Source organism: Microcaecilia unicolor, chromosome 1 (assembly GCF_901765095.1).
Source record: "Microcaecilia unicolor chromosome 1, aMicUni1.1, whole genome shotgun sequence".
In the NCBI taxonomy this organism is placed as follows: domain Eukaryota; kingdom Metazoa; phylum Chordata; class Amphibia; order Gymnophiona; family Siphonopidae; genus Microcaecilia; species Microcaecilia unicolor.
This window is the reverse complement of record NC_044031.1, coordinates 767,213,211-767,349,331: the sequence shown is the minus strand read 5'-3', so window position 1 is coordinate 767,349,331 and position 136,121 is coordinate 767,213,211. Positions and strand designations below refer to the sequence as shown.

General features: G+C 47.1%; 1 protein-coding gene across 5 annotated transcripts; it reads right to left on the bottom strand.

The window, feature by feature from the left end:
• Positions 1-41,784: 41,784 nt before the first annotated feature.
• On the bottom strand, positions 41,785-123,320 carry PIAS1 (protein inhibitor of activated STAT 1). Of its 5 annotated transcripts, none has more exons than XM_030189799.1 (15): positions 123,283-123,320; positions 105,264-105,394; positions 91,779-92,223; positions 70,522-70,606; positions 69,482-69,529; positions 68,442-68,532; positions 67,767-67,901; positions 62,420-62,525; positions 47,496-47,569; positions 45,092-45,252; positions 44,808-44,938; positions 44,444-44,627; positions 44,153-44,295; positions 43,214-43,251; positions 41,785-42,201 (listed from the first exon to the last, which is right to left on the bottom strand). In XM_030189799.1, exons 3-15 carry the CDS (start codon positions 92,218-92,220, stop codon positions 41,920-41,922), a joined length of 1,920 nt encoding a protein of 639 aa, XP_030045659.1. In that variant the 5' UTR covers positions 92,221-92,223; positions 105,264-105,394; positions 123,283-123,320; the 3' UTR covers positions 41,785-41,919. The 5 variants fall into 5 exon arrangements, with proteins under 5 accessions (XP_030045659.1, XP_030045661.1, XP_030045662.1 ...); XM_030189801.1 differs by lacking the exon at positions 123,283-123,320 and adding an exon at positions 122,744-122,909; XM_030189802.1 differs by lacking the exon at positions 123,283-123,320 and adding an exon at positions 111,230-111,271.
• Positions 123,321-136,121: the final 12,801 nt, after the last annotated feature.

The following is a 136,121-nucleotide window of genomic DNA, read 5'->3' as shown; positions in this document are numbered from 1 at the left end:
AAAGACAATGATCCCTGTAAAGGGAGGTTCCACCCCAAAGAACTTGCTTAGTTGAAAAGTGGAATTCCTTATGAAGCACGTCTTTAGAGCCTCTGCCCTAGGGGTTCAGACAGCAATTTGTGGTGGTTATGAAGTCAGAATGCTTTTGCGTTGGTCACATCAGTTGGTGACTTTGGCTAGAGGTCACTCATCTGGAGTCAGGGGTAGCCTTTTTGGTAGATGCCTTCTCTGACCTACATATCTGTTTGCACTCAGTGACATCAGTCTTAGTAGCTTCTTGATGGCTTTGGATTTGTCAGTGGTTGGCAGACTCAACGTCCAAGTTTCAGTTAACTAAGCTGCCTTTCTGTGGATGTTTGAAGATGATGTGAAGAAGCTCTTTAAGGACCTGGGGATTCTGCCTTTTGGCAGAAAAGTAGTAGAAGCAGCTTTATCTACCATCTGAGGGATACAGCTTTTGTACACCCAATTTGGTCTTACCTGACATTTTCCTTCTTTAATTCCAGCTGGAGCAGTCCAGGGCCCAGCCAGAAAGACTGTGGGGGATATATAGGTTGTAAGGGCTTTAGCCTCTATTCTCCATGGCTCCTTTGGCATCTCTTAGCAAAAAAAGAAAAACATTCTGTTTAAGGGAGGGGGTTCAATATTTTGTTTTTGAAATTTTAACTGTGGTTTATAATTTTGCATCATCAGCGTGACCATGCCAAAGCAAACCACCAAGTTCCAGGTTGCATCACTCCTTATATCGGTGATGTAACCGGAAGAGCTCAGCTTCTCTGCCTCCATCTGCTGGTAAGGGAACACAACCCACTGGTCCAGCAGGAACCAAGAAAAAAAAAATTATCAGGTAAGACCAAATTACACTTTTCTTAAGGGTTGTTTACATTTAAAAAAAAAAAAGAAATCACATATGACAACAAATTTCATTCCAGAGGTGAACAGGTCTCCTGGATTAAGGTCTGTGGCTGGCAATGGTTCTCTTTGTCAGCCTTTCCAACGCAGTGGACCTTAAACCCAGGACTGGTACAAGGATATTACACACCAGGGGTGTAGTAGTCATAGGAGGGCATGGGCATGTCCTGTTCCTGGCTCAGGCCCACCCAGCAGTATGTGTAGCTGGTGGGGCTTCTCCACCCCAACCCCAAGCTGTAAAAAAGTGTGATAGGCAGTGACCCACACTCCCAGTCAACAGTGCTGGCACCCTTGCATGCTCAGTTCATGCATGAAAACTGAGCACGTATGGGTGCTGGTAGCAGCAGTTGGGATAATGTTTGCTGACCGCCACAGTATTCTAATGGTCCAGGCATTCAAACTGTGGTTGTCTTCAGTTGGTGGGGTCTATGCCAGCCACCGTATCAACTATTTAGGTTTGTTGGGCAGGGGAGGGCAGAGAGGAAATGCTTCATGCCCACCAGCCACATAGCCAGACCATCAATTTTGAGGGAGCCTGAGCCCATGGGGAAAGGGAGAGGCATATAAGCAGCATAAAATGTACTGTTTTGGGATCTTGCCAGGTCTGGATTGGCCACCGTTAGAAACAGGATACTGGGCTTGATGGACCTTCTGTCTGTCCCAGTATGGCAAAACTTAGGTACTCATGACTGCTTCGGTTCTCAAAAGTAGTAGCTGAAACAGTAAGTATTGGAGTATTGTGTTCAGTTTTGGAGGCCTTATCTTGCTAAAGATGTAAAAAGACTTGAAGCAATTTAGAGAAAAGCGACGAAAATGGTAGGGGGTTTAGGCAGCAAGATGTACATGACATTTGCTGAGCTAAACATGTAATAACTGGAAGGAAGAAGAAACAGGGGTGATACGATACAGACGTTCAAATATTTGAAAGGTATTAATTTGCAAACAAATCTTTTCCAGAGACAGGAAGGTGGTAGAACTAGAAGCATGAACTGAAATTGAAAAGAGGCAGACTCAGGAATAATGTCAGGAAGTATTTTTTCCACTGAGAGGATGGTAGATACCTGGAATGTCCTTCCATGGAAGGTGGCGATGAAAACGGTAATAGAATTCAAAAATGCGTGGGACAAACACAAAGGAATCCTGTTTAGAAGGATCAAATCCAAAGAAGCTTAGGGGAGATTAGGTAGGAAAACCAGCGCTTGGTTGACTTCTACGGGCTATGCCCTGATGGAGGCTGAGTAGATTTGGATGGGCCGGAATGGACCTTTTCGGGTGCTTTGACAACATCTTCAGAAATTTTAGAACAAGGCCAGTGCCAAGCAGACTTCGACAGTCTATGCCCTAAAAATGGCAAGGATAAATCAAGAATAGGTATACATATGATGCAACACTTCATAACATATGTAATAAATTTATATTGTTGGGCAGACTAGAGGGACCATACAGGTCTTTAACTGCCGCCATCTACTATGTTACTATGTAAGGAAAAAAAGTTAACCTTCATAAACTACAAGAGATTGCAGGAAGAGGAAGACAGGGAACATTCTCTAGAAAAGCTATGACAGAGTACACTCTCACGGTTCTTCCTCTACCCCCATCCCGCTCTCTGTAGGAGTTCCCCAGGGATCTGTCCTTGGACCCCTTCTTTTTTCAATCTACACCTTTTCCCTGGGCTCACTGATCTCATCTCATGGTTTCCACTATCATCTTTATGCTGATGACACCCAGTTGTATCTCTCCACACCAGACATCACCGTGGAGACCCAGACCAAGGTATCGGCCTGCTTGTCTGACATTGCTGCATGGATGTCCAACTGCCACCTGAAACTGAACATGTCCAAGACCGAGCTTATAGTCTTTCCACCAAAGCCCACCTCTCCTCTTCCTCCTCTCTCGATCTCAGTTGATAACACCTTCATCCTCCCCGTCTCATCTGCCCGCAACCTTGGAGTCATCTTCGACTCCTCCCTCTCATTCTCTGCGCATATCCAGCAGACAGCCAAGACCTGTCGCTTCTTCCTCTTTAACATCAGCAAAATTCGCCCTTTCCTCTCTGAACACACCACCCGAACTCTCATCCACGCCCTCATTACCTCTCGCCTTGACTACTGCAACCTTCTCCTCACTGGCCTCCCACTTAGCCATCTATCCCCACTTCAATCCATACAGAACTCTGCGGCTCGTCTTATATTCCACCTGAACCGATACACTCATATTACCCCCCCTCCTCAGGTCGCTTCACTGGCTTCCAATCAGATACCGCATACAGTTCAAGCTTCTCCTTCTTACCTACAAATGCACTCAGTCTGCAGCCCCTCATTACCTCTCCACCCTCATCTCCCCTTACGTTCCCGCCCGAAACCTCCGCTCACAGGACAAATCCCTCCTCTCAGCACCCTTCTCCACCACCGCCAACTCCAGGCTCCGCCCATTCTGCCTCGCCTCACCCTATGCGTGGAATCAACTTCCTGTGGCCCTACGCCAAGCCCCCTCCCTACCCATCTTCAAATCCTTGCTCAAAGCCCACCTCTTCAATGTTGCCTTCGGCACCTAACCTTAGACTGCCCCAATTTGACTGCCACTACTTGATTGTCTGTACATTTGTCCATTAGATTGTAAGCTCTTCGAGCAGGGACTCTCCTTCTATGTTATATTGTACAGCGCTGCGTAACCCTAGTAGCGCTTTAGAAATGTCAAATAGTAGTAGTAGTAAAAGTAGTCAAAAAAAAAACAAAGAGACAAAAAAAAAAAGAAGAAAAAAACCCCAGGCAATATGGTAAAATGGAAAGCCAAGAATTTTTTTTAAAGATAAATTAATGATAGGAGGAAGTGCAAAAGTGGAACTGAAACTCAATGTTGAATGGAAGGAACATGTAGAAGCCAATAAGGACAAAGCAGAACTGTTTAACAAACATTTCTGTTTTGTGTTCACAGATGAAGGGCCAGGGGTAGGACCGCAAAAGACAAACACAAAGAAGAATTGAAATAAGACATGACGAGCTAGCTCAAGATAAACAAAGTGATGGGGCTGGATGGCATGCATCCAAGGGTAATGAAGGAAATTAGGGAAGTGCTGGCAGCTTTTCAATGCTTCTCTAGAGTCAGGAGTGGTCCCAGAGGACTGGAGAAGGCTGGATGTTGTCCCTCCCCACAAAAGCGGGAGGAGATTGGGAGCAAAGTCATGGAAAACGTGTCATAGACAGAGGATAGTGTAGTTTCTGGAATCTATTGGATTACCGGACCACAAACAGCATGGTTTTACTAGAGGTAGATCTTGTCAGATGAATCTGGTTAATTTTAACTGGGTGACTAAAGAGTTGGAACAAGGGAGCATTTGACACAGTTCCACATAGGCAATTATAAATAAATCAAGTGCCCTCAGAATGGATCCTAAAGCAAGTGCTCTCAAGCCAGTCCTCATGCATATTAATTGTGGCTATCCTGACAACCTGACTGGATGAGCGTGCCCCCAGGACACTGTTGAGAACCCCTGCATGAAATTGATTTGCATATACTGCCTCCACTGTATGCAAATCTCTTTCATGCATATTAATTGTGGATATCCTGACTGGCAAAGAGCAAGATCATACCAAGTAATAACGAATGAGGACAGATCACCACCATGGATACCTGAGTGTGGAGTCCCCCAGGGATCCCCTCTCTCACCAACACTATTCAACCTAATGATGATACCTCTAGCCAAGCTACTAGCCAATCAAAACCTCAACCCCTACATTTATGCAGATGACGTCACAATCTACATCCCATTCAAACATGATCTAAATGAAATCACCACCAAGATCAACCAAAGTCTCCAAATAATGCACACCTGGGCAGATGCATTCCAATTAAAACAATGCTGAAAAAAACACAATGGCTGGTACTCACCTCACAACATAACACAAAAAACTTCAACACCATAACCACACCATATTGTTCCTTTCCGATCTCACAAAACTTGAAACTGCTTGGAGTCACCATTGATTGAAACCTCAATCTTGACACCCACGTGAAAAACACGACCAAAAAGATGTTCTACACCATGTGGAAACTTAAGAGTAAAACCTTACTTTCCGAGACACATCTTCCGTACCCTGGTACAGTCAATGGTAATAAGCCATCTGGACTACTGCAATGCACTGTACGCCGGGTGCAAAGAACAAACAATCAAAAAAACTCCAAACTACCCAGAATACGGCCGCCAGACTCATATTTGGAAAAACTAAATATGAAAGTGCAAAACCCTTAAGACAGAAACTCCACTGGCTCCCACTTAAGGAACGCATTGCGTTCAAGATCTGCACGATCGTACATAAAATCATTCATGCAGACGCCCCAATATACATGCTAAACCTCGTGGACCTACCTCCCAGAAACGCCACAAAATGATCTCGCAAATTTCTCAACCTGCACTACCCCAGCCGCAAAGGACTGAAGTACAAACTGATGCATGCCACTACCTTCTCGTACACGAGCACGCAGTTATGGAATGCATTACCCGCAGACTTGAAAGCAATGAACGAAACAAGTATCTTTCGAAAATCTCTGAAAACATTCTTCTTCAACAAGGCCTACAATGAGAACCTATAACCCACTAAGTCACCTCACTAACTCACTCAATTATGAAAGCCTACCATCCTTAACTACCCTAATCACTCTCTTCCTTCTTCCCTATTCCCTTCCTTGATCGCTACACATCACTAATTGTATCTGATATCCTGATATGCCAATGTTAACAAATCTATGTAAGCCACATTGAGCCTGCAAATAGGTGGAATGTGGGATACAAATGCAATAAGTAATAATAATACTCCAGGACTGACTTGGGAAACACTGCTCTCAGAAACAGCTGGAGTAAAAGGCAACAAAGGCTAGTGGTAAATCAAGTTCAGTCTGTGGAAAAGGATTGTACCAGTGCTGTGCTACAGGAATCAGGATCAGTCCTTGCTCTGGTTAATTTTTACATTTTGTTAGCGATATTGCAGAAGGGCTGTCTGGAAAGCTTTGCCTCTTTGTAGATGATACCAAATCTGCACTAGGGTGACACTCCAGATGGGATGGATAACATGAGGCAAGATTTAGCAAAGTTTAAGGAATGGTGTAATACTTGGTAGCCAAGATTTTAATGTTAAAAAAAAATGCAAGGTCATGCAAAACTTAAAGGAGGGATACAGGATAGGCAGGCTCAGGTACCTCTGGGCATGAAAGAAGAGCAGGTCTGGGGGTGAGCTTATTTTTTTGATCATAAAGTAATTAAATGGAATTTGTGGCCGGAGAAAGTGGTGAAGGCGGTTAGCTTAGCAGAGTTTAAAAAGGGGTTGGACGGTTTCCTAAAGGACAGAAGGTTTCAGTGTATTATTGATGACACCCAGATCCCTTTCTTGGTCCGTAACTCCTTACGTGGAACCTTGCATGACGTAGCTATAATTCAGGTTCTTTTTTCCCCACATCACCTTGCACTTCCTCACATTAAACGTCATCTGCCATTTAGCCGCCCAGTCTCGTAATGTCCTTCTGTAATTTTTCACAATCCTGTCGCATGTTAACGACTTTGAATAACTTTGTGTCATCAGCAAATTTAATTACCTCGCTAGTTACTCCCATCTCTAAATCATTTATAAATATATTAAAAAGCAGCGGTCCTAGCACGGACCCCTGAGGAACCCCACTAACTACCCTTCTCCATTGTGAATACTGCCCATTTAACCCCACTCTCTGTTTCCTATCCTTCAACCAGTTTTTAATCCACAATAGGACATTTCCTCCTATCCCATGACCCTCCAATTTCCTCTGTAGCCTTTCATGAGGTACCTTGTCAAACGCCTTTTGAAAATCCAGATACACGATATCAACCGGCTCCCCTTTGTCCACGTTTGTTTACTCCTTCAAAGAATTGAAGTAAATTAGTCAGGCAAGATTTCTCCACACAAAAGCCGTGCTGACTCGGTCTCAGTAATCCATGTCCTCGGATGTGCTCTGTAATTTTGTTTTTAATAATAGCCTCTACCATTTTCCCCAACACCGACATCAGACTCACTGGTCTATAATTTCCCGGATCTCCCCTGGAACCTTTTAAAAAAATCGGCGTTACATTGGCCACCCTCCAATCTTCCGGTACCACGCTCGATTTTAAGGATAATTTGCATATCACTAGCAGTAGCTCCGCAAGCTCATTTTTCAGTTCTATCAGTACTCTAGGATGAATACCATCCGGTCCAGGAGATATGCTACTATTCAGTTTGCTGAACTGCCCCATTACGTCCTCCAGGTTTACCGTGAAGTCAGTAAGTTTCTCCCACTCGTCCACTTGAAATACCATTTCTGACACCGGTATCCCACCCAAATCTTCCTCAGTGAAGACCGAAGTAAAGAATTAATTCAATCTCTCCGCTACGTCATTGTTTTCCTTGACCTGGATTGGCCACTGTCGGTGACAGGATGCTGGGCTAGATGGACCTTTGGTCTTTCCCAGTATGGCACTACTTATGTACTTATGTACTTATGATCACCCCTTTTACCCCTCGGTCATCCAGCAGCCCAATCGATTCTTTTGCCGGCTTCCTGGACAACAAAGCAAAAAACATATAGATAGATAGATAGATAGATAGATAGATAGATAGATAGATGAGTTTTGCCTATTTTCTCCTCTCTTTCACTGAAAAAAAAAAAAAATACATTTTACACTAAGTTTGAAAACCCCTCATTACAGCACAAGCAGGTTTCATACTGCTTTCTCTCTTTTTGGATTTTTAAAAGGGGTTTTTCAAAAGAACACAAGAAGCACAAGCATTGCATGTGTTTCAGAATGCAAACTTTGAATTGCAGCCTCTCCTCTCTACCCTCTCACAGTTCATTCAAGTCAAGTCTGGAGCAAACCAACCCACTCCCTTCTGCCACAGACCAGTTCCCATAACAACCCACAGCAGCAGCTCCATTCCGCCCACACAGGAAGGGAAGTAGGAAATATGACAGCACAGAGTTTTGCTCATCTGAGAGAAAGCAGAGAAGCCATACTTGTTCAGCAAAAGTTTGTGCGACTTTCTTAAAAGGCTTTTTTTTTTTTTAAAGCTCCCCAGCTGTTTGCAAACTTCGTGGCTCGTTATCTCTCAGGAATGAAAGAGACCGTCTTAAAAAGCTTTTGTTTAACCACATGCTCATCTGCGTTTTTCAGCAATCACCTCCCTTCAGCATAGCCTATACCCCCTCCTTCTCCCCACATACCCCCTCTCCCTGCTGTACAGTCTGAAGTACACCTGATTCAGTAACTCCTGTTGGTATGGAGAGCACAAAATCAAAAGTATGTAAAGCAGAGTTTCCGATCTGAGGAAGAAGGGCAACCTTCGAAAGCTAATCAAGAAATGTATTAAGTTATGTCCAATAAAAAAGGTATCATCTTATTTTCTTTTCCATGTTTATTTTGTTTGATTTCTATAGATTCTACATGGAATGTTGCTATTCCACTAGCAACATTCCATGTAGAAGTCGGCCCTTGTAGATCACCAATGTGGCCGTGCAGGCTTCTGCTTCTGTGAGTCTGACGTCCTGCACGTACGTGCAGGACGTCAGACTCACAGAAACAGAAGCCTGCGCAGCCTTCTACATGGAATGTTGCTAGTGGAATAGCAACATTCCATGTAGAATCTCCAATAGTAGCAACATTCCTTGTAGAATCTCCAGTAGTAGCAACATTCCATGTAGAATCTCCAATAGTAGCAACATTCCACATAGAATCTCCAATAGTATCTATTTTACTGTCATAGTAATGCTTGAATGTTTTCACTTATATACACTGTCAGCTAGCACATTTGCTTATTTCCGATCTGAGGAAGAAGGGCAACCTTCGAAAGCTAATCAAGAAATGTATTAAGTTATGTCCAATAAAAAACGTATCATCTTATTTTCTTTTCCATGTTTTATTTTGTTTGATTTCTATTGATAACCTTAAGAGTGGACTAACACGGCTACCACACTCCTCTACAAACACAATACAAACCTATCAGCAAAAAATGTGAATCCAAATTTTAAAGTATGCAAAGCCCAAAGTTCATATACATAGAGAGATGCAGCACCCAGCTACACTGCCTCCTCACTTCTCTCCTCACACAGTCCTCCATCCAGAGGACATCTATATATATAAAACTCACCCTCAACGTTCTATTGTCGGATGACATCACTGAAGCCAAGGTTCGTAAGTTCGAAGCTCTGAAGCCAAGAAACTCACAGCCTCGGGGCCCCGCCCTCGTGTCAAACGTTATGACGTTGAGGGCGGAGGTGGAGCAATTCACTCGCATCGACGATGGCCAGGGCGCCGCAATGCCGTCACTAACAACCAAGGTGCGTTCGGTGAGGGGGGGGGGGGGCGCCACAGGAAAGCCTTGCTAGCGCCCGTTTCATTGGCTCCAGAAACGGGCCTTTTTTTTTTTTTTTACTAGTTTTAAAATAAAATACCTTCTTTTTACATTGCGCTAGTGTAAAGCAGCACACTGCCCTATGAAGTTATGTACAAAAATGGGCAAAACATTTTTTTTTTTTACAGGAGTTCCCAAATTATCTACTGTTCACAGACCGTATGCAGAGGAGGAGGGGGGAAAGCAGGCTCTGCACACACTCAGGCCAGGACAGGAAATTTGCTATGAAGCTTTGAAACAGGACACACAACATTTGGTTAAAACAAAAGTTTTAAGACAGTTTCTTTCTCTCTCCAAGTGCAACCTGAAATGTACTTTTATTCTTAAGAGAAAGCAGCCAGTCAATCACACTTGGAAAAGAAAAAAAAAAATCAGCACAGTGATTGAAAAAAAAAAAAAAAAAATACATTTAAGGGTTGGAAAGAAGTACTAGTTTTATTTTGCAGTTTATTCTATAGCGTCTGTGCCAGAGCCAGTGGTGGGAGGCGGGGCTGGTGGTTGGGAGGCGGGGATAGTGCTGGGCAGACTTATACGATCTGTGCCAGAGCCGGTGGTGGGAGGCGGGGCTGGTGGTTGGGAGGCGGGGATAGTGCTGGGCAGACTTATACGATCTGTGCCAGAGCCGGTGGTGGGAGGCGGGGCTGGTGGTTGGGAGGCGGGGATAGTGCTGGGCAGACTTATACGGTCTGTGCCAGAGCCGGTGGTTGGGAGGCGGGGATAGTGCTGGGCAGACTTATACGATCTGTGCCAGAGCCGGTGGTGGGAGGCGGGGCTGGTGGTTGGGAGGCGGGGATAGTGCTGGGCAGACTTATACGATCTGTGCCAGAGCCGGTGGTTGGAGGCGGGGCTAGTGGTTGGGAGGCGGGGATAGTGCTGGGCAGACTTATACGATCTGTGCCAGAGCCGGTGGTGGGAGGCGGGGCTGGTGGTTGGGAGGCGGGGATAGTGCTGGGCAGACTTATACGATCTGTGCCAGAGCCGGTGGTGGGAGGCGGGGCTGGTGGTTGGGAGGCGGGGATAGTGCTGGGCAGACTTATACGATCTGTGCCAGAGCCGGTGGTGGGAGGCGGGGCTAGTGGTTGGGAGGCGGGGATAGTGCTGGGCAGACTTATACGGTCTGTGCCAGAGCTGGTGGTGGGAGGCGGGGCTAGTGGTTGTGAGGCGGGGATAGTGCTGGGCAGACTTATACGATCTGTGCCAGAGCCGGTGGTGGGAGGCGGGGCTAGTGGTTGGGAGGCGGGGATAGTGCTGGGCAGACTTATACGGTCTGTGCCAGAGCTGGTGGTGGGAGGCGGGGCTAGTGGTTGTGAGGTGGGGATAGTGCTGGGCAGACTTATACGGTCTGTGCCAGAGCCGGTGGTGGGAGGTGGGGCTGGTGGTTGGGAGGCGGGGATAGTGCTGGGCAGACTTATACGGTCTGTGCCCTGAAGAGCACAGGTACAAATCAAAGTAGGGTATACACAAAAAGTAGCACATATGAGTTTGTCTTGTTGGGCAGACTGGATGGACCATGCAGGTCTTTTTCTGCCGTCATCTACTATGCTACTATGTCTGCCTTTTTTTTCCACAAGGAGGGAGGAGGCTGAAATTGTTTAAAGGTGCTTTTTTATTACCAGAACTGTGCTTTTTTTTTTTTTTTGTACTTTCATTCTACTGCCGTGCTGATTGTGATTTAATTTGGCTCCATTGCTTCTGGTGCCTGATGAACTGTGTGCCTTTACAGGAGAAAAGGTTTTGTAGAGACTTGGCAAAACTTGAACAGAGCACATTTTTTGATTTAGACTACTGCCAGACAGCTAAGCTTTGACTGTCTATACTTTCAGATTACTGATTGGCTTGATTTATAGATTCTAATCTACTCTTACCTGTGTGTCCTTTTCTTAATATCTCTTTGATAATCCGCTGACTTTACCTCCATCTATCGTATAAAGAAAACAACAACAACAAAAAACCCACCCCCCTTTCTTTTTCACTTGCAGAGATTCTGGCCTCTAAATGTTTCTGTCTTCTTCCTGACAGTTCAAAGGACCCAACCTAGTGATTCTCAGCTACCAGACATACCCATCAAATACTGAATGTGATGCAAGAAGAGAGTAAAGATTCTAATACTGATCTTCTAATCTACCTGGGTAAACAAATGACCTGCCCAGCAGTACCAAGTTTAAGGGGTCTTTTTCTAAGGCGTGCTGAAAATAGGCACACGCTAAAGGCGCCCATGGAAATACATTGGCATCTCTAGCATTTAGACCAGTGGCGTAGCTACGTGGGGCCAGGAGCGGCCTGGACCCCCGTCGATTTAGCCCTGGACCTCCCTGCCAACGACCCACCCGACCCCCTCTCCTGCCGTCGCCTGCCTGTGCTGGCGGGGGACCCCATCAGCCGAGGTCCTCTTCTCACAAAAGGCTTCCTTCTGTTTCTAACATGCAGGACGTCAGAAACAGAAGGAAGCCTTTTGCGAGAAGAAGAGGACCTCGGCTGGTGGGGGTTGGGGTCCCCCGCCAGCAAAGGTAGGCGGTGGCGGGTTGGCAGCGGGAGGGGGGTCAAGAGGGGCGGCAAAACGTGCCCCCTCACCTCGGGATCTGGACCCTCCTCCCGGCGGTCTGGCTACGCCCCTGGTTTACAGTGCGCTAAAAACGCCAGCGAGCCTTAGAAAAAGACCCCCTTAGAGCACAGCGAACGTTCCAGAAGCTTGAGGAGGGACTGAAGTCTTTGCTTGGCTGCAGTTTTTCTGAATTCCTACATGTGGGAAGGGAGTTGAAAGATTATGTAAAAGAGGAATTCAATAAGTGGCTTGGTGTAAAGAAGGTTTCAGATACACAGGAGGATGGGGTAAGTATGTGGAAAAATAACAGGCTGTAATGATGGGCTACATCTTTCTGTGACAGTATGTTTCTAGACAAACTAGAGAGGGTGGGGGGTAACAAAAGGAAACAAGGGAATTCAGAAAGTCACCCCTCCCCCCCAAAAAGAACATGGCGTGTAAATACAGAAAACCAAACAAACTCACTTGCCGCATGGAAAGCAATGAGTGCAAATGCTCACAGGCTAAGTAAAAAGATTCAAAAGTTGCAAGCCCTGATGTTTGAAGAAAACTTGGATAGTGTTGTTATTACAGAAACATGATTCAAAGATTCCCATGAATGGCATGTGACCGTATCAGGCTACAATCTTTTTAGGAAGGATAGGGAGGGCTGAAGAGGTGGAGGAGTGGTGTATGTAAAAAAAAAAAAAAACCAGTATCAGAGCAGCTGAAATGCAGGAAACCTGGGATTGAGAAGAAGCTATATACATAGTAGATGACGGCAGAAAAAGACCTGCACGGTCCATCCAGTCTGCCCAACAAGATAAACTCATATGTGCTACTTTTTGTGTATACCTTACCTTGATTTGTACCTGTCCTTTTCAGGGCACAGACCGTATAAGTCTGCCTAGCACTATCCCTGCCTCCCAACCACCAGCCCCGCCTCCTAACCACCGGCTCTGGCACAGAGTGTATAAGTCTGCCCAGCACTATCCCTGCCTTCCACCACCGGCTCTGGCACAGACCGTATAAGTCTGCCCAGCACTATCCCCACCTTCCAACCACCAGTCCCGCCTCCCACCACCGGCTCTGGCACAGACCGTATAAGTCTGCCCAGCACTATCCCCGCCTCCCAACCACCAGCCCCGCCTCCTAACCACCGGCTCTGGCACAGAGTGTATAAGTCTGCCCAGCACTATCCCTGCCTTCCACCACCGGCTCTGGCACAGACCGTATAAGTCTGCCCAGCACTATCCCCACCTTCCAACCACCAGTCCCGCCTCCCACCACCGGCTCTGGCACAGACCGTATGTCTGCCCAGCACTATCCCCGCCTCCCAACCATCAGCCCCGCCTCCCAACCACCGGCTCTGGCACAGAGTGTATAAGTCTGCCCAGCACTATCCCTGCCTCCCACCACCGGCTCTGGCACAGACCGTATAAGTCTGCCCAGCACTATCCTCGCCTCCCAACTACCAGTCCCGCCTCCCACCACCAGCTCTCCTCTGGCACAGACTGTATAAGTCTGCCCAGCACTTTCCCCGCCTCCCGCCACCGGCTCTGCCACCCAATCTCGGCTAAGCGCCTTAAGATGGATGGTCCTGGAAAGAAAATGGAACCTATATCCTCATGGGTGTTATCTACAGCCCTCCGGCACAAATGGACAAGGATCTGATAGAAGATATCCATAAGCTTCGTATGAAAGGGAAGGCACGATTGCTGGGAGATTGGAACGTCCCATCTGCAAAATCAGAAAGAAGCAGCGAGATCGTGGATACTGTCAAAGTGCCTTGCTCAGACAAATGGTGACTGAATCCATGAGAGAAGGGTCGACACTGGATCTAGTGTTCACAAATGGAGGAAGTGTTCCAACGTCCGGGTGGGTGCACATCTAGCCAACAGTGATCACCGCACAATATGGTTTGATATAAAATTGAAAGTGGAGTGCAGACACAGATAAAGTGAATGATACATACCTGTAGCAGGTGTTCTCCGAGGACAGCAGGCTGATTGTTCTCACGACTGGGTGACGTCCGCAGCAGCCCCCACCAACCGGAAGAAGGTTCGCGGGCGGTCCGCACACAGGGCACGCCCACCGCGCATGCGCGGCCGTCTTCCCGCCCGTGCGTGACCGTTCCCGCCAGTTGAATGACAAGCAAAAATGATGAAACCCAACTCCAAAGGGGAGGAGGGAGGGTAGGTGAGAACAATCAGCCTGCTGTCCTCGGAGAACACCTGCTACAGGTATGTATCATTCACTTTCTCCGAGGACAAGCAGGCTGCTTGTTCTCACGACTGGGGTATCCCTAGCTCTCAGGCTCACTCAAAACAAGAACCCAGGTCAATTGAACCTCGCAACGGCGAGGATACAACAGAAAATTGACCTACGAAGAACAACTAACTGAGAGTGCAGCCTGACCAGAATAAATTCGGGTCCTGGAGGGTGGAGTTGGATTTACACCCCAAACAGATTCTGCAGCACCAACTGCCCGAACCGACTGTCGCGTCGGGTATCCTGCTGGAGGCAGTAATGTGATGTGAATGTGTGGACAGATGACCACGTCGCAGCTTTGCAGATCTCTTCAATAGTGGCTGACTTCAAGTGGGCCACTGATGCTGCCATGGCTCTAACACTATGAGCCGTGACATGACCCTCAAGAGCCAGCCCAGCCTGGGCGTAAGTGAAGGAAATGCAATCTGCTAGCCAATTGGAGATGGTGCGTTTCCCGACAGCGACACCTAGCCTGTTAGGGTCGAAAGAAACAAACAATTGGGCGGACTGTCTGTGGGGCTGTGTCCGCTCCAAGTAGAAGGCCAATGGTCTCTTGCAGTCCAATGTGTGCAACTGACGTTCAGCAGGGCGGGTATGCGGCCTGGGAAAGAATGTTGGCAAGACAATTGACTGGTTAAGATGGAACTCCGACATCACCTTCGGCAGGAACTTTGGGTGGGTGTGGAGTACTACTCTGTTGTGATGAAATTTGGTATATGGAGCATGAGCCACCAGGGCTTGAAGCTCACTGACCCTACGAGCTGAAGTAACTGCCACCAAGAAAATGACCTTCCAGGTCAAGTACTTCAGATGGCAGGTATTCAGTGGCTCAAAAGGAGGTTTCATCAGCTGGGTGAGGACGACGTTGAGATCCCATGACACTGCAGGAGGCTTGATAGGGGGCTTTGACAAAAGCAAGCCTCTCATGAATCGAACGACTAAAGGCTCTCCAGAGATGGCTTTACCTTCCACACGATAATGGTAAGCACTAATCGCACTAAGGTGATTCCTTACTGAGTTGGTCTTGAGGCCAGACTCTGATAAGTGCAGAAGGTATTCAAGCAGGTTCTGTGCAGGGCAAGAACGAGGTTCTAGGGCCTTGCTCTCACACCAAACGACAAACCTCCTCCACTTGAAAAAGTAACTCTTTTTAGTGGAATCCTTCCTAGAGGCAAGCAAGACACGGGAGACACCCTCAGACAGACCCAACGAAGCGAAGTCTACGCCCTCAACATCCAGGCCGTGAGAGCCAGAGACTGAAGGTTGGGGTGCAGAAGCGCTCCGTCGTTCTGCGAAATGAGAGTCGGAAAACACTCCAATCTCCACGGTTCTTCGGAGGACAACTCCAGAAGAAGAGGGAACCAGATCTGGCGGGGCCAAAAAGGCGCTATCAGAATCATGGTGCCGTGGTCTTGCTTGAGCTTCAGTAAGGTCTTCCCCACCAAAGGTATGGGAGGATAAGCATATAGGAGGCCGGTCCCCCAATGAAGGAGAAAGGCATCCGACGCTAGCCTGCCGTGTGTCTGAAGTCTGGAACAGAACAGAGGCAGCTTGTGGTTGGTCTGAGAGGCGAAAAGGTCCACCGAGGGGGTGCCCCACTCTCGGAAGATCTTGCGTACCACTCTGGAATGGAGCGACCACTTGTGCGGTTGCATGACTCTGCTCAGTCTGTCGGCCAGACTGTTGTTTACGCCTGCCAGGTACGTGGCTTGGAGGAGCATGCCGAACTGGCAAGCCCAACGCCACATCCCGACGGCTTCCTGACACAGGGGGCGAGATCCGGTGCCCCCCTGCTTGTTGACGTAATACATTGCAACCTGATTGTCCGAATTTGGATAATTTGGCAGGACAGCCGATCTCTGAAAGCCTTCAGTGCGTTCCAGATCGCTCGGAGCTCCAGAAGGTTGATCTGAAGATCCTTTTCCTGGAGGGACCACAGCCCCTGGGTGTGAAGCCCATCGACATGAGCTCCCCACCCCAGGCGAGATGCATCCGTTGTCAGCACTTTCGTGGGCTGCGGAATTTGGAATGGACATCCCAGGGTCAAATTGGTCCGAATGGTCCACCAGAGCAGTGAAGTGCGGCAACAGGTGGAGAGGCGGATGACATCTTCTAGATTCCCGGTGGCTTGAAACCACTGGGAAGCTAGGGTCCATTGAGCAGATCTCATGTGAAGACGAGCCATGGGAGTCACATGGACTGTGGAGGCCATATGACCCAGAAGTCTCAACATCTGCCGAGCTGTGACCTGCTGAGACGCTCTGGTCTGCGAAGCCAGGGACAGGAGGTTGTTGGCCCTCGCTTCGGGAAGGAAGGCCCGAGCCGTCTGGGTATTCAGAAGAGCTCCTATGAATTCCAGAGACTGTGTTGGCTGGAGATGGGACTTTGGGTAATTTATCACAAACCCCAGCAGCTCCAGGAGTTGAATAGTGCACTGCACAGACCGGAGGGCTCCCGCCTCCGAGGTGTTCTTGACCAGCCAATCGTCGAGATATGGGAACACGTGCACTCCCAGCTTGCGTAGATACGCCGCTACCACCACGAGGCACTTTGTAAACACTCGTGGGGCCGAGGCGAGCCCAAAGGGCAGCACACAATACTGAAAGTGCCGTGCGCCCAAGCGGAATCTGAGTTACTGTCTGTGAGCTGGCAGTATCGGGATGTGAGTGTATGCGTCCTTTAAATCCAGGGAACATAGCCAATCGTTTTTCTGAATCATTGGCAGAAGGGTGCCCAAGGAAAGCATCCTGAACTTTTCTGTGACCAGGAATTTGTTCAGGCCTCTCAGGTCTAGGATGGGACACATCCCCCCTGTTTTCTTTTCCACAAGGAAGTACCTGGAATAGAATCCCTGCCCTTCCTGCCCGGGTGGTACGGGCTCGACCGCATTGGCGCTGAGAAGGGCGGAGAGTTCCTCTGCAAGTACCTGCTTGTGATGGGAGCTGAAGGATTGAGCTCCCGGAGGACAATTTGGTGGCAGGGAGGCCAAATTCAGGGCGTATCCGCACCGCACTATTTGGAGAACCCACTGGTCGGAGGTTATGAGAGGCCACCTTTGGTGAAAAAATTTTAACCTCCCTCCGACCGGCAGATCGTCTGGTACGGACACTTTGAGGGCGGCTATGTTCCCGTGGATCCAGTCAAAAGCCCGTCCCCGGCTTTTGCTGTGGAGGCGCAGGGGGCTGCTTAGGCGCACGCTGTTGACGAGAACGAGCGCGCTGGGGCTGTCCCTGTGCCTGACGAGGCCTTCGGGCCGGCTGGGTGTACCTACGCTTGGCAAAAGAATAGGGCACAGCCTGCCGGGCCCGGGAAAAACGTCCACCTGCTGAGGTGGATGCTGAAGGCGCCCGGTGGGAGAGCTTGTCGAGGGCGGTTTCCCGCTGATGCAGTTGGTCCACCAGCTGCTCGACCTTCTCACCAAAGATATTATCCCCCCGGCAAGGGACGTCAGCCAGTCTCTGCTGGGTGCGGTTGTCCAGGTCAGAGGCACGCAGCCATGAGAGCCTGCGCATCACTATACCCTGGGCCGCAGCACGAGATGCCACATCACAGGTGTCATAGATACCCCTGGACAGGAACTTTCTGCACGCCTTCAGCTGCCTGACCACCTCCTGAAAAGGCCTGGACTGCTCCGGCGGGAGCTTGTCAACCAGGTCCGCCAGTTGCTTCACATTGTTCCGCATGTGGATGCTCGTGTAGAGCTGGTAAGATTGGATGCGGGTCATGAGCATGGAAGATTGGTAGGCCTTCCTCCAAAACGAGTCCAGAGTGCGAGACTCCCGCCCCGGGGGCGCCGAGGCGGTATCCCTCGAACTCCGTGCCCTCTTGAGAGCAGAATCCACGACCGCCGAGTCATGAGGCAATTGGGGCCGCATTAACTCTGGGTCCGAGTGAATTCTGTACTGGGACTCTGCTTTCTTGGGGATGGTGGGATTAGATAATGGTCGCATCCAGTTCCGAAGCAGTGTCTCCATAAGGACATTGTGCAACGGCACCGTGGAGGACTCTCTAGGTGGTGATGGATAGTCGAGGACCTCGAGCATCTCAGCCCTCGGCTCATCCACAGAGACCACGGGGAAGGGAATGCAAATAAGACATGTCCCTGACAAAGGAGGCAAAGGAGAGGCTCTCAGGAGGCGAGAGCTTCCTCTCTGGTGAAGGCGTGGGGTCAGAGGGAAGGCCCACAGACTCCTCTGAGGAGAAATATCTGGGGTCCTCCTCTTCCCCCCACGAGGCCTCTTCCTCGGTATCGGACATAAGCTCATGCAGCTGAGTCCTCAACCGGGCCCGGCTCAACGTCGAGGCACCGAGGCCTCGGTGTCGTCGAGCGGTGGACTCCCGCGCCGGCGGGGACGAAGCTCCCTCCATCGACGTCGAAACGGCGGCGGTGTCGAAGGCCTCGGCACCGGGCTACAGCTTGCCGGCGCCACAGTCAACAGCGCCGGCACAGCCTGGCGCATCAGCCCTTCCAGGATCCCCGGAAGGATGGCTCGGAGGCACTCGTCCAGGCCCGCTGTCGGGAAAGACGGGGGGGCCGGTAGAGGCGTCAGTGCCGGAAGCTGCTCGGGTCCAGGAGACTGCACCGAAGTGCTGGGACCCTGACGCGTCAGTACCTCCACTACCGAGGGGGACCTTTCCTCTCGACGTGGACGCTTCGGCGTCGACTCCTCTCCGGCACCGAGGGCCGGGCGCACCGATGGGGACCGATGACGGTGCTTCTTCTGTTTTTTGCGGTGCCCGTCATCGGCGCCAGGTGGAATGGAGGAGATCGATCCCCCTCGATCTCGAGGAGCCGGGTCAGACAGAGTTCGGTCCCGAGGGCCATGAGCAGAGGGAGTGACCGGGGCCGATTGCCCACGCGGCCTCTCACCCCTACCGTCACCGGAGGACCGGCGGGCCGACGGGACCTGTACTCCTGGGGTCGATGCCATCGGTGCCGATTTCGCGGACATCGATACCGGTACCGAAGAACCGGCCGTCGATACCGATGCCGTCGAGGTCGACGTCGAGGGGCCGGCGCAAGTTCCAAAAAAACGGTCCCGAAGAACTTGCCTCGCAACCTGAGTCCGTTTCCGGAGACCAAGACACAAAGAACACGACTTGATATCGTGCTCCGGCCTGAGGCACTGGAGGCACCAAGCGTGGGTGTCGGTCTGCGAGATAGGCCGGCTGCACCGACCACACTTCTTAAATCCACTCGGGAACTTCGAGGACATCGACGGAAAAATCGCGTCCGCGAAGTTAAAGTCGTTGATGGTGGCGGTAAATCACACCTCGAAAAATAAATCGACCGCGCGGCCACAAGGCCGCAACGCGACGCCCCCGCTAGAAAACGAGGGAAAATTCAGCGCGTTCTTTTTTTTTTTTAAAGAAAAAAGTTTTGAAGGTGCGTGACAACAAAAAACAGAAAATAAGCGAAGATTCGCGGACAACGCGACGGTTTTCCGGGGCTAAGAGAGAGCGGCGACGCACGACTCTCCAGCGCGGAAAAGAAAAGACTGGCGGGAATGGTCATGCACGGGCGGGAAGACGGCCGCGCATGCGCGGTGGGCGTGCCCTGCGTGCGGACCGCCCGCGAAGCTTCTTCCGGTTGGTGGGGGCTGCCGCGGACGTCACCCAGCCTGCTTGTCCTAGGAGAATAATAAGTACATGGTACGTCTATGTAATTCCATCACCCTGGCTCATTTCTTTCCTGCTCTAGGCATGTTGGTGGCAGCCTGTTGCAGTTCCTTGTTTCTTCTCTGTTGAAGGGAGTCCCATGCTGTGAAAACTTTGCTTCAGTCTTCACCGAGGAAGATGTGGGAGAGATACTGGTATCGGGAACAGCAAAACAGGGGAAAAAAAAAAAACCCTCTACGATGGATCGACACAGTACAAAGGGAGTAGAGGCTGACCACAGACTAAGTTAACTCAGAAGATGTTGATAAAAAAACTTTACTGAATATTCAAGGGACCTGACATGGTCTGTGTTTCGACACACAAGGGCGTTTGCCTCAGGGGTCAGAAAGGATGTTCACAGAGTACACACGGAAACCAGAATTATAACCAAAGGTGAACTCTATGAAGTTCAAACAAAGTTTCTTCCACATACTAGTTCAATGGAGACAGGAAAAAGATCTACGTGTCATGAGGAGTAGCTTAATGGTTAGTGCAGTGGGCTTTGATCCTAGCAACCTGGGCTCGATTCCCACTGCAGCTCCTTGTGACCTTGGGCTAGTCACTTAACCCTCCATTCCTCCAGGTATATAAAAGAGCTTAAGATTGTGAGCCCCCCCCCAGGGACAGAGAAAGTACCAGGGTATTATGTGTACATTGGTGCATACGTCTAGTAGTGCTAAGGGATTAGTAGTAGTAGCAGTAGTAGAAACCCTCTGCTCAGTGTGCAGCAGCAGCTAAAAAAGTAAATAAAATGTTAAGAATTAAGAAAAGAATGGAAAACAAAACAGACTATAAAGCCTTAGAATCACTCCATGGTGTGAATACTGTGTGCAATTCTGCTCACCGCATCTCAAAAAAGATATAATGGAATTAGAAAAGGTACAAAGGGTGATGAAAATGATAAAGGGGATAGGATGACTTCCCTATGAGGAAAGGCTAAAGCAACTAGGGCAGCTTGGAGAAGAGAGGGCCGAGGGGAGATATTACTACTACTATAAATCACTTCTATAGCGCTACCAGTCATACGCAGCGCTTTACAATTGAACATGAAGACAGTCCCTGCTCAAAAGAGCTTACAATCTAAATCAGGACAAACAGACAGATATGACAAAGGTATATAAAATACTGAGGACCCCAATGCTCAGAAACACATTTGCCCACACCAAATACTGAGAGACGAACTTGTGAACCAACTAGCCTGCCGGCTAACAGCGCATTTAACATGTAAACGGTGCATGCCGTATTCCTCCCCGATGCTCAGCGGACAGTGCGCCAAAGGTGTTCTTTCTGCCGTCAACACTACACCTGTTCAAAGCTGGCATTAGGGTTGTGCCAAGCCACGGTCTGTTTGCTAAAGAATAGGGAAGGCAGTAAAAGGGGCCAGACTTTTCTTAGGGACAAGTATATGGGCACAGTACATCTCTTCAGGGATTCATCTTAACTCATGAAGTAGTTTTAGATTCTGGGGAGACCTCAAGATTGCTTATTGTTAAAATCCATTGGAAAGATCTGAAACAAACTGCTTTCTTCAACATTGTCAGTCATTTTCAGTCTCTATTTTCACTTCCATGCATGGCTTCTTTCTGCTGTGTCTCCTGTCACCTCACTTTTGTTTTATTTTCCTTCCTTGCCTTCTGCTCCTTTTCTGCCTTTCTCATCAGATCACAAGGTGAACTTCCTGGCACAGGTGTGTGTGTGTGTGTGTGTGGGGGGGTCTTCTGCCTTCCATCTCTGGTTGGCACATCTTCCTTCTCCTCCCCTCCGGTGTTCTGGGCTTAACACATAACTCTTGAGCTCATGCAACATACACCATCATCCCCATGACTTCCAAACAACTCCCTAATGTTCAACATTATAAGCGCGCCTATATTTGAATTTGTTCTGACGTACTAATCCGGAGGTATTTTTCTGGTGCTGTTCTGAACATCAGGCTCTGAGTGGAGTGGAATGGGTGGACATGAATCACTTGTTTACTCTTTCCAAAAATATAAAGACTTGGGGGGGGGGGGGGGGGGGGGTCATGCAATGAAGCATATTTCTTCAATCAACATGTAATTAAACTCTGGAATTCAATGCCAGAGAATGCAGTAAAAGCAGTTAAGCAGGGTTTAAAAAAGGTTTGTAAAAATTTCCTAAAAGGAGTTTAAGCCCTTAACATGGACTTCGGAAAAATCACTTATTTCTATGATAAGCAGCATAAAATCTGTTTTATTATTTGGGATCTTGCCAGATAGGGCCAGCAGAAATGTGGGTGGGTAGGCGCTTTGGAAATTCTAAATGCCCCTGCAAGCACACTGCCCTTCTATACAGCGAAGTTACTTACCTGTAGCAGGTATTCTCCGAGGACAGCAGGCTGATTGTTCTCACATATGGGTGACGTCCACGGCAGTCCCCAGGTCCGGAAAATCTTCCTAGCAACAGAAGTTGCTAAAGCCTTCGAGCGCACGGGTGCACGCACCACGCATGCGCGGCCATCTTCCCGCCCATCGCGCGAGAGTCCCACTTCAGTCAACTTATGAAGCAAAACCAAAGAAAGGAACAACTCCAAAGGGGAGGCAGGCGGGTTAGTGAGAACAATCATCCTGCTGTCCTCGGAGAATACCTGCTACAGGTAAGTAACTTTGTTTTCTTCGAGGACAAGCAGGCTGCTTGTTCTCACATATGGGTATCCCCAGCCCCCAGGCTCACTCAAAACAACAAACAGGGTCAATTGGGCCTCGCAACAGCGAGGACATAACAAAAATTGACCTACGAAGAAACATCTAAGAGTGCAGCCTGGAACAGAATAAAAATGGACCTAGGGGGGTGGAGTTGGATTCTAAACCCCGAACAGATTTTGCTGCACCTTCTGCCCAAACCGACTGTCGCGTCGGCTATCCTGCTGAAGGCAGTAATGAGATGTGAATGTGTGGACTGATGACCATGTAGCAGCCTTGTAAATCTCTTTAATAGTGGCTGACTTCAAGTGGGCCACTGACGCTGCCATGGTTCTAACACTATGAGCCGTGACATGACCCTCAAGAGTCAGCCCAGATTGCATTTCCTTCATTCACTTATGCCCAATCTGCTAGCCAATTGGAAATGGTGCGTTTCCCGACAGCCACTCCCCTTCTGTTGGGGTCGAAAGAAACAAACATTTGGGCAGACTGTCTAAAGGGGCTTGTCCACTCCACATAGAAGGCCAATGCTCTCTTGCAGTCCAATGTATGCAACTCACGTTCAGCAGGGCAGGTATGAGGACGGGGAAAGAATGTTGGCAAGACAATTGACTGGTTCAGATGGAACTCCGACACCACCTTCGGCAAGAACTTAGGGTGAGTATGGAGGACTACTCTGTTATGATGAAATTTAGTATAAGGAGCATGGGCTACCAAGGCTTGAAGCTCACTGACTCTACGAGCTGAACAGCCACCAAGAAAATGACCTTCCAGGTCAAATACTTCAGATGGCAGGAATCCAGTGGCTCAAAAGGAGCTTTCATCAGCTGGGTGAGGATGACGTTGAGATCCCATGACACCGTAGGAGGTTTGACAGGGGACTTTGACAAAAGCAAACCTCTCATGAATCGAACAACTAAAGGCTGTCCAGAGATAGGCTTACCTTCCACACGATAATGATAAGCACTAATAGCACTAAGATGAACTCTAGACGCAGCCAAAAGGGCGCAATCAGAATCATGGTTCCACGGTCTTGCTGTAGTTTCAGCAAGGTCTTCCCCACCAGAGGTATGGGAGGATACTCATACAAAAGGCCTGACCCCCAATGTAGGAGAAAGGCATCCGAAGCTAGCCTGTCGTAGGCCTGAAGTCTGGAACAGAACTGAGGGACCTTGTGATTGATCCTAGTGGCAAAAAGATCCACTGAGGGGGTGCCCCACGCTCGGAAGATCTTGCGGACAACTGTCCTGTTGAGACCACTCGTGAGGTTGCATTATCCTGCTCAACCTGTCGGCCAGACTGTTGTTTACGCCTGCCAGATACGTGGCCTGGAGAAACAAGTCATGATGGCGGGCCCAAAGCCACATCTGGACAGCTTCCTGACACAGGGGGCGAGATCCTGTGCCCCCCTGCTTGTTGACATAGTACATGGCAACCTGGTTGTCTGTCTGAATTTGGATAATTTGATTGGGCAGCCGATCTCTGAAAGCTTTTAGAGCGTTCAAGATTGCTCGCAAATCCAGGAGATTGATCTGAAGACCTGATTCCTGAAGGGACCAAGCTCCCTGAGTGTGGAGCCCATCTACATGAGCTCCCCACCCTAGGAAAGATGCATCCTTAGTCAGCACTTTTTGAGGCTGAGGAATTTGAAAGGGACGTCCCAAGGTCAAATTGGATCGAATCGTCCACCAGATCAGGGAGTTGTGAAAAGCGGTGGACAACAGGATTGCATCTTCTAGATCCCCTGTAGCTTGATACCACTGGGAAGCTAGGGTCCACTGAGCAGATCTCATGTGAAGGCGTGCCATGCGAGTCACATGAACTGTAGAGGCCATATGGCCCAGAAGTCTCAACATCTGCCAAGCTGTGATCTGCTGAGACGCTCTGGCCAAGGAAACCAGGGAGAGAAGGTTGTCTGCCCTCGCCGTGGGAAGATAGGCCTGAGCTGTCAGAGTCCAGCAGAGCTCCTATGAATTCTAATTGTTGAACTGGAATGAGATGTGACTTTGGGTAATTTATAACAAACCCCAGTAGCTCCAGGAGTTTGAGAGTCATCATCATGGACTGTAGAGCTCCTGCCTCCGAGGTGTTCTTCACCAGCCAATCGTCAAGATAAGGGAACACATGCACTCCCAGCCTGCGTAGTGACACTGCTACGACCGCCAGGCATTTTGTGAACACCTGGGGCGCAGTTGCAAGCCCAAAGGGCAGCACACAATACTAAACGTGCCGTGTTCCCAGATGAAATCGAAGATACTGCCTGTGAACTGCCAGTAACGGGATGTGTGTATAAGCATCCTTCAAGTCCAGGGAGCATTGCTAGTCGTTTTTCTGAATCATGGGAAGAAGGGTGCCCAGGGAAAGCATCCTGAACTTTTCTCGAATCAGATATTTGTTCAGGGCCCTTAGGTCTAGGATGGGGCGCCCCCCCCAGTTTTCTTTTGCACAAGGAAGTACCTGGAAGAGAATCTCAGCCCTTCTTGCCCCGGTGGTACGGGCTCGACCGCATTGGCACTGAGAAGAGCAAAGAGTTCCTCTGCAAGGACCTGCCTGTGCTGGAAGCTGAAGGATTGAGCTCCCGGTGGGCAATTTGGAGGTTTGGAGATCAAATTGAGGGAGAATCTCCGCCAGACTATTGGGAGAACCCATCAGTCAGAGGTTACAAGAGGCCACCTTTGGTGAAAAAATTTTAACCTCCCCCCAACTGGTAGATCGTCCGGCACGGACACTTTTATTGTGGCTATGCTCGCCTGGAGCCAGTCAAAAGCCCGTCCATTGCTTCTGCTGGGGCACTGCAGGGGCCTGACAAGGCGCACGCTCTTGACGTGAACGAGCGTGCTGAGGTTGAGCCTGAGCAGGCTGGCAGGAAGGTGGATTGTACCTACGCTTATAGTAAGCATAAGGAGCATTCCTTCTTCCCCCGCAAAAACGTCTATCTGATGAGGTAGATGCTGAAGGCGCCCGGTGGAAGAGTTTGTCGAATGCAGTTTCCCGCTGGTGGAGCTGCTCTACCACCTGTTCAACTCTCTTGCCGAAAATACTATCCCCCCGGCAAGGAGCATCCGCAAGCCACTGCTAGACTCGATTGTCTAGGTCAGAGGCACGCAGTCATGAGCATCATTATACCCTGAGCAGTGGCTCTGGACGCCACATCAAAAGAATCGTAAGTACCCCTGGACAGGAATTTCCGACACGCCTTCAGCTGCCTGATCACATCCTCATAAGGCCTAGCCTGCTCCAAAGGGAGCTGATCGACCAGGTTCGCCAGTTGCTTCACATTATTCCGCAAGTGAATGCTCGTGTACAGCTGGTAGGACTGGATTTTGAAGATGAGCATAGCTGACTGGTAGGCCTTCCTCCCAAAAGAGTTCAAAGTCCGAGCCTCCCATCCCGGGGGCGCCAAGGCGAAATCCCTCATACTTTTGGCTCTCTTGAGAGCAGAATCCACAACCCCCGAGTCATGAGGCAACTGGGCCTTCATCAACTCTGGGTCCCTATGAATCCTATACTGGGACTCAACCTTCTTAGGAATGGTGGGGTTAGATAGTGGTTTCATCCAGTTCCTCAACAGTGTCTGCTTAAGGACATTATGTATAGGAACAGTGGATGACTCCTTAGGTGGCGAAGGATAGTCCAGGACCTCAAACATCTCAGCCCTGGGCTCATCCTCAGTTACCACCAGGAAGGGAATGGCCGTAGACATTTCCCGGACAAAGGACGAGAAAGACAAACTCTCTGGGGCAGAAAGCTTTCTCTCTGGTGAAGGAGTAGGATCAGAGGGAAGGCCACAAGACTCCTCAGAAGAGAAATATCTCGGGTCCTCCTCTGCCTCCCACGAGGCCTCCCCTTCGGTGTCGGACAGGAGTTCTCTGACTGCAGTCCGAAGCCGAGCCCATCTTGACGCTAAGGAGCTATGTCCTCGATGGCGATGCTGAGAAGTTGACTCCCGTGCCGGCAACGATGAAGCTCCCTCCATCGACGTAGAGTCAACCCGGGGTGCAGCCGAGGCCGATGCCGCAGGTGGTACCGACGTCGAGGGCCTCACCACAGGCGGGGAGCCAGCCGCTGCAACTATTGATGGTACCGTCGGCGCAAGCACCCCTGGTAGCTGAACAGACGGTTGCAGCAGCCTTTCCAGGATCCCTGGAAGAATGGCATTGAGGCGCTCGTCATTGAGGCGCTCCTGTGGCGTCGGTACAGGAGTCGAGGCTAGAATCTGCCGAGGAGGAGGCGGTACTGGGCTGTCCGGAGACCAGCGCATCGACACCTCTTGTATAGAGGGTAAGCAGTCCTCCCAGCATCGACGCTTCACGGGGCCCGATTCCCTTGACGCCCCGGAGCTCTTGGTACCATGACGAGAAGGGGACCGATGACGGTGCTTCTTTGCCTTTGCTCGAGGCACGTCACCGGTACCCCTCGGTACTGACGAGGACGTGGAATCCACACGCCTCATCGGGGTCGGGTTCGAAAGGGGTCGATCCCGATGGGCCTGTACCACAGGAGACCTCGAGGCAGGTGGAGACCCACTCGATGGTTCACTGCTGCCAGCATGTGATGGTCTCTGGACAGCCATTACCTGCGCGCCCGAGGTTGATGCACTCTCTGGTGCCGACATCGGTACCACTGTCGACGTCGACGCTGAAGTACCGGGCAAAGCTCCAAACAGGCGTTCCCGTTGAGCTTGTCTCGACACTTGTGTCCGCTTTTTAAGGCTAAGACACAACTTACATGCGTCTGGGCGATGGTCGAGCCCAAGGCACTGGATACACCACGCGTGAAGGGAGATTGCCCGGTTGCACCGAGTGCACTTCTTTAAGCCGCTGGTGAGCCTCGATGTCATTGACAGAAAAATAGCAGCAGCGAAATCAAAATACGCCATGGTGCCAAAGGAAGGGCACAAAAAAGGGAGAAAACCCGTACGGGCGGCCAAAATGTGTATCTGGATTTTCAGAAAGCATTTGACAAAGTACCTCATGAAGACTCCAGAGAAAACTGGAGAGTCATGGGATAGGAGGTGTTGATGCCCCTGAATAAGTCGTTGGTGAGGCCCCACCTAGAGTATTGTGTTCAGTTTTGGAGGCCGTACCTTGCGAAGGATGTAAAAAGAATTGAAGCGGTGCAAAGAAAAGCTACGAGAATGGTAAGGGATTTGCGATACAAGATGTATGAGGAGAGACTTGATGACCTGAACATGTATACTCTGGAAGAAAGGAGAAACAGGGGTGATATGATACAGACGTTCAAATATTTGAAAAGTATTAATCCGCAAACGAACCTATTCCGGAGGTGCGAAGGCGGTAGAACGAGAGGACATGAAATGAGATTGAAGGGGAGCAGACAAGAAAAATGTCAGGAAGTATTTTTTCACGGAGAGAGTACTGGATGCTTGGAATGCCCTCCCACGGGAGGTGGTGGAAATGAAAACGGTAACAGAATTCAAACACGCGTGGGATGAACTTAAAGGAATCCTGTTCAGAAGGAATGGATCCTAAGGAGCTTAGCCGAGATTGGGTGGCAGAGCCGGTGGCGGGAGGCGGGGATAGTGCTGGGCAGACTTATACGTTCTGTACCAGAGCCGGTGGTGGGAGGCGGGGCTGGTGGTTGGAAGGCGGGGATAGTGCTGGGCAGACTTATACGGTCTGTGCCCTGAAGAGGACGGGTACAAATCAAAGTAGGGTATACACAAAAAGTAGCACATATGAGTTTATCTTGTTGGGCAGACTGGATGGACCATGCAGGTCTTTTTTAGCCGTCATTTACTATGTTACTATAGTGTTCTATTGTGGATTAAAAACTGGTTAAAGATAGAAAACAGAGAGTAGGGTTAAATGGTCAGTATACTCAATGGAGAAGGGTAGTTAGTGGGGTTCCCCAGGGCTCTGTGCTGGGACTGCTGCTTTTTAACATATTTATAAATGACCTAGAGATGGGAGTAACTAGTGAGGTAATTAAATTTGCTGATGACACAAAGTTATTCAAAGTCATTAAATCGCGGGAGGATTGTGAAAAATTACAAGCGGACCTTACGAGACTGGGAGACTGGGCGTCTAAATGGCAAGTGCAAAGTGATGCATGTGGGAAAGAGGAACCCGAATTATAGCTACGTCATGCAAGGTTCCACGTTAGGAGTCATGGATCAAGAAAGGGATCTAGGTGTCGTCACTGATAAGTTGAAACCTACTGCTCAGTGTGCTGCTGCGACTAAGAAAGCAAATAGAATGTTAGGTATTATTAGGAAAGGAATGGAAAACAAAAATGAGGATGTTATAATACCTAACATATACCTAGCACATACCCCCATGATAACGACATTGACCCAGACTTCATCTCCCTGCATACTCCCCTCTCCATTGCCTATTTCTACCTACCCATCTGATCTATTATTCTGGTATACTTAACTTTTACCCTTTCTAACAATATTCTGTATTCCATTTACTGTGTAAGCTGCATTGAACCTGCTTTAAGTGGGAAAGCACGGGATACAAATGTAATAAATACTAAAGTAGTAGTAGTATTTATTACATTTGTAAAGTGCTACCAGGGTTACGCAGCGCTGTACAATTTAACACAGAGGACAGTCCCTGCTCGAAGGAGCTTACAATCTAAAGGACAAAGAAGTGCAGTCAATCAAATTGGGGCAGTCTAGATTTCCTGAATAGATGAATAATGGTTAGGTGCCGAAAGCGACATTGAAGAGGTGGGCTTTGAGCAAGGATTTGAAGATGGGCAGGGAGGGGGCTTGGCATATGGGCTCAGGGAGCTTATTCCAAGCACAGGGTGAGGCGAGGCAGAAAGGGCGGAGCCTGGAGTTGGCGGTGGTGGAGAAGGGTACTGAGAGGAGGGATCTGTCCTGTGAGCGGAGGTTACAGGTAGGAGCGTAAGGGGAGATGAGGGTAGACAGGTAATGAGGGGCTGCAGATTGAGTGTATTTGTAGGTTTGTAGGAGAAGCTTGAACTGTATGCGGTACCTGATCGGAAGCCGGTGAAGTGACTTGAGGAGAGGGGTGATACGAGCATATCGGTCTAGGCGGAAGATAAGATGTGCAGCAGAGTTCTGAACGGATTGAAGGGGGGATAGATGATTAAGTGGGAGGCCAGTGAGGAGTAGGTTGAGTAGTCAAGGCGAGAGGTAATGAGAGAGTGGATGAGAGTACGGGTGGTGTGCTCAGAGAGGAAAGGGCAAAGTTTGCTGATGTTATAGAGAAAGAAGCGACAGGTCTTGGATGTCTGCTAGATATGCGCAGCGAAGGAGAGGGAATAAATAAAATAATGCCTTTGTATTGCTCTATGATGTGACCGCATCTTGAATATTGTGTTCAATTCTGGTCGTCGCATCTCAAAAAGGATACAGTGGAATTAGAAAAGGTGCAGAGAAGGGCGATGAAAATGATAAAGGGGATGGGACGACTTCCCTATGAGGAAAGGCTAAAGCGGCCAGGGCTCTTCAGCTTGGAGAAAAGGTGGCTGAGGGGAGATATGATAGTCTATAAAATAATGAGTGGAGTGTAACAGGTGGATGTGAAGCATCTGTTCACGCTTTCCAAAAATACTAGGACTAGGGGGCATGCAATGAAGCTACAAAGTTGTAAATTTAAAATGTATCAGAGAAAAGTTTTCTTCACTCAACGTGTTATTAAACTCTGGAATTTGTTGCCAGAGTATGTGGTATAGGCGGTTAGCTTAGCGGAGTTTAAAAAAGGTTTGGGCAGCTTCCTGAAAAAAAAGTCCATAGACCATTATTAAATGGACTTGAGGAAAATCCATTATTTCTGGGATAAGCAGTATAGAAGGTTTTGTACTTTTTGGGGATCTTGCCAGGTATTTGTGACCTGGATTCGCCACTGTTGTAAACAGGATGCTGGACTTGATGGACCTTTGCATTTGACCTGACATTCCTTGTGCTATGTAAGTACATAAGTATTGCCATAGTGGGAAAGACCAAAGCGCTGATAATGAAGGCAAAGAGGGACTGAAAAGAAGAGTGCATTGGAGGCAAAAATCACATAGGTATATTATATGTAAGAAGCCAGCAAAACAATCAGTTGAACCGCTAGAGGGGTAAAAGGAGCACTCAGGGAAGACAAGGCCATACGGGAGAGATTACACAAATTCTTTGCTTCGGGCTTCACCATGGAAGATGTGGGAGAGATACAGATGCCAGAAATGCAATGCTAACAAGTCAAAGACACTGAATCAAATCTCTGTAAACCTGGAAGATGCAATGGGGCAATTAGTAAATTGAATTGAAAAATTAGTAATATGCAATTTATCTTTAAAATCAAGTAAGGTACTAGAAGATTGGAGGGTGGCCAATATAACACCAATTTAAATAAAGGGTTCCAGAGGGTATCCGTGAAATTATAGACGTCGGTGCCGGGCAAAATGGTAGAGACTATTATTAAGAACAAAATTACAGAGCATATTCAAAAGCATGGATTAAGGAGACAAAGCCAACATGGATTTAGTGAAGGGAAATCTTGCCTGACCAATCTATTACATTTCTTTGAAAAGGGTGAACAAACTTGTGGATAAAGGTGAGCCAGTTGATACTGTATATCTGGATTTTCAAAATTCATTTGACAAAGTATCTCATAAAAGTCTCCTGAAGAAATAGAGAGCTATGGGATAGGAGGTAATCTCGTATTGTGGATTAAAAACTGGTTAAAAGATAGAAAACAGAGAGTAGGGTTAAATGGTCAGTATTCTCAATGGAGAAGGGTAGTTAGTGGGGTTCCCCAGGGCTCTGTGCTGGGACTGCTGCTTTTTAACATATTTATAAATGAACTAGAGATGGGAATAACTAGTGAGGTAATTACATTTGCTGATGACAAAGTTATTCAAAGTTATTAAATCACAAGATGATTGTGAAAAATGTCAAGAGGACCTTATGAGATTGGGCATCCAAATAGCAGACAATATTTAATGTGAGCAAGTGCAAAGTGATGAATGTGGGAAAGAGGAACCCAAATTATAGCTACGTGATGCAAGATTCCACATAGGGTATGATACATACCTGTAGCAGTTGTTCTCCGAGGACAGCAGGCTGATTGTTCTCACGACTGGGTGACGTCCGCGGCAGCCCCCACCAACCGGAAATAAGCTTCGCGGGACGGTCGACACGCAGGGCACGCCCACCGCGCATGCGCGGCCGTCTTCCCGCCCGTGCGCGACCGCTCCCGCCAGTTGAATGACTAGCAAAAAATATGAAATACACAACTCCAAAGGGGAGGAGGGAGGGAAGGTGAGAACAATCAGCCTGCTGTCCTCGGAGAACAACTGCTACAGGTATGTATCATACCCTTTCTCCGAGGACAAGCAGGCTGCTTGTTCTCACGACTGGGGTATCCCTAGCTCTCAGGCTCACTCAAAACAAGAACCCAGGTCAATTGAACCTCGCAACGGCGAGGAAACAACAGAAATTGACCTACGAAGAACAACTAACTGAGAGTGCAGCCTGACCAGAATAAATTCGGGTCCTGGAGGGTGGAGTTGGATTTACACCCCAAACAGATTCTGCAGCACCGACTGCCCGAACCGACTGTCGCGTCGGGTATCCTGCTGGAGGCAGTAATGTGATGTGAATGTGTGGACAGATGACCACGTCGCAGCCTTGCAAATCTCTTCAATAGTGGCTGACTTCAAGTGGGCCACTGACGCTGCCATGGCTCTAACACTATGAGCCGTGACATGACCCTCAAGAGTCAGCCCAGCCTGGGCGTAAGTGAAGGAAATGCAATCTGCTAGCCAATTGGAGATGGTGCGTTTCCCGGCAGCGACCCCTAGCCTGTTAGGGTCGAAAGAAACAAACAATTGGGCGGACTGTCTGTGGGGCTGTGTCCGCTCCAAGTAGAAGGCCAATGCTCTCTTGCAGTCCAATGTGTGCAACTGACGTTCAGCAGGGCGGGTATGCGGCCTGGGGAAGAATGTTGGCAAGACAATTGACTGGTTAAGATGGAACTCCGACACCACCTTCGGCAGGAACTTTGGGTGGGTGCGGAGCACTACTCTGTTGTGATGAAATTTGGTATATGGAGCATGAGCTACTAGGGCTTGAAGCTCACTGACCCTACGAGCTGAAGTAACTGCCACCAAGAAAATGACCTTCCAGGTCAAGTACTTCAGATGGCAGGTATTCAGTGGCTCAAAAGGAGGTTTCATCAGCTGGGTGAGGACGACGTTGAGATCCCATGACACAACAGGAGGCTTGATAGGGGGCTTTGACAAAAGCAAGCCTCTCATGAATCGAACGACTAAAGGCTCTCCAGAGATGGCTTTTCCTTCCACACGATAATGGTAAGCACTAATCGCACTAAGGTGATTCCTTACTGAGTTGGTCTTGAGGCCAGACTCTGATAAGTGCAGAAGGTATTCAAGCAGGTTCTGTGCAGGGCAAGAACGAGGTTCTAGGGCCTTGCTCTCACACCACACGACAAACCTCCTCCACTTGAAAAAGTAACTCTTTTTAGTGGAATCCTTCCTAGAGGCAAGCAAGACCCGGGAGACACCCTCAGACAGACCCAACGCAGTGAAGTCTACGCCCTCAACATCCAGGCCGTGAGAGCCAGAGACTGGAGGTTGGGGTGCAGCAACGCTCCGTCGTTCTGCGAAATGAGAGTCGGAAAACACTCCAATCTCCACGGTTCTTCGGAGGACAACTCCAGAAGAAGAGGGAACCAGATCTGGCGGGGCCAAAAGGGCGCGATCAGAATCATGGTGCCGCGGTCTTGCTTGAGCTTCAGTAAGGTCTTCCCCACCAAAGGTATGGGAGGATAAGCATACAGGAGGCCGGTCCCCCAATGGAGGAGAAAGGCATCCGACGCTAGCCTGCCGTGTGCCTGAAGTCTGGAACAGAACAGAGGCAGCTTGTGGTTGGTCTGAGAGGCGAAAAGGTCCACCGAGGGGGTGCCCCACGCTCGGAAGATCTTGCGTACCACTCTGGCATGGAGCGACCACTCGTGCGGTTGCATGACTCTGCTCAGTCTGTCGGCCAGACTGTTGTTTACGCCTGCCAGGTACGTGGCTTGGAGGAGCATGCCGAACCGACACGCCCAACGCCACATCCCGACGGCCTCCTGGCACAGGGGGCGAGATCCGGTGCCCCCCTGCTTGTTGACGTAATACATTGCAACCTGATTGTCTGTCCGAATTTGGATAATTTGACAGGACAGCCGATCTCTGAAAGCCTTCAGTGCGTTCCAGATCGCTCGGAGCTCCAGGAGGTTGATCTGCAGATCCTTTTCCTGGAGGGACCACAGACCCTGAGTGTGGAGCCCATCGACATGGGCTCCCCACCCCAGGCGAGATGCATCCGTCGTCAGCACTTTCGTGGGCTGCGGAATTTGGAATGGACGTCCCAGGGTCAAATTGGTCCGGATGGTCCACCAGAGCAGTGAAGTGCGGCAACTGGTGGAGAGGCGGATGACATCTTCTAGATTCCCGGTGGCTTGAAACCACTGGGAAGCTAGGGTCCATTGAGCAGATCTCATGTGAAGACGAGCCATGGGAGTCACATGAACTGTGGAGGCCATATGACCCAGAAGTCTCAACATCTGCCGAGCTGTGACCTGCTGAGACGCTCTGGTCTGCGAAGCCAGGGCCAAGAGATTGGTAGCCCTCGCTTCGGGAAGGTAGGCCTGAGCCGTCTGGGTATTCAGCAGCGCTCCTATGAATTCCAGAGACTGAGTAGGCTGGAGATGGGACTTTGGGTAATTTATCACAAACCCCAGCAGCTCCAGAAGTTGAATAGTGCACTGCATGGACCGGAGGGCTCCTGCCTCCGAGGTGTTCTTGACCAGCCAATCGTCGAGATATGGGAACACGTGCACTCCCAGCTTGCGTAGATACGCCGCCGCCACCACGAGGCACTTTGTAAACACTCGTGGGGCAGAGGCGAGCCCAAAGGGCAGCACACAATACTGAAAGTGCCGTGCGCCCAGGCGGAATCTGAGATACTGTCTGTGAGCTGGCAGTATCGGGATGTGAGTGTATGCATCCTTTAAATCCAGGGAACATAGCCAATCGTTTTTCTGAATCATTGGCAGAAGGGTGCCCAAGGAAAGCATCCTGAACTTTTCTTTGACCAGGAATTTGTTCAGGCCTCTCAGGTCTAGGATGGGACGCATCCCCCCTGTTTTCTTTTCCACAAGGAAGTACCTGGAATAGAATCCCTGCCCTTCCTGCCCGGGTGGTACGGGCTCGACCGCATTGGCGCTGAGAAGGGCGGAGAGTTCCTCTGCAAGTACCTGCTTGTGAAGGGAGCTGAAAGACTGAGCTCCCGAAGGACAATTTGGAGGCAGGGAGGCCAAATTCAGGGCGTATCCGCACCGCACTATTTGGAGAACCCACTGGTCGGAGGTTATGAGAGGCCACCTTTGGTGAAAAAATTTTAACCTCCCTCCGACCGGCAGATCGTCCGGTACGGACACTTGTAGGGCGGCTATGTTCCCGTGGATCCAGTCAAAAGCCCGTCCCCGGCTTTTGCTGTGGAGGCGCAGGGGGCTGCTTAGGCGCACGCTGTTGACGAGAACGAGCGCGCTGGGGCTGTCCCTGTGCCTGGCGAGGCCTTCGGGCCGGCTGGTTGTACCTACGCTTTGCAAAAGAATAGGGTGCAGCCTGCCGTGCCCGGGAAAAACGCCCACCCGTGGGGGCGGGTGCTGAAGGCGCCCGGTGGGAGAGCTTGTCGAGAGCGGTTTCCCGCTGATGCAGTTGGTCCACCATCTGCTCGACCTTCTCACCGAAAATGTTATCCCCCCGGCAAGGGACGTCAGCCAGTCTCTGCTGGGTGCGGTTGTCCAGGTCAGAGGCACGCAGCCATGAGAGCCTGCGCATCACTATACCTTGGGCCGCAGCACGAGATGCCACGTCACAGGTGTCAAAAATCCCCCTGGACAGGAACTTTCTGCATGCCTTCAGCTGCCTGACCACCTCCTGATAAGGCCTGGACTGCTCCGGCGGGAGCTTATCGACCAGGTCCGCCAGCTGTTGCACATTGGTCCGCATGTGGATGCTCATATAGAGCAGGTAAGATTGGATGCGGGTCACGAGCATGGAGGATTGGTAGGCCTTCCTCCCAAATGAGTCCAGAGTGCGAGACTCCCGCCCCGGGGGCGCCGAGGCGGTATCCCTCGAACTCCGTGCCCTCTTGAGAGCAGAATCCACGACCGCTGAGTCATGGGGCAACTGGGGCCGCATGAGCTCTGGGTCAGAGTGGATCCTGTACTGGGACTCTGCTTTCTTGGGAATGGTGGGATTAGTTAGTGGTCGCACCCAGTTCCGGAGCAGCGTCTCCTTCAGGACATTGTGCAGCGGTACCGTGGAGGACTCTCTAGGTGGTGATGGATAGTCGAGGACCTCGAGCATCTCGGCCCTCGGCTCTTCCACAGAGACCACGGGAAAGGGAATGCTTATAGACATATCCCGCACAAAGGAGGCAAAGGAGAGACTCTCAGGAGGTGAGAGCTTCCTCTCCGGTGACGGCGTGGGGTCCGAGGGAAGGCCCGTAGACTCCTCTGAGGAGAAATATCTCGGGTCCTCCTCTTCCCCCCACGAGTCCTCATCCTCGGTATCGGACATTAGCTCATGTAGCTGCGTCCGGTACCGGGCCCGGCTCGACGTCGAGGCACCGAGGTCTCGGTGTCGTCGAGCGGTGGACTCCCGCGCCGGCGGGGACGGAGCTCCCTCCATCGACGTCGACGGGGACTCCACCTGCGTGGCTGTCGAGACCGGCACCGCAAGCGGCGGCGGTGTCGACTGCCCCGGCGCCGGGCTAGAGCTCGCCGGCGCCACAGTCATCGGCGCCGAGGGCGCAAGCACCCCCGGCGCCGGCACAGCCTGGCGCATCAGCCCTTCCAGGATCCCCGGAAGGATGGCTCTGAGGCACTCGTCCAGGCCCGCTGCCGGGAAAGGCGGTGGGGCCGGTAAGGGTGTCGGTGCCGGAAGCTGCTGGGGGCCAGGAGACGGCACCGAGGTGCCGGAACCCCGACGCGTCGGTACCTCCACCACCGACGGAGATCTCTCCTCTCTGCGATGACGCTTCGGCGTCGACTCCTCTTCAGAGTGCACCGAGGGCTCCCGGTGACGGCGCTTCTTGTCTTTTTTCCGGTGCACGTCACCGGTGCCGGAGGGCATGGAGGAGGAGGAGGTCGATCCCCCTCGGTCTCGGGGTACCGGGTCCGACAGGGTTCGGTCCCGTGGCTCACGAGTTGAGGGAGTGACCGGGGCCGACTGCCCACGCGGTCTCTCTACCCCACTCTCGCCGGCGGACCGGCGGGCCGACGGGACCTGTTCTCCTGGGGTCGCTGCCATCGGTGCCGATGTCTCGGGCATCGATACCGGTACCGAAGAACCGGTCTTCGATACCGATGCCGTCGAGGTCGACGTCGAGGGGCCGGCGCAAGTTCCAAAAAGACGGTCCCGCAGAACTTGCCTCGCAACCTGAGTCCGTTTCCGGAGACCGAGACACAAAACGCACGACTTGAGATTGTGCTCCGGCCCGAGGCACTGGAGGCACCAAGCGTGGGTGTCGGTCTGCGAGATCGGCCGGCCGCAGCGACCACACTTTTTAAATCCACTCGGGACCTTCGAGGACATCGACGGAAAAATCGCGTCGGCGAAGTCAAAGTCGGCAATGGTGGCTAAAATCACACCACGAAAACTGAAACCGACCGAGCGGCCACTAGGCCGCAACGAGGCGTCCCCGCTAGAAAGCGAGGGAAAAGAAGGAGCGCGTGCTCCACACGCGCAAAATTCTTTTTTTTTTTTTTTTTAAAAGAGAAAGAAGAAGAAGAAGAGGCCGAACAGGCCAAAAGCGACGATCCGCGTAAACGCGGTCGAAAAAATCCGGCGGCTGAAACGAGAGAGAGGGGAAAACACAACTCTCTCAGTCGCGGAAAAAAAGTAACTGGCGGGAGCGGTCGCGCACGGGCGGGAAGACGGCCGCGCATGCGCGGTGGGCGTGCCCTGCGTGTCGACCGTCCCGCGAAGCTTATTTCCGGTTGGTGGGGGCTGCCGCGGACGTCACCCAGTCGTGAGAACAAGCAGCCTGCTTGTCCTCGGAGAATAGGAGTTACCACCCAGGAAAAGGATCTAAGTGTCATCATTGATAACATTGAAACCCTCTGCTTAGTGTGCAGCAGTGGTTAAGAAAGCAAATAGAATGTTTGGTATTAGGAAAGGAATGGAAAGCAAAAATAAGGTTATTATGTCTTCGTATCACTCCATGTTGGGACTCCATCTCGAATACTGTGTGCAATTCTGTTGCATCTCAAGAGAGATATAGTGGAATTAGAAAAGATAAAGAATGGTGAGAAAAATGATAAAGGGGATGAGACAGCGGCTAGGGCTCTTCAACTTGGAGGAGATGGTTGATGAGAGATACGATAGAGGTCTATAAAATAATAAGTGGAGTGGAATGGGTAGACATGAATCGCTTGTTTACTCTTTCCAAAAATACTAGGACTAGGGGGCATGCAATGAAGCTATTAAGTAGTAAATTTAAAACAAAACAAAGAAAATACTTCTTCACTCAACGTGTAATTAAACTCTGGAATTTGTTTAATGCAGTTAGCTGAGCAGGGTTTGGCTAACTTGCTAAAAGAAAAGTCCATAAGCCATTATTAAGATGGACTTGAGGAAAATCCACTGTTTATTTCTAGGATAAGGAGCATAAAATCTATTTTACTGTTTTGGGATCTTGCCAGGTGCTTGTAACCTGGATTGGCCACTGTTGGAAACAAGATACTGGGCTTGATGAACCTTCAGTTTGTCCCAGTATGGCAAGACTTATGTTCTTGAGGGGATATACCACACAAATGCTTGTAAGCAAAAGAGAGATCTGCGTAACAGACCCCCCCCCCCCCCCCCCCCCCCCCCCGCAAAAGATACAAACTCAAATTGAGACAGGGTGCCATACCTCCCTCATTTCAAGATGACATTTCAGGTGTCCCAGATTATAGAAGACAACATAACTGAATGCTTTTTATTACATCTAAAGCTCTCTACAGAAACAGGTAACAGTCAATAGATAAACAATTTCTTTCAATGCATGTAATAAATATTTTCCCTTGGTACTTTGTACAAACTGACATTGGTCTACTATACATTTTAAAAGCCATTTGACTGGTTTGGCATGCCGTACAGGAAATCGGTAAGAATGGTTTAAGGCAATGACTGACAGATTTGAAGTTTATGGAATCCAGGGTGATCTGTAACATTTGGAATATATACATTTGCCACCTGTTAAAGCAACAGCAGCACTTTTCTGGGCCAACCAACATTACAAACTGAAAAACATTAAGAAAAGCCAAACATTTCAAATTAAGAAAATAAAAGCTGGGGGAAGCCCTGGGACTGAGTTTGGATCCTCCATCTTGGCTTGATATAACACTCAAACACTGCATTCAAGCTCAGGAAGAGGGCACCCCTCCAGTCATAGGGCCAGCAACAGCCACATGCATTGCCCAGAGCGACCATCTCGGGAAGGGTGGAGGGGCAGCAGAGACTGCCGAGGGGTCAAGAAAAAAACAACGTTTTTAAAATGATCTTTAAAATTCAACTGAAACCCCTGCCAAATCACCTCAGTGGGATACTCAGAGGTCTAAACAGCCAAATCCAATGCAACACCCTGTTCTTTAAGGTCACCAGTTGAGCACCGCATTTGCTGCTGTTAGATATCTTCTGGGTTTTTTCACCTTCCAATATGCAATGCAACCATGATAAACCAGTAAGGCCAGGTTAACCTTGGCATGTTTGCTGCCAGTACTCTAGAAACAGGGCATCAGATGACATCTCCCAATACCCTGCAAACCTCAAGTCAAACAGATAACTTCATCATTCAGGTACAGGGAGATCAGAAGTCCCCATTTAACACAGCTTTCCTGATCTCCCTCCCATGGAACACCGTCCTTCACTGGGTGACACATATGTGCCTATGAACTTTTCAAATTGATGCCACTCCTGCCGCCTCGTATTCCCAGTTCAAAAAGGCAGGAGTCTTATCTGGCAGCACTGGGCCACAGATACACTCTACATAATACTTTATAAAAATAATTTGGGATGTAAAAAGCATTGTATATTCAAGCACACCCTTAGCAACCTCTAATGCTTTTACAACTCAATCACAGCTGGGTAATTAGATGGCAGATGAGAACCTGACACAGGCCATTTCTTAACAGAACTCGAACGTTACAAACTGCTCTCACATATGAGAGCTGAGCGCAGTCTCATTTTCCCCATTTTGAAAATTCAATGGCTGAACTGCTGTGCCCAGGACATGCCCACGATGCTGCTGCTAGGATGGAGGATTCTTTTGTGCACAGATGGAGAGACAGTCTGCTCCTTACAGCTCATGTGCCATTTGCTTCTTTCAGCTTCTGTCAAGTCTGTGCAAACTAGCTAAGAGAAAGCAAGCAGCTGGACACATCTGTACCTCCTCTCAGTCTGCTCCAGAACACTTCCCCGAAACACACAGGGGCTGAATGTTGTTTGAAAAGTGTTTCCACACACAGACCACTAGTTGACCTGCACAACTGCCCTCTTAACAGTAACTGCACTTTTGGCTTGGCTGGATCAAAAGTCCCTGCACAAAGAATGGAGCGAGTGTGAAGTCAGGCACCTGGGGGGGGAGGGTGCAAGGACACAAGCAGAAAGCATTCTCCAAACACTTACAATACCAAAACAGATTCAACAGTAAGAATATCTAAAGCATGTCACAGAGAAACACTGTATGGAGGGAGTTTACGTGAAACCAAACTTGAACATGAAGATGCTCCCATACCAATATCAAGCAGAGCTTAACTGGTACGAGATTCTCTTCTACAAACAACTTGAAGTCTGTGCAAAAAGACAGCTGAAGACTAGATAAGCCATTATTTCCTTCTATACTACTCAACATCTGTAAAAATAAAACGCAACAATTGCAATGTTAGGCCTCATTCATGTCCAAGCACTTGTCCCTTTTCTCCCCGGCTTCTCTAATAGACCAGGAAAACCCATGACAGTCTCTGCTGTAAGCCTACTTCTGCCACACATTACACAAAACATCTGTATCCGTCAGATGCAAGGACCAAATCTTGGCAGTGCCATTTTTCAAGAATTTTGACAGATATACGAATGGCTTCATTGCACTGTGCATTAATGTGAGGACTATGGGGCTTGGGACAGCGATGTTAACACTGAAGCCGCATTACTTCCTTTGGTAATTGTGCATGTATTGCAAAGGGTGAGATCGGAGGAAAAAGACGAGGAGACAAACAAAGGGTAGAGGGACCTTTGGTGCATTCATTGGAAAGCAGAGCTATATACTAGGAATCCCCAGCACAATGGCTGAAACTCCCCAGCAGCACTGTCCAGGGGCAGGTGTTCTCTTTTCACAGACACTACTGAGCCAGCTGCTCCCTCCATGCATCAATTTTACAAGTCCTTCAAAAGCTTGGTGCATGGGGGTGTTTAGCTCATGCAGGACAGTAGGCTTTATGCAAGTTTGTTTTCTAACCGTACACCACCTTGCTGGGTTCCAAAAGGCGGTTAATCAAACAATGTTACTAGTACAGGCCACACACAGTACCCAGAACAATAATCTGTCGGCAGCTGTTTGCTTGGGTAAGAGCAATTTCAAACAAAGGATCAATCCCAGTGCTAAAACAATGTGTTACCAACCTTCCAAAGAAGAATGCAGCCTAACACTGTGAGCCACTTTCAGGCACTGTTCTGACCCTAACAGTAGCTACCAGAGCTGAGCTGAGCATGCAAGATTTCCTCCTTGGACAACGTACAGCACTCTACAGACTGTGATGGGTGGAGGCATTTGCTGTACTTAAACACTGCTCCAAGACATGAGCTTTCAGGAGTGGGAACAACAATCGCAGAGAAACCAGAAATGGCATTTAAAAAAAAATACAAAACAAATAAAATACAAACCAAAATTAAAAACAGAAGTCACACACTCCTGTAAGCTACATCCTGCAGAAATAGGGGTGCACAGTGTCCCCAAAGTCTTATAACTTAGGTGTAAAGAAAAGCTGCACAAAACAGAAGAAAGATATGCCAGGAAGGCATTCACTGAAAACCAGCATCTGAAGAAAAAGCAACGACTCAGACCATTCAAACTTCAAGAACATAATTCCTTTGTCTCTGGCTGTGAGCACGTTGTAAGAAAGTAATGCCATTCGGTGTCCAAAGAGGAGAGGAGAGGCGAGGGAATGAGCATTGAATAAAACTGACTGACGTGGAAAATCTTTAGCAGGAACCAAAATGGAGCTTCTTTTGTTACCAGACAGTCAAGTCTTAGGTTTATATACAAAAGTAAAACTGAAAATATAGTTTTTTTTCTCTGTACATGTCTTTTTTTTTTTCTTTTTTCTTTTTTTACTAAAAAAAATAAAATAAAGAAAAAAAAAGGTGGGGAAGTGTGTGTGGAAAGAACAAGGTCAAACAGAAGTGGAAGGTTTCTTCCTTCTGCCGAGTCTTGAGAGGGATGAGGAAAAGAAACCCAGACTCAGTCCAAGGAGATCACATCAGGGATGATGCCATACAGGGAACTGGGATCAGCACTGTTGCGGCTGCTCACGGCATGCCCGTGGCTCTCCCGCAGGCTGTTATTGTTACCACTGTTGCTGCCGTTCGTGGTAGGAAGTGTGGTGCTTGCCCCCGTGTTTAACTGATCCAGAAACATTTGGGAAGAGGTATATGGAAAGAAGCGGGAAGAATGCAGGAGGTCTTGCTCTTCTGACGCAGAGGCTGCAGCAGCTGCAGCTGCTAGGAGAGACGTGTTATAATGCTAAGAGGGAAAGAGAAAGAGAAATGCAAATTACAGACCGTTTCTTATGCAGTTATCAAAGTAAATGTGTCTACACATTGCCAGTTTCTCAACAGTACAGTAGGTATTTTGCTCAAATGCAATAGCACTTCCTGTCACCAACACCCACTCAATGGCTAACTGCTCAGGAGACCTCATGCACAGCTACATGCTCAGGACATGCCCAGCAGGGTTGCCAGGTGGAAAAATTTTTTCCCACCCAAACGAGCCCAAATCCAGCCCAAAACCCGCTCAAAGTCAAACCCCGCCCCTGACACCCCCACCCCCGCATCATCACCCCGCCCCCATCGGCCCCGCCTCCCCCGTCATCGGCCCCGCCCAGAACGTCACTAACCCCGCCCCCCGCGGCCGAAAAAACCGCTTTAAAAAAACGCCCAAAAGACCCAAAACAAGCCCAAAAAACCGCAACCCGCCACGGGCAAAAATTTCCTGCGGCGGGTCGCGGAAAACCGCCCAATTGGCCGGTAAAACCGCCCACCTGGCAACACTGATGCCCAGCTAGTCAGATTTCCTGGACATCCACAATGAATATTCATGAGAAAAATTTGCAAGCACTGCCTCCGTTGTATGCAAAATCTCTCTCATACATACTCATTGTGGATGTCCTGAAAACCTGACTGGTTGGGAGTGTCCCGAGGACTGGGTTGAGAACACTGCGTCACACTGATAACACGTCACGTGCAGACTCCGCAAGTGACTGTATTGTTACTTGCTGACTACAAGCGCTCTTATATCCTGCAGACAGTTACAATGGATTTCTCTCTGAAGCATCCCCTCTCCCCTACTGATGTGGTAAGTGGTACAACTTCATGTGTACAGAACACAGCACAAGCTGCCAGCTCCATTTCCCATAAGAGGCAGACTCCAGAGTTAGTTCCAGTCATGGCCACCATCCGACTCCCATGCCTCTTAGCTGCTTAGAAACATATCCCTTCACAGTCAGAATACATCATTTGATTCTGAACAAACGTACCTGATTATCTCCAGATAAGAATGGAAAGAAGTCCAAGCCTGTGGAAAGCAAACACAAAGTTAGCTAAACCTATATATTTCAACTGAGGTTTGAATTAAAACAAACAAACGAGTGGGAAGCCCTAAACTGCAAAGCTTCTGAAGAACATTCATCGCCACTGTTACTACTTTGAGAGTGGAAGTTTAGAGTTAAGAGCAAAATATAGCAGTCCGAACATTCTTACGTTTAGTATGGCTGCTGCCCTTCAGAAAACCAGAAACCAAATAATTTTTCCAACCCACACTGAAAGTCAGCCACGAGGTCTCATGAAAACTGGTCGTCACTAGACAGCAAAGCCACTTGATAACTGGCAGTGAGTAAGCTTAGAAAATCCTCTTGAGTTGTCGGCCACAACACAGGACTGTTCTAATCTTCCAACACTTAAGAACTGCACACCTCTGTGTAACTTACAGTATGCTCTGGCATTGTTTCAGGAGCTTTTTACCGGCATATGGAATGTTCCAAACACTACACCTAATTCTGATAACATGAAGTTTCAGCATCTATCACATCCAGCATGAGGGAATCACGCAGGTGAAGGGATCACTTCTGTTCAGTCCTCGGCCAATGAGGAACCTTAGCTGTCCTGAAGACAGAGTCGTTCAAGAGCTGCTGAATGCACACATCCTGCCAGAAGAGCAGGTAATGAAACAAGCTGTTGCTAACACAAACAGGTTGTGGGTGGGTAGGCAATGCAATCACATACCTCACCAGATAAGCTGTGTGTTAGGAGTCAAAATCCAACACACGTACAACTCACAAAAGGAATCCAAAAGTCTAATAAGAATAGGGCAGTTTTGTGTGCTCTTCTGATGAGTAACCCTGGTCCGAGACTCTTATCTTGCAGACTACAGGGTATGGGGGGGGGGTCACACTGGACAAGCACAGCGAGGTTCTTACCTTGCAGGTCATAGGGCATGGGAGCCATATGGAATGGGTGTCTGTAGTCTTGCACAAGAGGTGTGTTGAGATAACTTGTATCCACAGCAGGTAGGCTGGGTGTTCGAGAAATAGGAGAAGTTTGATGCGGCAGACTCAACATGCTGCAGAAAAAGAAAGAGAAGAGCCATCGAGGACCTTCAGTTTGAGAGAAGACATGGAAGCTAAGGAAACCCCAGAGGTACAGATTTAAGAGTAGAGCCACCAAATGTAGCAACAGGCCAGGCTCAAGCATGATACAAATGCACTCACCTCTTGGTATTTAGTGGTGATGCAGGTGACAAAGATGGACAACTCCTCTTGGCTGATGGCTCCTCCTCCTCATCGTCCGAGGAGCTATCTATGGTCAAGTCTATGACTTCTACTTTCTTGTTTCTGTTCGAGGCTGGCTGGTGAGAGGATATCTGATGATCCAAGGAAGTACTTAAACAGTCACCTAAAGGGCATAATTTAATACATACTACTAACTTCATACTGAGGGCAATGCAGACAAATTTAGCAACCAAGCTCATAACAGGCTACATTTAGGAACGCAAACTGTTGGAACACAGTGATAAGTTATTCCCACTCATCTTACTATAATCTTCCACACTCCTCTGTCTTCATCCTGACATACCCTCAGCCCCATTGTACGCTGTGTTAACTTCCTGGACATCTTTTCTTGATCTCATAGGAGCCCAGGACCCATCCTCTTTAAACTGGATTTCATCAGAGTCTGTACAACACTTCAGGATCTCCATGAACAACCTGCAAGAGAAAAGTCCTTCCTAATGAGCACAGACAGGCACCATGTTACTTGTAAAATACAGAGAATCACACAGACGTCTGAGCCTTATGACATTTAGGACACCTTAACAAGTTGCAGCCCAAACGCTGAAAGCGTGTGGGTTTTCCTCTCACCCGTCAATGATGAGATGCTCATAGGGAGCCTTCTTGTCACAGACGGGACATACCCACGTTGGTTTCTTCTCATTCATCTGAATATACAGAGTGGCATCAAAACACTGCAGGTGGGAGCAGGTCAGAGCTCGACATGGGATGGTCAGACGCATCTTACCCAGCTGGATAAAAGAACAAAACATATACGAAACCGATCAATACTGTAACGGAGCAGATGATAACCAGCTGTCCCATCCAGTCTGTCCACTGGTCTTCCCCTTTACTTCAAATCCCTTTAGTTAATCCAACATTCAGGCCCCACCTTCTCAATCTATTTCCACGACAGTGCTCTGTCCAGTGCTGGCCTCCACCACTCTGCTGGAAGGGCTATTTCAGGCCTCCTTGCTTCTTCCTTGGTTCTCACAAGTCCCTTAATTCATCTAACACCTAGGCTGCTCTGCTACACTTTCTCCAAACCACAAGGGATTGTCTATCCACTATTAAAACACACCAGCAACGAGCTCAGATCTCTTTACTCTTGACCTATCCTTTAGCCATAAAACAACGTTATATCTCACAACACAACTGGCAATCTCATATTTCTGATTGATATGCTCTTTAATGTATGTTTTATAGACATTTATATGGATCCTCAGGAGCTTAGCCGAGATTGGGTGGCAGAGCCAGTGGTGGGAGGCGGGGCTGGTGGTTGGAAGGCAGGGATAGTGCTGGGCAGACTTATACGGTCTGTGCCGGGGCTGGTGGTTGGGAGGCGGGGAAAATGCTGGGCAGACTTATACGGTCTGTGCCGGGGCTGGTGGTTGGGAGGCGGGGAAAATGCTGGGCAGACGTATACGGTCTGTGCCAGAGCTGGTGGTGGGAGGCGGGGATAGTGCTGGGCAGACTTATACGGTCTGTGCCAGAGCTGGTGGTGGGAGGGGGGGGATAGTGCTGGGCAGACTTATACGGTCTGTGCCAGAGCCAGTGGTGGGAGGCGGAGCTGGTGGTTGGGATGCAGGGATAGTGCTGGGCAGACTTATACGGTCTGTGCCGGGGCTGGTGGTTGGGAGGCGGGGAAAATGCTGGGCAGATTTATACGGTCTGTGCCAGAGCTGGTGGTGGGAGGCGGGGATAGTGCTGGGCAGATTTATACGGTCTGTGCCAGAACCGGTGGTGGGAGGCGGGGATAGTGCTGGGCAGACTTATACGGTCTGTGCCGGAGCTGGTGGTTGGGAGGCGGGGAAAATGCTGGGCAGATTTATACAGTCTGTGCCAGAGCTGGTGGTGGGAGGCGGGGATAGTGCTGGGCTGATTTATACGATCTGTGCCAGAACCGGTGGTGGGAGGCGGGGCTGGTGGTTGGGAGGCGGGGATAGTGCTGGGCAGACTTATACGGTCTGTGCCGGGGCTGGTGGTTTGGAGGCGGGGAAAATGCTGGGCAGACTTATACGGTCTGTGCCAGAGCTGGTGGTGGGAGGCGGGGATAGTCTGGGCAGACTTATACGGTCTGTGCCCTGAAGAGGACAGGTACAAATCAAGGTAAGGTATACACAAAAAGTAGCACATATGAGTTTATCTTGTTGGGCAGACTGGATGGACCGTGCAGGTCTTTATCTGCCGTCATCTACTATGTTACCGCTGTCCAATCTTCTGTGATATATTTTAATAGTGGATATTTATACATGCAAGATCACTTACAAAGGTCAGTCTCCTAATGCTTATGTGTATACACATTCACGCTTTCATCTTGTTTTGTATTTAGTCATTTGACAAGTTTGATTATAGGTTTTGCTGTATGTTAATATGTTTTCAAGTGTTTATGTTTAGGCTTCTTTAAATATAATTTTTATGTAACACCCTAGTTATGTTTTATATAAATCCCTTTTTGTATCAAGCCATGTGATACATTTGATTACACGTCTGTTTTATGTTTTCATGTAGTTATATCTCTCTACTTTTTGAAGGCCTTGCTGCAGTTACGTATTGTATTTTATACGTAATGGTGTTTTGCAGCACAGATATGGTCCTGTTTCTACTACTTCATATATATTATATTTTTCATTGTTCAATTTTCTGTACTCCATTTCTTAGCTCATGTTATCTGGTGCTCTAAGTTTTACTTTATGTTCCTGCAATTCTCATTTTACACTTAGTATTTAATATGTGTGTATCTTATTATAATTGATATTATGTTTTTAAAGACTTAAGGTTTTACACATTTTCTTGGTAGGCCTGTGGCCAAAACACAGTCCTGTGTCAAATCTCCCATCAAACTCTTTTCAAGTATCCGAAGTTTCTGTGTCCACCTCTGGATTGCTTCCCCTTATCGACTAATATTATGCAACAAATGTGTAAAACAACCTTCATTTCTTTGAGTTCCCTAATTCCAAACAGAGAATCGTACACCAAGATTACTCAGACTTACTGGGCATAGAAGAGATACTCGCAGACTGGTAGTGGCAATTTCACTGTCTGGATCTGCAGTTAGCTTTTCTTTAACTGTTAATCAAATACAAGAAAGAAAGAGAGAAATTAGCTCTTATCTGCTAATTTACTTTCCTTTAGTTGCTCCAGACCATGCCCTATGAGTGCATATATGTCCTCCAATCAGCAGATGGGGAGACAAACTGTGAAGTGGATACATTTGGTGTTGTGGAACCCCCTAAATAGCCCCATGGGGAACCAGAACAACCAGGAACCAAGCAGGAAACCTGAACGTCCTCGGCACAGAAATGCACTACCAAGTTAGTCTGGTTGGCTTATGCCTCTCTTGGATTATCTTCTGATTGCTTTGGGGTTTGATTTTGAGCCAAGACTCCACAGAGCCCCCTAGAAGCCAGCCAGCTTCCACCTCATGCTATTCTTTCAGTGATAAAAATCCCACAGCATGATGTACCACAAAACAATCTACTACTACTTAACATTTATAAAGTGCTACCAGGGTTACACAGTGCTGTACAATTTAACCCAGAGGACAGTCCCTGCTCGAAGGAGCTTACAATCTAAAGGACAAAAAAGTGCAGTCAATCAAATTGGGGCAGTCTAAATTTCCTGAATAGATGTATAATGGTTAGGTGCCGAAAGTGACATTGAAGAGGTGGGCTTTGAGCAAGGATTTGAAGATGGGCAGGGAGGGGGCTTGGCATATGGGCTCAGGGAGTTTATTCCAAGCATAGGGTGAGGCGAAGCAGAAAGGGCAGAGCCTGGAATTGGCGGTGGTGGAGAAGGGTGCTGAGAGGAGGGATCTGTCCTGTGAGCGGAGGTTACGGGTACGAAGAGATGAGGGTAGACAGGTAATGAGGGGCTGCAGAGAGTGCATTTGTAGGTTAATAAGAGAAGCTTGAATTGTATGTGGTACCTCATCAGAAGCCAGTGAAATAACTTGAGGAGAGGGGTGATATGAGCATATCGGTCTAGGCGGAAGAGAAGACGCGCAGCAGAGTTCTGAACGGATTGAAGGGGGGATAGATGGTTAAGTGGGAGGCCGGAAAGGAGTAGGTTGCAGTAGCCAAGGCGAGAGGTAATGAGAGAGTGGATGAGAGTTCGGATGGTGTGCTCAGAGAGGAAAGGGCGAATTTTGCTGATGTTATAGAGAAAGAAGCGACAGGTCTTGGCTGTCTGCTGGATATGCGCAGAGAAGGAGAGGGAGGAGTTGAAGATGACTCCGAGGTTGCGGGCAGATGAGACGGGGAGGATGAGGGTGTTATCGACTGAAATAGAGAGTGGAGGAAGAGGAGAAGTGGGTTTGGGAGGAAAGACAATAAGCTCGGTCTTGGCCATGTTCAGTTTCAGGTGGCGGTTGGACATTCAGGCAGCAATGTCGGATAAGCAAGCCGATACTTTGGCCTGGGTTTCCGCAGTGATGTCAGGTGTGGAGAGATAAAGCTGGGTGTCGTTAGCATAAAGATGATATTGGAAACCATGAGATGAGATCAGCGAGCCCAGGGAAGAGGTGTAGATTGAGAAAAGAAGGGGTCCAAGGACAGATCCCTGAGGAACACCAACAGAGAGCGGGATGGGGGTAGAGGAAGATCCATGAGAATGTACTCTGAAGGTACGGTGGGAGAGATAAGAGGAGAACCAGGAGAGGACAGAGCCCTGGAATCCAAATGAGGATAGTGCAGCAAGGAGTAGATTATGGTTGACAGTGTCAAAAGCAGCGGATAGGTCGAGGAGGATGAGGATGGAGTAGTGACCTTTGGATTTTGCAAGGAACAGGTCATTACAGACTTTAGTGAGTGCAGTTTCTGTCGAGTGTAGAGGGCAAAAACCAGATTGAAATGGATCGAGGATGGCATGAGAGGAGAGAAAAATCAAGGCAGCGGCTGTGAACGGCGCGTTCAAGTATCTTGGAGAGGAAGGGTAGGAGGGAGATGGGGCGGTAGTTGGAAGGACAGGAAGGATCTAGTGATGGGTTTTTGAGGAGTGGTGTGACTACAGCATGCTTGAAGGTGTCAGGGACAGTTGCAGTGGAGAGAAAGAGGTTGAGGATATGACAGATGGGGGGGTGGGGTGACAGTAGGAGAGATGGTGTTTAGTAAGTTGGTGGGGATGGGATCAGAGGAACAGGTGGTGCATTTCGAGGAGGAAAGAAGGTGGGCGGTTTCCTCCTCGGTGATATCAGGAAAAGAGGAGGCGACGGCCTGGGTTGGTTGGTTGAGGGAGTGGGTTAAAGGGTGAAGAGGAGGAAGTGGCTTGGTAGTGAATTCGAGGTTGATCTTCTGCACCTTGTCGCGGAAGTAGTCAGCCAGTGATTGAGGAGAGAGTGAGGGAGGGTGTGAGCGGAGGACACTTTGAGGAGGGAGTTAAGGGGGGCGAAGAGACGAGGGTTGGAGCCGAGAGAATTAGTCAACTGGGTGTAATAGTCCTGTTTGGCAAGGAATAGGGAGGACTGGAAGGAGGATAGCATGAATTTGTAATGAATGAAGTCGGTATGGGTGTGAGATTTCCTCCAGAGGCATTCAGCAGATCGAGCGCAGGAATCGGATGTCAGCCAGGGCTGGGGATTAGTACGCCTTGTGGGACGGGGGATGGATGGTGCAAGTGTGTCTAGAGCAGAGGAGAGAGTGGCGTTGTAAGCAGAGACAGCCTTATCGACAGACTCGGAGGACATGATGGAAGGGAGGAGATTAGAGATACTAGAGGATAAGGGTCGACAGCCTGGAGATTCCTGAAAGTAGTGGTTAGTGTTGGGCAGGACTGAGGGGGAGGGTGATGAAGTGTGAAGGTGATCAGGTGATGATCGGAGAGAGGAAAGGCTGAGGCGCAGAATTTGGAGGGTGAGCAGGTAGAGGAGAGGACGAGGTCAAGACAATGGCCAGTTTGGTGAGTAGGGGAGGTGGAGCTCAGCTGGAGGTTGAAGGAGGATGTCAGAGTGAGGAACTGAGAAGCGTAAGAGTCAGATGGGTCATCAGCGTGTATGTTAAAGTCTCCAAGAATGAGGGACGGAGATGAGGGTTCAAGAAAAATGGAGAGCCAGGCATCGAAGTCGGTAAGGAAGGAAGAGAGGGACTTATCAGGGGGGCGGTAAATGACTGCAACTCTGAGTGGCAGCGGGTAGAATAGACGGATGGAGTGAACTTCAAAGGATGAGAAGCAGTGAGATTGCGGTAGGAGGAGGGGTTGAAAACCACAGGAGGGCGAAAGTAGAAACCAAACGCCTCCACTGGGCGGGGAGTGTGGGAGAAAAGACAACCTCCATGGCATAGGGCCGCGACTGAGGCAGAGTCGTCAGGGGTGAGCCAGGTTTCAGTTAGGGCGAGCAGTTGAAGGGAACGGGAGATTAAGAGATCATGGGTGAAGGAAAGTTTGTTGCAGACCGAGCAGGCATTCCACAGGGCACACGAGAAGGGGAGGGAAGAGGGGGGGAGGAGGGGAATAGAGATGAGATTGGAGATATCCCAGAATCGATTGCATGGATAGGATGAGGACAGGTGTGGAGGACCAGGGGTAAATTAGGCCTTACCTGCTAATTTGCTTTCCTTTAGTCCCTCCGGACCGGCCCAGAATGTGACTGATGGGTTGTGCACGCCTTCCAGCAGGTGGAGACTGAGAAAAAACTGTGACTCTAGGGAGCCAATAAGAGCCCTTGCCCGTCAGAGAAAGATCCAGTAATAGAGTATCAAAGCAGAAGAAAAGAAGTACCTAATCTGTGCATCCAAAAAACCTGAGCAGCCACCGGCACATTGCCAACCAAGGGTGAGTGCCTGAAAACATATCTTTGTTTTTTTTTTGTTCTGTTTTTTAATAGTGAAACAAACTAGCAACACAGCTCCAAAAGAAAAACGATACGGAACCTCTGAAAACTCAGATACCTGAAGGGAGGGATCTGGGCCGGTCCGGAGGGACTAAAGGAAAGCAAATTAGCAGGTAAGGCCTAATTTACCCTTCCTTAGCGTCCCTCCGGACCGGCCCAGAATGTGACTGATGGGACGTAACAAAGCAGTGAAATCATGGGAGGGACCCTAACAGCCCCACCGACAACACGCGCGCCCCAAAATCAACCGAGCGACGACTGAGAATGTCCAAACGGTAGTGCTTAGAAAAGGAATGCAAGGACGACCAGGTCGCCGCCCTGCAAATGTCCTCCGGAGGAACCATACAACGCTCTGCCCACGAAGTTGCCTGACCTCTTGTAGAATGAGCTTTGACATGGTCCGGAACCGTTTTCCCAGAAATAAGATAGGCCGAAGCAATCATCTCCTTGAGCCAACGAGAAATCGTGGGTTTAGAGGCCATGAGCCCCTTACGCGCACCTCCAATCAAAAGAAATAACCGATCAGATCTCCGAAAGACCTCCGTAGATTTAGTATAGTGCTTCAACACCCGCTTGACGTCCAAACACTTCAAACTCCGCTGCTCCTGCGAGCCAGAAAATGAACCTAAGACAGGCAAAACAACTGGCTGAGAAACATGAAACCGAGATACCACCTTGGGAAGAAAGGAAGGAACCGGCCGCAAAACTACGCGATCTGGACAGAATTCCAAAAAGGGAGACCTACACGACAAAGCCTGCAACTCCGAAACTCGCCTGGCCGACGCAATGGCCACCAAAAACACCGCCTTCAGAGTTAAATCCTTCAAAGAACAGGACGACAAGGGCTCAAAAGGAGGTTTAGTAAGAACCGATAGCACCAAATTCAGATCCCACGAAGGGAACGCACAAGACAATGGGGGACGAAGAAGATTAACCCCTTTAAGGAAACGTACCACATCCGGATGAGTAGCTAACGACTTCCCTTGGATAGGACCGCCAAAACATGACAAAGCCGCAATCTGCACTTTAAGGGAAGACAACGCCAAACCTTTGTCAAACCCCCGCTGCAAAAAATCCAAAATCTGCGACACCGAAGCCGCCAGAGGAGAAATAGAATACTCCGAACACCAATCTTCAAAAATCCTCCAAGTACGTACATAATTCAAAGAAGTAGAACGCCGTCGGGAACGCAGCATAGTAGCAATAACCTGAGCAGAATAACCTTTCTTCGCTAACCTAGCCCTCTCAAGAGCCAAGCCGTAAGACAGAATCGACCCGGATCCGGATGAGCGACCGGACCCTGCGACAACAGATCTGGAGTGACCGGAATCCTGAAGGGAAGATCCACCAGAAGACGTCGAAGGTCGGCATACCACGGCCTTCGAGGCCAATCTGGCGCCACCAGAATGAGACGACCCTTGTGAGCCTCTACCTTCTGCAGCAGACGACCTATCAGAGGCCAAGGAGAAAACGCATATACTAGCCCTTCCGGCCAGGATTGAAGAAGAGCGTCCACCCCGTGCGCTTTGGGATCTCTGCGACGACTGTAGAACAGAGGAAGCTTTGCATTGACTGCGGACGCAAACAGATCCATCCTGGGAGCCCCCCAACGATCCACCAACAGACGAAACGCCACTTCGCTTAACGACCACTCTCTGGGATCGAGGAGGTGACGACTGAGAAAATCTGCTTGAACATTGAGCGTTCCTGCTACATGAGCCGCTGACAGAGCCACCAGGTTGACCTCCGCCCATTGCAGAAGCCGCGCTGCTTCTCGCTCCAACGGTAGACTCCTCGTCCCTCCTTGCCGATTGATGTATGACACCGCCGTGGCATTGTCTGACATTATTCGCACTGCCTGCCCTCTCAACAGATGACGAAACCTCAGGAGCGCTAGACGGATGGCCCTGGTTTCCAATAGATTGATTGAATTGCTGGTCTCTGGAAGAGACCAGAGACCTTGAGCAATCTGCCCCTGACAGTGAGCACCCCAGCCTTGAAGACTGGCATCCGTCGTTACTACAACCCAGCTGGGTTGCTCCAGAGGTGAACCCTTGGTTAAATTGGCTCTCCGTAGCCACCATCTCAGACTGGCCCTGACTTGCAACGAAAGTGGCAGATGGAGATAAAGCGATCCGGTCTGGGATGACCACCTGGAAAGAAGGGACCTCTGCAAAGGCCGCATGTGAGCCCTGGCCCAGGGCACCGTCTCTATTGCTGCCGCCATCAAGCCCAGAATCTGAAGATAATCTCTTGCCGACGGACTGGACATCTGTAAGAAGATTCGAATCTGAGCTTGCAACTTGAGCACGCGAGCCGGAGGGAGAAACACACAGCCGAGCCTCGTATCGAAGAGGACACCCAGATATTCTAAGGACTGAGAGGGCTGAAGATGACTCTTTTGTAGATTGACTACCCAACCGAGGGAGCGTAAGAACTCGACTACCCGAGCCGTCACCTGAACACTCTCTTGGAAAGACTTTGCCCGAATCAACCAATCGTCCAAATAAGGGTGGACTAACACACCTTCTGTTCTGAGAGCTGCCGCTACCACCACCATGATCTTGGTAAACGTGCGGGGAGCCGTAGCTAGCCCGAAAGGAAGAGCCCGAAACTGAAAATGGTGGCCTAGAATCGCGAAACGAAGAAACTTCTGATGTGCCGGACGAATTGGAATGTGAAAATAGGCTTCTGTAAGATCTAGCGAAGTCAGGAACTCTCCTGCCCGCACCGCAACAATGACAGACCGAAGAGTTTCCATCCGGAAAGAGGGCACCTTGAGAGCCCGATTGACCCCCTTGAGATCTAAAATGGGACGGAAAGTCTCGTCCTTCTTGGGCACCAGAAAATAGATGGAGTAACGGCCCTGACCTCTCTCCGCCGACGGCACCGGACAAATCGCTCGAAGATCCAGAAGCTTGCGCAGAGTAAGACGAACAGCTCTGGCCTTGATGCGAGACCGACAAGGCGATTGCAGGAAAGCATCTGACAAGGGACGAGCAAACTCTAATGCGTACCCGTCTCGAATAACTTCTAGAACCCACTGATCTGAGGTAATTTGGGCCCACCTCTCTTGAAATTGCGCCAACCGAGCGCCCACTGGGACCAGAGGCTGGGCCCGCACACCTTCATTGCTGCGAATTGGAAGAGGTGGAAAAGGAACCCCCTGTCCCCCGACCTCCTCGACGACCTCCCCGAAAGGACTGAGTTCTTTGGGCAAATCTAGACCGAGGGCCTTGAAAACCTCTGGTTGAACGGAACCGACGAAAATCACGCCCTCTGCCACGAGCGGAAAAAGAACCACGACCAGAACCTCTAGGCCGATCCTCCGGTAACCTCGGAACTTTAGCCTTACCTAAGCTATTCACCAGTTTGTCTAGCTCCTCTCCAAACAAAAAGGAGCCCTTAAAAGGAAATTTGCTTAGTTTGGACTTAGAAGCCGCATCCGCAGACCAACCACGAAGCCAGAGAGTACGGCGAGCCACAACTGAAAAAGCCATAGACTTTGAAGAGGCCCGAAGCAAATCATACATAGCATCTGCCAAAAACGCAGAAGCCATCTCCAGCTTAGCCACATCGTGGTCAATGGCCGAAAAATCATCCGAAGGACGGTCCAAAACCCGCTCGGACCACCGGAAACTTGCTCGTGCAACCAAGGAACCACAGATGGCGGCCTGCACTGCCAGAGCTGAAACATCAAAAACATTCTTTAACAGGGATTCAATCCTGCGATCCTGGGGGTCCCGCAGTGCCGTGCCACCATCTACCGGCACTGTGTTCCGCTTAGTCACCGCAGAAACCACAGCATCCACTACCGGAGAACCTAAAAGCTCTTTATCCGCCTCAGGAACAGGGTAAAGCCTGCCCATGGCTCTAGCCAACCGAAAACCAGAATCCGGACGCTCCCACTGAGCCTGGACAATATCCCTTATGTCTTGATGCATGGGAAAAGACTTGCCGGCCCTGCGAATTCCTTTTATCAGCATATCTACCTTCCTAGTCTCAACCACAGTACTATCCTGGTCATCAAAACGAAGCGTAGAGGAAACTTGAGAAATAAGCTCCTGAAGGTCATCCTTATGAAATATTCTGACCACTGAAGGATCCTCCCCTAAGGAAAGGGGATCACCCTCATCTACCGTCTGAGAAAAATCCTCTGAAAAAATCTCCTCAGGAAAGCCTGACTCCTCTGCTAAAACCGGGAGCTCTGGATCAGGATCAAAGGAGTCCTCCTGCTCTGCCTGCAGGGACTGCCTGACTCTCTTTAAAGGCACAGCAGAGCCTTCCAGGGAATCCTGTGCTGGAGGTACAGCAGGAGCTGATTGATGTAATAAAAATGCCTGATACATTTGAAGGACAAACTGCGGAGGAAATCCAACAGCTCCCTGAGGCAACAATGAGGCTGAAGACTGTTGAACAGAAGGCAGAGAGGCCCTAGGGGCATCAGGCCCAGCAAGATCCAAAATGGCGGGCGTTCCCGCCAAAATCGGCAACGAGGGAGCGGGAGACGCGACCGCAACACGGGAACCCGAATCGGCCCCCCCCCCGACGCCTGTAGCACTGAAGCCGGCGATTTAGCTGGTCCTACACCCTGCTCCTCAAAAATCTCATCTGCCGTACAAAACTTACATACTCCGCTTGAACCGAGGCCCCGACGCTGACAGACGGAGCAGCGCCGCAAGCGCTCAGACATCGCGAACAGCTGATCGCCAAAACAAACAACAGCCCCCGAAAACGAAAGTAAAAGCGCTACTCGGCAGAAAACAACAACGGAGCTGCCCTGCTTGCTCAAATAGACTCAACCACAGTAGTGCTGACAATCACGGAGCCCAAAGCCCGGATTTGCTTTTTTTTTTTTTTTTTTTTAAAGAGCAGCTGCCTCTCCCTGCCTCTACAGTTCTCTCTACTGAGGAGCTGGAGGAAATTCACAGGAGTCAGCCTGTTCCAGACAACAGACTGCTACTGAAAGCATCTCAACATCAATATTATGCTTAGTTAATAGGGAGGAATAGGGGGGGAGGGACTCGACCATCCGAGTGTGACACCCCCGGGGCAAAAGAGACCCCCACGGACCTCAGCCCCAAATAAGCAGGTTTTTTTTTTTTTTAAACAAATGCACAGGAGAAACTGAACCTTTTACCAGAAAAAAATGACACTAGAGAAAAGAAAAGAATGAGACTGAAGGACTCACCACCTTCCACCTGCTGGAGACTGAGATTACTGGATCTTTCTCTGACGGGCAAGGGCTCTTATTGGCTCCCTAGAGTCACAGTTTTTTCTCAGTCTCCACCTGCTGGAAGGCGTGCACAACCCATCAGTCACATTCTGGGCCGGTCCGGAGGGACGCTAAGGAAGATTGGGATTAATGTCCCCAGCGGAGAGCAGGAGAAGGAGTAAGATAGTACAGAGAAGAGTAGGAGAGGTACGACAACAGCGATGAAGGCGAGATGTACTCAGATAGAAAGGAGATGGATGAATAGAAGGAAGGAAATGTTTAAGGTTGAGAGCTGAGAAAAAGGAAGAGGAAAAAAAGACGGTGAGATGATGAATACAGATGGTGGAAAGTGTGTTCCTGCAGTGTACAGTGGTTTAAGATGGAGAAACAAATTAGGAAAGGACAGTGCCAAGAAGAAAAAGTGTACTGGAGCTATAAGTAGTAACTGGGAGAAAATTAGATGTAAAGAGAAAAATGCCTCACGTGCCATTAGGTGTGCGGCACCTACAGCGGAGGCCCTGAGTGGATCGGAGTGGACCTGGGAGTCACCCCGGAGAAGGCTGTAAAGGATATGCAGATGAGCTGCAAGTCCTCCACAGCACCTGAAAGGCAGCTGGTGGTAGAGCTGGGCACCTCTCAGCTGAGGAAGGCTTACCAGGGGTTAGGCCGAAGCCAGCATTCCACCCCCTGAGGGTCGCCTAGACAAACTAGGGAGGGAATGGAAACAGCCAACACTCACTCCAGAACCGCTGTCCCAAAGGCAGCTTCTTCCCAAGCTTGGACATCCAAAACAATAGTACTTGACGAAAGAATGCAGGGACAACCAGGTAGCCACCTTGCAAATGCCTGCGATTGGAATCAACGTGTACTCTCATCCACGAGGTCACCTGCACCCAGGTAGAATGCGCACACAGACCCCGAGGAGCACTCCTGTCCCTGAACAAATAGGTAGAGGAGATCGTTTCCCAGAGCCACCTGGAGATCGTTACCTTCGTGACAACCCCCACCCCACCCCTGCAGTGACCCACAAAGAGACGATCGGAGAGTCTAAACTCCGCTGTCCTGTGCAAACAACAGCAAAAAGCCTGACAAACATCCAGCTGATAACTATCACCAGCTCCTGCCACAAAAACACCAGAAGAGAGATGGTCTGGTAAGCATGAAATGGCGAGACCAACTTCTGTAAGAAGGACAGAACCGAACACAGAACAACATACTCCTCGAGAAACAAGAGAAAAAGGCTCCCGACGTGACATGACCTGACCCTCAGAGACTCTCCGTGCCAATGTAATGGTGACCAAAAAGGCCACCTTGAGGGAAAGATCCTTCAGAGGTCAACGTCTAAAAAGGGAGTGCACTGTAATGAGGCCAGCACCAAATTCAGGTCTCAAGGCAGAACGATAAACCTCACTGGACAGTGCAAACAACGAACTCCCTGCAAAAACAGAAACAACAAAAAAGGCGGCATCAGGTTGGACAGAGAGGGAATGACCCTGGACTGGCCCCTGAAAAAGGGCTGCCAACTGGCACTTCGACGTGAGGACTCTCAAAAAAATGCGCCAGACCCCAACACAGTCCAGTGAAGTGAACAGCTTTCTCACACTCAATAATGCAGAAATGACAGCCGTCGAATAACCATGTCCATTCAAGAGTCACACCGTAAACGAGAATCGAGCAATGTCTGGACTGGTCACTGGGCTTTGAAACAGCACTGGAGTTGCAAGTGACAGCAAGTGCAACAGATCCCCGTACTATAGACTGTGAGGCCAGTCTAAGGCGACCAGCACCACTGGCATATCATGAGTCTCTATGAGCTGAAGAACCCAACCCACAAGGGGTAGTGGGGGAAACACATACAGAAGGCTGTTGTGTGGCCACGGCTGGACAAGCGCATCGAGGCCCTCCGACATCGGCTGCTTCTGTCGACTGAAGAAACATGACGCTTTGGCATTCTGAGCTGTGGCCCTTCACCAGAGCACCAGAGTGAAAACCCTCTGCAGAAAAGGACCACTCTCCCGGATCGAGAAGGGTCTGACTGAAGAAGTCCACCTGCACATTCAAGCCAGCCAGCCACGTGCTAAGCCAAGAACAGAAGGATGTAAGCTTTCACCCAGGATAACAACTCGGTCACCTCAAGCACTGTCTCTGCTCCTGATGCCCCCCTGACTATTCACATATGCCACAACCGTGGCATTGTCCGAGAGAACCCGGACTGCTTTCTTCTCCAGAAGGGGCTGAAAGGCCACCAGAGCTAAATGAATGGTCCTGGTCTCCAGATGGTTGATAGGCCACATAGCCTGGTCCGGAGGCCTAAGGCCCTGGGCCAACTGGCCAAGACAGTGTGCTCCCCAGCACAGGAGACCGGCATCAGTCATCAACAGTACCCACGGCCAGGGCCTCGAGCAGCATCCTGGCCATCAGATGGCCTGGGTCCAGCCACCAGCACAGACTGCCCCACAGTGCCCTGGACAAGGGAAGAAGAACCCAAAGGTTGCTCAACATTGGAGACTAGCGAGGACCACTGCAGAGGATGCATGTGAGCCCTCGCTCACAGCACTACCTCGATCGTCGCCGCCACCATGGAGCTAAGGACCTGAAAAATACTCCACGCAGGTGGGGGGGGGGGGGGGGGGGGGGGGGGGGTGATGACCCAGCAAGGCCCATACTTGGGCTTGAAGCTTCAGCATCCGGGACCGAGGCAGGAATATCTTGTCCATCGCCATATTGAACTTACACCCAGATATGCCAGGGATTGGGTGGGTTGAAGTCGACTCTCTGCTATGTTGACCAACCAAGCCGATATGCTGCAACAGGGACACCACCCGGATCTGTAGCCCACAAACTCTCCTAGTGAGACTAGGCCCTGATTAACCAATCATCCAGGTAGGCTTGCACCAACACCCTCTCCCTTTTGGAGATGGGCCACTGCCACCACCATCACACCTTGGTGAAAGTCCTGGGCACCATGGCCAAACCGAATGGATGGAAGTGCCTGGAACTGGTAATGCTGGCCCAGGATCAAAAGTGTAAGAATTTTTGATGGTCTGGATGGATGGGAATGTGGTGGTAAACCTTGGAGAGGTCCAATGCTGTGAGAAACTCGCCCTTGCGCACAGCCACAATCACGGACTGCAGAATCTCCCATGCAGAACAAGGAAACATGGAGGGCCCTGTTGACGCCATCAAGATCCAAAATGGGCTGATATGTGCTCTCCTTCTTGGGAACCACAAAATAGATGAAATACCTGCCAGAAACAATCTCACTTTGCAGCACTGGCTTGATGGCCTGGAGCTCCAAGAGACAGCTCAATGTCTGGTGAACAGCCGCTGTCTTTTCTGGTGAGCCACATGGAGACAGCAGAAACTGCTCCCACAGTGGACAGAAAATCTCCAGAAAGTAATCGACTCACAACAGATCCAGGACTTGTTGGATGTGATCTGGACCCTCCTCTGATAAAAACTCAGGGGAAAAGGTGGAGGACCCCCTCTAAGGAACTAGAAACCAACTGACTACCACCTTCCAACGGGAGATCCTGAGATTGAACCAGAAAGTCAAGTACCCCCCCCTCCCCCAGCGTGCTCCAAACCCAGAGCTCTCCCCGGGTTCTTGCCACACAGATGCACTGGAATCCATCAGACCAGAGTCGTCCCGGTGTGAAGGACCTCCAAGCGAAGCCTCTTCACAGACCTGGCACAGGTGCAAGAATGTAGCATGCCTTTGTAACGGAAACCACCAGAGAAAAGGTGGGAAGCAGGCCACATACCAGTCTCAAAGCGCACCCACAATGCCCGCAACTGGAGTGGGATCGGACCTCAGAGACCAGCAAGAAGTAAGGAATACCACCCTAGCCCCTGCTCTCCAACCTGACACAATGCCTTTGTCGTCTTTTTTTTTTTGCACAAAGCAGCTCATTCAGAAGCTCCAGGTCCCCACGGGGTTGCCTAAAGGAACCCCTCTCTGAGAACAAGAGAGGGAGCCGAGGCAGACCCCAAAACAAAGGTCAGGCAAGGAAAGGGGCTAGTAAAGGGGGGGGGGGGGGGGGGGAGGGACCCGCACCATGGAACCCCCACAGGTTCCGGAGGCTGTAGAGCGTCAGAAAACCCGGCAGTAAAATAGCTTTGCTTGATATCTGTCAATAAGATATGCCCCTCGAGTTATCCCCCCCCCCCCCACCATAACATCTTGCCGCTTGAGCCTGTAGCTCTTTAGTCTTATTATTTTCTTTTAAACAAAAAGAAGTCTCAATCTATTCCTGAAAAGTACCCCCCCCCCTTTTTTTCTTTAAATCACAAGCTAAAAAAATAATCCAGAGCCCCCAGCACCTACCTACCATCTACTGATTCCGATAAACACCGAGGGATTCAGGGCTCCACAGCACATCTCAGTCTTCCCATCTGCTGATAGGAGGACCCCTACTCATAGGACATGGCCTAGAGCTGACACTAAGGAAACAAGCTGAAGATACCTGTGACAGGTTTGGTCCAAGAATAAACAGAAGCAGACCCGCTCCCAAGCCTGCAATATGCAGGTCTAAATGGAGCAGAGACTTGGGAAGAGGGATAAACAGACCCTCTGCTCATACACTGCTGTGGAATCATGCGTTTCACAAGCCCCACACCTCTTCCTCTGCACTTCAAACAGCCCTGAGAGCAGAAAAATTAATCTAGGATGTACATATGAGGTGGCTTACTTTGTGGCCCATGTGATGGAGGAGGATGGAGAAATCTCCAGGTATGGCATCTGCCTCTACCTCCCCTCATTTGACCACAAATGGCAGCAAGTGGGGGTAAGGCAGGAACTGACTGGAAACTCAGATGTACAAAACTGGAAGCCAGCGGTTCCAAAACCTCTCCTGTGGAAATCTACAACGTACACATACATGAGAGAGATTTGCATGCACAGTTCTCTCATGCATACTTAGTTTTGGGAATCAGTGCTATGGACAGACGCATCTGTCTTGTCTCATAAGTAGTTGCTTCCCTCTATAGTCTAGATTTATTGCAGGCTGAACATGTAGAACAGATGAGAGGCTGAAGCTTTGCATACCAAGACTGAAAAGCAGCACATGCTAATTTCAAGAGCTGCAAAGCCAACAGGACTGGATGAAATCACACACTGGGATTTAAAGGATGGGAAACCTGAAATTAGATTATACATTTTCAAGAAACTAAGGGCTCTGTTTACTAAGGTGCGTTAGTGGTTTTAACGCACGCACACTAACCGTGTAGGCACCTATAGGGATATTGTAGGCGTGTACACAGTTAACGCGAATACATTGTTAGCATGCATTAAAAATGCTAATGCGCCTATAACATGGCTTAGTAAACAGGGCCCTAAGAGTCTTTGGGGAAACAAAAATGAGGGCCAGCCTCACTGCCTTCAACCTTCTGAATTCTTCTTGAATTTCACCGTCTCCAAGTACACCAGAGGACAGAAGAGGAAATGAGTTTAAACAGGCGTGTGTGTGATGTGACTTGTGGATTTCACACATGGAACCTCTATATAATCCATATGTCACAGTGGATGTACACACACAAACTTTCTATAACCTCAGTTATGGGTTTAAACTGTGAATTGTTCAGGTTTTTAGGTGGGGTATAAGTTTTAAAAACAAATAAAATAGTTGTACCACAGAAAAGCGGTATATCAAACCCAATATCCTTGAAATCCCCTTTTTAAACATTTTTATTTTAAACCAAAATACTACAAAGAGCCAATGATACAAACACAATACATCCGTCCCCCAACTCCCCTCCCACCCCTTTAAAGGTGAAGTGGCTGCACATCATTATTGTAATTCTCACACAAATCCTGCTTTACTTATTACAATGGTTATTAATCTCTCCCTTCTGGGGTCGAAACCCCCAGGATACATACTTAATGCCCTTGAATGGTCGGGATTTCGAATGCCTTTTGCTCGCAATCTCTGGAGTAAAACTGCAGAAGACAGCTGCTTGACCAAATACACGGCCACTGAATAGTTCTAAAGGGTAAAACAGAAATGGGTAAATTTTGCAGATTAAGTAAAACAATCAATTCCTATTAAACACGCATGGCCCAATTCTCTCCGTGTTTTGTTCAAGCCCAGGGGCCTATAACAAAATAATGCAACATTTTACACATAAATGGAACAATTTCTTAACATCTCAATCCAAAAGGACTGAAGGAAGGAAAAAAAGTGTGAGAGTCAGCACAGGCGACCAAGGAACCAACTCCAGGTCACAGATATGGAGGATGTACAATATCACTACAGCCCTGACAGATGATTAAAGTGAATAAAACTGACCTCAAAACATGGGCATGTATATTAAGGATAACCAGCCAGTACAAGCTCTCTGAGGCTGGCTGTGCTACTCCACACTGAGATGACAACAGCAAAGAATAGATGCATCATGGGTGGATTATGGATTATGGGAATGTTCTCTTCAGCGACATTAAGCAGACATCACTGAAGAGATACAGTCTGTTAAGAATATTACTGGGAAGCTCTATATCATGCTACAAAACTCAATAAGAACGTAAGTGTTGCCATACTGGGACAGAAGGTTCCTCTGTTTCCAACAGTGGCCAATCCAGGTTACAAACATTTCTATAGTGCTACCAGACGTATGAATCGCTGTACGCTGGACATTATTATTATTATTTGTACCATTTGTATCCCACATTTTCCCACCTATTTGCAAGCTCAATATGGCTTACATTTGCCGTTATGGCTATTGCCATTTCCGGACTTTAGATATGCACATGATTTTTCAATCAAGTGGTACATATATGGTAGAAGAATGCATTGTGTACTTGCGTACTTGTTAACACGTGGTTTGCAAATAAGTGCGTATATGTATAGTAGAAGAACACACTGTGGTCTTGTGTAGATGTCGGCTTTATGTCGTTGCTCAGGTGATGGTATTAAGGTGAGAGTAATAGTGTAGGGCAGTGGTTATGTCGTTTCGGTCTCAGTCTTCGTTCTTGTTTAGAAGTAAGGACGGTTGTTTGTTGTATGCTTTTTTGAATAGTTCCGTTTTCAGTAGTTTAGATGGTTAGATCTTGCGTTGTCTTTATGGTCTTCGGGAGCGCGTTCCATAGCTGTGTGCAAATGTAGGGGAAGCTGGTTGCATAGGTGGACTTATATTTTAATCCTTTGCAGTTGGGGTAGTGGAGGTTAAGGAATGTACATGCTGACCTTTTAGCATTCCTAGCAGGTAGGTCTATGAGGTCTGACATGTAGGCCGGAGCTTCTCCATTTATAATTTTATGGACCATGATGCATACTTTGAACGCAATTCGTTCCTTTAGTGGAAGCCAGTGTAGTTTCTCTCTTAGCGGTTTGGCGCTTTCGTATTTTGCTTTCCCGAATATAAGTCTGGCTGCCGTGTTTTGGGCTGTCTGAAGCTTCTTAATGACTTGTTCTTTGCAACCCGCATATATTGCGTTGCAGTAGTCTAGGTGACTTAACACCATTGACTGTACTAGGCTGCGGAATGTGTCTCTTGGGAAGTAGGGTTTGATTCTTTTAAGTTTCCACATGGCGTAGAACATTTTCTTTGTTGTATTTTTCGCTTGAAGAGACAGTCCCTGCTCGACAGAGCTTACAATCTAATTAAGATAAGGGAGAAGGGACTTACTAAGGTAGGAATTGATAAAACATGGGTACAGAATGAGTGAGTAAGGGTTAGGAGTTAAAAGCAACATCAAAACGGTGGGCTTTTAGCCTAGACTTGAAGATGGCCAGAGTTGGAGCTTGACGTACTGGCTCAGGAAGTCTATTCCAGACATCTGGTGCAGCAAGATAAAAGGAATGGAGTCCGGAGTTAGCAGCGGAGGAGAAGGGTGCAGATAAGAGAGATTTACCCAGTGAATGGAGGTCCTGGGGAGGAGTGAAGGGAGAGATAAAAGTGAAGAGGTACTGAGGAGCTGAAGAGTGAATGCACTTGAAAGTCAATAAGAGGAGTTTGAACTGTATGAAGTGACTTGAGGAGAGGGCTAATATGAGCATAGCGATAATGAAGGAATATAAGTCGTGCAGCAGAATTTTGAACAGATTGAAGAGGAGAGAGATGGCTCAGTGGGAGACCTGTGAGAAGCAAGTTGCAACAGTCTAAGTGAGAGGTGATAAAGAGTGTGGACAAGGGTTCTGGTAGTATGCTCAGAAAGGAAAGGATGACTTTTGGTGATATTACAGAGAAAGAAACTACAGATTTCAGCAGTCTGTTGAATATGTGCAGAGAAGGAGAGAGAAAAATCGAACATGCCCCCACGGTTACGAGCTGATCAGACAGGAAGGATCAGAGTGTTATCCACAGAGACAGAGAATGGGGGAAGAGCAGAGGTTGGTTCAGAGAGAAGGATAAGAAGCTCAGTCTTGGTCATGTTTAGTTTTAGATGGCGGTGAGACATCCAGGAAGCAATGTCTGATACTTTGGCCTGAATTCCTGAAGAAATTTTTGGTGTGGAAAGGTAGATCTGGGAGCCATCAGCAAAAAGTACCTGGTAATATCCCAAAACAGTACAAAACATTTTATCCTAAAAATAAGCAGTGGCTCTTCCCCAAGTCCATTTTAATAATGGCTTATAGCTTTTTTTTTTCTTTTAGGAAGCTATCCAAACCTTTTTTAAACCCCGCTAAGCTAACTGCTTTTACATACATTCTCTGGCAAAGAATTCCTGAGTTTAAAATCACACGTGAAGAAATATTTTCTCCGATTTGTTTTAAATTTACTACTTTGTAGCTTCATTGCACCCCCCCCCCCCCCCCGCCCTAGCATTTTTGGAAAAAGTAAATGAGTCGCGTCTACCCGTTGCATTTCACTCATTTTATAGACCTCTATATTTGACCCCAGCCATCTTTTCTCCAAGCTGAAGAGACCTAGCTGCTTTAGCTTGTCCTCATAGGGAAGTCGTCCCAGCCCCTTTATCATTTTTGTCTCCCTTCTCTATACCTTTTTTTAAATACCACTAAATCTCTTTTGAGATGCAGTGACCAGAAATGCACACAGTATTCAAGGTGCAGTCTCACCATACAGCGATACAAAGGCATTATAACGTCCTCATTTCTGTTTTCCATTCCTTTCGTAATAATACCTAACATTCTACTTGCTTTCTTAGCCACCGTAGCACACTGAGCAGAGGGTTTCAATGTATCATCAACGACGACACCTAGATCCCTTTCCTAATGTGGTTCTCATGACACTCGGCTCCGGTTAGCTACAAGATTCCTTTCAAAATCCTTTTACTTGCTCATTTTTCACAAACCTGCCTTTTTGATCTGTCTAGCTGCCTCATTCTTTTCCACTCTCCCAGACCCTCTATAAGGCAGTGATCCTCAAACCTGTCCTGGGGGACCACCAGCCAGTCAGGTTAACAGGATATACCTAATTTGTATGAGAGAGTTTGCATATAATGGGGATGATAGGCACATAAATCCATCTTATGCATACTCATTAGGGATAGCCTGAAACCTGAATAACTGATGGTCCCCCCCCAGGCCAGGTTTGAGAACTACTGACCTAAGACTTGAAAAATCTTTGAATGCCATCCATTTCAAGGCCACACAACACTTTTTTGCACCCTCACTCAAACTCTCTCCCCCCTTCCCCCTGCCACCACCAAATACTAGCACTGAAAATTAACACCTTTTTCTAAACCAAGGGCTTCGGTGAGCTTGGGGATACTGGGGCATGATGTAACTACCCAACTTGGAAATTCTTTTCTGCTCTCGCCATGCTTTTATACGAAAATCATCTTTATTAAGTGCCCAATACGATGCAAAATTACAGTCTTCCCAGTGTTATCACATACATTGTTTTCCTACAGATTATTATATCCCCCACTCTCACGTCCAATTTCCTACCCTTTCCCTATTAGCATGTTAAGGAAAACTGCTTCAGAGTCATGTAGTCAAAGCACAAGAAAAGCGATTTCTGGCTGTTTGTGAGCCTATCACTTTCTCTTCCATCTTCAGAAGTTCCCACATGTGATTTCTCCATAAAGGGGTGAGCAGCTTTGCTTGTATCCAAATCAGCAATCTTGTCATGTCCTCCAGCTGTATCAAATTTTTGATGAGTTTCCAATGACAACATATAAAAAGGGGAAGGACTGTATGTGAACTATTATCAAAACAGAGTTATGAAATTAGCATAAGAGAGGAAGTAGCTGAGTGTCAAGACCAGTGTGGCCATGACAAGACCAGTGTGGCCTGATCCCCAGACAGGGCATATGATTATAGCTACAACTGTTTTATAACATTGAGTGCCAATGTAGTATATGCAATTGAATGTCCTTGCAAACTGATTTACATTGGTTGGAGTAGCTGACCGGTAAAATTCAGATTAACAGAACATAAGCTGAGGATTTTTACTCAAAATGAACAAGCACCGTTGGTGCAGTATTGGCAGGAGAAAGGCCATACTGTCCAGGACCTTAAGTGGCGCGTTATTGATCGAATGTTAGAAAGGTGGGAGGGTGGCAATACTAATAGGGTCCCAAACTATAAAGAACAATGCTAGATATTTTCTTTAAATACTGAGAGAGTCCGAGTGGCCTCAAAGCAGAAATAGAATGTATGATGGTAGTATGAGTCCAGGGCTTTTAATTGGTAGGCTCATTAGTCGGCTGATAGTATAAATTAGCATATGAAAGACGTGACCACCACCTTGACTGCATGCAGATACTATATGGGCAAGATAAGTCAGATGCATTACAAGGTAGATTTAGTTACTTGGCTTGTTCATAAGTGAAGGACAAGCTGGAGAGATGATCGCTTTTAATTGCATTTATTTCTTCAGGGGGTATCCTTTGTAAAAGCATTATAGCGAAACACACACTGTGTCAGATGAGAAGACCCCCTAGCCGACATTGAGTACTTTTCACTTTATATAAAGTTCATGAAATAAATATAATATAGAGAATTCTTTGAAAAGGACCAATGACAAAGTTAGCGCTTCGGTCATGGTGACGAAAGTATGTTAACTCCATGCAACACGGCTAAGGTCCATATAAATGATCTCCGTTTGGATGTCTAGGTTTTGAAGGAAAGAATTTGGGTATATAAGAAAAAAAAAAAAAAAAAGCCAAATCTCTGTCACACTCCAGAAAATTACCTTCAAAGGAGGCTACCCTCTCCAATTGTTAATTCTAACATATTAGGATCAAGAGCTGTCCTGCCCTCCCCCTAAGTCCCAGTCCTCCATGTACAATCTTTCCCTTCATATATCAGTGACCCACTTACTCTTCCGATTTCTGCAGTCCATGAGACGACAATGGTGTTTGGTACAGTAGTAGACAATCGGACAAGTGAGGTAATGTTGATTGGTCTGCTAGGTCGCTTTGGTTCAACCCCATTTTTAGTGGGTGGGAGATAGCCCTAAAAAAGTGCATTCAAAGAATACATGTTCTGTTTATTTGTCATTATAATCAAATGTGTGGGGATTAATATCCCCCACTATTGAAAATTTTAAACATTCAAAAAACCCAAAACAAAACAGTTTTTAACGTATCTCCCTCTAGGGGCACAAAGGAACACTCGGGGCAGAAACAGCTCGCACACACTGATCAACTCCCAACATTTAGCACATGATCAACTCTCCTGCACTTACTGTACAGAATCTGAGCTTGAAATGATCTAAGTGCACCTCTCTCAGACTGGGAGACCGACTCACCATAGTACCATTAACAGGGGTCACTGGGTGCTTCTGAAGTAACCATTGAAAATAATAGGCTGGCAGGAAGCAGCATGTTAACAGCAGTGCAAGCAATCTACTGTGCTCGACTAAATCAGCTGGGCAAGTACTACACTTCTGACATCAGTTTCTTTTGCCTGCATCTACGCTCCACCCCAGTATCTTCTCCAGAACTGAAGACCCCTTACATAAGCCACTTAAAGAAGCAGAACACTAATACTCACGGGAAGATTACAGGGTTTTGCATTCACTTTCACACAGAGGTTAGGTGGGAAGTGGTCTTCTTGTGGACAGCTAGTTTCTGATAAACAGAACCTAACAAAAGAGGTTTAAATAAGTCTTTCTGCTCAATGATTATACAAAAAATATAAGCAGCCTGAAATCCATGGAAATGTAACCAGAGGAAAGAGAGTTCTGACCTTTTTTCCTGAAGTTAAACAATTAAGCAACTCGGGCTAGAAATGCTTCCGTAGAGCAAATTATATGCCCTGATACTGAGGAAGCACCAAGCTGTCTCTCTCGTGCTTGGTAAGCTGACATTTTCAGGCTAGGTCTGGGATGAATTGCAGGAGGAGAGCAGCAGCGCTTCTTACTTGCGTCTGTCCATTTCAATCAGAAGTCTGAATGTGCAGGGCAGGGGTCCCATGAAGTTTCAGGCTGTGCGCTGTTCAGACTCTGGACTGAAGCTAACAGGCACCACCAAGAAGCACTGCTCTCCTCCTGTCAGTGGAAGGGGACGGGGGGGGGACGGGGGGACAAACATGGGGTCACAAAGGTGCTCACCCCAATATGCCCACCCTTGCCAGTTCCACTAGACTATAAATTCTGCTTATAATTGAAATTTAAAACAAGAAACGGGACATGAGGCAATGGGCGGAAATGATCCGGCGCACTCACCCAGTCATACTGACCCCAAACACACCAGTCACTAATCTCCTATTTTACTGCACCTAAATACAACACGTCTACTGCTGAAATTTGTTTTTCTTACGTACGCATATTTATACCCCGCCTAAAATTGCAGATAGAGCGGGCTATAAATTTTTACATAGCACTGAAATGTATAACACTACATCCCCGAACATATAAAGAGTCCTGTATGGTAATCCTGTTACTATTGTCTACTTAAATGTCACTACATCCCAACATCATTTTCCATGATTTTTACTGGCTGCACTTGTTGTCAGATTGTGCAAAACATTAAGGATCCAGCCTCACACCCACCAGCACTTTCTAGCTCCCGTCATAAACTGTAAACATTTACCTTAGCTGGACTTGTACTGTGAAGTCACATTTGGTCCCCGTGATATCCCTAGCATAAAACGACAACAGCAAATATCAGTTTAACAGAAATCCCAGGAGACAGACTACCGAGAGTCCGCTTCACTCTTGTTACATCACGTCTTCTATTCCACTCTACCTTCGCAGTTCAGGGCAGAATAGAATGTAAAACAACTATTCTATGATACAGCAACAAATGTATAGTAATCAAATTAGTTAAGATTCAAGTCTGAGAATAAAACCAAGCCTTCAGATTTTTCCTGAAACTTAAGTAATGTGTGCATGCCCTGAGAAAAAAAGGTTCTGCCATTTGGTATGGTAAAGATACAGTAAACATTCGACCGACTTTAGCTCGGTAGCTGTAGGAAAACGCAAAAGGAACCGATCCTGAGTATTATATATGTAACAATACTTATAAGTTCATCATATATAGAGCAGCTTAAAGTGGATCTGTGCCTCACTCAGCAACCAATGCAGCCTAGCTGAATCAAATGAGGGAAGAAGATTTATAAATCCTACAAGTTAGACTTAGCTCAAGCAGACTTTCAAGCCATTTTGGTTTTCAGTGGGGATGCATGAGACAGTGCCTGCAGATCTCTCGCATATGCTGAAAATCCACCTGCTAGAGGTTGAGAAGCATGGCTGTAGATTTGCTGCTGCCCTGACTTCTTTTTGGCTCTCAGCTGACATGCAAGGCCCCTCTCTTCTTTCAATGTCCCTCCCTGTGAAGTATCGTTCTCGCTGCACACAAGATTCTGCAGGACTCTCTAAATATACAGTATACTTCCTGCTGTCCTGCACGCTAGCCAAGCCTTCTTTCAGCCTTCCATCACTGTTCGCCTTCAGAAGTAAACCTAATCTAGCTTCGTGTTAGCCCCTTCCTTTATGCCTCGAACTTGTGTATGTACCACAGCTCCTGGCTCCTCTAAATCAATCACTGAGGGTTTCTGGGAAAGGCAACAAAAACCTCTTAAATACAATGGAAAGGTGGGCTGTGAGGGTGGTGTGAGAGAGGAGACTTACATAGAGCTGCTAATCTGCTGCACTTGTTGCGGCGTTAAAGCAAACGCAAAACACGTTTCTTGAAAGCGTTGACTGTTGTCAGCTGCTAAAAGGAAACAAAATGAACAGTTATGCAATATTCCATCTGTTACATTCACACTAAGGTTTTCGTGGTCACTTGCAGAAAGATCTCCATCAGCCTAGAGACCCTTCGCCTGACAAGTGCCAGAAGCAATTGCAGCTCAGGATAAAACAATCAAATCTCTCAGTACTTGGGAATACAAACAGCACTGTATATATACTCTTCTGCAACGAGACTGAAAACGCATCACAGAGAATTTTATAACACAGACCACCTATGAAAAGAAAAAGAAATGAATCTATTCACTACACATGTGTCCCACTGGTGCATAAATGTTACACCTGATTCGAGGCAGGTTCAACATCATTCATGTACACGTGGTCCTTGAAATTCTCCCTTGTGCTTTACAGAGAAAAGCTTTGTTAAAATTACCCCCATCAAGCAACTCTGGTGCAGCTCAGACAGCAGCACAGAACCCAGAGGCCCTTTGAACAGCTGCACAAATCACATCTGCTGGATATCTTCAAAGCCCTTTAAAGTGAAGCTGAGACCAGACTACTTGAAAGAGCCATGAATTGCCTCCCCTTGTAGAACTCAGGTGAAACAGACTGTGCAAGGGTATATTTTCTGCTCTACACAGATTGGCTTCATGCTGTACTACATCATACCAGAGCCAGCCAGAGATCTTGGGGGGGGGGGACTTCAGGTCATCTTTTAGGAGACTCAGAAACATGTAAATTAACTGGGTTCTCATACCTAATGTATACAAACAAGCAGTAAGACTATTCACTTCAGATCTCCCAAAAACCAGACCTCTGTGGCCTGATGTTCAGATCCCTTAAAAGTGGCACATTTACAGTTTAACATCACTTGGGAAAAAGCAGACCTTCACAAACTATATGTTACCTACTTTTTGGCCCATGCTGTGCCTACATGAAAACATTAGTTAAGATCATGGTTTTCAACATTCACTTAGTGGAAAGAGACTGAAGTTAACCTATAATTATAGTGTCTAAAGTTTCATCGTGGCAGACATGACCAGCAGAGAATTCCACTGAGCATTTCAGGCAATTGAAGCCACTGGTGTAGCCGTGGGGGTGCCTGGATCCCTCTACTTAAAATTATGGCACCAGGTGCCTGCTGCTATGGCTGGTAGGGATCCAGCAGTCGGTGCACTTTCTATGGGATGCTGCTGTGGTGTTTACAAAACTGAGAAACTGCAAGGTGTGTGGGGGGGGGGGGGGGGGGGGGTCTTGTATACCAGCCGCCCATGCAAAAGGACTGCCAGGCTGCTGGTGGAGGACCTCTTCAGCTGGCAGCGCTTGGGGGATCCTTGTCAGCAGTTTCAGGCATTTTGGGGTCACAGGTGGAGCAGGGCAAGGGTGGGGGGCAAAATTGTGTCCACTTTGGGCTCAGGTCTTTCCAAAACTGACGTCTGGCTTCGCAGCTGATCACAGCAAGGGATATGTTTCAAACACTTGGAAGCCTAGGGTTCCCAGGAAATACACTGCACACAGCAGAAATTGCATTCCTTAGACTGACATCTAAAGAAAACAGCAAAGGACTGAATAGACATTTAAAAGTACAAGCATGGAGATAAGTCTACAGCACAAGGTGTACCAGAACACACTGTTCCAGCCAGCTATCTTTCAACAGAAAATAAATTCACATCAGTTTGAGCGATTAATCCCTCCCTCACTCCTTCCCCAAAATTAGAAAAGTTGAGTGATGCAGAGAATGAAAAACACAAGAACAAACAAGAACTCATGGACCTCATTTACTAACCCTTCTCCCACGAGTACGCAGGAAATCTGGAAAAGAAAGTGTCAGTCTTGCGTTTTATGTTATGTTGGTATATATGACACCAAATGCACACAGTATACATCAGAAGACACTGTGCTCCTTGTACACTTAAATCCCAGCAACCCTGTACAACAGAACTGGAGAAGCCTGGGATAATCCCTGCTGCACTGGACAGTGAAAGTGGACACAGCAGATCTGCATATTTGACAAATTCATGTCACTACTGTCATATCATACTTCAATTACAAACAGCTAATGAACATAAACCAACGATAGTCAGTCTACAACTTTTCATCTGAAACAGATTGATGCTGACTGGATTAGGAAAATGAGCGAGAGTGGAAAACTCAGTACTGTCATGCCAAATATCTGCTGCTGGGGACAATCTGCAGGAACAATATCTTCAAATAAGTGTATCACTGCACCTACCTAAAAGTTCAGTTTGATGTGGACTAGGTGAATGATGTATCTGGAGTTTTGATCCGTTTCACTTTTAGGTTGTAAAACGAGAGCGCCTGGTGACTGAATCCAGCAAGAAAAAAGATAATCTCTGTGTAGGAGGGAACTTACGGTAAAATTAGTCCTTAACTGATAAATTTTCTTTCCATTTGTCCCAATAGATCAATCCATGGACTTGTGGGTTATGCCCCTCTACCAGCAGGTGGAAATAGAGAGAACTTCAGAGGTTTAAAATATGTGGTCATGGGCAGCCACCTTAACCTCAGTATTGTCGATAAAGCAGTGGAAGAAGGAAGAGGAAATCTAATAGTAAGTCCTCTCCTGCCTGCACAATGCCCATGTAACCCTCCCGCAGGAGCGGTTGAGGAGCCAACAGAAGATTTCCTTTGCGTTTTTTTTGTTGTTGTTGTAGCCAAAACCAAACAAAGGAACCTGATGAAAATGAAGCAACTAGAAGAAAACACTCAACCAAGAACAAAGGGTGGGCCCTCTGGACTGATCTGCTGGGACTAATGGAAAGAAAATGATCAGATAAGGACTAATTGTACCTTCCACAGCGTTCCACAGATCAATCCAGAGACTTGTGGGATGTTCCAAAGCAGTCGTCAAGTGGAGTGGGGCACAACAACCTCAGCAAACCGGAGCAACACCCCACAAGCTGCAGCTACACACACTGCCACGTCAAGTCTGCAATGCCTAGCAAAGGAGGAAGGACAGAAGACCAAGTGGCCAAACTGCAAAAGGCAGCCACAGAAGCTAGAAGGGACTTGGAGAAGGAAGTCGCCTGCGTTCTGGAAGAAAGCACTACAACCCGCAACGGCAGAGATTGTCCCATAGAAAGACCAACCGAAGAAATTGCCTCCCTCAGACAACGGCAACCATGGCTCTCAAAACCAGATCCCCTTCCAAGAAGGCAGCATGAGGCTATGCCAGGAGTCATTTCTGCTCAGTAGTTCAGGAATCTGATGATACCATCACAGTGTGGATGTTTCATAAGGAGTCACCGCCTTCCTGCACACCTAAGCCTCTCCAGGTTCTGAATATGTCTTCTTCTGATCCTGCCAAAGCCCCATCTGCTAATCAAAATGGTGAACACTAGAAGACCACTTCAGTCTTTTCCAGTGCATGATGCTATGCAGGAAGTAATTTCTGCACAGTGGGTCACCCCAGACATTAACCCGCTACACCAGCATCTGCTAATCAAAAAATGTACAGGAGTACATGGTGACCATCAAAGAAGCGGGAAGAGACAAAGGTTGACTGGGATGAAAGACAGAAATCACCTTATGAAGAAAAGACATGACTGTGTGCTTTGTCACCCCTTCAGGAAAACTCCGGAGGATCTCAAACAGACGAAGTCAGGAGTTCTGAAACCTTGCTAGGACTGAACCTGGATCGGTGAAGAAAACTAGGCTGCCCCAGACAATAGTACCCAGTCTCTTTAAAAGAGGGGGCGCGAGTCACGTGACACGATGCACGCGAGCGGTCGCTAAAAGATTAGCTCCGTGCCCTCTCTCGCATTCCAAGCCATAAACCCTCGAAGTAAAAAAAGGAAAACGGCTAAAAATTGATAACAACAACCCGCGAGGCTAGCCCGGTCGAGTACCATCGCAGATCGGGTGTCTGAAGCAGCAATGGCCGCGAAATCGCTTCGTAAAGACAAGGATAGAGGAAAAGCGGGAGAAGACAAGATGGCGGCACCGGCGAGCCCATCAAATGTGTCGGTTAGCTCAGCATGGACCGCCGAAATAGTGGGAGAGGTTACAGCAGCCCTGGAAGTAATTCTAGACAAGAAATTACAGGGACTGGACTCCAAATTGGCAGGTTTGCAGAGCAATATGACGCAACTTACCCAGGATATGGCAGGCTTTCAGCAACGAACGGGGGCCCTGGAAGACCAAGTTACAGCTATGGAACAGAGGTATGGCAAACTTCTAAAAACAGTGGAAACACAAGCCGAGAAGATAGAAGATCTGGAGAACAGATCTAGACGCAATAACTTGCGTTTTGTCGGGCTGCCTGAGGATATAGGGGAAAGGGAGCTTCGCCCTTTCCTGGAGAAGTGGCTAGTGAAAGAACTAAAGCTGCAATCAGAAATGGGGCCCCTAATTATTGAGAGAGCCCATCGAGTAGGCCCCATGCGACAAAGTGCGGGTAGGCCCAGAATAGTAATATGTCGGGTACTTAACTTTACCCATAAAACTGCAATTATGCAGGCCATACGCGGTGGAGCAGCGCTGACTTATAACAATCAAAAAATCCTCTGTTTCCAAGACTATTCAATTGCAGTTGCCGCGCAGAGGAAGGCTTTCTCGCTGACTTGTTCACAACTAGTGCAGCATAAGATCAAATTCGCGCTGTTATACCCAGCAAAGTTAAAGATCTTTTACCAATCATCTACTAAAATCTGTGAGACGGTTCCTGAGGCACAACAATATGTAAGACAAATACTGAGTACAGGAGATGAATGATTAACGGATACTGCTGCGACTGGGAAGGACATGGAGCAGATACAGTTGAATATGTTGGATTTAAATTACTGACAATGTTAAAATATTTGAGTTAAGGAAGTTGAAAACCTTTGGATAAAATGACCTCAATGGTACAAAGTGACAACCTGAGTTTGGATTGATTAAGCTAGATTTTGGGGTCATGACAAACATAAGAACCAATGAATATCGGGCCAGTTCTGGATCCAGATAGAAGCTCAGGGACGCATGTCAATGGACATTCATGAAAGAGACTAAGATTCACTCCGGTGGTGTTTTTTTTCTTCTTTTTTTTTTTTTTTTTACATCTTTATATTGTCTCTCCTTTCTTTTTTCTTTTGGTAAAAATTGTGAATTGGTCTCAGAGGCCCAACAATAAGTATGAGACAAACTAAAAAAGAGATGAATGATTCAAAGTGATCGGATAAGTTGGATCTGTGGAATAACGCAGGCAACTGGAGTGCACTGGATTACAAAATTGAGAATAAAGCGGCAGGTAACTGTGAGTTGGAACTTTCAGGAAACTGAATACAGGAGCCAAGCACCCTTGAAGACATGAAACAGGGTAGACCATGAAAGGTTACAACTTAGGAAAGTATTTATGACCGTGGCCTAGACAATAAATATGCGCTGCAAGAGAAATTTATCGGTCTATAATAAGAATAATAGGTTGAAGAGGCAACTTGATCATCCGTTGTCACGTTTTTTTTGGATTACAACTGCTGATTGGAAGAGGCAGCTTGATCAGCCGTCTTCATGATTGTGGATTACAACTGCTGAATGGATAGATGGGAGCCAAGGCGGGCATCTACAGACAATATTACTATCCAACAAGAGCGGAGATTTGGAGATAGCATGGAAGGCATAGTGGAGGAGTAACTGTTGGTCTACCTGACAAGCTGGAATTAAACACTTACGAGGATAATGCTTAACAGATATAAGACACTATCCCTCCTTTAGGACAGAAAGGAGGGAAGAATTGGTGATGAAATATATGTAGGTTATGAAAAGACATTAGATTAAGGGAATTATAATGTTAAAGGTTAATGTTGGAGTTACTACATATAATATACAAGAATCCAAAATATAGGAAAGGGCATTGCCACAATGTAAAGAAACTGTTATATTGAGTAAAGTTATTTAGAATGATAGACTACTGACAAAGAGAAGAGGTACCCTTGTATATGAGGAGAGAGGGGGAGGAAAGGGGAATGAATATAAGGGCTCACATAAATAAGAGGGAAGTAAACTTTGAAACAGAGGCTCAATTATATGGAATGTAGAGAGGGGCGTAAACGTGACTAGTCCCACAAATAGGGACGAAGCACAGAGGGGTAATAGGGAACATGGGAGGTAGGGAAGTAGAAGGGAGGGATGGGAGGTTAAGGGGGGGAGGAGTTGGGGAGGGATAGGGAGCAGGGGGAAACAAATAGACGTAAGTAAGATCAAGAATAAGGAAGAGAAAAATGGTACTATGCAGCATAAGAGAATGTGTGGGGAATACATGATAAGAGGGGGGAACCATAGGCTGGGGTGGTTGCTCCCGGAAGATAAAGAGCTTTTGTGGGTGATCGGATGCCACCACAACCCGTGAAAGATGGTTAAAATAGTGACCTGGAATGTGGGAGGCATCGGATCACCAGTGAAGCGCTCTAAGATATTAAAATATCTACAGAGAATCAGAGCGGATGTTGCTCTTTTACAAGAGACGCACCTGAATGAGACAGAACATGATAAACTTAAAAAATGGTGGGTAGGAGAATGCATTGGTTCACCCGCAAAAGGGAGAAAAGGTGGAGTGGTCGTCCTAATAAGAAAGGGGGTGGTGGACAAGATTTGTGAGGTAATTAAAGATCCAGAGGGAAGGTACATTTTTTGCAAGGTACTATTGGCAAGGAGACAAATACTATTGGGTAGTGTTTATGCACCAAACCAAATGGATACCAAATTCTATCAACAGCTATTAGGGCATTTAATAGTAGAAGACTCTTCCCAATTAATTTTGGGAGGAGACTTTAATACAGTATGGGACCCGCAGATAGACAAATCAAATGCCACACAGACACCAACTCACTGGATGTCAAAGGGACTACCGAACTTATGTTCCCTTTTGGACCTATTGGACATCTGGAGAGTTCTTCATCCACAAGATAGAGATTACACACATATGTCCAGAGCACATAACACACAGTCAAGGATAGACTATCTACTGATGTCACGCACATTAATGGGAGAAGTCCAGGATACCCAAATAGGACCGTATGCAATATCGGATCATGCGGAAGTTTGGGCGACTTGGAACCCTGGGGAGGCGGGAGGTAAATTTAAGCAATGGACATTCCCAAGTTATTTGACCCATAATGCGTGATTTCGGGAACATTTGTTGAAAAGTTGGAAGGAATATAAACTTTTTAATGAGAACACAGCCTCCGACTCAATTGTATTCTGGGAGGCGGCAAAAGCGGTCCTGAGAGGAGAGATCATTAGTTATGTAAGCCAATTTAAAAAAGCTAGAGATAGAGAGATACTGAGACTAGAGAAAGAAATTGTAACATTGCGAAAGAGGTATGACAGGTCTTCCAGTGCTCAAATGAGGAAAGAATTGGTGTCAGCTCAAGTGGCTTTAAATACCCTTATCCATGAGAGAGAGATGAAGTCACAAGCTTATTATAAGTTCCAATTATATAAGCATGGTAGTAAAGGTGGAAAGATGTTGGCCAGACTTATAGCTCGGAAACAGACATCGAGAAGGGTTATAACTTTAAAGGATAAGACGGGCAAAATGTGCTTTACAGATTTGGAAATCCAAAATATTTTTAAAACTTTCTATCAGAACTTATATACAGAAGAACATGACTCAGATCTTCCGAGCAACTTATATTTAGAGGGGGTGGCCCATCCGGTCCTCTCTGAAAGGGAACAAAAAGTATTAAACGAACCAATAAGTATTGATGAAGTACACTGGGCAATAGCTAATAGCACACCAGGGAAAGCGCCAGGACCGGATGGTCTAAGAGTAGAATTTTACCAACTATTAGGGGAAGACATACAGCCTGCATTGGTAGAGACTTTTAATGGGTGGGTAGACAGAGGATTTCTTCCTAGACAATTGAACATGGCCCAAATTATTTTGCTACCCAAACCCAAGAGAGATCATACATTGCCGGAGTCATATCGACCCATTTCTCTGCTGAACTGTGAAATGAAGATATTTGCTAAGATATTGGCAGGACGCATGAGTCGCGTATTACCAAAATTAGTGCAGGAGGGACAGGTGGGATTTGTCAAAGAAAGATCAGTTGCTAAAAATTTGAGGAGAATCATCACAGCGCTGGAACATGTAAAGAGGGAATTAAAGCCAACATTGATGATCAGCTTTGATGCCGAGAAGGCATTTGATCGGGTGGATTGGAGTTATATGTTTGCCACGCTAAATGCATATGGATTTGCAGGGTGGTTTATTACAGCAATTAGAACACTATATACATCACCGCAAGCTAGAATAATGGTCAATGGCAATTATTCGGAAGCCTTTGAAATAAGAAGAGGAACTAGGCAGGGGTGTCCCCTGTCGCCACTTCTTTTTGCATTATACTTAGACCCACTGATTAGGGATATTGTCGAGATGCCAGCCATAAGAGGAGTGGTGATTGGGAAACAGGAATTCAAATTAGCTGCCTTTGCAGATGATTTGTTAGTTATGCTCACAAATCCAGAGGAGTCTTTAACAGCACTACTGGAGGTGTTTAAAGAGTTTGGAACCTATTCTGGGTTCAAACTAAACCTGGAGAAATCAGAAGCATTGGTTAGTAACATACAGAATGCAACGCCCTGGCAGGGAACGTTCCCATTGAGAAGAGCCACCATTTCGTTTAGATACTTGGGTATAGAGTTGATGCCAGAAGTGGTAGATCTATATTCACTTAACATTAAGATGCTGTTGACTCAGACTAGACACCAATTGGAGAGTTGGAGACAGTTGCAGCTGCCGCTGATGGGTAGAATATGCCTAATTCGTATGGTGATCCTACCTAGGTGGTTGTATGTTATGCAGACCATACCTATATGCATATTGGGGAAAGACCTGAAAACATTCACTAAGATGGTAATGAAATTTTGCTGGGCCAATAAGAAAGCTAAGATGAAACAACAGTTCATGATGGGCAATTGGCAACAGGGAGGGCTAGGAGTACCAGACTTGAAGATATACAATATGGCCTGTTTAATGCGGCATGTGAGAGATTGGATATTTGAAACAACATACTATACACCATTAGAACTAGAACAAGAATATTTTGAACCGCTACGTTTGAAATCCCTCATACAATTAGAAACGACGCAGGTCCCCGAGATACACAGGGATAATTTGCTGTTAAAACCACTTAGGAGAGCGTGGCAATTCTTGGGGAATAGATTGAAGATGGGGAGAGGGCTAACAGAACTATTAACAATCAGAGGGAACCCAACCTTTACAGCAGGTATAGAAAACCCAGTCTTTCAGCGATGGGAAGAAAGAGGTTTAGAATGTCTGGACGATGTAATAGGCGATAACGGAAAGATTAAACCTTTAGATCAGCTATTGGAGGCAGATACAATTCAATGGGGTGATACATTTGCACACTGCCAGCTCAAATATTTTATTCAGTCAATAGATCAGGGCCGATTGGAACAGAAACAGGGATTGAAACTAAAAAATTTTTTTCTAGAAATTTCTGAAGAAACGCCATCAATTTCAGGGATACATAAAGCTCTGTGGCCATATGAGAAACCCAAAAACTTTCAAAAGATAAAAGAGCGCTAGGAGAAGGATTTAGGAGTCAAGTTATTGGTATGGGATGTTGAGAGGCAACTGAAGGGGATACCGAAATTGGTCAGCGGAGCTCAATATAGGGAATGTGCATTCCGTTTTATACATCGAGCATACATGTCACCTGCACAATTCGCAAAATTCGGGGGTTTGCAGACGCCCCTGTGTGTGAGATGTGGGAGAACAAACAACACATTTTACCATAGTTTTTGGAGCTGTTGGAAGATTAGAAGGTTTTGGGGGAAAATAACCCATTATATATCACAATTATTAGGCCGAAAACTAGCAGGTACACCAGTGCAGATGCTGTTAAATTTACCAGGAGCATTTAAAGGTCAAATACCAGAGCACAATTTATTTTTCCGTAAAATAACATTGCTGGCAAAGAAATGTATCTTGCAAAACTGGACAAATGATATAGGGCCAGATTATTGGCATTGGCGGAACCTTATCCACCAGTTAATGACGTGGGAAGCTAAAGAAGCCAAACGTTCACTAAAAAGAAAGAAAACATTTATGAAAATTTGGGGTGCTTATGTAGATTCTTTGTCTCATAGGGGAAGAAGTTTGGTCCTCAACACATTCAGATGATAACGAAGCATAAGTATCAATAAAACGGGGGAAGGGGTGGGATGGGAGAGGAAGGGGGGGGGAAAGAAAAACTTTTGGAGACTGTAATAATAGGTTGTTGTATAGTTTTGGTTTGGCAGATGTGGTATCAATGATTGTAAGAATGTTCTTGTTATGTCTTCAATAAAAAATGTTGAAACATAAAAGAGGGGGCGCCGAAAAGAACATGTAGACATGTTCTCAGGAAGATATTGAGTCTATGAGTCACCCAGATCGTTCACCAACTTCACTGAGTCCTCAAACAGCTTGCCCTTAAAAGGGAGCTTAACCGTTGATTGAAGCTGCATCTGCTGCCCAATGGTGCAACCACATCAAATGACAGGCTGTGACCACCAAAGACATCTGCTTAGTCAACGCTCAAAACAAATCATACAAGAAATTTGCCAATTAAGTCAGCCTCGACTCCACATCTAGCAATTGAGGAGGTCGACTGTCCATCTTCTGTAAGGGATCTGAAATCTGTTGCAGCCAAGTAAAGCATGCCCCTAGCAGACTATGAGATGCAGATAGCCGCCTCCAGAGAGAGAGAACTTCTGAATTGTCAGAGGAAGGCCATGTTGAATTCACACAATGAGGCTACGCTGGCTTGAAAGGAACATGAGAGACCAAAGCTGAGAAGGAACCCCTGAAGTGGTCTGATGTGGAGTCTGGCCCATGGGAGACTGTCCCAAGAAGAGACCACTGCATCCACAACTTGAACCTATTCCCAGACCTGGTAGGGAAGTAGAACCTGACTTGGATTGGCATCTGTTGCTGAGAAGCAAAAGAAAGAAAGGACTTCTCAAGCCTATGTGGAATACCACTCCCAGACATGCCAAGATTTGTACTGGAAACTGACTTTTGGTGAGTAGCTATCTAGGATGAAATTTGCAGAGCCATAGCCAATCACAAGGTATGGATGAACCTGCAATCCATCCTCGTGAAGGAAAGATGCCACTACCACCATGACTTTGAAAAAAATGTCCTTGGTGACGTGGAAAGGCTGAAAGACACGGTCATAAATTGATAATGTTCTTCTGTGGGAAGGTGACCTGGGAATATGAAAGTATGCTTCCTTGAGATCCAGGGAGGTTAGAAACTCTCCCTGCTAGACTGAAACTATTACACACTGCAAAGTTCCTATTGTGAAAAGTTGAACCTTAAACACTCTAGACACTCTTATGACGTCCAAACTCAGCTGGAAGGAAGCTCCCTGGCTGGAACTACAAAGCAAAGGGAACAACTTGCCATTCTCCCAATTGCAACTGGGGACAGACTTGACCGACCATAAATGAAGAAACATTTGCAAGCTGCCTGATATTTGAGCTTGTGTTTGCATGGAGAATCCAAGAAAAATCTGTAGTGCAATAGGAGAACTCCAGTTTGTAACCCTACATTAGAAAATCCAAGACACAACGGTCTGAGGCAATCTTGGTCCACTTCTCAAGGAGTCCTGTTATTATGAAACCCGAGGAGTGAACTGAGACCCCAGTACTGGGAGAAGCAGCAGGCATAGGTAGACCTGGAGTTGAAGCTAAGATCATTCTGCCAGCATGCAAGGCGGCTTGTTGTAGTGGAAGTAGAAACCCTGAAAGTGGATTTCCTGGCCTAGAGCACATGGCCTCATGAAACCTACGACTAAACAGAGGATTTAAAAGAATCTTTAGACTCATCCTCTGGAAATCTGAGACCTGGAAGCCACATCAGCCGTCCGATACCTAAGCCAGAGCTAAGTTCGTGGTTGATGCGGCTGTGCACTAGAACTGGCTGTTAATTTGAGCTACTAAGTGTGGCTGAGAACCAGAGCTAGATGGAGTAGCAAAATATGGCCGATTGCATCATTGTACACTACAGATAGCAAGCTGCAGCAGGATGTGACTAAGCAATCTCTAGATTTCTGTGCTCACTCTCAGCTGGTTGCTTAAAATATTAAGCTACGTCTACACTGAAGTAGCTCCGTCATAAACATTAGCTATCCCATACAAAGAAAAGGTGCAAAAATGCAATAGAAGCAATTCAAGCCACTGGTGATGCTGCAGATACCATGTTGGCTGGAGCTAGTATGCAATAGTTTGGCAGAAAATTGAATGAACGTCAGTACTTAAGGAGCACCATTTTTTGTAAACATTTGTGTAATAGAGGGATCAATCACATAGACCTAAGAATAAGTATACGTAGCTTTGAATCACATAGCAATGTAACAAATGTAAATTATAATATAGAACACAGGAGGGGGCTTTTGATTTTTAGTGGCTGATGTAAATTTTGGTTTACAGACTACAATTGAAGTAAGAGGTCGATTTTCCTTGAGAAAGCTGAAGACGGCGAAACGGGACTCCGTCAGAATAACAAGTTACACCTTAAATAGCATCAGGAAAGGTTTTTTAGCCGATGATGATTCCTCCCCGCGTATTCAGATCTTAATATTCTGAACTGGGAACTCAGAGGCTTTTTCCTCCACAAACATACGTTGTAACAAGCCATGCTACAGCCAGCCATTTGTTAAAATTGAAATTTCATTTATATCTAATATTGTGGCTAAGTCCAACTGATTATACTCACAATATCATCACCACCTGCCAAACTGCAGTCATTAACCTTGGGAAAGCCACAAACCAGTCTCACTGTCCCGCTGCACCTCCGACCCCAGTGCTGCAGCCGCTTGAGAAGCTGCGGGAGACTAGAGAACTCCCACTGGATTTTGCTGAAGGGCCGTACTCCGCAAAGGTACCCAATCTGGAGCAAAAAGAGGGGAAAATATATCCCTGCCACAGCTTCAGAATCACCAGCACTCAAAACTGCCGGCATCGCAGTCAAACCAGACTCTTCATGGAGCACCAGCACCTCAGCCTCGTGGCGGAAAAGATGGCACCCACAGATGTGCACGCCAAAGAAAATTCCACCATGACTGCTAGAATGGGCAGGGAGAACACTACGCTCCCCAGATTCAGGCTGCCCACTGGCAGAGCGGTCAGTGGGCTTGCATAGGAACAAATGCCCGAAGCCGCTCCCCAGTTCCCACACCAGGATCCGCATTGACAAAACCCCACCGGTGCTGCCATCATAAAAATATTCACCCCTTCGGGAAATCTGCTACCAGAGGAAAGTTTGATCCCCTCACACCACAGCCAGGACCTATAAACCGGCATGATCCCACTGCGCTAATGTGAGCAGGCTGTGAGATGTTTTTTTTTTTTTTTTTTTTAATTCTTTTTGTTACATTTGTATCCCACATTTTCCCACCTATTTGTAGGCTCAAGGTGGCTTACATAGTACCGGAGAGGCCTTTGCAAGCTCCGGTGTGAACAAATGCAAGGTGATGTTGTGGTAAGATCAAGTTCATGTGGTACAGCCACATTAGGGAATCGTAGAATGGAAGAGTTGTGTTATGTCCATTGCGTGCTTTAGTTTGGTCATGTTGCTGAGATTGGGCATTTAGGTCAGGTCGTTAGGGTATGCCTTCTTAAACAGGTTAGTTTTTAGTGATTTGCGGAAGTTTAGGTGGTCGTACGGCGTTTTCAAGGCTTTAGGCAATGTGTTCCACAGTTGTTTGCTTATGCAGGAGAGGGAGCTGGAGCAAATCTCAATCAAGGTACCTCAAGGCAGACTAGTATGGGATCGAAATGGGGGGGGGGGGGGGGGGGACGGAGGAAGGGAGGGCCTTGCACCACCAGGTGTACACCTACATCCTAAGCCTGGCCCGCCTCAACCCCAAAAGCTTCACCATACCTGAGGGACCAGGTCAGGAGCTAAGCAATCCAAAGCTGCATGGTTATGACCATCCACCTGCTAGATAGAGAGAATACCGAGGTTAAGGTGACTGCACATGACCACATATAATAAACCTTTGAAGTTCTTGCTGGCAGAGGGACATAACCCACAAGTCTCTGAAATGGCACATTTCCAAGTGAGTTTTATATTATTTCATCCCCATTTCAGCATACTTCAGGATGACAAAACCCTGAAGGAAAAGGACATTTTCTGTAGACGGGCAGGACTGAGTCAGGTACAAAGCTGGAGAAGTGGATGGTTAGTATACAGCGTTGTGGACCTGGGGAACTGGGTTCGATTCCTGCTATCATCTGATGGTCGGCAGTGGGTTGAGATCCTGGGGAACCAGGTTCAATTCCCTCGGCATCTCCGTGTGACCCTGGGCAAGTCATTTAAACCTCTGTTGCCCCAAGGTACAACAGTAGTACAAATGTACTACTTAGACTGTGAGCCCACTAGGGCCAGACCTAGTACCTGTAAAATGAAACTGTAAACTGCTTAGGTCTAAGCAGTATATAAATGCTGAAAAAAATAATCATCACACAAACTGAGAATTAAGTGTAAAGTTTGAGCATGTGCAGCCTCTCTCGCATTCGGCAATCTCCTTAGCACTTCAGTTCTGTTTTTTACCACTCTGCTGAACGGATGTGAAAGTTCTTTATTGAAGAGGTCTCTTCAATTCTGCTCCTCTTCTTTTCCAGCATTTTCTTTTGTTTTTGCTCTATGAAAATCTCTCAATGAAGTTGGGGTTCCAGGCTTGTCGTCACTGTGGAAAAGAGATCCATTTCAGATGCCTGATTTTGTCTGCACTCAGCACATAATCATGTTGGCTACAGACATAGTGGCAGCATGACGAGTCCAAAGGACCGCCTGAACTGCTTCTGTGATGGCTAAAAGAGAATTCTGCTTATCCAGGAAAAGCAAAGGGGCTCATTATCTGAGCAGAGATTTGCCAACTCTGCATTCCAGTAGATCCTCCTTCCACAGATGTTGCCACAAACCTCCCCAAAGGCTTCCAGGTCTAGAGTGCAGTTATATTCAGCATACTTGCACAGGCCTGATATCAAGGCAAACTAAGGGTCCATCAAAATCACCAGAGAAGCATAGATTTCAAAGTGCAAGCCCTACGTGCAGACCCGCTTAACTATGCCTGTGAAATGGTTCTAGCTGGGCTGCAGTGAAGACTTTCCTCTTACTCTATTTGTGCAGAGAGGTCAGTGCTCCACAGCAGTGCAGATAACGAAAAGGCCGCCCAAGCATAAAAAGTGACTGGGCAAGTCACTTAACCCTCCATTGCCCCAGGTACAAATAAGTACCTGTAAGCCGCATTGAGCCTGCCATGAGTGGGAAAGCACGGGGTACAAATGTAACAAAAAAACAAAACAAAACACTGTGTATGTGGATGTTGTCTTGCTCTATTAATGCAAACATTTCCTGTACAACACTGACTATCCAGCCTCCAAATAACATCCCCCTCTGGTCCATGTTTTAGTAGACAAAGAGCCTTATTCAGTCTGTCTCAAAGGCTCCATTAGAGCAGCTATATTCATTTCTGAAAAGTTACTGTAGAGATCTCTATAATATCAGCAAAATTCACCTTTTCCTTTCTGAGCACACTACCAGAACCTTCATCCACACTCTTATCACCACTCGCTTAGACTATTGCAACTTGCTTCTCACAGGTCTCCCACTTAGCTATCTCTCTCCTCTTCAATCTGTTCAAAATTCTGCTGCACGACTAATATTCCGCCAGTGTCATTATGCTCATATTAGCCCTCTCCTCAAGTTACTTCACTGGCTTACTATCCGTTTCCGCATACAGTTCAAACTCCTCTTATTGACCTATAAGTGCATTCACTCTGCAACTCCTCAGTACCTCTCCACTCTTATCTCTCCATACATTCCTCCCCGAGAACTCCGTTCACTGGGTAAATCTCTCTTACCTGCACCCTTCTCCTCCACTGCTAACTCCAGACCGTTCTTTTTATCCGTGACCCCGGACTCTGAGAATTGCAGAAATGGGTCTCTGCAGGACAGCGCCTGGAGCTCTGACACCTGTCTCTCCGAAGTAATGGCCACAAGAAAAACGGCCTTTAGTGTCAAACCTTTCTCCGATGCTCGCCGAAGCGGCTCAAAAGGAGAAGCCTGCAGGGCCTTCAAAACTAGCCCCAGGTTCCAAGCTAGACAGGGTGCTCGCACGGAAGGCCGGAGCCGAAGCACCCCACTAAGAAACCATGCCACATCTGGATGAGCAGCTAAAGACACGCCTTCAACCTTACCACGAAGGGAGGCCAACGCTGCCACTTGCACCTGCAGGGAATTATAGGCCAAGCCTATTTGTACACCATCCTGCAAAAAGTCCAGAATCGGCGAGACAGGAGCCCGCATGGGTGTGATCGCTTTTGAAGCACACCAAGACTCAAACTGGCTCCAAATCCTGGCATAAGCCATGGAAGTGGAACGCTTGCGGGCCTGCAGGAGAGTGGAAATGACTGTTTGAATAGCCTTTCTCCCTCAATTGCGCCCTCTCAATTGCCATGCCATAAGACCAAAGCGGCAGGCGTCCTCCATGGCTACCGGGCCCTGTGACAACAGGTTCGGTACCAGAGGTAAAGGAAGGGGAGCCTCCACTAGCATCTGTCGGAGGTCCGCATACCAAGGCCTCCTGGGCCAATCCGGGGCGATGAGGACCACTTCTCCTGGGTGCAGCCGAATCCGCAGGAGCACGTGCCCTTTCAAGGACCACGGAGGAAACACATACAGTAGGCCCGGAGGCCAGGGCTGAGTCAAGGCATCCAACCCCGCCGAGCGAGGATCTCTACGTCTGCTGAAAAAGCATGGGACTTTGGCATTGATGCTTGTCGCCATTAGATCCATCACGGGCTTGCCCCACTTGGCACATATCTGCAGGAATACTTCGTCTGCAAGTTCCCACTCCGCTGGATCGATCTGATGCCTGCTTAGATAATCGGCTTGCACGTTGCTCTGACCTGCAATGTGAGCTGCCGACAGAAACTGTAGATGCAGCTCGGCCCAGTGGCAAATTTGTTCGGCCTGCGCAGCTAGAGCTCTGCACTGAGTGCTGCCTTGTCGATTTATGTATGCCACTGCTGTCGTGTTGTCCGACATCACTCTGACAGCCAATCCTTCCAGGGTCACTTGAAAGGCCAGAAACGCCTGAAACACCGCTTTCAACTCTAGGCGGTTGATGGACCACTTCGACTCCTCGTGTGTCCATAGACCCTGGCCATGCTTCCCCTTGCAATGTGCGCCCCAGCCCTTCAGGCTGGCATCTGTCACTACTAGACACCAATCGGGGAGCGCCAGCGGTATTCCTCGCCGCAGGATGCTGTCTGAGAGCCACCACTCCATGCTGAGTCGGGCCCCAGGGAGCCAAGAAAGTCTGCATTGATAATCCTGAGAAACTGGAGACCATCTTTGAAGTAGGGAATACTGTAGAGGTCTCAGGTGTGCTCTCGCCCAGGGCACCACTTCCAATGTGGCTGTCATCAATCCCAGCAGCTGGACAATATCCCAAGCTCGCGGGCGGGGCATCCTCAGGAGCAGACGGACCTGATTCTGAAGCTTGCACCGCCTTAGCTCGGGTAGGTATACATAGCCTGAGTCTGTGTCAAACCTGGCCCCCAAATATTCTAGAAATTGCGAGGGGGTCAGGTGACATTTGGTCATATTGCCGACCCAGCCTAGAGATTGAAGTACCGAGACCACTCTGGCTGTAGCTTGATAGCTCTCTGTTACAGAGTCTGCTCTGATGAGCCAGTCGTCTAGGTACGGGTGAACCCTGATACCTTCTCACCTGAGCAAAGCAGCTACTACCACCATTACCTTCGAAAAGGTTCGGGGAGCTGTGGCAAGGCCAAAAGGCAAGGCCCGGAACTGGAAATGTTTTCCCAACACCGCAAACCTCAGAAACTTCTGGTGCGGGGGCCAAATTGGTATGTGCAAGTAAGCTTCTTTCAGGTCTAGAGACGTGAGAAACTCTCCTGGCTGTACCGCAACAATGACGGAGCGCAGGGTTTCCATGTGGAAATGCCGCACTCTCAGGGACTTGTTTAATTCTTTTAAGTCCAGAATAGGGCAAAAAGACCCACCTTTTCGCGGCACCACAAAGTAGATGGAGTATCGGCTGTAGCCGTGTTCGGCGGGAGGTACCGGGGACACGGCCCCTAACTGAATCAGACCTTGCAAAGTCTCCTCTACCGCCGCCCGTTTGGCAGCAGAACCGCATCGGGACTCCACAAACACGTCTCTTACTGGGGCGTTGAATTCTATTCTGTAGCCATCTCTGATCAGGTCCAGAACCCACTGATCTGAGGAAATATTGGCCCACTCCTCGGCAAAGAGGGAAAGACGTCCTCCGATGACAGGAAGCGAGGAGGGGGCCGGCGCACCATCATTGAGAGGGTCGCCCCTGAACTCCAGGCCTAGAGCCGGTGGCTGCGGAACGCTTGTCCGAGCGAAATGAGTTCCTCTGCTGAAAAACGGGCACGAGAAGTGAACCCAGCAGAACGCCCCAGGCGGTACCTTCGAGCTTCACGGAAGCGAGGTCTGTAAGAGGAGTGGACCGCCGCACCCTTAGAGGAAGGCCGAGGCCTATCTTTGGGCAAGCGCTGGGTTTTAGCCTCACCCAGGCCCTTCACAATTTTCTCCAACTCCTCACCAAACAGAAGGCCTTGAAAGGGCAACTTCACCAACCTTTGCTTAGAGGCCATGTCCGCTGCCCAATGCCATAGCCAAAGAAGACGGCGAGCTGCCACTGCTACTGCCATGTGTTTAGCCGAAGCTCTGACAATATCATAAAGGGCGTCAGCAAGAAAGGACAAGGCCGACTCCATCCGTGGAGCCACATCTGAAAAGGGCTCCGCTCCATCACCGGGCTGTTCCACTGCCTGTTGCAACCAAGCCAGGCAGGCTCTAGCAGCATAACAACTGCATGCAGACGCCCGAATAGTGAGACCTGCAATTTCAAATGACCGTTTAAGTGATGATTCCAGTCTACGGTCTTTAATATCCTTCAGGGCAACACCTCCTTCAACAGGGAGGGTAGTTCTCTTTGTCACAGCTGTGACTAGGGCATCCACTTTAGGCATAGCAAAGCGAGCCATATGCTCCTCACTCAGAGGGTATAATTGCCCCATAGCCCTGGAAACTTTCAAAGGTCCCTCGCGGTCAGCCCCATTGAGCCGAAATAAGCTCTTGGATGGAGTCATGCAAAGGAAAGGCTCGAGCAGGCTTTTTGGTACTAGCCATCCTAGGATTCACAGAGGAGGCTGTGCCACTTGCAGGGTCCTCAATAGAGAGAGCCTGCAGGGCATCAGAAATAAGCGCTGGCAGCTCATCACGGTGGAAAATCCTCACCGCGGAGGGATCGTCCAGATCCTGAGTCACTTCTGCACCAGACTCTGTCTCCTCAGACCATGAAGGCCTGCCAGAGTCCTCCGAATCCTCGCAGCCCGACCACGGGGGGGGGGGGGGGGGGGGGGGGAGGGGAAGGAGGTGCAGCACTCTCTGAAGGGGAATGAGCCCTTCTGCGCTTCATATTCTGCCAATTATCAAGGAATAACACCTCAGAGGGCATACCCAGGCTAGAATCCACCGGGGGGGGGGGGGGGGGCATTAGAAGAGGCCCGTGCCGGGCTTTGTGGGAGAGCTCTTTTAAGCATGTATGCTTTATGCATTAAGACAAAATCAGGGGAGAAAAACTCACCCTGGGCACCCGGATCTCTGCCGGGGCTAGTAGCTCCCATATCAGCCTCACTCCGAGGCCGCCCCTCCGGGCTCAGGACTCTCTGTCTCAGCGGAGGTCGCGCCATGTGGTAAATTCAAAATGGCGCCCGCTGCCAGCTCAGAGCGCGAAGAATCGTCGCTCGCCATGCTCGGGCCGGCTCTAACGTCTGTACAGCACGATTTACAGAGCCCCGCTGCTGATCCGCGCTTGCCACACTTGGAACAGCGCTTTACTGTCTCCGCAGCCATAGCCGAAAACGGCGGTAAAATTCAAAATGGCGGTTCGCGCCAAAATCACCCCGATCGCAGGCCCACCCCGGAGGAGTCAGAAAACACTCTTACCTCACTGGACTGAGTATCACAGCTCCGGTCCCACAGAAAAAGGCAAGGAAAAACCTCTGTTCCAGCGTCTAAGCGCCAAAGCGTGACGCAACTTTTTTTTTTTTTTTTTTTTAAACACTGTGAGGAAAGCAGAGGTAAATAGAACTCCGGAGGCTCAGGTGAGTGGGAAAGGCAGGGAAAGGGCGAACCCTGCATCCACTGTTGGTGGGGAAGGACAGGGAAAGCTAAGCAATGTGTCCACATCCACGGAGGTATGGGTAAGGCAGGGAAAGGGCGAACCTATGTGCCTTTAAAGTGAAGCTGCTATAGCCTCCAACACCCCTGCTAACAACTTGTGGGACAGTTCAATTTTGTTTTGGCAATTACTCCTACATGTTACCATTCTGCTGAATAGAAGAAAGCTAATAATGCACTTTAATGGATTTTTTTTGTTTTGTTGTATTTTGGATCTGCCAAGTCTGCCAGTAGGGGCAGAAACTAGAGTATTAGTGGAGAAGCTGAGCAAAAGCCCAAACAAGGTTAGAGGAAGTTTTTTTTTTTTTTTTGGGGGGGGGGGGGGGGGGGGGGGGAGAGACAGTGAAAAAGAAGAGGGGGAGAGAATGCAAGAGGAGATACTGTGTGTGCGGGGATGGACATGGAGGAGAAGCACGAGAGAAAAAAAAACATTTGAAGGTAAGGGGTACAGTGCAAGGGTGTGTCAGAATGCAGAACCACCCCACCCCCTAACTCCCCCAATACATTTTCACACATTGCCCGCCTACAGTCTCCACATACAAATCCCATGCAGTTTTCCCCCTCCACACGCAAACATAGCTTCTGAAATACTACCAAGACTACCTACTCCAGCAATTCCACTGTAGTAACTTTATCACCCAACATACAACACATCTTTGAAATGAGGGGAACAAAGTTTTCAGTTTTCTACCTTTGGTTTTCTCTATTGCAAAATACTGGAATATTTCTGTTCAAATTTGCAGCATTTGTTCCGATAAAACACTTTATCATCTATTTACATACACCAACATATTCAATTTATGGTTAGAATTTTAGTTTGAAATTTGATGTCTACTTTACAAAGCAACTTACCACCAAAGACCTCATCACCCGTTTCCCACCTCAAAAAAAGCAAACGTTATCCACAAATTTACTTGCAGAATATGTACCTCACCTAAACTGGTGGGTTTTATGAGCTCATCCAGCAAATCATAAAACGGCAATTTTTGCAACTTAATATCCGGATGGACAGGGTGCAGGGCGGAAGTGAGGTGAGGAAGATCCAGTTCGTGTTTAGGTCCCAGAAGTGAAACAGGAAGCAATGGCGATGAGGCAGGGTGGCCATCGTACGTGAGCTGCGGAATGGCTGAAGGGGACAAAGTGCCTGACATGGAACTGGAGTGTACACTGGAGAGAGACAAATCCACTTGTGTCATGATTTTCTGTGGGAACCTGCGCCTGTAGAGTTCTTTGATTTTCATTTGAACAGCAGGGCTACAGCCAGCCTTTAACAGATGCAGCGCCTTTGTTAGCAGCTCATGCTTGCGTCCATGCTTATTCCTCCCAGCGTAGCCTAGTAGTACTTGCAGCTCAGACACTCTAAGGCTCATAACCATTTGCTGGAAGAGAAAGAAAATCAAAATTGGTATGTCACAAAATAAGGGCAGGAAAAGATTCAAAAAGACAAAACAAAAACCATTTATCCCTGTAACCCCCACATTTTGTTTTTAATTCTCCTCCCTCCCCCCCACTTTTTGTGTGGGTAAGAAAACAGCCAAGGGCCAAATCAGCTCCACCGAAGCCTATGCCCAAATGTTCTAATAACCTGGTGACAACTGTAACACTCCCTTGATTCATTCCCAAACTCGGCTTCTATTCCTTTGAGACAGCATTTACAACCCCAGAAGAATATTCCCCAACCATTGAAGAAATGTGATGCCTAAAAGGTCAGACTCCAGGTACTCACAAACAGGGCCTGTAATGCTTGTGCCACATAGAAAACATGCATGTGGTTGGGGAGGGGAATTAAAAAAAAATGGTAGGAAAACGCCAGTTACTTGCAAATAAAGGCTCATGACAATGCAACCCCAGTTAATGAAGTCCAAACAAAAACAGAACAAAATTGTCAAATAAACGAATAAAATCCTGTAATGCAAGCAGTGAAGGAACTGGCTCATTAGTCTACTAATAAGAGGAAAGGTTGTGTAAAGGAAGACTCACTTTGGCTTCTTATAGCCTGACTTTCATACTTTTTAAATGGATCCCACACTCAAGGCCAGAGATGGAATGCAAAAGAACTCTTCTTGCATTTCAAAAATGAAAGAAAACATATGAATCCAACCAGACGGAGGGTGGATTCTATGCTTAACTTACGGCTTTCTCCCATAACTTTCACTGGTTGAAATAACAAAAATCCCGGTAAAAATCTCCACACTAGCAAGTAATGAAATCCGGTTTCAAATCATGCGTCAAAATTCATGAGCTAAAGCAAAAAGTCCTCCAAACCATTAAGACACACAGATGCATCAGGCCCTGCACCAATGAGCCCTTTTTTTAGCCACACAAAAACTGATGCCAGATAAAAACACCACATATCCAGTGTGTCTATCCGTATCAACTATTAAAGCTCTACAGTTTTTTTCTTGAATTCAGATATTGCCTCATCAACTCCATGGGGAGGCTGTCCCACATAACCACAGCCTTTCTTGTGAAGAAACATTTCCTTAGATTACTCCTGTGTACCTATCCAGCTTCACGCTATGATCCCTCGATCCAGAGCTTCCTTTCCTTAGAACGAGGCCCACCTCCTCTGAATTTATATTTCTGTGTCTATCATATCTCCCAAGGTATATTTACTCTTTAATTAGTAAGGCTACACTATATGGTGGTATTAAAGATGAAGTCTGAAACTTGATTTTTAATAGCCACCCTCTAGACTGACCCGTCTATATCTTTTCAGTGGTATGGGCACTAGCATTCTACACTGTACTCCTAATGAGGGTTCACCATTGCTCCTCTTATGCATCCAAGCATCCTAGCTTTTCCCATTGCCTTGTCTACCTCTTTGGCCATCTTAAGACCATCAGATGCTATCATTCCTCCACAGAAAGACTTTGCCCTACACTGCACCTCTCCCTTGAGTTTTTACAGCCTCATTTTTGGCATTAAGTCTTAGCTGCCAAACTCTAGACACTCCTCAAGCTTCGATAAATTCCTTCTCCTATTATCTAGCCTGTTGCAGATTTCTGTATCATCTGCAAAAACGTAAAGTTTTCCCAACAGCCTTTTAGCGATATCACTTAAAAACACTGTTAAAAAACTGAGCAAAGAGTTTATCCCTATGGCACAACATGGGTAAAAACCCTTTTCTGAGAGTTAACTCTAACGCCACCCTTTGGAGCCTCGTTACAAGGAAAACATGGGTACAGTTATGGCATCTCTAGTTAATACTATACATTCATACAGTGATGTAAAAATGTTTCCCCCCTTACTGCTTACATGTTACACTGAATAGTTTCAGATATTTAAACAAAATGTACTGAGTAAATACATTACAGTTTTTAAATTATTGCTCCATTTAAATTATAGTTCAATATCTAAATAAGCAAGTATGTCTCTCAGTTTTTTGTTATGGTACCGTTGATACTATAGTTGAAAATTTAGATAGTTCATTGGAATAGACATAGCAAATGCTACAATTACAACTTGGAGGTTTTTTAAGACTGATGAGGAGCTCAAGCGCTGTCCACATGGGAGCATTTCCCTGCTTTTAGTGGATATAAGCAGTCAATGGCTTATTGTTCAAAAGAGCAAAAACCATTGAGCATCTGAAGTCTTTTTCCTCCGTAACAAAAAACTGAGAGACATACTTGCTTATTTAGATATTGAACTAGAGTTTACTAGCAAGTGCCATACCGAGTTTAAATTTCCATTTAAATTATAAAAATTATGTAACACCCTCATCACCCATGTGAAAAAGTAACTGACTGCACCACTTGTAAGCAACCAAATACTTCCTGTAATTTGATATCAGTCTTCCACATTACTGTTGAGGAATCACCCCACTCTTTGCAGAAGTGCTCTAATTCAGGCATATTCGTAGGGTTTCGTGCATGAACTGCTCATTTCCAGTCCTACCACAGCGTCTCTATTGGGTTCAAGCCAGGACTTTGAGTAGGCCAATCAAAAATTTTAATTTTCTTTCTCCTCAGCCAGTCACATATAGACTGCTGTTTGTGTTTTGGATCATTGTCTTGCTGCATAATCCAATCACGCTTTAGCACCAGATCACAGACAGATGACTGGACATTCTCATGCTTCATTCAATAATGGCAAGTGTTTCAAGTTCTGAAGCAGCAAAGCATCCCTATCACCATGTCTGAATGCTGGTATGACGTTCTTAATTAAGGAACGCTGTACATGCTTTAAACCAGACATAACAGGACCTATGTCTATTCTATTTCTCCCTCTTTCTCAACTCTTTGGATCTCTTCTAGACTTCATTAATTTGGTCAGATCATTTTTTGTTACCCCCCAAGTCTTATACTTACTCCAGAGGTAAAATTCAAACAGATTCCTTCTGGATAGAAATTGTAGAGGACCATATAGAGGGAAATGGCAATCTAGTAGCGCTCTAGAAATGTTAAGTAGTAGTACTAGTAACTGGAATAAAATCTCCAACAAATTATCTTCTAAATATATAAAAGGCAAGACCAACGTTCTGAAGCCTCCAGCCGGTAGTGTGAAGCGCCAGAGATATCCGGTTTCCCCATGAGTGAAGGAAAACAGCACAGCACGAAATCCCTCTCTCAGTAACAGTGAAGGACTCAGAGGGGGGAGGAGAGAGATGCCCTCACTCTCTCTGTAACACAGAACAGCAGGAAACTTAACACTGAAGGACTAGCCTCAGAGGGGGGAAGGGGAGGGAGAGAGGGCAGAGGGCAGGGACACTCCCACATGCACACTCTGAAGAAAACCTTGCTAGCCCCCCCCGTTTCATTTGCATCAGAAACGGGGCTTTTTTACTAGTTAGATATTATTGCCCCAGTGAGAACTCTTTGATGTCAACCACGTAATCCATGGTTTGATGGAAGAACTGGCCTTATGTAAGACTATCGTAAATTATTACGGATCTGGCAGAAAGAGAGAGAGCGTACTCTGGAAAATAAAAACAACTGGAGTAAAGCTCATAACTCATATAAGTACTTGATGAAAATTAAAAAGAAAGTTTATTATTCGCAATTAGTTGGAATAGAACTAAATAATTAAAAAAAAATTTGTCTCAATTAGTATTGACTAAGTCTAAGGAGCTGTTATGGACAAGAGTTGACTTACTTCTGCCCAAATGCTGGCTGATCATTTTAAAGCCAAAGTGATTAAAACCCAACAGCAGATCATATCATATAGAAATCTATGTGCCAACGTAGTTGAGATCTGCAAGATGAGCCGATCCCAGCAGACAGATATTGGGTCAAGAGGAGAAATTTATGTCCTTGTTTAGTAAATATAGCTCCTCATATTGCTCTCTTGATACTTACCCACCATATTTAATCAAGTCTGCTCCTAAAGCTTTCTTTGCTGTGCTACTGAAACTGGTCGAATCATCAACTAAGTCTAGGGATTTTTTTCCCTAAATTACAAGGTAATATCCTTACTCCCATCCTGAAAATGACCAATTCTCTCTTGCAGATATTACCAACTAACAACCTGTATCTTCCACACTGCTAGTTGTAAACATAATGGAAGGTTTAGTGACTAGACAGCTGGGTGATGTTTTTTCTTTTCCTAAGAGAAACTTCAACTGGGGGGGGGGGGGGGCGGGGAGTTGCACTATATGTTAAAGAGGGAATTAAGTCAAACAAAATAAATATTCTTTATGAAACAGATAGAAGTAGAATCCTTGTGGATAGAAATTCCAAGAGTGAAAGGAAAGAGTATACTGGTAGGGTCGTTCTACCGTCTGCCAGGACAGAATGAACAGGCATATGAAATGTTTACTGAAATCAGGAAACCTGGCAAATTGGGCAACATAAATACTGACTGGATATGTGTCAGATCAGGGAGCGATAGGAAGGTAAAATTCTTAGATGTAATAAAAAGAACTTCTTCTTGAAGCAACTGGTCCAAGAACCGACAAGAAGGGGAGCTTATAATTTTTCAACCACTTGAAGGAAAGTGCTGCAAATTGGAATGCCTCATTACAGCCGTGCATTTAGTACACCTACCAAAAATCAACCTGAAAGGCCAACTAGTTTAGAAACTACAGCAGCCTCAACATCGCTGTAAATTGATTTTTGCCGTTTTTTTTGGCAAAGTTTGAGCCTAAACCATTCAAAAAGTAAGAGGACTAGTAACATGGGGTTTTGTCAGTTCATTAAGCCCTAAAAGTAGTGCAGGTTCTCCAAATATCCCCCTTGTACTTCTGGAAGTTGGCCCAAAATGTCATTTTTGCTCAGGCGACATTTTGCAACCCTTTACTTGAGGTCCCCTAGAACCTCCAATTTTTAGTCTTTTGAACTAAAATTTTGCACAGCTTAGTTTTTTATCATAAAGAAACTATGTACCAAATTTCATCAAAATCTGAGATGGTGAGTCGGGGACGACCTTTAAAATTGGTCCACTTGACACGGAATGACTCGGCTAGCAACGCAGAGTCAGACATCTGCGGCACAGCTCTTTTTAACATGAACTCTTTATGTAAAAGCAACACAAACTCAGGGGAGAAAGGCTCACCCTGGCATCCCGGTTCCAATCCGGAGTAAGCAGCCCCTCTGGTAGCCTCCATCCAAGGCTCCCCTCCGGCCTCAGACCCCTTCGCACCTGCGGGGGTTGAGCCATGCGGTGCATCCAATATGGCGGCCACTGCCAGCTCCACCGAGCGGGAAGGAACATCACTCGCCATGCTCGGGCCAGCCCTGACATCTGAAGAGCACGATTTACAGAGCCCCGCTGTGGATCTGTGCTTGCCACAACATGAACAGCGCTTAACAGCTTCCGCAGCCATCACCAAAAACGGCGGAAAAATTCAAAATGGCGGATTCGCACCAAAAATGTCCTGATCGCGGGCCCTCCCTGGAGGACTCTCTTACCTCACCAGATCGAGTCCCAGAGCTCTGGTCACGCTGCACAGACAGAAGGAAGCCTCAGAATCGCAGCACTAAAAAGCGTGTCGCTTTTTTTTTTTTTTTTTAACGCTGTGAGGAAAGTTAGAGGCAACAGCTACAGAGGCACTCTGGAGGTTCAGGAGAGTGGGAAAGGCAGGGAAAGGACGAACCAATGTGCCTGCATCCACATAGGGGGCGAACCTATGTGCCTTTAAAGTGGGCACCATCAGCCACAACATCCCTGCTACAACTGGCCAAAGCACAGGAGCCACCCCAGGCAGATTTCTGAAGGAGCTGAATAAGCTGCGTCCAACCCTGCTGGGGAGATAGAGAATACTGAGAGGCAGATGGAGCTAGCTGGCCAAGAGGCACTATGGTTTTCAGTGCTATCTCCCCCTGCTGGTAGGTGGACACAACCCATTCGTAAAGGATTCACCTGCTTGATAAGGAAGTTAACGTCACACTCCCTCGGTGCTCCCTTTGTGGGCTTACCTGGTCAACTTGCCATATCCAATTATACTGGAAAAACTTGGAGCCTGAAGGAGAACTGTTTTCATCCAACCTTCTTGGCCATCTCCAAGTCAGTGGCTTTTTCCAACGGCTGCCTTTCAGATTCAGCCCCGCCCTTCCTCTATCTAAACCCTCCTTCCGAAGACCAGTCTGGGCCAGCCCTGCTGCTGTGCTCCCAAGGCAAGACTGCCAGGGGAAGTGCAGTCACACACCCGCGACCTGGAAGTAACCACCAGGTCTGCTGCAAGACTGGAAAGGCTGTAGGCAGCAGCAGAGGTTCTCAATACCTGCTCCTCTCAGTCTCAGCCCTCCAATTTTGCCTTTAGCGCTGCAGCCCGAAGCCTCTGCGGCATCCTGCCTCCTCTGACATAACTTCCTGTTTCTGGGCAGGACGCTACAGAGCCTTTGGGTGGCTGAAAGAACTGGCATTCGTTCAGCAATGCAGTGCTAAAGGCAAAGACAGAGGGTTCGGAGGAGCAGGTATAAGGGGAAAGAGAACGCAGACGGGGGGGGGGGGGGGGGGGGTCAGGAAAACTTGCTGGGAGAAAATGGATTAAAGCTAAATGTGAATGATGAATATGAGGCAGGATGAGAAAGAGGAGAAAAAAAAAAAACTGTGAATACACAGGAGGCCCTGGAAGTAAACTTTAGAACACAGAGAACCAGAACTAGAGAAAGGGAATGAGATGATTGAAAAGATAAAAATCACCAGATAAGTGTAAAATAAATTATGTAATTTTTAGTTTAATAATTGAAATAGGTTAGTTTTGAGAATTTATACCTGCTCTGTATATACTACACTATACAGGACAAAATCTGAGGGAAGACATTCAACGTGATTAAAAATTTTAATTGCGATTAAGCGTTTGATTAAACCTTTTAATCGATGTGTGGCCCTAATAGTAAATAGCAGCAGATAAAGAGCCATATAGTCCATCTAGTCTGCCCAACAAGGCAACCAGAGTACTCTAGTTATACCGCTTCCCCATATCTGAAAAATATTTGTATATGAATACCTTTCAAGTATTTAAACATCGGTATCATATCTTCTCTGACCCTCCTTTCTTTTAAGACCAAAAATACTCCATGGTGCAACTTCAACTTGAGTACTATGTTCAGTTCTGGTCACAGTATCTCAAAACAGATATAACAGAATTAGAAAAGGCTCAAAGAAGAGCAACCAAAATAAAGGGGATGAACTTCTCTCATATGAGGAAAGACTAAAGAGGTTAGGGCTCTTCAGCTTGGAAAAGAGAAGTATTTGTGATCTGGATTGGCCACTGTTGGAAACAGGATGCTGGGCTTGACTGACCTTTGGTCTTTCCCAGTATGGCAATACTTATGTAGGGGAGATAAGATTGAGTTCTACAAAATCCTGAGTGGTGTAGAATGAGTAGAAGTAAATCGATTTTACTTCTTCCAAAAGTACAAAGACTAGGGGACACTCAAGGAAGTTACATGGAAATACTTTTAAAACAAAGAGGAAATATTTTTTTAAACTCAATGAATAGTTAGACTCTGAAACGCATTGCCAGAGGATGTAGTAACGGCAGTTAGCGTGTCATAAGTACATAAGTACATAAGTAGTGCCATACTGGGAAAGACCAAAGGTCCATCTAGCCCAGCATCCTGTCACCGACAGTGGCCAATCCAGGTCAAGGGCACCTGGCACGCTCCCCAAACGTAAAAACATTCCAGACAAGTTATACCTAAAAATGAGGAATTTTTCCAGTCCATTTAATAGCGGTCTATGGACTTGTCCTTTAGGAATCTATCTAACCCCTTTTTAAACTCCGTCAAGCTAACCGCCCGTACCACGTTCTCCAGCAATGAATTCCAGAGTCTAATTACACGTTGGGTGAAGAAAAATTTTCTCCGATTCGTTTTAAATTTACCACACTGTAGCTTCAACTCATGCCCTCTAGTCCTAGTATTTTTGGATAGCGTGAACAGTCGCTTCACATCCACCCGATCCATTCCACTCATTATTTTATACACTTCTATCATATCTCCCCTCAGCCGTCTCTTCTCCAAGCTGAAAAGCCCTAGCCTTCTCAGCCTCTCTTCGTAGGAAAGTCGTCCCATCCCCACTATCATTTTCGTCGCCCTTCGCTGTACCTTTTCCAATTCTACTATATCTTTTTTGAGATACGGAGACCAGTACTGAACACAATACTCCAGGTGCGGTCTGGGTTTAAAAAAAGGTTTGGACAAATTCCTGGAGGAAAAGTCCATAGTCTGCTATTGAGACAGACATGGGGAAGCAACTGCTTTCCCTGGGACTTGTAGTATGGAATGTTGCTACTTTGAGATTCTGCATGGAATCTTGTCGCTCTTTAGGATTCCAGAATTTTGCTATTCTTTGGGGTTCTACATGGAATGTTGCCACGATTTGGGTTTCTGGCAGGTACTTGTGACCTGGCTTGGACACTGTTTGGAAAACAGTATCCTGGGCTAGATGACCATTGGTCTGACCCAGTATGGCTACGCTTATGTTCTTAAGTGCTAGCTGTGCACAAATATGATAGAATACTGCTTTGCACCCAACTCAGTGAACACTGTAGAAATACTATAAGTTACACACTAAAATGCTGCACTGAGGTGTGCCTAAATGTTGGCATGTAAATGCCAGCTTACGCTAGTTATAACAGAACCTGGGCACCGAGATGCTGTTACAGAATTTTGGGCATCTTGGCAGTTAACGTTTGGTGCCTTTTATTGAATTGCCCCCATAATGCTCAAAACAACTTGAATGACTGCCGAACAAAGGCCGCTCTTAGTATGCACCACTGAGGACTCTAATGTCTTAGGAACGTCAGGGCCTCTCTGCCAAGAACTTCAGGCATGAAGGTTGCAACAATACATGAGAGCCCACTGGTTCAGCTCCAGCGGTTAAGAAAATGGTGCTCCCAACATTAAAGGGACACAGTCCAGAACCCCAGCTCCCTCAGGACTGGCCATTCCAGAGCGTCCTCCCTCCCCCTTTCCCCATGCACAGTGCAGATGAATGCACAAGCTATCACTATACTGAAGGCCATGGACTTGCCAGAATACTCCAGAGGTATATGGTCCTTCACTTCTGTAGTAAATTTTCCCCTCTCAGGAGAGAACCGCTCAAATTCCTTTGTTGCACCCATGTTCCAGCTCAAATATTCTTTTTGTTTTACTACTACTACTTAATATTTCTAGAGTGCCTCTAGGGTTACGCAGCGCTGTACAAATTTACAAGGAAGGACGGTCCCTGCTCAAAGGAGCTTACAATCTAAAGGACGAAATGTCAAGTTGGGGCAGTCTAGATTTCCTGAGTAGAGGTGTAGTGGTTAGGTGCCGAAGGAGACATTGAAGAGGTGGGTTTTGAGCAATGATTTGAAGACTGGCAGGGAGGGGGCCTGGCATATGGGCTCAGGGAGTTTGTTCCACGCATGGGGTGAGGCGAGGCAGAAAGGGCGGAGCCTGGAGTTGGCAGTGGTGGAGAAGGGTACTGAAAGGAGGGATTTGTCTTGAGAGAGAGGGTTACGGGTAGGAACATAAGGGGAGATGAGGGTTGAGAGGTAAGGAGGGGCTGCAGATCGACAGCATTTGTAGGTTAGTAGGAGAAGCTTGAACTGTATGCGGTACCTGATTGGAAGCCAGTGAAGTGACTTGAGGAGAGGGGTGATATGAGTATATCGGTCCAGGCGGAAGATAAGACGTGCAGCAGAGTTCTGAACAGACTGAAGGGGGGATAGATGGCTAAGTGGGAGACCAGTGAGGAGTAGGTTGCAGTAGTCAAGGCGAGAGGTAATGAGAGAGTGGATGAGAGTTCAGGTGGTGTGCTCAGAGAGGAAAGGGCAAATTTTGTTAATGTTATACAGAAAAAAGCGACAGGTCTTGGCTATCTGCTGGATATGCGCAGAGAAGGAGAGGGAGGAGTCGAAGATGACACAGAGGTTGCAGGCAGATGAGACGGGGACGATGAGAGTGTTATCAACTGAGATAGAGAGTGGAGGGAGAGGAGAAGTGGGTTTGGGTGGGAAAACAAGAAGTTCGGTCTTGGCCATGTACAGTTTCAGGTGGCGGTTGGACATCCAGGCAGCAATGTTGGATAAGCAGGCCGATACTTTGGCCTGGGTTTCCGCAGTGATGTCTGGTGTGGAGAGATAAAGCTGGGTGTCAGCATACAGATGATAGTGGAAGCCATGAGATGAGAACAGGGAGCCCAGGGAAGAGGTGTAGACTGAAAAAAGAAGGGGTCCAAGTACAGATCTGTTAATTGGAGCACAAGACCTCAGAGGTATCCCGCTACTCAGCTAAAGCACAGTTCAACTAATTCAGGAGCTGTCTCAGAAACCCAATCAGAAGCTGTACAGTCCACCTGTTACCATCCATCCACTGGAGACAGATAAATAGTGAACATCTAAGGCTGCAGGTTGCCCTTATTAGGTGAAGCACTCAGGACTTTTTTCTTCGTCTCCATCCGCTGGTCAACAGACATAACTCACAGGTTCTAGACTAGTGTGGTGAGGACATTAAGGAAATTGTAATCCTCCTAATTTACAAATTAAAGTACCAGTTTAAAAGACTGCAGCAAACTAATATTTACTTCACCTCTCTCTCTCCTACTCAGCTATTATTCCCACAAGGAAAATGCCATGTTTCCATCTTGTGTGTTAGACTTACTGGCAATCTACTCCATACTTTTGGTGCTGCTATCAAAACGATTCTCACCTGCCTCCTCACTGTATAAAAAGAACTACCAGCAAAGCCGACATAATGCCTTCTCCCCTAACTATACCACTCAGTTTTCTCTCAAAAGACAGCAACTGAAATCTAACACTTCAATCAATAACCAATTTAACCAACTGGTGTTCAACTAGGTATCCCAGCCAACTATCCTGCCTGATGCATTTTGTATAGGCTTCTTAGTTTTTCCATCAGTTCCACATATATATTACAATAACCTGGATATGGTATAATTAAAGCCTGTACCATTTATTTATTTGCTGCATTTGTATCCCACATTTTCCCACCTCTTTGCAGGCTCAATGTGGCTTACATTATGCAGTAATGGCTATCGCCATTACCGGAATGAAAAATACAGAGTATTATGCATTTAAAGTACAGAAAATATAATATAAGTTAGACATGAATAGATATTCAATTCGTTAAAACATTCAATAACAACGTCAATGAGATTAAAGCAAACAAATAAGACTGAAAGACTTCCCAAAATGTAAAACAAATCAAACATATAAACGGCAAGTGACCGTACTCACATGCAAATGCGCAGTACAGACTTCCCTCTGTCCCGCCCTTGCGTCAAGACGTCATGACGTCAGAGGGCGGAACAGAGAGGGAAACGGAGTCGAATTGTCGGACGCCGCCACTGCTGCCTGGAAAGGAACATCGCACGAAACAATCTCCACCCCCCCCCTCCGTATCGGGCCCCCTACACTGACCTGACAGCGCCTCTCACCTCCGTGTGGTGAGAGGCGCTGTCAGGTCAGTGCAGGGGGCCCGGCACAGAGGGGGGAAGGAGCAGTGACGATGAGGGTAGCTGGACATGGGGGGAGGCCAAGGGAAAGAGGAGGGTTGCAATACTCGTCCATTTTTACGGGCTTAACGGCTAGTAAATAAATAAATGGCTGCAATTTCCTGACCATCTAGTTTTAAAGACTATCCCCCCCCCCCCCCCCCACAAAAAAAAAGTAGATTAAGCTTGCTTGAAGTCTGCTCTTCAGTTATTCAAATCACAAATTTTCGTGTAGGGTTTAAATATGGTCTTAATGACCCACACTTCGGGCTCAGATTTTTTCCTTCACAATGCATTTATTTTAAAAAGGATGCAATACAACTCTTGTTGTCAGGGGGCATCAGGCTGGGGACCAGTAGTTCCACAGAACATACACCTGGGGGATAGGCAGTGCAGTGCGCATAGCAGCCAGATGTGAGACGAACACTGGAGCCAGGTCCAAATTTGAAATGCCAAGCTGGAGTAGGAAAACTAATAGGATTAGATGAACAGTTTCTGAAAGTTTACAGTTTAATAAAAACCTGATATACCATCTCATCAATAAAGCAAAAAGAAAACTCCAAGAATCACACTCACAGAGAAGTCCCCTCAGGAGTCCACTAGAAAACTGGAGCAAAGGAACTAAAATCCCAAACCACAAGTTTTCAATTAAGTTTTAAATTGTTATAAGACCCCTCTGTCCAAATTTCTGGGGGAGCAGATTCCCCAATGTTGGACACACACAAAAAAAAAAAAACGAGTCCTAGCCAGGGCAGGGAGTGCTAACCTGCAGGCATTAGAGGAGCACAAGGTTCATCCCAAACAATGGCAGAAGATAAGGCGGTCTCATCATAAAATGCCTTATGGACTATGGCTAAAATGTTAACTTTAACCCTATACTCAATAGGGAGCCAAGGAAAGATGCCTCTCAGAAAGTCTGTTGCACCAGAAATGACTATCAACACTATGTTAAAAGAACAGCAGAAACCAATCGAGACAAGGCCTTTGCTAGATCAGTGGATCAAACCTATCTCCCTGACTAAGAATATGAATCCCTTGGCTTCTCCCCCGATTTTGTAGTTTTCATTGTTCCTCTGTTTCCCCTCGCTTATATTCCTAAGATTACCACTTCCTGTGAACTCTGAACTCCCCCTCTCTTAGGAGCACCACCTAAGGCTTCTGGGTCCACTTTGTCTAGATGCAACTGGACAAGAATCTAAGGAGGCTGTCTGTAAATGTATTTCTGGTTGCTTTCCAAAACTGCACTCCGGCTTGTACGCTTCCAGTCCCATCAAAATACCTGGACAGATCTAAGATTTGTTTGGTGATCAACACCTCTTGTAGGGAAGATTTATCTACCTAGAAGTGAATGGTTTAAATAAGGCATTACTAGCACTGTGTGGAATACTAGGTGAATGCAGATGTGTGCTAGTAGTTGTACCCTAACCGTCAACAGATCTATTCATTTTGGATGACAACGATCTCATGAATCTTTATCCTAGTTTGGTAGTGGGCCTTCTTGTTCCAAAATAGTTGGTATCAAGCCACTTCATACCTTCCTCTATTGATTCATGTGCCCCATGATACTCCTTGGCTCATTTTGTTGTCAGCATGCATCTCCTACAGACCCTTGATCCATTCTGCTGCAGCTGGAACCCTGCACCTTGTTATCTTCCCCACATGGAACTGCAGATGAAAACCATAATTAGCAAAAGAAAGAGGAAGGAGCAAGATTTCTGACAAGTTTTTGTACACAAATTCTGCGCATAGAGCAATATGGCCCATTCACTCTGGTCATAAATACACATGCACGGCAGGCAGTGCTCCAGAAGTTCTGCCGACTCATTTTCTCTGTTAGTTTTGATTGTGGGTGATAAACTAAGGATGAAATCGCCTGATTAGTTTGGTCTTCTCTTCCCAAAACCAGGTCCTAATAACTGAAAACATACGGATAAGCAAGTTATGTGTTCATCATCTCCTGGCAAACACAAAGTGAAATTTGGTCTTACCTGCTAATTTCCTTGCCTTGGTTCCTGCTAGACCAATCCAGAAAAATGGGTTATGTCACCCTGCCACTAGACAGGAGGCAAAGACAATGGCTTTTCAAACACTACCACAGTTTAAGGAGTGGTGCAGCCCTGGAACCTGCCAGTATATTCTTGTCAAAACTGCTGTAAGGAAGGGGGGGAAAACCCCTAAAAAGAGGAAAACTTCAAACCAGTTCCACAAACTCAGGAAACAACCGGTAAAACACCATCTCCTGCGAGGATAAACTGGAGTATTATACATCTGATCAAGAAGAACCCATTCACTGAGAACAGAGGAGCCAACTCTAAGACAGATACTACTGACCATGCAAATATCCACTAACTACAATCTTCCTGTATGAATCTGGTGCAGTGGCTAAGGCTCCAACCAGGAGGCTGCCAAGGTCTTTGTAGAATGGGCCCTAAGCCTCTCTGGAACTGAACCTGATTCTGTACAAACACAAACCTAATTGCTCCTATAGTCCATCTTGAGAGAGGGTGTCCTGGAAACCAGCTCTCCTTTATGTGGGTCACTAAACACAAGCAGCTACTCAAACTTACAAAGGGGATTTAAGACCTTCAAGTAGCAGAGAAAGGCCCTGTGAATAACAGAGCACATTAAGAGGAATAATTGCTTGCCTTCTGTTCTCTGGAAATGAAGAGATACACTTAGTTTATATGAAATTTAGAAATGACCTTTGGCAAGAACCATTCACAAGGTCAGATGGTGTTGGAACTTTTTTGTTCAGATGTGCTTGACAAAAATCTACCAAAGGTGAGGGGAAGAGGACAGACTTTCACACAAGACTTTTAGGTACACATGCAGAGGTTCAAATGGTCAGCCTGAAGTGTTTAGGAGAAGACCCCAGGGAGAAATCACTGGATAGAGGGACGGACAACCTACTTAACCCCCTACAAAAACTGGGAAATGTTTGGATGAACCACCAAACACCAATCCTTGACTTGACCTTTATAACAGAAAAAACAGCCACATCCTCTAATTGAACACTGGGACAGACACTGGACAAGTCCAACCTGCTAAAAGGTCAAGAGGGATGGCACACTAGCTAACAACCCTTGCAATAGCATTTAGAAAGACATCAGACTCAAACACAGGCCAGAAATACAGACGCTCTGTATGCTCTCGGTAGTCTTGCTATTACTGTTACATAGTAACAAAGTAAACAACAGAAGATAAAGACTTTAATGGACCATCTAGTCTGTCCATCACTCACACTCAATAAGTCATGATTAAACCAATAATGATCAAGTGTTTATATTCCATTCATTATCTCTCTTTGGCATTTCTGGGACATAGAACATAAAAGTCCGCCTGGCCCTGTCCTTAGGTTCCAACTACTGAAGTTGCTGTTGAAGCCCACTATATTCCATCCAAATCAATCTAGTCATTTGTGGAATGCAGATCATAAAGACTGCCCGGCACTGTCTTCACGACCTACATTACTGGAGTTTGTCAAAGTCATTTCCAGCCCATCCTAAAATGGACTGCCATATGCAGGACTTGGACCATACAAGCCATGTTGTCTCGGATCGAGTAACCTATTGGATTCCAGGAAATTCACTAACGTTTCCTTCAGCAATGCTTCCATTACTTTTCCAATAACCGAAGTGAGGCTTACTGGCCTGTAGTTTACAGCTTCTTCTCGGTCACCACTTTTGTGAAGAGGAACCACATCCGCTCTTCTCCAAGGATTTATTAAACAAATATTTAAAAGGACCCACCAGAACCTAAGCTCCCTCAATATCCTGGGATGGATCTCGTCTGGTCCCATGGCTTTGCTACCTTCAAATGTTCAAGTTGCTCAAATACTTTCTTCCGTGAACAGTGCTATATGCACTCCATTCTCATATGTACCTTTGCCAGCCAATCATGGCCCTTCTCCAGGATTTTCTGACACAAACACAGTAAGTATTTGTTTAGCACATTTGCTTTCTCCTCATCACATAGAAGTCCAGAGCATCTTTCAGTCTCTCTCCTGAAAATATACTTGTCTCCCCCCCCCCCCCCCCCAAACCCCCGTAAGATTTCTAGCCATTTGTTCTTCTGCTTTCGCCAGATATCTCTCTCTCTCTTGGCTTTTTTTCAATTTCATTCGGTATTCCTCTGTGTTTCTCTTCTCGAGTTTTTCTGTATTTGATGAACACCAGCTCTTTTGCCTTTATTTTCCAAGCCATTTGCTTGGAGAACCGTATCAGGTTCCTTTTTCTCCTGCTTTTTATTTATTTACTCTCCTCAGGTAAAGGTCAGTAGCCATATTTATAGCTCCTTTCAGCCTGGACCACTGTCTTTCCACTTCTCGTATGTCTTCCCATCAGCTCATTTTACTAGAGTCAATATGTTTGAAATCCAGGAGTTTTGAGTGGCTGCCCTCTGCTTAAGAAGTTATATCAAACCAAATCGTTTGATGATACTGCCCAGATGGGCACCCACTCTGACATTTGACACATTGTCCCTATTTGTGAGCATCTGATCTAGTGTCACTCCTTCCCTCGTGGGTTGTCACCATTTGTCTGAGCAGAGCACTCTGAAAGGCATCTACACTCTCGCTACTTCTTTCCAATTTCACAGATGGAACTTTCCAATCTGTGTCTGGCAGGTTGAAAGCTCCCAGCAACAGCATCTCCTTTCTTTCCTAGCTTTTGATAAATACAAACAGTACATTTGATGGACTTAAGTGACAAGGCATGTGAACCTCCATGAGAATGCCTCAGAGGGCATGGCAGGACGAATCAGGCCAACTGATTCCACAGGCTGGTGCACCATTGCTGGTGAGGCCAGACTAATGCAACCAAAATTATCAGAGAATAAACCACCGCGATCCCACACGGTGTTCCCCCAGCCAGCAGCCACGAGGGAAGACAGACTCTCCCACAGCTACAGCTGAATCAGAACCAAAAACTTTTCTTTTCTGCAAGTTAAGACCCACAACATTTTGGCATTTTGTTGTGTCATCAGGAAACCCTACTGATCTGCTACTATTTGACAGGCACAGGACCTCAACTTTCATGGCTCCAGTATGTGCCAGTTGAGAAACACAGTTCAGGTTGTGCAGGCAGACTATATGGACCACCGAGTGAGCAATAGGAAAGTAGACCCAACAATAGCTGCAGACTCCTTGATGCTGACAGATTCATGTGGGTAGCGATGATCAATCAGCTGGACTCCAGAAAGACTAGTTTCTAGAGGATATTCCAAGGGGGGTCTCCACTACAGAAACACTTGCTTGACCCCGACTGGTAGAGTTACAGTTAGTTTATTTATAGCCCACTAAAGCCAATTACGTAGTTCATAGCGGATTACAGTTCAAGATGCTAGATCAAGAAAATCTAGGAAGTTACATAATAATCCAAAAGTTTAAAAAAATAGCTATACACAAGCTATATCTTTAACCCCTCAATTATCGGTTATATATAACATCCCAAAGAAGAAAGCTGCTATACAACATATTAATCCCTTAAAACATGTTTACAAAATAGCATCATCTTTAATCCCTTCAATACAAGACCTACCCTTTAATTCCTGAAAGAAAGACAACCATAAGCTGATCTCATTCACAGTACACCTGCTAATGAGATCAGCAGGATCGTGAATCATGCTGGAATGGCTTCATAAGAGCCCTCACCCAGAGGATCACTAGTAGGGTCATCACCACATACCTTAGAACATGAAGAATGTTGGACTAACAAAAAAGGATTAAAACTTTAAGCTTAAAAACAATCTCTCAAGTTAGAAAACCCTTGCCAGATTGGTGTTGCAATGGGTTTCCAAATACTCAAGGAACAAAGTGGAAAGATAACTTGGTGTAGTTTACCCAATCCAGACTCTCCAGCACATCTATGTGGTTGCCTTGAATGCTTCTACAATTCAGCTTGGATTAATCAACTAGAGAAGGATGACGCCAACATCCTCTATGTGAAAAGCGATCACCACTACCACCACAATTTTGGAAAAGGCTCTTGGTGTCACGGCCAGACTACCAAGGATGCAGAAGTGAAGAAAGCTCTTGAGGTGGTCCTGAATTGGAATGTGAAAACAATCTCCACATATAGTCAAGGAAGAGAAGAATTTACCTTTCCCAAGTGACACCCACAGGCCTATTTGACTCCCCTGGAGATCCATAATGGGCTGGCAGATCCTCCTTCCTTGGGGACCAAAGAGTTAAAAGGAATAATGCCCTCAACCTCACTCACCCCGAGGAAAAGGTTCAAAGGCTCCCAATTGGAGAACATTTCTGGTGGATTGCCAAGGGCTACCAATTAACACAGCAGTCTCCCCCGGATAGATCATTCAATTTTGTCTCTGATACTCTAAAACATCAGAAGTCTGCAATTTAAACCTCACACAGCAACCAATGTAAACTAACTTAGCAATGGAACGCCGTCTGCGGGCCCTCCCCGGAGGAGCTGAGTGCCGCTCTTACCTCAAAGGACCGAGTCCACCGAGCTCCGGTCACACTGCACGTCAATAAAAGCCTCAGAATAGCAGCGCATAAAAAGCACGTTTTTGTTTTGTTTTTTTCACGCTGTGAAGAAAGTTGGAGGCAAACAGCTACAGAGGTACTCCGGAGGCAGTAGAGGGTAGGAAAGGCAGGGACAGGGCGAACCTATGTGCCTGCATCCACAATGGGTAAGGCAGGGAAAGGGCGAACCTATGTGCTGTTAAAGTGGGCACCACCAGCCACAAACACCCCAGCTCAACTGGCCAAGCACAGGAGCCCCCCCAGGCAGAAATTTTCAAGGAGCTGAACAAGCTGCATCCCACCCTGCTGGGAGATAGAGAAATACTGAGAGGCAGATGGAGCTAGCCGTCCTAGAGGCAATATGGTTTTCAGTGTTCTCTATCTCCCCCTGCTGGTAGGTGGACACAACCCATTTGTAATGGATTCATCTGCTGCTGACGACACGGAAGCTCTTTTTCCACCATTGAAAATCATTAGCTTCACCTAAGGTAAACATGTTTACATCTAATCTTCTGACCGTTATTTTGCATCCCTAACCGCAGATTTCACAAATGCCCAGAAAGCCCCTGTTTTTCCCTGGGCACCTGGCCTTCTGACGTTCACCTAACCGTCAACTTCTCGTTTTGGCTTGCACCTGGTATTTTGCATCTTGTTTTGTCCATTCTTTCAACAGCCCCTGGTTTCAGTAACTATAACTGTCACAAACAAGCCGTTTGTCAATCTGCTTGCCATCTTTGAGAGTCAGACAGGCTTTTGATTTCCGGCCTATATATTCTTAATAAGCCTTCCATGACCTGTCTTTTCCAAAGGCAAAGCAGCACCTATTTTCTACAGACACCAGTGAGGCTGGCAGAGCTCCTCACAGTCCTCAGCCTCTACAATCAGGTTTTAAATACCCAAGATGCACAGAAGAAGAAAAAAAATATGCTAGAGAAGAAGGGGAAAAAACCTCTGCTATTTAAAAGTACCACAGAGAAAGAAATAGCATGAAGTCAAAAGACCGAAGAGCTCACCATCTTCTACCTGCTGGAGACCGAGAATATTGGATCTCTCTCTGCTGGCATTGGCGCTCTCTCTCTCTAGAGGCAGAATTCTCAGTCTCCATCTGCTAGAAGGCCTGCACATTCTGGGCCGGTCCAGAGGGACGCTAAGGAAAAAGTTGTTACTATGAGTTTGTCGCCATAGCAAGTTTTTCTTCACATTCTCTTTTATCCTTCTTTAGCAATGCTTTGCATCTACCTCAACAGTGTTTTTATTAATTCTTATTTTCTGCATTTGGATCCTTTTTCCATTCTTAAAAAGGATTCTCTTTTGGCTCTAATAGCCTCTTTCACTTCACCTTTTAACCATGCTGGCTAGTTTGTTCTTCTTTCCACCTTTAATACATGGAATAGATCTGATTCTACGTCCATACCTGCTTCAAAGTCCTAACCTTTGCAGCTGACTCTTTTGGTTCTTAACCATCATTTTTTTCATTTTGTTATAGTCAAACTTTTCGAAAATTAAATGCTGCTACAGTGAATTTATTTATTGACTTCGCTCCAGATATCAGCTCAAATTTGATCATGTTATGGATCACTGTTACCCAGCAGATCCAACACCGTTACCTCTTGTACCATGCATTCCACTAAGGACTAGATCTAAAATAACTCCCCTTCTTGTCGGTTCTTGCCCCTAGAAGCAGTCATTTATTACAGCTCTGACCTAACATTTATTCAGTTAATATTGGGGTAATTGAAAATCACCCATTATGTTGCCCAATTTGTCAGCTTTCCTAATTTCTGAAAACATTTCTTCATCATTTCCCTTCACACATAGAATTTCTATCCACAAGTATTCCCTCTTTATCATACAACACAGCCACACCCCCCACCAAGTTAAAGTTTCTCTTTAAAAAAAAAAAAAATCACCCAGACATCTTGTCATTAAACCCTCTATGATTTTTACAAAAAGTTGCATGGAAGCTACTGGTCGATAGTTGGTAATAACTGCAAGAGACAATTGGTCATTTTTCAGGATGGGAGTAAGGATGATATTACCTTGTAATTAAGAAAACTCCCTAGACTTGATGATGATTCAACCAGTTCAATAGTACAGCAAAGAAAGCTCTAGGAGCAGACTTGATTAAATATGACAGTTAAGTATCACGAGAACAATACGAGGAGCAACAATCCATAATGTTTGGCAGCAACTCATCGCCACCATGGGCACTGACCTGTGGGGTACCACAAGGATCAATACTCTCACCTATTCTGTTCAATATCTACCTCAAGGTACTAGCTGAGCTGATTCGGTATAAACTCAGTTCTACATCTACTCATACCCATTGAACCTGACTTACCCACAGTCCTGAATAAACTGATTACCTGCCTAACATCAATTCAAGAATGGACTAAACGCAACAACCTCTGCCTGAACCCAACTAAAATCGAGCTTCTCTGGGTCCCTAACACAAGTGGATACATACCCATCAAAATCTCTTTTGCGAAGTAAGAACTCCCCCTCAAATCACAAGTCAGGAACCTTGGAATACAGTTAGATTCAACACTTACTCTGATTCCCCAAATCCAAGCAACCATCAAGAGCTGCTTCTACTATTTGTGACAGTTAAGCTGCCTCTCTCCATACATCGAGAAGGGAAATCTTATCCCAGTTGTGCATGCCATGATATCATCAAGACTGGATTACTGCAATGCACTATACAATGGTCTGACTACAAAGGGCCTGCACCAGCTCCAACTGAGTCAGAATGCTGCAGCAAGACTAACAGACGGTTGCAAGCAACATGACCACATCACACCATTTTTACAAAAACGTCATGGGTTACCAGTACAATACAGGGCTAAATTTAAAACTCTATGTGTAATCTTCAAGGCCCTTAAAGGAAATGGCCCCACGTACCTGACGAATAGGATGATCCTCTACATACAGCCAAGGACACTAAGGTCCTCTCAAGGTCTATCACTAACCACACCCTCTCCAAAAAAAACATTACACGATGTGATACCCACAAGCAAGCCTTCTCCGGCGTAGCTCCCATATTCTGGAATGCACTTCCTGAAAGGCTCCACTTAACACAAGACTTCAGGAAGCAGGTGACAGCTTGACTCTTCAACCAGGCATTTAATGGAAGAAGTAACTAACTTGTTAGTCTCACTCATACACACACACACACAAGGAGCGACAGGGGCTGCACATACTGGCAGCAGGACGTGTTATCCACTCCAACCCTAGCTGAGACAATATTTAACTCTCTCTCTGACCTCAAGTTCACCTTTCTTTAAATTAGTCACCTTATTTTCTAACTTCTCTTACTCTTAGCTATATGTTCCATCTTTGCTTATACCCTACACTGTCAATTAAAACGTTCTATTACGTACTGTGTTGACACTGTCAGTATACTATGCCACGTTTTGTAGTTATTTGAATATTTTAACTGCTGTAGTTGCCTATTGCTCGTTTGATTTATTCTTCCTGTACACCGCCTTGAGTGAAATCCTTCAAAAAGGCGGTAAAATAAATTGTAATAAACAGAGGCATTAATCACTCCTCTGATATTTCTGAAAAACTAACCCAATATCTATCTGCTGGGATCGGCTCGTCTTCCTGCAATTAACTAGACTGGCATATAGATTTCTACACGATATAATCTGTTGTTGAGTTTTAATCACCTTGGTTCTAAAATGATCAGCCAACATCTGGGCACAAATAAGTCTGCTCTTTTGTCTATAACAGCTCCTTAGGCTCAGTTAGTGAATACTAATTGAGAATTTTATTTTATTTAGTTGTTCTCATCCAACTAATTGGAAAAATACTTTTTTAGTTCTAATCAAGTATTAATTCGAGTTATGAGCTTACTCCCAATTGTCCCCCGTCCCCCCCCCCCCCAGAGTACTCTCCCTCTCTCTGCTGGATCCTTAATAATTTACAAACGAGTCTTACACAAGGCCAGTTCTTTATCGTCATAGATTATGTGGTTGACATCAAACAGCTCTTCTCACTGGGACAATAGTATCTAATAGTTTGTTGGAGATTTTATTCCCGTTATCAATGAGCAGATTGCCATTTCCTTCCATATGGTCCTCTACAATTTCTATCCAGAAGGAATCTGTTTGAGTTTTACCTCTGGAATAAGTACAAGACTTAGGGGGTAGAGGACAGCCTCAATGCTTCTTTCCATCTTAAAAGTAAATGTTAACAAAAAATGATCTGACCAAATTAGCGGCGTCTAGGAGATATCTTTGTGAGAAAAAGAGGGAGAAATAGAATATGCCAACAGATTCAGATGATGACCCTTGTCATGTGATTGATTAATTTTAGGACAGGTTAGATTCCAAGATTTTAAGTAATCTAATAATTCAACATTTGAGTCTTCACTACTTTCCAAATGCAGATTAGTATCTCCTACCAATAAAATATTAACAAAGTCTAAGACAAAATTTTAAAAGATTATAAAAATTTTCTTTGGCTAACTGCCACAGTTTAAGATGACAAAAAAAAAATTATATGGCAACAAGACTTTTCCATACATTCATCAGATTTCAAAAACTAATAATGCTAAGGAGAGGTTTCTTTAGATCCTGCAATCCATTGGATTCTAGCAACTGCACTGTCCTGCAGTTCCCAACCATCTCACTGACCAAAACGTTCACAAAGAGCTTGAGCCTAGGTTTCCTGTTTCATATTTTATTAAGGTTCAACGCGTGTAGTACATATTGTTGCAAATTATATTAAAATGTATGGTAAAGACATCATTAAGTAGCAAGTATCAATGCAAAATGGAAACCTGCGGTTTTTGACACTTGGACAACACTAGAAATTTTTCACCATGTCCTGGACAGCATACGAAGAGTTACCTCGAGAGAATTTTCGCAGGCTATTTTTTTTTTTGATCTAGCTACAAAACTACAAAAAAAAAAAAAAAAAAAAGACGTGCCTATTAATCAGCAGCTGTTTTTCAGTGCTCATTATACTTGCAAAGCGAACAATAAAGTTATGTAAAAAAAAAAAAAAAAAAAATAGGGATATGAAACCAACAGTGAACTTTCTACATCTGGTTCAACATTTATGAGCTTTTTAAATTATGTGTTTTTATGCTTGAAAGTCTGCCAGAACTGTTAACAACTTTGGCCAAGATGGCTGCACGTACCAGACGTGCTCTTCGTCCAGCTCCTGAACTTTTTTTTTTCCTTGTAATGCTTAAGTGACGAGGGAAGGCCTCTGCTCGTTCACAGCAGAAGCAGTCCTCAACGCTGGGTCCGATGGATTTCTTTATGAGCATGTCTGGGATTTCCAAAGGTCAGTTGCTTTGCCTACTCAAGATATCAAGAGAGATGGGAGAATCCTCAGTTTCTCTTGTACTAGATATCACACTGAGCCTTGACAATCTTTTGGCTGTAATAACCTCTTTTACTTCATCTTTTAAGCATGCTGGCTGAAGTTTTCTCTTCTTTCCAGCTTTGTAAATACATGGAATGCATCTGGTCTGGGCTTCAAGATAGTATCAAACATATAAACGGCGAGTGACCTTACTCACTCGCAAATGCGCAGTAGAGACTTCCTTCTCTGCCCCGCCCCAATACGTGATGACGGGGGCGGGGCAGAGAGGGAAGTCTCTACTGGCATGCTGCAGACGTCGGAACCGCTCTCCCTCCCCGGAGCCGCCGCCCCTCTACCCGGCCCGAGCAACACTGTAAACTTACATCACCACGCAGCAGCAGGCACATCAGCAAAGCTGCCGTCGGGCTTCCTTCTCTGCCTTTGTCCCGCCCTCGACACAGGCAGAGAAGGAAGCCCGCCCTGACGGCAGCTTTGCTGATGTGCCTGCTGCTGCGTGGTGATGTAAGTTTACAGTGCTACTCGGGCTGGGTGGAGGGGCGGCGGCAGCGACTCCGGGGGAGGCGGGGCGCCGCCGACCTGGGGGGGGGAGGCTCGGAAACCCCCCCATTCCAAAAGTAGCCCGGTTTCACGGGCTCAACAGCTAGTTTTTGAATAACTTCCACGCCTGATTTAGTGTCCTAACCTTAGCAGGTGATCCTTTTAGTTTCTTTTTAACCATTTTCCTCATTTTGTTATAGTCACCCTTTCGAAAATTAAATGCAGCTACAGTAGATTTCCTTTGTGGATTCATCCCAGATAATAGTTCAAACTTGATCATGTCATGATCACTGTTTCCCAAGGAACCCAACACCGCCACCTGTTGCTCCACGCCATGCATGCCACCAAGGACCAGATCCAAAATGGGTCCCCCTCGTCAGCTCCTGGACCAGCTGCTCCAAGAAGCAATCGTTTATTACATCTAGAAATTTTATATCCCTGGTACTCCCTGATGCAACATTTACCCATTGGGGTTATTGTTGTTTGTTGGGTATTTGAAGTCACCCATTATTATATCACTGCCCAATTTGTTTCCTAATCTCTATAAACATTTCTTCACCTGCCTGTTCACTCTGTCCCAACGGACAGTAGTACAGCCCTACAAGAATACTCCTTCCCTTCACAAATGGAATTTCTATCCATAATGATTTCATGCTGTCATCAGTTTCATGTGAAATGTTTATTTTATTTGACTCAATTCCCTCTAACATATGGCCTAACCCCCCTTCCAATTAGATGTCTCCTTCCTGCCCCCACAGGCCCTGTCTCTACCCCCACCCGTGGGCTCTGTCCTCATCTGCAGAAGCCTCAAACATTTATGATTTTATTGAAGTGTAAGGAATATACTATGCAACTGTTTATAAATAAAATAGAAAATAAAAACAACCTGACTTCTTAGAAGATGGGCTGGTAGCAGGAATGTTCAGGATCCTCCATGCATATTTTGCTAGTTGTGGCTAGTATGCTTACAATCTTTATGCTTTAATTAGATTGTAAGCTCTGTTGAGCAGGGACTGTCTCTTCATGTTCAAGTGTACAGCGCTGCGTATGTCTAGTAGCGCTATAGAAATGATAAATAGTAGTAGTATGCTTACTCATTTTTCCAAAAAAATTAAAATATTGTAGTCTGCATCACTCAAAGCATAAATGACAGTCTAATTCATTAACAGGCTTCAAAGTAGAAAATGACATGGAGACAAACTTTGTCTCCGTGCCCACGGGCTCTGTCCTCATCCCCATGGGATCTTTCCCCGTGTCAGTTTCTAGTGCCTATTATATCTACCTCATCATTTAGTGCTATATACTGTAACTATCCCATCTCATATTTTAGGCTTCTAGCATTTGTATACAGGCACTTTAAATTGTGGGTTTTTTCCCTTTGATCTACAAGCTGCTTAGAAGGTGAAGGGGATAATGTGCATCCTTTATCCTGCTCTCTCATTAAGCACACCTGGTTTGCTTTCAGTACTGATGAAACCTCTCTACTGGGATTCCCTAAATGTCCTGTTTCAGCAGTATCCTTCAAGGATATGGCACACCAAACCATGAGCTCCTGGGTGACTGTTGGCTCCCCCCACCCCAATGCTAGTTTAAAAGCTAGTGCCAACAGCCTGGTTCCATCCCGATTAAGGTGGAACCCATCCTTTCGGGACAGTCCTAACGAATCTAAATCCCTCATCCCTGCACACACACCTCAACCATGCACTGAAACTTCATAGCTCTGCCTGATTTTTTGGTCCTGTGCATGGGACTTTGTCTAAAAGCCTAAATTTGGCACAGAGAACCTCCTTCCCATATCTTCCTATGCCACTGGTATCCAAATTTACCAAGGAAGCCGGCACCTCCCCAGGCAGGCAAGTCACCAGGCAATCATGTCCACAAGCCACCCAGCTATCTACATGCCTAATAATAGAATCACCAACTACACCAGCCGTCCTAACCCTTCCCGCCTGGGCAGAAGTTCTTGGAGACATATCCTAAGTGTGACAGGATACTGCATCCCCTGGTGGGCAGGTCCTGGCTACAGGAGTACTTCCTACTTCACCAGGGTGATGCTCTCCTTATAGGAGATCTCCCTCCTCCAAGGCAACACAGGGGCTTCCAGACTGGAGATGGGACTTCTCTACAATGTCTCTATAGGTCTCCTCTATGTACCTCTGTCTCCCTCAGCTACTCCAAGTCCGCTACGGACGCGTTCTTTGACAGCTAGGAGCTCTTTGCATCAGGCACACACATAACTGCTCACCAATTGTGAGGTAATCACACATGTGACACAATGCAAAAGACTGCTGTCTCCATCTTAGTATTTTTGAGTTTTTCAAAACTTGCTAAGTTAAGCATATTAGTCTAATATAAAAAAAAAGTCCCAACTTATATGTATATTGTGCGATTTATTTAGTGTTTTCTTCTTAGAAAGTAATGAAGTGTAATTAAAACTAAGAGCACTCCTCCCTTGTTATTCTAATTAGAATAACTGACTATAAATAAAGAGTTGTACTAGGGATGGGCAGGAGTTGGGGAGTGTGGGTGGATCTGCTGGGAAACAGTGATCATAACAATCAAAATTGTGTCAATATCCGGAGTGAACTCATTACAGAAATCTACTGTAGAAGCAATTAATTTGACAAAATGAGGAAAATGGTTAAAAAGATGCTGAAAAGGTCAGCCACAAAGGTTAAAATTTAAATAAAGCGTCGACATTGTTTAAAAATTGTGGAAGCGCAGAGCAGATGAATTTTCCATGTATTAAAGGTGGAAAGAAGAGCAAACGACAGCCAGCATGGTTAAAAGGTGAAGTGAAAGTGGCTATTAGAAAAGAGCATCCTTCAAAGAATGGAACAAGCATCTGAACAAAGAAAATAAGAAGCAATATAAGCAGTGTAAATCTAGATTGATAAACGCAGTGAAGAGAAACTTGCTGTGGAGACAAAAAAAAAATTCATACTGACACCTTTTTCAGGTATATCAAAAGCAGAAAGCCTGTGAGGGAATCCGTGGGACATTAGATCATGAGGACAAGGCCATACGGACAGATTGAATGAATTCTTTGCTTCGGTCTTTACGGAAGATGATGCAAGAGATCTATCTGTACCGTAAATGGTTTTCAAGGGTGACTATGTGGAAGAACTGAAAGAAATCTCAATGAACCTGGAAGACTTACTGAGCCAAACTGACAAGTGAAAGACCTGGACCGGATTGCATACACCCCAGGGTACTGAAAGAATTCAAAACATTAAATTGCTGATGTTAGTACCTGAAGATTGAAGGACGGCCAATATAATGCAGATTTTTTTTAAAAGAGTAAGTCATTTTCTCAGTGGAGGAGTGTGAATAGCTCCGCAGGGATCTGTACTAGGACCGGTGCTATTTAACAAATTAATAAATTATCTGGAAAATGGGACAAGCAAGGTAATTTTGCAGACGACAGAAAACTAAACAAAGTTGTCAAAACACATGCACAGTGTGAAACATTGCGGGAAGACCTTCGAAAACAGGAAGGCTGGGCATCCAAATGGCTGATGAAATTTAACATGGACAAATGCAAAATGATGAACATTGAGAAGAATAATTCTAATAATAGTTACCTGATGTTAAGGTAGAAGTCAGCCCTCAAGAAATGACACGTGTCACTGTAGACAATAAGCTGGAGGAGTGGCCTAGTGGTTAGGGTGGTGGACTTTGGTCCTGGGGAACTGAGTTTGATTCCCACTTCAGGCACAGGCAGCTCCTTGTGACTCTGGGCAAGTCACTTAACCCTCCATTGCCCCTGGTACAAATAAATACCTGTATACAATATGTAAGCCGCATTGGGCCTGCCATGAGTGGGAAAGCGCGGGGTACAAATGTAACAAAAAAAAAAAAAAATCTTCTGCCCAGTGTACAGCAACAAAAAAGCAAACAGGATACTAGGGAATATTAGGAAAGATTGGACAATAAAACCAAGAATATTTTAATGACTCTGTATCATTCCATGGTGTGACCTCACCTCTGTATTCAATTCTGGTCGCCATATCTCAAAAAAATTAGAAAAGGTTCTGAAGAGTGACCAAAATGATAAAGGGGATGAACTCCGCACATATGAGGAAAGGCTAAAGAGGTTAGGGCTCTTCAGCTTGGAAAAGACAGACAAGGGGAGATATGAGTGAAGTCTATACAATCCTAAGTGGTGTAGAACTGGGAAAAGTTAATTGATTTTTCACCATTTCAAAAAAGTACAAAGTCCAGTTAGTTCAATTAAATTACATGGAATTACCTTTAAAACAAACAGGAGGAAATATTTTTCCACTCAAATAATAGATAAGCTCTGGAACTCGCTGCCGGAGATGTGGTAACAGTGGTTGGAGTATCTGGGTTTAAAAAAGGTTTGGACAAGTTCCTGGAGGAAAAGTCTATAGTCTGCTATTGAGACAGACATGGGGAAGCAACTATTTTCCCTTGGGATTGGTAGCACAGAATGTTGCCACGATTTGGGTTTCTGCCAGGTACTTGTGACTTGGTTGGCCACTGTTGGGAACAGCATACGGGGGTAGATACGGTCTGACCCAGCATGGCTATTCTTATGCTATGTACTTAACTCACACAGTATCCTTAAATAGAAATAAGAACATAAGAACTGTAGCAGAAATTCCCTATGCAAATAAGTACACGATATGCCTGTGGAGTACCTCAAGGATCACCATTATCACCAATACTCTTCAACATGATGATGATCTCACTGGCAAAGTCCTTATCCAATCGAGGCCTTAACCCATTTATCTATGCAGATGATGTTACAATCGACATTCCCTTCAGATATGCCATGACTGAAATAACCATTGAAATGACCACCTAAACTTCAGGAAATCATTAAAAATCCACCACTTCAAAAAAAGCTTACCCACCAAACATAAATCCCCACACCCAGCAACACAACATAATCAATGATCGTACTGGACAATTTTCTATCCTCTTTCCCCCCTACCCCATGACGCCTGATTCACTTCTACCTCATTTAACCACAACATAATCTTGTATTTGTTATCAACCGAAATGGCAAACACCTTTACGGTACTTTGTAAGCCACATTGAGCCTGCAAATAAGTGGGAAAATGTGGAGTATAAATGTAGCAAATCAAACATATAAATGGCAAGAGGCGTACTCACTCGCAAATGCGCAGTAGAGACCCTCTCTGTCCCGCCCCCGCGTCAATACGTGATGACGGGGGCGTGACAGAGAGGAAACCTGTGCACCTGCGAGTGAGGGAACTGCCGTCGCCACCGCTCCCCCCCCCCAGGGTTGCCACTACCCCCCACCCACCCGGAGCCGCCGCCCGGCTTCACTACCGGTATTCAAACTGCCGGAACGCAGCACACAGCTCATCAGAGCTGCTGTTGGCCTTCCTTACCTGCCTGTGTCCTGCCCTCGCTGACGTTACGTCACACGAGGGCGGAACACACACAGAGAAGAAGGAAGGCCGACGGCAGGTCAGATGAGCTGTATGCTGCGTTCCGGCGGTTTGAATAGTGAAGCCAGGTACCCGGCCCGGGTGGAGGGGTGGCGGCGGTGACTCCGGGGGGGGGGGGCCTTTCAACCCCCCCCCTTCCTTTACTAGCCCGTTTTTACGGGCTCAACGGCTAGTACATAAATAGAGTGGCCGGACTGCACACATGATGACTGAACATCTTGCCTAACCTAATTTTTATTAAGAAATCAAATAAACTTAGGGCTTTCTTTACAAAGTCACGCTAGCAATTTCTGCACAACTGAGAGGAATTCTTATCAGTTTCTCCTCATTTAAAGCGTAGGACTTGCTAGCACAGCTTTGTAAGAAGCCTTTGTATTTTACAAAGACAGATGTGAGATTTTCAAAGCTAAAAAACACAAGCATGTCATGAGAAGGTAGATAAATCAGTTTCCAATATTGCATATAAAAGACTAAAAGATTAAAAAAAAATCTTTAGTAGACTAAATACATTTTTTAGCTTTGTAAGGCCAGAGCCTCATTTCCTCTGATCACAAATGAAAAAAAGATGACAAATATCAAAAAACCTAAGCAAAACAAAATGGAAATTAAAAGTACAATATTTTTTTTAAATTGTATTCCAATTTTAATTACATACACAATTTATCAATAAGAATACAAAAAAAAGTTAAACCTTTCAAATCAATGCATCATTCATACTATCAAAACAGTTTACACATAATTAAACCAGCATTGACACCACTGAATGGTTTGTTCAGGCAGGCAGTTATAAGCCTCATTATTCTTAACATTAACAATAATATTTGCGTTGTAACATTAACAGTTCATCATCATGTGTTAAGGTTACAGGCTTCCTGAATGAAGGTCTTTAGCACACTTTCCTTTAAAAGTGGAGCAACCCCCCCAAAACTGATCCAAGGAAGCAGCAGGAGACAGCAGCCCAACCCATCCCCCACTGGCAACTCACAAATGTTCCCCTCCCCCAGCACACATTCAATTGTTAGCTCCTCCGTCCTTCCTTTGGCTGGAACACGCTCCCCACCCCCACATGTGCACTGCCACACGCTCCCTCTTCCCCTTCCCCACAGCTACACAACGGGGACTGGAGAGGATCTGCAACTTCCAACAACTCCCTTGTCAAACCCTGTCCCACCGGACTGTAACAAACAGCACATCGTGCACCGTTACCTGGCGAAGTAGCAGCGGGGGAGGTTTTACATATTTTGGCAAAAGCAATGCAACGAGCAGAAGCAACACATGTGCGCCCATCGCACCGTATCATCAGCCCCTGCAGCCGCCCACCACGTGCACGTGGACCCGAGCAGCAAAGGCGCTCGCTCGCTCGGCAAACGGCAGCGGAGGAGGGAGGGAGGGAGCCGGCATCAAAACAAAGAGCTCGTGGCCGGCTCCCACCCCACCCCCTACACAGGCCTCGGAGCTCTGGGCCCCAGCCCGGCTCTTTCCCTCGCAGACGCAGCGGACACGGATCCCACCTCTGCCGCCGGGGTCTCGGGGAAGCTCCCGGGACGGAGGAGGAGGGGGGGGGCCCGGCCGGGGGAGGAGAGGCCTGTGCGGGCCGGAGGCTCTCGTGCCGCGGCCAACCCGCGCCTGCTCCGGGGCTGGGAGCCCGGTCTGCGCCGCTGCCGGGGGAGGGAGCTGGGGGGGGGGGTCGGGTCGCTCCGCCTCAAACGCGCCGCCATCGGAGCCGAATTCAAGCTGCGCTTTACCTTTAGTTCCGCACTGTCCGCCATCTTGCCGCTCTGCGCGCAGGCGCAGTGAACCCGCCGAGTACGTGGCTCTTGACGTGCCTTGTGACGTCGCGGCCAGGAATTTGAATAAAGGCGCCAAGAGTGGGGAAGGCCCCGCCCCTCCCTCTTTTATTTATTTACCAGTAAAACAGGGAGGCCCGTTTCTGACAGAAATGAAACGGGCGCTAGCAAAGGTTTTCCTCGGAGTGTGTATGTTTGAGAGAGAGTGAATGTGCAAGTGTGTGTGTGACAGAGAGACAGTGAGACTGTCTGCGAGTGTGTCTGTGAGAGAGAGTGTGTGTGTGAGACAGAGAGAGTGAATGTGCGAGTGTGTCTGAGAGAGAGTGTGTGCATGTGAGAGAGAGTGAATGTGCAAGTGTGTGTGTGACAGAGAGACAGTGAGACTGTCTGCGAGTGTGTCTGTGAGAGAGAGTGTGTGTGTGAGACAGAGAGAGTGAATGTGCGAGTGTGTCTGAGAGAGAGTGTGTGCATGTGAGAGAGAGTGAATGTGCAAGTGTGTGTGTGACAGAGAGACAGTGAGACTGTCTGCAAGTGTGTCTGTGAGAGAGAGTGTGTGTGTGAGAGAGAGTGAATGTGCAAGTGTGTGTGTGACAGAGAGACAGTGAGACTGTCTGCGAGTGTGTCTGTGAGAGAGAGTGTGTGTGTGAGACAGAGAGAGTGAATGTGCGAGTGTGTCTGAGAGAGAGTGTGTGCATGTGAGAGAGAGTGAATGTGCAAGTGTGTGTGTGACAGAGAGACAGTGAGACTGTCTGCAAGTGTGTCTGTGAGAGAGAGTGTGTGTGTGAGAGAGAGTGAATGTGCAAGTGTGTGTGTGACAGAGAGACAGTGAGACTGTCTGCGAGTGTGTCTGTGAGAGAGAGTGTGTGTGTGAGACAGAGAGAGTGAATGTGCAAGTGTGTGTGTGACAGAGAGAGTGAATGTGCGAGTGTGTCAGAGAGAGTGTGTGCATGTGAGAGAGAGTGAACGTGCAAGTGTGTGTGTGACAGAGAGACAGTGAGACTGTCTGCGAGTGTGTCTGTGAGAGAGAGTGTGTGTGTGAGACAGAGAGAGTGAATGTGCGAGTGTGTCTGAGAGAGAGTGTGTGCATGTGAGAGAGAGTGAATGTGCAAGTGTGTGTGTGACAGACAGTGAGACTGTCTGCGAGTGTGACTGTGAGAGAGAGTGAATGTGCGAGTGTGTGTGTGACAGAGAGAGTGAATGTGCGAGTGTGTCTGAGAGAGAGTGTGTGCATGTGAGAGAGAGTGAATGTGCAAGTGTGTGTGTGACAGAGAGACAGTGAGACTGTCTGCGAGTGTGTCTGTGAGAGAGAGTGTGTGTGTGAGACAGAGAGAGTGAATGTGCGAGTGTGTCTGAGAGAGAGTGTGTGCATGTGAGAGAGAGTGAATGTGCAAGTGTGTGTGTGACAGAGAGACAGTGAGACTGTCTGCAAGTGTGTCTGTGAGAGAGAGTGTGTGTGTGAGAGAGAGTGAATGTGCAAGTGTGTGTGTGACAGAGACAGTGAGACTGTCTGCGAGTGTGTGTGTGAGAGAGAGTGAATGTGCGAGTGTGTGTGTGACAGAGAGAGTGAATGTGCGAGTGTGTCTGAGAGAGAGTGTGTGCATGTGAGAGAGAGTGAATGTGCAAGTGTGTGTGTGACAGAGAGACAGTGAGACTGTCTGCGAGTGTGTCTGTGAGAGAGAGTGTGTGTGTGAGACAGAGAGAGTGAATGTGCGAGTGTGTCTGAGAGAGAGTGTGTGCATGTGAGAGAGAGTGAATGTGCAAGTGTGTGTGTGACAGACAGTGAGACTGTCTGCGAGTGTGACTGTGAGAGAGAGTGAATGTGCGAGTGTGTGTGTGACAGAGAGAGTGAATGTGCGAGTGTGTCTGAGAGAGAGTGTGTGCATGTGAGAGAGAGTGAATGTGCAAGTGTGTGTGTGACAGACAGTGAGACTCTGCGAGTGTGACTGTGAGAGAGAGTGAATGTGCGAGTGTGTGTGTGACAGAGAGAGTGAATGTGCGAGTGTGTCAGAGAGAGAGTGTGTGCATGTGAGAGAGAGTGAATGTGCAAGTGTGTGTGTGACAGAGAGACAGTGAGACTGTCTGCAAGTGTGTCTGTGAGAGAGAGTGTGTGTGTGAGAGAGAGTGAATGTGCAAGTGTGTGTGTGACAGAGACAGTGAGACTGTCTGCGAGTGTGTCTGTGAGAGAGAGTGTGTGTGTGTGACAGAGAGAGTGAATGTGCGAGTGTGTCAGAGAGAGTGTGTGCATGTGAGAGAGAGTGAATGTGCAAGTGTGTGTGTGACAGAGAGACAGTGAGACTGTCTGCGAGTGTGTCTGTGAGAGAGAGTGTGTGTGTGAGACAGAGAGAGTGAATGTGCGAGTGTGTCTGAGAGAGAGTGTGTGCATGTGAGAGAGAGTGAATGTGCAAGTGTGTGTGTGACAGAGAGACAGTGAGACTGTCTGCAAGTGTGTCTGTGAGAGAGAGTGTGTGTGTGAGAGAGAGTGAATGTGCAAGTGTGTGTGTGACAGAGACAGTGAGACTGTCTGCGAGTGTGTCTGTGAGAGAGAGTGTGTGTGTGAGACAGAGAGAGTGAATGTGCAAGTGTGTGTGTGACAGAGAGAGTGAATGTGCGAGTGTGTCAGAGAGAGTGTGTGCATGTGAGAGAGAGTGAATGTGCAAGTGTGTGTGTGACAGAGAGACAGTGAGACTGTCTGCGAGTGTGTCTGTGAGAGAGAGTGTGTGTGTGAGACAGAGAGAGTGAATGTGCGAGTGTGTCTGAGAGAGAGTGTGTGCATGTGAGAGAGTGAATGTGCAAGTGTGTGTGTGACAGAGAGACAGTGAGACTGTCTGCGAGTGTGTCTGTGAGAGAGAGTGTGTGTGTGACAGAGAGAGTGAATGTGCGAGTGTGTCTGAGAGAGAGTGTGTGCATGTGAGAGAGAGTGAATGTGCAAGTGTGTGTGTGACAGAGACAGTGAGACTGTCTGCGAGTGTGTCTGTGAGAGAGAGTGTGTGTGTGAGACAGAGAGAGTGAATGTGCAAGTGTGTGTGTGACAGAGAGAGTGAATGTGCGAGTGTGTCAGAGAGAGTGTGTGCATGTGAGAGAGAGTGAATGTGCAAGTGTGTGTGTGACAGAGAGACAGTGAGACTGTCTGCGAGTGTGTCTGTGAGAGAGAGTGTGTGTGTGAGACAGAGAGAGTGAATGTGCGAGTGTGTCTGAGAGAGAGTGTGTGCATGTGAGAGAGTGAATGTGCAAGTGTGTGTGTGACAGAGAGACAGTGAGACTGTCTGCGAGTGTGTCTGTGAGAGAGAGTGTGTGTGTGAGACAGAGAGAGTGAATGTGCAAGTGTGTCTGAGAGAGAGTGTGTGCATGTGAGAGAGAGTGAATGTGCAAGTGTGTGTGTGACAGAGAGACAGTGAGACTGTCTGCAAGTGTGTCTGTGAGAGAGAGAGTGTGTGTGTGAGAGAGAGTGAATGTGCAAGTGTGTGTGTGACAGAGAGACAGTGAGACTGTCTGCGAGTGTGTCTGTGAGAGAGAGTGTGTGTGTGAGACAGAGAGAGTGAATGTGCGAGTGTGTCTGAGAGAGAGTGTGTGCATGTGAGAGAGTGAATGTGCAAGTGTGTGTGTGACAGAGAGACAGTGAGACTGTCTGCGAGTGTGTCTGTGAGAGAGAGTGTGTGTGTGAGACAGAGAGAGTGAATGTGCGAGTGTGTCTGAGAGAGAGTGTGTGCATGTGAGAGAGAGTGAATGTGCAAGTGTGTGTGTGACAGAGAGACAGTGAGACTGTCTGCGAGTGTGTCTGTGAGAGAGAGTGTGTGTGTGAGACAGAGAGAGTGAATGTGCGAGTGTGTCTGAGAGAGAGTGTGTGCATGTGAGAGAGAGTGAATGTGCAAGTGTGTGTGTGACAGAGAGACAGTGAGACTGTCTGCAAGTGTGTCTGTGAGAGAGAGTGTGTGTGTGAGAGAGAGTGAATGTGCAAGTGTGTGTGTGACAGAGAGACAGTGAGACTGTCTGCGAGTGTGTCTGTGAGAGAGAGTGTGTGTGTGAGACAGAGAGAGTGAATGTGCGAGTGTGTCTGAGAGAGAGTGTGTGCATGTGAGAGAGAGTGAATGTGCAAGTGTGTGTGTGACAGAGAGACAGTGAGACTGTCTGCAAGTGTGTCTGTGAGAGAGAGTGTGTGTGTGAGAGAGAGTGAATGTGCAAGTGTGTGTGTGCACAGAGAGACAGTGAGACTGTCTGCGAGTGTGTCTGTGAGAGAGAGTGTGTGTGTGAGACAGAGAGAGTGAATGTGCAAGTGTGTGTGTGACAGAGAGTGAATGTGCGAGTGTGTCAGAGAGAGTGTGTGCATGTGAGAGAGAGTGAATGTGCAAGTGTGTGTGTGACAGAGAGACAGTGAGACTGTCTGCGAGTGTGTCTGTGAGAGAGAGTGTGTGTGTGAGACAGAGAGAGTGAATGTGCGAGTGTGTCTGAGAGAGAGTGTGTGCATGTGAGAGAGAGTGAATGTGCAAGTGTGTGTGTGACAGACAGTGAGACTGTCTGCGAGTGTTGTGAGAGAGAGTGTGTGTGTGAGACAGAGAGAGTGAATGTGCGAGTGTGTCTGAGAGAGAGTGTGTGCATGTGAGAGAGAGTGAATGTGCAAGTGTGTGTGTGACAGAGAGACAGTGAGACTGTCTGCGAGTGTGTCTGTGAGAGAGAGTGTGTGTGTGAGACAGAGAGAGTGAATGTGCGAGTGTGTCTGAGAGAGAGTGTGTGCATGTGAGAGAGAGTGAATGTGCAAGTGTGTGTGTGACAGAGAGACAGTGAGACTGTCTGCGAGTGTGTCTGTGAGAGAGAGTGTGTGTGTGAGAGAGAGTGAATGTGCAAGTGTGTGTGTGACAGAGACAGTGAGACTGTCTGCGAGTGTGTCTGTGAGAGAGAGTGTGTGTGTGAGACAGAGAGTGAATGTGCAAGTGTGTGTGTGACAGAGAGGACAGTGAGACTGTGTCATGAGAAGTGTGTGCATGTGAGAGAGAGTGAATGTGCAAGTGTGTGTGTGACAGAGAGACAGTGAGACTGTCTGCGAGTGTGTCTGTGAGAGAGAGTGTGTGTGTGAGACAGAGAGAGTGAATGTGCGAGTGTGTCTGAGAGAGAGTGTGTGCATGTGAGAGAGAGTGAATGTGCAAGTGTGTGTGTGACAGAGAGACAGTGAGACTGTCTGCAAGTGTGTCTGTGAGAGAGAGTGTGTGTGTGAGAGAGAGTGAATGTGCAAGTGTGTGTGTGACAGAGACAGTGAGACTGTCTGCGAGTGTGTCTGTGAGAGAGAGTGTGTGTGTGAGACAGAGAGAGTGAATGTGCAAGTGTGTGTGTGACAGAGAGAGTGAATGTGCGAGTGTGTCAGAGAGAGTGTGTGCATGTGAGAGAGAGTGAATGTGCAAGTGTGTGTGTGACAGAGAGACAGTGAGACTGTCTGCGAGTGTGTCTGTGAGAGAGAGTGTGTGTGTGAGACAGAGAGAGTGAATGTGCGAGTGTGTCTGAGAGAGAGTGTGTGCATGTGAGAGAGTGAATGTGCAAGTGTGTGTGTGACAGAGAGACAGTGAGACTGTCTGCGAGTGTGTCTGTGAGAGAGAGTGTGTGTGTGAGACAGAGAGAGTGAATGTGCAAGTGTGTCTGAGAGAGAGTGTGTGCATGTGAGAGAGAGTGAATGTGCAAGTGTGTGTGTGACAGAGAGACAGTGAGACTGTCTGCAAGTGTGTCTGTGAGAGAGAGTGTGTGTGTGAGAGAGAGTGAATGTGCAAGTGTGTGTGTGACAGAGACAGTGAGACTGTCTGCGAGTGTGTCTGTGAGAGAGAGTGTGTGTGTGAGACAGAGAGAGTGAATGTGCAAGTGTGTGTGTGACAGAGAGAGTGAATGTGCGAGTGTGTCAGAGAGAGTGTGTGCATGTGAGAGAGAGTGAATGTGCAAGTTGTGTGACAGAGAGACAGTGAGACTGTCTGCGAGTGTGTCTGTGAGAGAGAGTGTGTGTGTGAGACAGAGAGAGTGAATGTGCGAGTGTGTCTGAGAGAGAGTGTGTGCATGTGAGAGAGTGAATGTGCAAGTGTGTGTGTGACAGAGAGACAGTGAGACTGTCTGCGAGTGTGTCTGTGAGAGAGAGTGTGTGTGTGAGACAGAGAGAGTGAATGTGCAAGTGTGTCTGAGAGAGAGTGTGTGCATGTGAGAGAGAGTGAATGTGCAAGTGTGTGTGTGACAGAGAGACAGTGAGACTGTCTGCGAGTGTGTCTGTGAGAGAGAGTGTGTGTGTGAGAGAGAGTGAATGTGCAAGTGTGTGTGTGACAGAGAGACAGTGAGACTGTCTGCGAGTGTGTCTGTGAGAGAGAGTGTGTGTGTGAGACAGAGAGAGTGAATGTGCGAGTGTGTCTGAGAGAGAGTGTGTGCATGTGAGAGAGTGAATGTGCAAGTGTGTGTGTGACAGAGAGACAGTGAGACTGTCTGCGAGTGTGTCTGTGAGAGAGAGTGTGTGTGTGAGACAGAGAGAGTGAATGTGCGAGTGTGTCTGAGAGAGAGTGTGTGCATGTGAGAGAGAGTGAATGTGCAAGTGTGTGTGTGACAGAGAGACAGTGAGACTGTCTGCAAGTGTGTCTGTGAGAGAGAGTGTGTGTGTGAGAGAGAGTGAATGTGCAAGTGTGTGTGTGACAGAGACAGTGAGACTGTCTGCGAGTGTGTCTGTGAGAGAGAGTGTGTGTGTGAGACAGAGAGAGTGAATGTGCAAGTGTGTGTGTGACAGAGAGTGAATGTGCGAGTGTGTCAGAGAGAGTGTGTGCATGTGAGAGAGAGTGAATGTGCAAGTGTGTGTGTGACAGAGAGACAGACTGTCTGCGAGTGTGTCTGTGAGAGAGAGTGTGTGTGTGAGACAGAGAGAGTGAATGTGCGAGTGTGTCTGAGAGAGAGTGTGTGCATGTGAGAGAGAGTGAATGTGCAAGTGTGTGTGTGACAGACAGTGAGACTGTCTGCGAGTGTGACTGTGAGAGAGAGTGAATGTGCGAGTGTGTCTGAGAGAGAGTGTGTGCATGTGAGAGAGAGTGAATGTGCAAGTGTGTGTGTGACAGAGAGACAGTGAGACTGTCTGCGAGTGTGTCTGTGAGAGAGAGTGTGTGTGTGAGACAGAGAGAGTGAATGTGCGAGTGTGTCTGAGAGAGAGTGTGTGCATGTGAGAGAGAGTGAATGTGCAAGTGTGTGTGTGACAGAGAGACAGTGAGACTGTCTGCGAGTGTGTCTGTGAGAGAGAGTGTGTGTGTGAGACAGAGAGAGTGAATGTGCGAGTGTGTCTGAGAGAGAGTGTGTGCATGTGAGAGAGAGTGAATGTGCAAGTGTGTGTGTGACAGAGAGACAGTGAGACTGTCTGCAAGTGTGTCTGTGAGAGAGAGTGAATGTGCAAGTGTGTGTGTGACAGAGAGACAGTGAGACTGTCTGCGAGTGTGTCTGTGAGAGAGAGTGTGTGTGTGAGACAGAGAGAGTGAATGTGCGAGTGTGTCTGAGAGAGAGTGTGTGCATGTGAGAGAGAGTGAATCTGCAAGTGTGTGTGTGACAGAGAGACAGTGAGACTGTCTGCAAGTGTGTCTGTGAGAGAGAGTGTGTGTGTGAGAGAGAGTGAATGTGCAAGTGTGTGTGTGACAGAGACAGTGAGACTGTCTGCGAGTGTGTCTGTGAGAGAGTGTGTGTGTGTGAGACAGAGAGAGTGAATGTGCAAGTGTGTGTGTGACAGAGAGAGTGAATGTGCGAGTGTGTCAGAGAGAGTGTGTGCATGTGAGAGAGAGTGAATGTGCAAGTGTGTGTGTGACAGAGAGACAGTGAGACTGTCTGCGAGTGTGTCTGTGAGAGAGAGTGTGTGTGTGAGACAGAGAGAGTGAATGTGCGAGTGTGTCTGAGAGAGAGTGTGTGCATGTGAGAGAGTGAATGTGCAAGTGTGTGTGTGACAGAGAGACAGTGAGACTGTCTGCGAGTGTGTCTGTGAGAGAGAGTGTGTGTGTGAGACAGAGAGAGTGAATGTGCAAGTGTGTCTGAGAGAGAGTGTGTGCATGTGAGAGAGAGTGAATGTGCAAGTGTGTGTGTGACAGAGAGACAGTGAGACTGTCTGCAAGTGTGTCTGTGAGAGAGAGTGTGTGTGTGAGAGAGAGTGAATGTGCAAGTGTGTGTGTGACAGAGAGACAGTGAGACTGTCTGCGAGTGTGTCTGTGAGAGAGAGTGTGTGTGTGAGACAGAGAGAGTGAATGTGCAAGTGTGTGTGTGACAGAGAGAGTGAATGTGCGAGTGTGTCAGAGAGAGTGTGTGCATGTGAGAGAGAGTGAATGTGCAAGTGTGTGTGTGACAGAGAGACAGTGAGACTGTCTGCGAGTGTGTCTGTGAGAGAGAGTGTGTGTGTGAGACAGAGAGAGTGAATGTGCGAGTGTGTCTGAGAGAGAGTGTGTGCATGTGAGAGAGTGAATGTGCAAGTGTGTGTGTGACAGAGAGACAGTGAGACTGTCTGCGAGTGTGTCTGTGAGAGAGAGTGTGTGTGTGAGACAGAGAGAGTGAATGTGCAAGTGTGTCTGAGAGAGAGTGTGTGCATGTGAGAGAGAGTGAATGTGCAAGTGTGTGTGTGACAGAGAGACAGTGAGACTGTCTGCAAGTGTGTCTGTGAGAGAGAGTGTGTGTGTGAGAGAGAGTGAATGTGCAAGTGTGTGTGTGACAGAGAGACAGTGAGACTGTCTGCGAGTGTGTCTGTGAGAGAGAGTGTGTGTGTGAGACAGAGAGAGTGAATGTGCGAGTGTGTCTGAGAGAGAGTGTGTGCATGTGAGAGAGTGAATGTGCAAGTGTGTGTGTGACAGAGAGACAGTGAGACTGTCTGCGAGTGTGTCTGTGAGAGAGAGTGTGTGTGTGAGACAGAGAGAGTGAATGTGCGAGTGTGTCTGAGAGAGAGTGTGTGCATGTGAGAGAGAGTGAATGTGCAAGTGTGTGTGTGACAGAGAGACAGTGAGACTGTCTGCAAGTGTGTCTGTGAGAGAGAGTGTGTGTGTGAGAGAGAGTGAATGTGCAAGTGTGTGTGTGACAGAGAGACAGTGAGACTGTCTGCGAGTGTGTCTGTGAGAGAGAGTGTGTGTGTGAGACAGAGAGAGTGAATGTGCAAGTGTGTGTGTGACAGAGAGTGAATGTGCGAGTGTGTCAGAGAGAGTGTGTGCATGTGAGAGAGAGTGAATGTGCAAGTGTGTGTGTGACAGAGAGACAGACTGTCTGCGAGTGTGTCTGTGAGAGAGAGTGTGTGTGTGAGACAGAGAGAGTGAATGTGCGAGTGTGTCTGAGAGAGAGTGTGTGCATGTGAGAGAGAGTGAATGTGCAAGTGTGTGTGTGACAGACAGTGAGACTGTCTGCGAGTGTGACTGTGAGAGAGAGTGAATGTGCGAGTGTGTCTGAGAGAGAGTGTGTGCATGTGAGAGAGAGTGAATGTGCAAGTGTGTGTGTGACAGAGAGACAGTGAGACTGTCTGCGAGTGTGTCTGTGAGAGAGAGTGTGTGTGTGAGACAGAGAGAGTGAATGTGCGAGTGTGTCTGAGAGAGAGTGTGTGCATGTGAGAGAGAGTGAATGTGCAAGTGTGTGTGTGACAGACAGTGAGACTGTCTGCGAGTGTGACTGTGAGAGAGAGTGAATGTGCGAGTGTGTGTGTGACAGAGAGAGTGAATGTGCGAGTGTGTCTGAGAGAGAGTGTGTGCATGTGAGAGAGTGAATGTGCAAGTGTGTGTGTGACAGAGAGACAGTGAGACTGTCTGCGAGTGTGTCTGTGAGAGAGAGTGTGTGTGTGAGACAGAGAGAGTGAATGTGCGAGTGTGTCTGAGAGAGAGTGTGTGCATGTGAGAGAGAGTGAATGTGCAAGTGTGTGTGTGACAGACAGTGAGACTGTCTGCGAGTGTGACTGTGAGAGAGAGTGAATGTGCGAGTGTGTGTGTGACAGAGAGAGTGAATGTGCGAGTGTGTCTGAGAGAGAGTGTGTGCATGTGAGAGAGTGAATGTGCAAGTGTGTGTGTGACAGAGAGACAGTGAGACTGTCTGCGAGTGTGTCTGTGAGAGAGAGTGTGTGTGTGAGACAGAGAGAGTGAATGTGCGAGTGTGTCTGAGAGAGAGTGTGTGCATGTGAGAGAGAGTGAATGTGCAAGTGTGTGTGTGACAGACAGTGAGACTGTCTGCGAGTGTGACTGTGAGAGAGAGTGAATGTGCGAGTGTGTGTGTGACAGAGAGAGTGAATGTGCGAGTGTGTCTGAGAGAGAGTGTGTGCATGTGAGAGAGTGAATGTGCAAGTGTGTGTGTGACAGAGAGACAGTGAGACTGTCTGCGAGTGTGTCTGTGAGAGAGAGTGTGTGTGTGAGACAGAGAGAGTGAATGTGCGAGTGTGTCTGAGAGAGAGTGTGTGCATGTGAGAGAGAGTGAATGTGCAAGTGTGTGTGTGACAGACAGTGAGACTGTCTGCGAGTGTGACTGTGAGAGAGAGTGAATGTGCGAGTGTGTGTGTGACAGAGAGAGTGAATGTGCGAGTGTGTCTGAGAGAGAGTGTGTGCATGTGAGAGAGAGTGAATGTGCAAGTGTGTGTGTGACAGACAGTGAGACTGTCTGCGAGTGTGACTGTGAGAGAGAGTGAATGTGCGAGTGTGTGTGTGACAGAGAGAGTGAATGTGCGAGTGTGTCTGAGAGAGAGTGTGTGCATGTGAGAGAGAGTGAATGTGCAAGTGTGTGTGTGACAGAGAGACAGTGAGACTGTCTGCGAGTGTGTCTGTGAGAGAGTGTGTGTGTGTGAGACAGAGAGAGTGAATGTGCGAGTGTGTCTGAGAGAGAGTGTGTGTATGTGAGAGAGAGTGAATGTGCAAGTGTGTGTGTGACAGACAGTGAGACTGTCTGCGAGTGTGACTGTGAGAGAGAGTGAATGTGCGAGTGTGTGTGTGACAGAGAGAGTGAATGTGCGAGTGTGTCTGAGAGAGAGTGTGTGCATGTGAGAGAGTGAATGTGCAAGTGTGTGTGTGACAGAGAGACAGTGAGACTGTCTGCGAGTGTGTCTGTGAGAGAGAGTGTGTGTGTGAGACAGAGAGAGTGAATGTGCGAGTGTGTCTGAGAGAGAGTGTGTGCATGTGAGAGAGAGTGAATGTGCAAGTGTGTGTGTGACAGACAGTGAGACTGTCTGCGAGTGTGACTGTGAGAGAGAGTGAATGTGTGAGTGTGTGTGTGACAGAGAGAGTGAATGTGCGAGTGTGTCTGAGAGAGAGTGTGTGCATGTGAGAGAGAGTGAATGTGCAAGTGTGTGTGTGACAGAGAGACAGTGAGACTGTCTGCGAGTGTGTCTGTGAGAGAGAGTGTGTGTGTGAGACAGAGAGAGTGAATGTGCGAGTGTGTCTGAGAGAGTGTGTGCATGTGAGAGAGAGTGAATGTGCAAGTGTGTGTGTGACAGACAGTGAGACTGTCTGCGAGTGTGACTGTGAGAGAGAGTGAATGTGCGAGTGTGTGTGTGACAGAGAGAGTGAATGTGCGAGTGTGTCTGAGAGAGAGTGTGTGCATGTGAGAGAGAGTGAATGTGCAAGTGTGTGTGTGACAGAGAGACAGTGAGACTGTCTGCGAGTGTGTCTGTGAGAGAGAGTGTGTGTGTGAGACAGAGAGAGTGAATGTGCGAGTGTGTCTGAGAGAGAGTGTGTGCATGTGAGAGAGAGTGAATGTGCAAGTGTGTGTGTGACAGACAGTGAGACTGTCTGCGAGTGAGACTGTGAGAGAGAGTGAATGTGCGAGTGTGTGTGTGACAGAGAGAGTGAATGTGCAAGTGTGTCTGAGAGAGAGTGTGTGCATGTGAGAGAGTGAATGTGCAAGTGTGTGTGTGACAGAGACAGTGAGACTGTCTGCGAGTGTGTCTGTGAGAGAGAGTGTGTGTGTGAGACAGAGAGAGTGAATGTGCGAGTGTGTCTGAGAGAGAGTGTGTGCATGTGAGAGAGAGTGAATGTGCAAGTGTGTGTGTGACAGACAGTGAGACTGTCTGCGAGTGTGACTGTGAGAGAGAGTGAATGTGCGAGTGTGTGTGTGACAGAGAGAGTGAATGTGCGAGTGTGTCTGAGAGAGAGTGTGTGCATGTGAGAGAGAGTGAATGTGCAAGTGTGTGTGTGACAGACAGTGAGACTGTCTGCGAGTGTGACTGTGAGAGAGAGTGAATGTGCAAGTGTGTGTGTGACAGAGAGACAGTGAGACTGTCTGCGAGTGTGTCTGTGAGAGAGAGTGTGTGTGTGAAACAGAGAGAGTGAATGTGCGAGTGTGTGTGACAGAGAGAGTGAGACTGGGTGCGAGTGTGTCTGAGAGAGAGTGTGTGCATGTGAGAGAGAGTGAATGTGCAAGTGTGTGTGTGACAGAGAGACAGTGAGGCTGTGCGAGTGTGTCTGTGAGAGAGAGTGTGTGTGTGAAACAGAGAGAGTGAATGTGCGAGTGTGTGTGTGACAGAGAGAGTGAGACTGGGTGCGAGTGTGTCAGAGAGAGTGTGTGTGTTTGAATGAGAGTGTGTGTGAGAGTGACTGTGTGAGAGAGAGTGTGAATGTGCAAGTGTGTGTGACAGAGAGAGAATGAGACTGGGTGGGAGTGTGTCTGTCAGAGAGAGAGTGTGTGTGAGTGCATATGTGAGACAGCGAGTGTGAGAGAGAGTGTGTTTCACACAGATACACTGTGTGAGAGAGAGAATGTGTGTGTGAGACAGAGAGAGTGTGACAGAGTATGTGTGCGATACACAGACTCTCTGTGAGACCGAGAGTGTGTGAGAGTGAGTATGTAATACAGTGTGAGACATAGTGTGAGAGAGA

Coding starts and splice junctions, on each gene's coding strand:
- PIAS1 (XM_030189797.1), bottom strand. CDS start 123,306: ATGGCGGACAGTGCGGAACTAAAG. Junction 67,902..68,441: donor CAAAACCCTGTAATCTTCCC/GTGAGTATTAGT, acceptor GCACTTTTTTAG/GGCTATCTCCCACCCACTAA. Junction 47,570..62,419: donor CGACCATTCAAGGGCATTAA/GTATGTATCCTG, acceptor TTTGATTAACAG/TTAAAGAAAAGCTAACTGCA.